This window comes from Glycine soja, chromosome 18 (genome assembly GCF_004193775.1).
Source record: "Glycine soja cultivar W05 chromosome 18, ASM419377v2, whole genome shotgun sequence".
Classification (NCBI taxonomy): domain Eukaryota; kingdom Viridiplantae; phylum Streptophyta; class Magnoliopsida; order Fabales; family Fabaceae; genus Glycine; species Glycine soja.
This window is the reverse complement of record NC_041019.1, coordinates 9,338,658-9,460,553: the sequence shown is the minus strand read 5'-3', so window position 1 is coordinate 9,460,553 and position 121,896 is coordinate 9,338,658. Positions and strand designations below refer to the sequence as shown.

Below are 121,896 nucleotides of genomic sequence, written 5' to 3'. Positions count from 1 at the left end.
CTACATCCACTATCCAAGTACCAGCTTCCTCCCTTTTCTTTTATTGAGTCTTGAGTGGCGTAGAACGTACATTGTTCTTGATCATGCTCCTCTGCGATATTGGCTTGATGCCTATTTTTGTTGCGACAATTTTTCTCTACGTGTCCGAACTTCTTGCAATGGTTGCATTGTGGCATATTACGGAACCAACAATTTTTCTCTGCGTGGCCTTGCCTTTTGCATATATTGGATATATTGGCTTGATGCCTATTTTTGTTGCGACAATTTTTCTCTACGTGTCCGAACTTCTTGCAATGGTTGCATTGTGGCATATTATGGAACCAACAATTTTTCTCTCCATAATTTTTCTTTCCTCCATTTTCTTTGTTTTGGGGCTGAAATTTAAACTTTGACTGGAAGGCATTTTCAATTGTATCTTCTTTATGCCTATACAGTCTTTGCTCATATGCTTCAAGAGAGCCCACAAGTTCTGTCTCTGATAGAATGGACAGATCTTTGGTTTCCTCAATCGTTGTCACGATTGGGTCAAACTTTTGAGGCATAGTAATTAGAATTTTCTCAACAATTTTCTTGTCAAGAATATCTTCCCCAAAAGCTCTCATTTGATTAACTATTTCTTTAACTTTAGAATAGTAATCTTTAACTGTCTCAGACTCCTTCATCTTCAATAGTTCAAAATCTCTTCTTAGAGATCGAAGTTTAACAGCACGTACCTTAACACTTCCTTGAAACTCCTCCTGCAATGTGTTCCACGCTTCTTTGGCAGTCTTAGCTCCCATAATTCTTGGGAAAATTGGATCAGTCATCGCTTGGTTCAAGGTGAACAACACCTTTGAATTTTTCTGTTTATTTTTCTTCAACTCTTTTTCTTGAGATGCATTAAGAGCTAAAGTATTTGCGGGAATGGTGAAGCCTTCTTCCACTATGTCCCATAAATCTTGAGATGAAAAATATGTTTCCATTTTAACACGCCAGAAATCATAATTTTCACCATTGAAGATAGGGACAAAAATAGTTGACGATTGAGTAATGTTATCCATAGCCTAGAAAAAACATTATTGGAGTGGGTTAGTAGTACAAAGGAAATTTTTGAAGTAGTTGGGAGGATTTTGGAATGGTAGGTAGGTAAGATAACTACGCCCAATGTATGACCGAACGTAGCTCTGATGCCACTGTTGATAGTTGATTAGATGATAGTTGATAGTTGATAGTTTTAGAGAATTGTTTTAGAAAGAAGGCTATGTCATTGATTTCTTGGATTGTCAATTACAACATACCAATTGCCTATTTATAGGCTCAAGTCACCAACCTCTCCATAGTGGTGAATGTTTCTACATTACTTTAGGTCTTTCTAGAGTTTTCATGATAGATTAGTATCATGATAGTTCTAGATTCTTCTATCTTATACATACACTTATAGTTCTAGATTGTTCTACCATATTCATACACATTATAGTTCTAGATTGTTCTACCATATTCATACACACTATAGTTCTAGATTGTTCTACCATATTCATACACACTATAGTTCTAGATTGTTCTACCATATTCATACATATTATATTTAAGAATATTCTAGAAATTTGTAGCAATTTCAACAAGTGGCAATGGATCATCAGTCAAACAGGTCTGCAACAAGGACAACGTAACAAGATTTTGGAGCTTGGCAACCCAGTTTGGGAACTCCATTAACACCCCTACAATGCGAACCTTCTGAAGTACAGGTGCACATACATCAAATTGCAAATCATTGACCCCAAGTATATATTTTGCATTAATGTATAGCTTCTCCAGGTGTTGCAACTTGTTTATCAAGGAGCATAGAGAACTTGTGAATTCTTCACGAACATTGGTCAAGCCCAACACCCTTAATTGTGTAAGTCTTTCCAACTCTTTCATTACTTCTTCTGCATCCATGTCACGTAGTGTTTGTAGGGACATTAGAACTCCAATGCCACCCTCCATTTGAAGCCCACCAAATAACCCAAACAACCTATCATGAGCTAGAAGATGCCTTGACTTTTTAAGCTTGTATAACTCTCTTGGCATCATACGCACAACAAACTGTCTTAGATCCAATGTTTCTAGGTTGTGCAACAAGCCTATTGATTTTGGAAGATTTTCTATCTTTGAATTCTTCAAACTTAAGTACGTCAAAAGGGATAAATCCCAAAAATTTTCTGTGAGCGGAACATACTTATACAGTGAATCGCCTTCAAAATGAAGTACCCTTAATAACCTGTAGTTTGTAGGCATTCTCTTCACCGAGGATTCTGATAATTCTTCATCACTAAAAACATGAAGTGATCGAATGCTTGAGTTTACAACACTTCCCATCAAATTGTTGGAACCGGATGCTATTGTTAGGCGACGAATCATTCCACTTCTTGGCAAGTTCTCACGCTCACTCGCAGAATGGCAAAACCTTAAATCTTCATTTTTCTCACGGATAATTTCATGTAGTAGGTCATGAACACGACAGCCTTTGATTTTTCCACCCTTGGTAAATGAAGATACTTGAACCAAACTTCTTTGGATTAACTCATTTAAATATTTTTCTGCCACTTCCTCTAAAGTTTTTGTTGCTTCAGATTTGACGAATCCCTCAGCTATCCATTGAGGAATCAGTCTCCCACGTTCAACTTCGTAATCTTCTGGATATATTCCGAAATACAAGAAGCATGGTTTGAGATTGTAAGGCAAATCATGATAACTGAAATTCAAAATCTTTTTGACAGGAGATAAACTGGGATTTTTCCCTAGTTCAGAACTTAGATTCTGATAAAACCTCTGCCATTTAAGTATTTTTTTTTTCATCGAATAAAAGACCACCAATGACCACAATTGCTAGTGGTAAACCATGACACTTTTTAACAATTTCAGTGGATATGTCCTTAAGATTGCTTGGATAACGTCCATCAAATTCAGATCCAAATGCCTTTGTGTAAAACAATTCCAATGATTTTTCAAGTGTTAAAGGTTGCAGCTCATGCACTTGAATAACAGCAGATCTCTTACAGGAATTAACAACATCCTGATTTCTGGTTGTGATCAATATCGTACTTCCATTTTCATTATCAATTAAAGCAAACTCCATTTGTTGCCAAAAAAAGTTATTCCAGACGTCATCAAACACAACAACATACCTCTTGTGGCGCAACTGATTTCTCACTTGATCTATCAATGATATTTTATCCATTGTAGAATAATCACTCTGAGAATGATCCACTCTTTTTTCTTCTTCTACAAACTTGAGCAACATATCCCTCAACTGTCCTTCTATGGTGTAGGATTGAGACACTGTGATCCATGCATGGAGAGTGAAATGTGTCCTGTCTTTGTCAAAAACTTTCTTGGCAAGAGTAGTTTTTCCGAGTTCTCCCATTCCTACCACAGAGATTACAGTGCGCTTTTTTCGCCCCTCTTTCAACCATTTTTCCAATGTATCTCTAGGGCCGTCAAAGCCCACAACCTTAGCCTCCTTAAGATACAGAGGAGCCATTCGAAGGTTGTCAAACGTGATGTTTTGGTTTCCTCCAAAAGATTTCATTTGGGAGGTATCCTCATTTCCATTCCTCTCGTTGATCCTACGAAATTCTGATTTAACATCCTCATTCATGTATGCAAACTGAAGAAGAGAAGCCGTAGTTTTGATGAAATCAATAGCCTTACAAGGTAAAGCTGCACATCAAGGATCCTCACCAAGCTCCTTTTCCTCATGGATGGTGTATTCATCAATGATATCTTCCATGCGAAAAGATGTTTTCACAAGCTGCTTCACCTTTGCTTTGATTTCGTCACGTGACTTGCCTTCTTCAGCTGCTGCCATCTTATCTACATCATGAATGATGGCTTCAATCCCATCAAGTTTGTCTTTCATGTCTGCAACATCTTTTGGAACCTCCATGACTGAGTTCACAGCTTTCTTCAAGGGTGGAAGCAAATAATCAACAGCCAAGGACGCTGCAATTTCCTGCAATTTCTCCATCTTAGTCTAGATCTAGTTTCTGCTATTGGTATGTGTTGAGAGTGAGATGAGAGGAATCTAAACTGTGTCCTTCAACATGAAGAAGAGTTTGACTTTCCCTAGGTCATTCTTTAATTGTACACGCTTAACCAATGCGATTGTGATTGTAATTTACCAATGTAATTCCCTAAAATAAATCAAGGAGCTAAAAGTAATATGCTGAAAGGATAAAAATTTGTGTAATTTACTCTAACATGAAAAATTCAATTACCTTTATATTTCTCATCTTTTTTATTTCATAAATTATTTGAAAACTACATGCACTTGAAAGTAAAGAAAACATATTTATATGCAACAAACTAACAAAAGATTGAAATTACCAAAAGAGTAAACGAATATTAAGTTTTGTAAAAAAAATGAATATTAACTTTTTTAATTTTATCAAAAGAGACATAAAAGTTATGGAATTAATTTTCATAAATTTACAATAATGTGTACATTGTGAAAATTTTAAAAATATAATTTGTAAGGATTAAAAAATATTAAATTACAAGAATTAAAAATATATTTAATTTTTTTTTCTTAATGTGAAAGATGCAACTGCTATAACATCAACTCCGGAGTGTATAATAATTTCATTTGATTCTTAAGCTTTTGTATGTCATCTATTTATAATAAATAAATTCTGAGACACAAGCTGTGACATTGCCATCTGTGATTTTCAGAAAGCAGAGATTCTTGTATTTCATCCTTTTTGCTTAGGTGGCACACTCTTCTCATTTCACCATTTCAAATTCCGAGACACTGGTTACTCAGGCTGTTATTAAACTGTCATTAAAAGTGTTCCATATCAGTCTTCCAAGGTGTTTAAAGTCTGAAACAAATGCTACTTATCAGTTACTAAACTGTCATTTACCTTTTTTAAATTAATTGGGTTGACATTGCTCAATAGTTAATGCATTCTCTACTTATCCATTTTGTTCATATATGTTCTCACTGAGGTTTGCAAACAACTGCGAATTTTGTTTATTGTTTTGTTGAGGTGTTGCTTTATTAAAACTAATATTACCTTACGAATTTTGGGTATCATTGTTGTACTTGTATGGGGAAACAAAAGAGATTCGCATCACATCATTTAGCAATTTAGTTTCAGTCACGACAAATACAAAAGTTCTCACATAATGTTTGCAGATCTCTTCAAAGAAAGCGGCTGAGTATATACTGGCTTATAAGGCGGTTTGAAGGGGATGCCACCCTAGCTGACTTGATGCAGAGCAGACAGTTTCCATATAATGTTGGTACTATATTTAATCAGCCTGGTTGTGTTTAATAAATTGTTGGGTTTTATATTATTCTGGCCTTAAATTTTCTAATAAAGTTTATATCAGTTGTCCTGCATTTAAGAAAGAAAGTATTACCCAATTTTGATTAGCTTCTAGATTATGGGAGCTTTTCAATTTTAAAACCTGACCATATATCAGAATTGATTTTAATTTATGTGAGAAGTTTGATTCATTTTATTTTGTTTTTATTTAAGTTTTTGTTGAGAGATTTATCCAAACTGATTTTATACCCTCTTTCCTTGTGTGAGGAAGTTAGGGGGTGCTGTTACATAATACATCTATTTTCAAATATAAATTGGTGTTAAAATGTTCTATAATCTTCAACTATTCACCAAGTTTCCGTAATGAAGCACATTGTTCTTACATTCTATTTGAATTTTATTCTCCCATGGTAAATTGATAGGAAGGAAGAAGACAGGACTCAACTGAGACAGAGACACAGGCAGAAGCAAGAAGCAATTGAAGTCACTCAAGGAGTAGCAACATCCACAACACAGGTGCAGAAAGCAGAGAAAACCAAGAGAGCAGTGAAGAAACCCACTTACCTCAAGGCTAGGACTTTGTCTGAAGGGTGAAGTGGGTATTTCATCAGCAAAATCATCAGAACCCCTTTGCTTGATGCTTGTCGGTCTTGTGGAGGCAGGCATAACGGAATATAATATTCCTTAGGCACAAAATTACAAATTTTGTTACTTAGAAATTGCTATAAATATACGTGTAATAATCAAGCACAGACATGAATGAAATTTCCATTTTCCTTACCTTTCTTCTTGGAGGTTCTCTGGTCCTCGAAACCAGACTTTTAGTTCTCTGGGCATATCATAAATCATGATTGCTTAAAGTCTTCAGATCAGACCAAATGATGGTGCCACAAATTTCAAGTTGAAACATTAATTTTGGATGAGGTTTTAAGACTTACCCAAAGGATTGGAAAGAGAAAATAGAATCATTGAAATAATCATGTGCATTGGATGGTCTTCACTCTACTGGTATTGTGCATAGGGATATCAAGCCACAGAACATTAGTTTGTTTGAAGGTAAACAATTTAAAGATTGCATAACTTTATCCAATGCAGAAAGATCCCTAATCCAAATTAAGCTCACATTTTTTTAAACCATTGGGATCAGAGTCTCATATATTCAACATCATTGATCTTGGAGCTGCTACAGATCTCCGAGTCGGCATCAACTACATTCCTAAGGAGTTTCTTTTGGATCCAAGGTATCTTCTTTGACATTATTAACACAAGTAGCCAACTGACTTTGAACGTAATTCATTGATGGAAGCTTTTCGTTTTTATTTATTTCCATATTTTCAAATTTGTCTCTTGAAGAGATTGAAATAGATATAAAAAGATACTAATATTAGATTTAGTCTACATTTGCCATATAAATGTTCTTAGTTTTAAATGAAAACATATACAGGTGATAGGTTGCTTCTGCATATTTGGTTTGAAAATTGAATTGCTACCAAGTGGTTTTGAGGTTGCAAATCAAAATTGGAGTAATATATCAACCGTATATGTGTTTAAGATTTTTTAATATTTTTAAGTTTCTTGCATTCAACAGGGTTTATGACCTTTATGGATACAACTTTTTATTTTAACTCAAATTCCCTTGTAAGCAGGGTTAAAATTTTCAGACCCTATCATGTTTGCAGTTGAAAACCCATCACGGATACTATCATTATTTCCAATTTCAACAAACTTTTCACAATTTTAAAATATATTAATTCTACATTTTTTAAACATAATCCAACCTAATATTTTCAGACCCTATCATATATTATTAGCCTTAAGGTTTTGGGTTAGAGTATGGTATCAGATCTCCTTATGTGGTGACTCATGGTCCAGAAGATGTGACTGATGCAGCTGTAATTGCAGTCACAATGCCATTGTGATCACTTAGAATTCCTGAAAGTATACAACACATTTAAGCTAGCAAATTGGATAATACTGTTTTTTAATTTTTATTTCATTTTCTATCATGTTAATTTTTTCAAAATTTAAACATATAAGTAAATTTCTTCTATTGTTTATTTTTCATCAAAATGTTTGGTTTTCTATCATTTTTTTTTAAAAAAAATAAGTAAATTTTTCTTATTATTTGCTTATGGTATAAATAATTGATTTCTATGTGACATATTATGTTATTTATTAAAATAAAATGATCGATTCAACAAAAAAAATAAAATGATCAAGATCCTGAAATTTCAAATCATATATATATATATATATATGCACGCGCGGGGTATGATTGATTCGTTGCCATGATTTTGGTGTAGTGAATGGAAGCATCCACGAGAAACCACAAACAGAAGAAATTTTATCTAAATAAAATATAATTAGAATGGATAAGGAAACATTATAAAAAGCAAACAAGTTATACAGAATTAGTTTTTCTCCTTATTCCGAAACAGAAAAAAGATTACAATGAACAAGGTCTTACAATCCTTGAAAGAGAAATTCTCGTAACATGGTGCAAACATAATACATCTAAGAAGGAACTAATAAAAAAGCGAAATGTGGTAAATCATTCCGCTTTTTTCAGAAGTTTTACATCACTTTGCTAAAGAAACTAAGATAGGTTCACATGCATATTCTGTTTATCTGGGGACTTGAAGGAGCAATGATGAATTCCAAGGCAGTTTTAATGATGATTCAACGCTGTTGTTGTCACAGTCCACATGGAGAATTAGAAGTACGTGAAACTTAAATCCCAGGGCCTACCAATTCAAAAACATGTATATTATGAGTAATGATGGAACATGCAGAATAAACAACAACAAAAAATGCATATATTCCAAATTAAAGAGAGGGTATGAGAAGCAAAAAAACAGAGAAATTACTTTCGGAATCAAATAAAACTTATAGGTTGAAATCTAAACAGTTGACAATAGCAATAACAATTATATTCAGCATAAGAATAAAAAAAACACCTACACTTTGAAAGTCTGACCTTTTTCATTTCCACCGTCATTCTATTATCCATTGACGTTGTCCTCTGTTGAGATTAAAGTTTTCTTGAAATTCAGGTGACATATGAATAGCATGGAAAACCTCAAGATTTGGTAACTTGTAGAGACCAGAAGGCACCTCCTTCAGTTCGAGAATTCTGACTAACTTGAACTTTTCAAGAGAAGGCAATGCTCCATCTTCAATAACGATGGATTTCAAACCATACAAGCGATTCAGTAGTATTTGCTTAAGGTTCTGAAACCCCCTGTTTGGGAACTGCAAAACTTCACCATCGTATGCACTACGATTAATAAAGAGGGACGACAAATATGGTAAATCCGTAAGTAGTGGCAATGGATCAACAGTCAAACGGGTGCGTGTCAAGGACAACGTAACAAGATTTGGGAGCTTGGCAACCCAGTTTGGGAACTCCTTTAAACCCCCTACAATGCGAACCTTCTGAAGCACAGGTGCACATACATCAAATTGCAAATCAATGCGCCTAAGTAATGACCTTGGAGTAGTAATGTATAACTTGTCCAGGCGTTGCATCTTGTTTATCAAGGAGCACAGAGAACTTTTGTGATGTGACGGAACAAGGGTCAAGCCCAACACCCTTAATTGTGTAAGTCTTTCCAACCCTTTCATTACTTCTTCTGTATCATGGTTTGCTTTCACTTCACACAGTGTTTCTAGGGACGTTAGATCTCCAATGCTACCCTCTATTGGAAGCCGAAACCCTAAAAGGTGTCTTAACTTTTTAAGCTTGCAGAACTCTCTTGGCATCACAAGCACACGAGATTCTCTTAGATCCAATGTTTCTAGGTTGTGCAACACGCCTATTGATTTTGGAAGATCTACTATCTTTGAATTTCTGAAGCTTAAGTACGTCAAAAGGGATAAATCCCCAAAATTTTCCGTGAGCGGAACATAATTATACAGTGAATTGCGTTCAAAATGAAGTACCCTTAATAACCTGTAGTTTGTAGGCATTCTCTTCACCGAGGATTCTGATAATTCTTCATCACTAAAAACATGAAGTGATCGAATGTTTGAGTTTCCAACACTTCCCACCAAATTGTTGGAATCGGATGCTATTGTTAGGCGACGAATCATCCCACTTCTTGGCGAGTTCTCACGCTCACTTGCAGAATGGCAAAAGCTTAAATCTTCATTTTTCTCACGGATAATTTCATATACTAGGTCATGAACACCACAGTATTTAATTTTGCCACCCTTAGTAAATGAAGATACTTGAACCAAACTTCTTTGGATCAACTCATTTAAATATTTTTCTGCCACTTCCTCTAAAGTTTCTGTTGCTTCAGATTTAACAAACCCCTCAGCTATCCATTGTAGAATCAATGTCCCGCGTTCAACTTTGTAATCTTCTGGATATATTCCGAAATACAAGAAGCATGGTTTGAGATTGTAAGGCAAATCATGATAACTGAAACCCAAAATCCTTTTCACAGGATTTAAACTGGGATTTTTCCGTAGTTCACAACTTAGATTTTGATAAAACCTCTGCCATTTAAGTATTTCTCTTTTTTTGTCGAATAAAAGACCACCAATGACCACAATTGCTAGTGGTAAGCCTTGACACTTTTTAACAATTTCAGTGGATATGTCCTTAAGATTGCTTGGACAACGTCCATTAAAGTCAGATCCAAATGCCTTTGTATAAAACAATTCCAATGATTTTTCAAGAGTTAAAGGTTGCAGCTCATGCACTTGAATAGCAGCAGATCTCTTACAGGAATTAACAACATCCTGATTTCTGCTTGTGATTAATATCCTACTTCCATTTTCATCATCAATTAAAGCAAACTCCATTTCTTGCCAAAAAAGAGTATTCCACACGTCATCAAACACAACAACATACCTCTTGTGGTGCAAGTGCTTTCTCACTTGATCTATCAATGATTTTTATCCATTGAAGAATAATCCCCTCTTTTTTCTTCTTCTACAAACTCGAGCAACATATCCCTCAACAGTCCTTCTGCGGTGTAGGATTGAGATACTGTGATCCATGCATGGAGAGTGAAATGTGTCCGGACTTTGTCAAAAACTTTCTTGACAAGAGTAGTTTTTCCAAGTCCTCCCATTCCTACCACAGAGATTACAGTGCGCTCTTCTCGCCCCTCTTTCAACCATTTTTCCAATGTATCTCCAGGGCCGTCAAAGCCCAAAACCTCAGCCTCCTTAAGATACAGAGGAGCCATTCGAAGGTTATGGAACGTGATGTTTTGGTTTCCTCCAGAAGATTGGATTTGGTAGCTATCTTCACTTCCATTCCTCTCCTTGATTCCACGAAATTCGGATTTCACGTCCTCATTCATGTATGCAAATTGAAGACGAGAGGCCGTAGTTTTGACGAAATCAATAGCCTTACAAGGTAAAGCTTTACATCCAGGATCATCACCAAGTTGCTTTTCCTCATGGATCATGCATTCATCAACGATATCTTCCATGCAAAAGGATGTTTCCACCAGCTGCTTCAGCTTTGCTTTGAGACCATCATGTGAGTTGCCTTCTTCAGCTGCTGCCATCTTATCTACATCATGAATGATGGCTTGAATCCCATCAAGTTTGTCTTTCATGTCTGCCACATCTTTTGGAACCTCCATGACTGACTTCACAGCTTTCTTCAAGGGTGTTTGCAAATAATCAACAGCGAAGGGCGCTACAATTTCCAGTAAGTTCGCCATCTTAGTCTAGATCTAGTTTCTGCTATTGGTGAGTGTTGAGACTAAGATGGGAGGAATCTAAACTGTCCTTCAAGATCAAGAAGAGTTTGACTTTAGCTTAATCATTCTTTAATTGTACGCTCTTAACCAATGCGATTGTGATTGTCATTTACCAATAGAAAAATACTCCTTTTGCTTCCTTTCTATTTGTTTTTAAAAATACAATAAATTTTCTTCATTCTAATAAAATAATTATAAAATTTCTTATTTTATTTCTTTTTTATTTATACACCATAATAAATACATATGTATAAATTAATTAAGAATTAGGTGAAAATTAGAATATAATAGACAAAAGTATAACTAATGTTATTTTGAACACGTTATATATATAAAATTATTTTTTTCCCAAAAAAATGACAATTAAAAAGGATATTTTACACTCAGGCTAATGCTAATAAAGTTGTTATGGAAGTATGTGTAAAACTCTAAGATTTCCTAAATTATTAATTATAAGAAATCAATATTATTTTTAAACATATGATTCTCATAAATAATAAATAAATAGTATATCTTTCTCCGTAATAAGACTTCTACTTTATTTAGTTTGGAATAGGAGAGAAATAAAATTTGACTTCCTTGTGAGTAAGTTGTGATTTTCCCTCCTTTTATTTTTGTCTTACTATAACAACCTTTGAATTTGTGATCTAGCTAATCTGAATGTGATTAAAGAAAGCTAATTGTATTTGTCAGCGTTAGTAGTACCAATTAAAATTAATTAAAAAACGGTGTTCGTCGGAGAGTATATGTCTTGGAGGTATAAATATTTCATTTTGATTTTTCATTTGACTCCATATTTTTAGGCTCTAACTTTGGTAAATCAATTTCTTTTATTAAAAATCAGAAATACTTTTCAAAGGAAACAATCATATATATATATATATATATATATATATATATATATATATATATATATATATATATATATATATATATATATATAAATTTATGCACTCGGGTTTAAAATTTTTTTCTTCTAATACTCCCTCGAATTCACTTTTATGATATTTAAGGTTTTGATATAGGTATTAAAAAATATAATTAATATTTAGAATTTCATAAAATTTATCATGTAACTTCCTAAAATAAATCAGGAAGCTAAAAGTAATGTTTTAAAATGAAGAAAGATTTGTGTTATTCACTTAATTAATTTGCTCTAACATGAAAAATTCAATTACCTTTATATTTATCATTTTTTTTAATTTCAAAAACTATTGGAAAACTACATGCACTTGAAAGTAAATAAAACATATTTATATGCATCAAACCAACAAAAATAAGATGATTGAAATTACTAAAAGAGTAAACGAATATTAACTTCTGTAAAAAAATGAATATTAACTTATTTAATTTTATCAAAAGAGACATAATAATTATGGAACTAATTTTCATAAATTTACAATAATGTGTAAAATTTTAAAATATTACAAAAAAAATAGATGCACGGATACAAAATTAAAAATATATAAATCCTAAGGCACACAACTATGCATTATGAGATTGCAATATTATTTTTGCCACATCAACATATTCATGTACGAGTCATTTTTCTATATTTCTCTCTTCTACTACATCTCATCTCCCCTCTACACTAATCCAACTTTTTCATTCCCAATTTTAACCCAAATTAACATATCCAATTGTTTACCCATATGTTGTTGAAATCTCATCCCTCGTTTCAATCCTTATTACACATGCAAGGTGCATGTTATTTTTTCTTCCTCTTGTTACTGAAATATCAAAAGATTGAATATATGATTTTTTTTTTAAATATCTTTAGTAGTCCCTATAATTTAATTTAGTAATTTTTTCCTTTTTTATTTGTAATTTTTTATTTTAGTCCTTGCAAATTATGTTTGTTTTGTTTTTCATCCTTTAAGTGATTTAAATAACACTTTTTATGGTTCAAAGAATTATTTTAAAAACTTTAAGGAAAAAATAAAATAAATATAATTTGTAAGGATTAAAAAATACTAAATTATAAGAATTAAAAATATATTTATTTTTTTCTTAATGAGAAAGATGCAATTGGTATGACATCAACATGAAATGTAATAATTTAATTTGACTCTTAAGTTTTTGTCATCTATGTATAAAATATAATTCTAAGACACAAGTTGTGACATTGCCACCTCCTACTTTAAGAGCATCTCCAACCGGAGGTGCTTTGTGGGTTTCTTAATTTAAGGAACGATTTCTTTCAAGTTCCTCGACATTAGAGCAAAGTGACTGGACATGACTGGTTTCTTCAGCAGATGGTGCATTCCTTATATAAGAAACCGTTTCTGATCAATAAAAAATCATAATTTTCATAAAATTCGTACTCTCCAACCATTAACTAAATTAAGAGGGTAAATTTGCAGAGATGAAGCAAAGGAAGAACATGAACACTTCCAACAAATCATATTAAACCGATGAAGCAAACGCAAAGATGAAATTTCACAAAAAAAATTGCATTTTTTCCAAAAAAATTAAATCACTCAATGCAATCTCAACTCAAAATAAAATACAAACCAAATTAAAGAGTACGAATAGTGACCATGAACAGACTACTGCCTCTATCGTCATTGACGATGGTTGCACGAGAGAGCAGCGATGGTGGCTCGAGGGGTTGTCGTGGTTGCGAGGGAGTAACACTGGTGACTTGAGGGGAAACTGTGGTTGAACGAGGGAGCGACCTCGATGGCTCAAGGGGAAGCGGTAAAGGGTGGTTGTGAAACGAAGAAGAAGGAAAAGGAAGAAGGAAAAGAAAAGGCCAAAGGAATACAAAATGACAGGGCGGGGGGGAGAAAATAGAAAAGGAAGAAGAAGGAATGGAAGATGTGGAGTTTTTTTTATGATGGTGGGTGATTTTTTTGTTTATGAAAGAAAAATGAAGTTTTAACATTGGGGAAGGGGAAGGAAGGTTTTAGCATTCGGTGATGTTTTTTGTTTTAAATGATGGTAGGTGGTGGGTGGAAATAGTAATTTGCTTTTCAAAAATGAATTAATTATTTCAGACTTAAATATATTTTTAATCCCTGATATATACCCGTTTTATTTGAACAATAATTAAGTTATAATATAAAAAAAATATAAATGTGTGGATTTTTTGAAGTTTCTTGTGATTTCTTAGTATTGAAGTAAAATTTTATATGAATTTTTTAGGAGTGACATGATAGTACAAGTATCACAAAATGTGTTTCGGGAACTAAAAAAAATGATTAAGAAACCTATATAAAAAACTTGTATTAAAGATGCCATCGGAAAGTTGAGATTCTTCCATTACATCCTTTTTGCTTACGTGGCACACTCTTCTCATTTCATCGTTTTAAATTTAGAGACACCGGTTACTCAGGCTGTTATTAAACTGTCATTAAAAGTGTTCCATATCAGTCTTCCAAGGTGTTTAAAGTCTGAAACAAATGCTACTTGTCAGTTACTAGGCTGTCATTAAATTTTTTTAAAATTAATTAGGTTGACATTGCTCAACAGTTACTGCATTTTCTTCTCAATCCGTTTTGCAACATAGTACCATTTTGTTCATATATGTTCTCACTGAGATTTGCAAACAGTTGTGTGAATTTTGTTTATGGTTTTGTTGAGGTGTTGCTCTATTAAAACTAATACTACCTTACGAATTTTGGGTATCATTGTTGTACTTGTATGGGAAACCAAAGAGATTTTCATCACATCATTTAACAATTTAGTTTCAGTCATCACAAATACAAAAGTTCTCACATAATGTTTGCAGATCCCTTCAAAGAAAGCGGCTGAATATATACTGGCTTATAAGGCGGTTTGAAGGGGATGCCACCCTAGCTGACTTGATGCAGAGCAGACGGTTTCCATATAATGTTGGTACTATATTTAATCAGCCTGGTTGTATTTGATAAACTGTTGGGTTTTATATTATTTAGGCCTTAAATTTTCTAATAAAGTTATATCAGTTGTCCTGCATTTGAGAAGGAAAGTATTACCCAATTTGGATTATGTTGAAGATATACTTTTGTAACTGCATAATATTTTATATTTTAATTTTTAAAATAGGATTTAGTAAATAAGTTGATTTCCTATATTTTAGGAGTAAGACAGTTTTAATGGATTAGCCCAATTAATAAGTGGTTCCTATCTTTAAGGAGCAAGATAGTTTTAATATTCTGTTTTGCTAATATCTTGTTATCTAATTAGTTTATCTTTTGCTATTTATTGTATCGCTACTGAGAACAATTTGAATTAGAATAGAATAATTCTATTTCCTCTGCATACGTATTGTCTCTCTTCTCTCCTCTGTTTTTTATAATTTCCTCCACAAAACCAACAATTGGTATCAGAGCTTTATTCTTACGGGACCTTTACCATGGAAGGTGAAGCAAGTTTTTTCCACATAACTCTTCCAATCTTTGATGGAGAGAATTATGATCTTTGGAAAGTGAAAATGCAATCCTACATGGAGTCTTTGGATTTATGGGATGCTGTGGAAGAGGATTATGAAATATTTCCGCTGCCTGAAAATCCCACCATGGCCCAAATTAAAAATCACAAGGAAAGAAAGATGAAGAAGGCAAAGGCGAGGTCATGTTTGTTCACTGGTGTTTCACAAATGATATTCATCAGAATCATGACTCTAAAATCACCCAAAGCAATTTGGAATTATTTGAAAGAGGAATACAGTGGAGATGATAGAATATGAAGCATGCAAGTGCTGAATTTAAGGAGAGAATTTGAGCTTCAAAGGATGCAAGAGTCAGAGACAATCAAAGAATACTCAAACAAATTGTTGGGTATTGCCAACAAGATAAAGTTGTTGGGAAGTGATTTTATTGATTCGAGAATTGTAGAGAAAATTTTGGTAACGGTGCCGGAGAGGTATGAAGCATCTATAGCTTCATTGGAGAACACAAAGGATCTGTCGAAAATCACATTGGCAGAAGTGCTACACGCCCTGCAAGCTCAAGAGCAGCGAAGGTTGATGAGGCAAGATCATGTTGTCGAAGGTGCTTTGCCCGCCAAACATCATGAAGTTGATGAAAGCAAAAAGGATTTTTTCAAGAAGAATCAACCAGCAAGCAGCGAAAACAGTGCAAACAACCAAGGTAAGGATAAAAAGAAAAATTATCCACCTTGTCATCATTGTGGCAAAAAAGGTCATGCACCTTTCAGATGTTGGAGGAGACCAGATGCAAAATGTAACAAGTGCAACCAGATAGGACATGAAGCGGTGATCTGCCCCAACAAAAATCACCATGATGAGGGAGCTCAGAATGCTAATCAAGAAGAAGAGGACCAACTGTTTGTGGCCACATGCTTCTTGAGTAGTAAATCAAGGGAAAGTTGGTTGCTTGATAGTGGTTGTACGAACCACATGACATATGATAAGACCTTATTCAAAGATTTGAAGCCAACTAATGTCTCAAAGGTCAGAATTGGGAATGGTGGCTATATTCCAGTAAAAGGAAAAGGAACTATTGCAATTTCAACGTGTTCAGGTATCAAATTAATATCAGATGTTCTTTATATACCTAACATTGACCAAAACTTGTTAAGCGTAGGTCAGTTGATTAAAAAGGGATTTAAAGTGTCCTTTGAACATCAACATTGCTTTATCTATGACATTTTTGGCTGGGAAGTTCTAAAGGTTAAAATGAAAGGTAAAAGCTTTTCATTTGATCCAGTAGAGGAGGAGCATACAACCTATTTCACTCAAGTCACACCCACGGAATTCAAGCACAAGAGACTTGATCATTGCCATCTTGAAAGAATGCTAAACATGGAAAAAAGGAAATATGCAAAAGAAAATTTGAAGAAGTTTCAAATGGAGGAATGCAAATCTGTTAGCACTCCAATGAATCAAAAGGAGAAGTTTAGCAAAGAAGAAGGTGTTGATAACATTGATGAAGGATGTTATGGGAGTTTGATTGGATGTCCAATGTATCTCACTACAACAAGGCCAAACATTCTATTTTCTCAAAAAGAACAAAACTGAAATTTTTGTTGACAATCTAGTAGCCATTATTGTTGCAAACAATCCCGTGTGTCATGGGAAGACTAAACATTTCAACATCAAGGTTTATTATTTGATAAAGATGCAACAAAGTGGAGAAGTGAACTTAATTTACTGTAAGTCTAAAGATCAATTGGCTGACATGTTTACAAAGTCACTACCTATCAACAAACTTGAACTCAAAGAATTGGAGTTTGCAGTTCCAAAAGCAAGGAGGAGTGTTGAAGATATACTTTTGTAACTGCATAATATTTTATTTTTTAATTTTTAAAATAGGATTTAGTAAATAAGTTGATTTCCTATATTTTAGGAGTAAGACAGTTTTAATGGATTAGCCCAATTAATAAGTGGTTCCTATCTTTAAGGAGCAAGATAGTTTTAATATTCTGTTTTGCTAATATCTTGTTATCTAATTAGTTTATCTTTTGCTATTTATTGTATCGCTACTGAGAACAATTTGAATTAGAATAGAATAATTCTATTTTCTCTGCATACGTATTGTCTCTCTTCTCTCCTCTGTTTTTTATAATTTCCTCCACAAAACCAACAGATTAGCTAGCTTCTAGATTATGGGAGCTTTTCAATTTTAAAACTTGACCATATATCAAAATTGATTTTGACTTATGTGAGAATTTTGATTCATTTTATTTTGTTTTTATTTAAGTTTTTATTGAGAGATTTATCCAAACTGATTTTATGCCATCTTTCCTTGTGTGAGAAAGTTAGGGGGTGGAGTTACATAATACATCCATTTTCAAATATAAATTTGTGTTGAAATGTTTCATAATCTTCAACTATTCTTCACTAAGTTTCTGTAATGAAGCACATTGTTCTTGCATTCTATTTGAATTTTATTCTCCCATGGTATAAATCATGATTGCCTAAAGTCTTCATATCATACCAAATGATGGTGCCACAAATTTCAGGTTGAAACATTAATTTTGGGTGAGGTTTAAGTCCCAAAGGATTGGAAAGAAAAAATAGAATCATTGAAATAATCATGAGGCATATTTTATTCTTATTTGCATTGGATGGTCTTCGGTCTACTGGTATTGTGCATAGGGATATAAAGTCACATAAAGTCACAAAACATTACTTTGTTTGAAGGTAAAGAATTTTAAGATTGCTTAACTTTATCCAATGCAAAAAGATCCTTAATCCAAATTAAGGTCACAATTTTTTAAACCATTGGGATCAGAGACTCGTACATTCAAAATCATTGATCTTGAAGCTACTACAGATCTCCGAGTTGGCATCAACTACATTCCTAAGGAGTTTCTTTTGGATCCAAGGTATCTTCGTTGACATTATTAGCACAAGTAGCCAACTGAATTTGAACGTAATTCATTGATGGAAACTTTTCGTTTTTATTTATTTCTATATTTTCAAATTTGTCTCTTGAGATTGAAATAGATATAAAAAGATATTAATATTAGATTTTGTCTACATTTGGCATATAAATGTTCTTAGCTTTAAATGAAAACATATATGTGATACCATTTACTTTGATATATATATAAATAAATAAAATATATAAAAATACATAATAATAAATTCACAAGGGTAAAAGATTCACATTCACTTCATTATTACCAAATAAAACTTATTAAAAGTATATCCGGCTCACAACAGACTATCAAAGTTTACAAAAGAAATTTTGTTAAATCACTGAGGTAAACTAAAATAAAATAACATTATGCAATTAAAATAAAACTCATCCCCAATGTCACATCCTATCAGAGCATTGTGTCTCGGCGTCCTCTAGCACAAAATTCTTTAAAGTCATCTGCACACAGCGAGTGAGTTATCACATTTCTAAAAAAATACAAATAAACAAAGACACGATCAAAATAAATTATAGAAGTATTTATAACATAACTCAACTTAATACAATTCACGTCACTTTACCACTTTGTCATTTAAAATTCATTTTTCAATCATCAATCACATTACACATGAATCACACACTCGGGTCAAGATGTAATAACACTCATCAATTTCATAATAAACAATTAGCAAGCGTTATGCAACAATTATACCAAGACTCAAGCTTATATGCAATGTGGTACTATGTCAGTGAAAAATCACACTATAGCGCTTAAGAGTACATAACACACCACACAATGGGTATGTTAGGTCACTCTCACTGAGTAAAATCATAAGGTGATAAGCCAAAATCACTATTTTTTGCAAGAATACTCCAACCATACGGGATCAATATAGGCTTAAAGGAGCACTCAAACTAAGTGTCTTTACCCCAAGATCTAGACTCCGAAGAATCCGTTAGGGTCTCACCTTCCTGATTCAAGTTCAACCCCTAAAATAATTTTTGGACGCAAACACTGCTAATGAATTACACAATACTCACAACCTCACACTCGTGTTTCAAACACGTTTAACACATAGCGCTATAATTTAACACTTTAGGTTCCTAACTAAGAATCCTACACTTTTCCTTTAACATAATGCATAAACACTTTTCTCAATGTAAACACCAGTCGGGTTATTGTATAATTCACAACACAAGTATTGTCACATCAAGTGTTAACCAAACACTTATTCACAATCAAATTTCATGTCCACAATTTTAACATATCACAGCGTCACAATCTATCATCACATGTTTACATGTATTTTAAAAATTAACACATGTTCAACTTTGCACTTATGCTCAATCTCAACAATAATGTTATGATCTTATTATAACAATTTATCACACCAATCCAGTAATTCTTGTCTAAAATACAAACAAATTATACAAAAATGTTTCTCACAACATGGGGAGTAAAACCCCTCAACACAATTTCACATAATCATATAGGAAGAATTTCAGTACAATAAACATCCCAAAATAAACTCCGATTTGATTCCCTAAGCATCCCTACACATATTCATTCTAACCCCAATTACGATAAACTCATCCTTTACCTCTAAGCTGGCTCACGTGTCTAGTCCAGCAGCGATAGCAGCATCTCTAGCGGTTGTCTAAGATTCCTCAAGTTTTTTCTTTGATTGTTCTGCTAGGATTTTTAAGCGTTACAGAGAAGGAAATTAAAGAGATTTTGGCCTTTATTTCATTGTCAATGTGCGAGACTAATTTCTCTCTGAAAAAACATTATTTCGCCAATCCTGATGATGAGAATGTGCAAAATGAGTTTCTAAGGTGGTGTCCAAATTTCACAATGATCCAACGGTTAACTAATCTAGGATCGTAGTTTTACTGTGACAAGTTTGGGTGTATACGAGAAAAAAGAAAGCTCAATGTGAGGGACATTTCTTCCACCACAGACACTATCTCGAAAAGTTCAATGGTGGGTGTGTGCGAAAATAAGTTTTGAACCTTGTGCTCAAATTTCACGATGATCCAACGATTGACAAGTGCGGAATCGTCGTTTTACTAAGACAAGTTTGAGTGTATGCGAAAAAAAAAGAGGATTTTGGGAAAGAAAATAGGGAAAATGGATTTGAGAGGAAGAGAGAGCGTAGGAATGTGTGGTAAATCTAAAAAGTGACCTATTACGCCTCTATTTATATTTAGGGTACTCTAGGCCTATTATTTACTCTATTTTTTTATTTTATCATTTTATATATAAAAATCTATTTTACTTCCTGTCAAATGAATAAAAAATATTTTGTTTTCTAAACATATTTATTTTATTTACCTTAAAACTATTATTTTAATTAATAAAACTATTTCTCTTATTTATTCAATTACAAAAAACTCATTATTTTCTTAAAATTCTATTTTGTTTTAAATAAAATCATTTTTAATTTATTTTATGAAAAAAATGGGATGTTATATTACAGGTGATAGGCTGTTTCAGCATATTTAGTTTGAAAATTGAATTGCTACCAAGTTGTTCTTTTATGTTCTGGCCCCTTTTGAGGTTGCAAATCAAAATTGGAGTAATATATCAACCGTATGTGTTTAATATTTTTAAGGTTCTTGCATTCAACAGTGAAACTCTATAAGCTCCTTTTCTTCAAAGGTTTATAACCTTTATGGCTACAACTTTTTATTCTAACTCAAGAATTCCTTCGTAAATAGGGTTAAAATTTCGAGACCCTATCATATTTGCAGTTGAGAACCCATCACAGATAATATCATTATTTCCTATTTCAACAAATATTTCACAATTTTAAAATATATCAATTCAACATTTTTTTATAAATATAGTTCAACGTAATATTTCCGGACCCTATCAAGTATGACTTTTTTTACCCATGAAATGCATGGATCAATATCTAGTTTAATTAATGGCCACACAAAAACTACATAGCCATAACATGATTTCAACGTCTTGTATTTTTTTTTACTAATGTGTTTCTTCCATCTTGTGTTTGGTTAGAGAATGGTGAAGGAAGAATAGAGGGGAGAAGTTGTAGGTGAGTTCCTCCATCTGACATTTATAATAAAACAATCTAACATTTACCAATAAAAAAATATATGGAAAAGCTCGAATTAGTTTAGATTCGGCTTAAACCGTTTTCTTCTCCAACCTAACATTGATAATGATACTGATGAGCATGTAAATGTCAACGAGGATGACAAAGAACAGTTGAGTAATGTTATATCCTCCTACTCCATCCTCCTACAAATCCTCTTACTACCTTTTATTATGATCATGGTTTTAAATTTCATTGTCGTGAGTCAGAAAACCTTTACATTGCGGGAAAATGTGACTGATGCGGCCGTAATTGCGATCATGATGCCGTTGCAATTGATCAGAATACCTTGACGTTGCAGCCACAATTGTGGTTGCAGACTGATATTTAAAACCATGAATTGGATATTTCATCAGATGGAAATCAAGTGACATATCTGTCAGTGCAGATTGTGTCCAGTTTTATTCTGTTGAGGAAAATTGTGATGCAGAGACCACCAGTAGTGGTGATGAAATTGAAAGGGTCAAGCTATGCTGAGAAAAAAACTTTGAATAACCCCTCAAGGAGAACTGTCTAAATCTACATTCAGTGGTAGCCATATTTCAGTCAGTTCATGCAAACAATCTCCAATACTTGACATACCACAGTTGTGCTAGGAAAACTCAAACCACAAGTATGGCTATTTCCTCCAGTTATCTTGCAAGCAGGAACAATGTGGAGAGTTCAACTTTTAGTAACAACAATATGTTACGAAAACCATATGAAAACCGTGAGCACGCGCATCCCTCATTACAGTCTAGCAAGGCTGAGTCCTTGCCAGCAAGCCTTCAGAAGAAATTGCAGATTCTTGACTATCACCAGCAGAACTCAGCATTGAACATATCTTCAACTTCCTTCCCCTTCGCTCGCTTAACTTTGACACCATGTCGAGATATTGAAAATGCTGAATCTGATGAGAAAAATAAAACAATACAACAGAAACCTTCCAGTGATGAAGTCCATTGTGCATCTTGCCTGACCAAAATATCTACTCATGATTCCACTGAGGTCCAAGATAGCTTGAAATCCTGGTTTGAAACAACTGAAAAAGCAGGAAATCCTAATGGAGTGATGGATAAATTCCAAATGTATGTTTTGATTCTGAGGGGAATTTCCTGAAATGGTTATTTACCATGTATGATGTATTATAGAGGAAGATTGTGAAATTAAAGAAGTCCCTGAAGAGTTAGTCCAAAGAGATAGAGAGGTTGGAGATGGAACTAAGTTATAGAAGAAATGCACAATAGAGATGAATGATGCACTAAAGATCTAGAGAGCAGTTGTGGGACATTCTAGAATGGTAGAACACTACACTGATCTACTAGAAAAATATGATGACTTGGTTGCTAAGCATGATGCTATAGTGAAAAGAGGTGAAGAAGGCAACAGCAAAAGCCTCAAAAAAGATCATGCCTGCGTTGCCAAATCTCTTTCTGCTGAGCTTTCTGTGTTGAGGGTTGAAAGAAAAGGGGAATCAAAATTATGGAAAAGGGAGAACTAGAGCTTGAGATTCAACTTTGAGATACAGCTGAAGCTGTTCAGAATTCAGGAAAAAACTACTTGTTAAACTAACAGAAGCTGAGCTTGAAGCAGCTGTTGCAGAGGTACAATTCTATCTCATAAAGAGGTTCCCTATTCAATGCATCGTATTTAGCTGAAAACATCTATAGCAACGTAAAATTTATTTATTTGGGATGATGATCACTTAATTGGGCGTGGAGAGGAGAGTTTGGAGCAACATATCAGGAGCATAATTAATTCAGCTGTTGTTAGTATGATTAGCAGTTGATCAATTTGACATCAGAGACTTCACTTCACATAAGATCAAACTGCCAACAATTTGTGTGGCCTCAGGTTCTACTTAGATCAAAAGACATCCCCATATTCACTTTTTTTTTTGTTTGTATTTCTAGAAATTCATTGTATTTTTTTTTCATGCAGTGATCATCCAACACTTAATTGGTTCGTGGAACTGCAATTCTTTTGTATGTTTGTACTCATACTAAAAATGTAAATTTGTTGTATCATTGCATTCTTGTTCTTTACCGTACTATTTTCCTGGTAAGTAAAGTTACTAATAATGCTTTAATTTCAAGTTTCTTTTTATCTTTTTTTTTTTTTCCAGAATCACTTTTCACCTTCTGTGGAAATTTTAATTCCACTGACAATTTACATGTTTAATTCAATGTGAATTTTACACAAAAAGGGTCAGCATTCGTTCTATTTTTTCCCCACCAAAATAAGTGGTTCCGAATTAAACAAAATTAAGTTTGAAAATTGAACGGGTCCTTTTTGTTTAAAATAATGGAAGAAAATGGTAACGTTATAGTAAATGGTAATTGGGCATAATAGAGTAAAAGCATTTGCAGAATTAGTCATTAAGGGATAGGCAAAGATTGAAGATCAATATACATTTCATAATTTGAGTATAACCACAGAAAATAAAAGAATAAAATGATCAAGATCCTGGAATTGGAAATCATATCTATAAATTGATCCTTTGTTTTATTTAATTTTGTTACCATGATTTTGGTGCATAGAATGAATGGAAGCCTACAAGAGAAACCACAAGCAGAGGAAATTTTATTAAAATTAAAATGAGGAAGGAAACATTATAAAAGGCAAAGAAGTTATACGGAGTTAGTTTCTCTCCTTATTCAGAAATAGAATACAAATTTCAATGGAAAAAGTATTAAAATACGTGAAAGAGAATTTCTCATAACTTGGTGCAAACATGATGCATCTAAATAGAAACTGAATGCAAAACTTTGATAACGTATGTTTGTCTTGAATGCAAACTAGAGTTTTACTTTGATAATGAACTTTTATTATGTTGATTATTGAAATAAAACTTTAATTTAACTAGAAAAGAATATCAAAGACTGGGTCAACTTACCCTTTTGCTAATTAGGTATGTTTGTCCACCAAATGTCAGTGGTATAAGTATAGAAATTGTTGTATGGTATGAAATTACTATGTCTGCATACTTCTAATTAGTCTCCACGTTACACCAGAATAGTTTTTTTTTTTTTTCAACATTCCAGAAAGATGTTTCTAGAATTGGAATTTATCATTCTGGAAAAGAGTTTTTAGAATTAGGTCATAATTTTTGGAAATCTCTTTTCGAAATGGTAAAATCATAATTTTAAAAACACATTTACAGAATGTTAAAAAAATTCAATATTTTCGGAAAATTCAATATTTTCGGAAGGGGTTTCTGGAATGCTGGCATGTTTTACACCTTCATCAAGTTCCTGACATTGAATATGACCATTTTGCTATTGTTGAGCTCAAAGACGAGGCAATTCTTGAAGTCGTTGAGCATTTTGCCGTCGTAGCCCTTGGACATGGCAGCGGAGCAGGCATTGCAGATTTTCTCTGGTATCGGGTGTCGGTGAACAAGATTAGGGGTATTTTTGTCCTTTAAAGGTACATAAAGCAAAAAATCAAGTGTAGGAAGTAAATGTATTTTCAGGGATAGGAAAACAATGGGCCTATTATTATTTAAACCCACAGCCGAAGTCCAAGAATATTTTCATAAAAAATTTGCCAAATTGTAATTTTAGTTTCAAAATAAATACTAACAATTTTAAAAATAATTTTAGTTTCAAAATAAATACTAACAATTTTAAAAATAACTACAAATCATATTTAATGGACACATCACTTGATGGAGGAATGCTAACAATGGAGACCTAAAATAAAAATTTTCAAATATCAATATAAGAATCAAATGCAAAGAAAAAACGTATTGGGGACCTAACTCAAATTTTGAGCATTTAGTATAGATCAGAAACATGTTTATCGTATTTGATTCCATTTCCATGTACCAAAAAATATCCTATTTGATTCCTTCGTGTCGAAATTATTTGGATCCGAATATAACTTGGGTCGGGTCAGTTTATAGTAAGAAAAAAATAAGAACGAAAAGATGGAGGGTTAATTAGCGGTGGCAGTAGCAGCAGGGCCCCAAAACAATTCATTTGTCTATTGTCCAACCAAACCATCATTGCAAAATTCAATTCCAAAATTCAATCTGTGGCAAACATACCAGACATGTCCCTAACAAAAAGCCCATAATTAGCAAAATTTGTGGTTTAATTAAAAGAAGGACAATTGTTTCTTGCACCTCCAATGTTGCTTCCTGGTTCCTGCCGCTATTCCAAAATCTAAATTTACATTCCTAAATTGTTTTTCCGATATGTAAAAATTTACATTCTGAAATGGTTATTCCATAATGTAATTTTATATTTGAAAACAGATATTCCAGAAGCTTAAATTGGTGCAAGAAGCAATTGCGTAAAAAAAATTTGCAAAATGTAACGTGCAAACTAAATGTGGACCAAGATGAAAAGGCAACAGTCGAATGAGTAAACCACAAAAATAAAAAATAAAAAAAGTTGCTAAAAGTCCCTATGATATCATTTTAGTCTGTAAACTACTTTTGTCAATTTAGTCTCCCAAAGTATGTTAATATTATCGCTAACTTTTTAAATTTTGTACTAAAATAAGTGATGATTTGTTCTTTTATATACCTTTTTAAAACTTTATTGCTTTCAAGCACTAAATTAGTTATTTACCTTTAAAAATATCCTCATTTTTTGAAATGTCACCTTATTTCCAGAGTTCCTGTTTTCAAATAGAAAATAGTGAAAACATAAAATAATGAATTTGATTTTACAATTTTCTATTCAAACTTATAAACTTAACTAACAAAGTGGAAACAAAATAGCATTTTGTAATTAAACTCCCAGCAATTTGTCTAGCATCAGGTCCTACTTTGATCAAAAGGCATCCGTATATGCCACAATTTTTCTTCTTGTAGAAATTAATTGTACTTTTATGGAATTGCAATTCTTTTGTCTGTTTTTACTGATACAAAAGATGTAAGTTTGTTGTTGTATCATTGCATTATTCTTGTTTTTTCCCTAAAATTTTCCTGGTAAGTAAAGTTCGTAATAATGCTTTAATTTTATGTTTCTTTTATCTTGTTTTTCCCAGAACCACTTTTCACTTTCTGTGGAAATTTTAATTCTATTGATCGATAATTTACAAATTCAAGTCAATGTGATTTTTACATGAATAAGGTCAACACTGGATCTATTTTGTTTCCCACCAGAACAAGTGGTTCCGAATTAAACAAAATTAAGTTTGAAAATTTGAGTTGTCCTTTGTGTTTAAAATAATGGAAGATTTGGTATGTGAATTAATCTGTGTCTTCAATAATACTAATCAACAAATCAGATGAGCAATTCATTTTTTTGGAAAAAAAATTAATTAAAATATTTATTATTTACAAATGAAATTATTACCATATTTTAATAAAAGATATCTAATTATGATATAAGCTGGAAAAAAAAACAAGCAAAAAAAAGTACCTCTAGTTTAATAAAGCAAAATTGTTACTTTAATAATAAATTTAACCCAAAAAAGCATTGGGAGAGAAAATAAATTTAGTATTAAATGTGTTACTTTAATCACCAAAACCTACAAAGTGACTCTTAAAGGGAATCAAATTTTATGTATCTCATGACTATGCTATTGGATTCTATTATTTTCCTTAATTCTCCACCTAATATAAATTTAGTGGTTAGACTTGGACACATTCAAATGCCATATTCAAGAATTCAATCGAGCTCAAAATTTGAGTTATTTTTATCAAGAAAGAAAAGGTAGTTAGTTGTGTGTTTTCAAAGACTATGGAGCATGGGAATTTCTTCTTTTACTATGATTAACATGCAAAATCAATTTCTGCTAAACAATCAATAGAAGAAAACAAAAACTCTTATACATAAATATAAGTTTTCTTTTATACCGATACACATTTACAAACTTAGATACTTGCAGCACTACAAGAAAAATGACATATATCTATGGAGGCTTTTGCCTACACACATAAATTAGTGTAGGTAAAAGTCAAAAAATACTTATACCTACACTTGTTTGTTATAGGTAAAATTAAAAAATTTGTACTTACTATTATTTAGTGTAGGTAAAACTCAAAATAACTTCTACTTACAAATGCTTAGTATTGGTAAAATTTAAAAAAATTTATACCTACGATTATTTGGTGTTGATAAAATTCTATAAAACTTGTACTTACAGTCCATTGGTGTAGATAAAATTTAAAAAGTTTCTACCTACAAACAATAGTGTAAGTAAAATACAATAAAACAAATACATATTAAAATAATTATTTTAAGAAAGTTAATCAGAAACTCGATAATATACAATATTTTCACTATTTTTCTCATATTAAAATAATTATTTTATCATAATAAAATAATTATTTTATCATATTAAAATAATTATTAATATACTAAAGAAAGACTAATAGAACTACACTTCAAATTATTTATGTATGTTCTTTGACATAATCCATTTAAGACTAAAAATAAAAGGAAAGTTACATGACATTGATAAAAAATAATTTGTTTAGTGCCACCTATTTCACCTTTTTGAATGGCAACCCAAACCGATCAATAAAAATAAAAGGAAGTTACATGACATTGATTCATAAAGAGAAGGAAAGATAAGGTAAGAATAAAAATTTTCATTTCATCCTTATCCCCTCTGTCTAGAAAAAATAAAAAATAAAAAATCTATTGAGGCACTAAGAAGATCCATCCCTCAAATTTTCACAGTCAAGTTCCCAGCCTCATGTTCCATCGCCTTCACTTCACATTCTCTACACACACAGTATATTCCCAATCTCCTTCTTCTTCAACAACAAGCATATCCATTCTTTCATTCTCTCTCTCATGGCTTCTTCTTCCATTTCCGCACCAACGCTCACCTTCCCGACGCAGAAGCTTTCCGTTCCGTTCCCCGCACAACGGACGCCCTTGCTCCTCTCGTTCCCATCGTAACCCCTCTATTGCTGCCTCGCCTCTTCCTCCTCCGACGACCGCAGTGCCGGCGCCAAACGCAGCGGCTAGGACTCCGTGCTGCACCAGTTCTCCGAGGTCGCCAACCGAGTCGATTCCTACTGGAAGTCCCTCGGGAACGCCGCCGCTGACGATCGCGTCCGCGTCGGCTGTGGCGACGAGGATTGGGATTAGGATCGCTGGCGCTGACATTTCGAGGAAATCGACGAGCAAGAGCGCCTCCTTTCGATTTTCAAATTACACGGATTTCAATTTGCGTCTTCTCGCGTGCTTTTACCGAAGTTTTTGTGTAAGTCATTATTCTGAATCGATGTCATTGCGTTTCTTTATTCGTTGAAAAAAGAATTCAATTTATTAGTGTTTCTGAGGAGTTTTTGTATGTGGAAACAACGACAACGTTCAAAGCATACAGTTGGAGTATTTCAAAACTCTTGCATGTTATACTTATGTTGGAGAAGGAAAGTTACCTAATGATCCTAAAGACCTTCCATCAGCTGAAGAGGTTGATCTCCTATCACCTATATATAATTTCATTGATAATTACCTAAGAGTATATTTCATTATTTCTGTCATGTTTGTGATATCAGGCATTATCTGATCCTTACTTCACTGGCTTGGCGAACATGACTGTGAACCATCCACTCAACCCATTTCAAAACTTGAGTTTGAATTTGAGAGAAGGAAATTGACCAAAGATGATGTAAGAGAGTTGATTTATGGCAGCATTCAGAACCTATTTTAAAAAAATTTAAATTGATTATGGCAAAAAGTGATTTTGGCATGCTAAGAAGTAAGTAATTATGTTTAATGTTAATAATGTTAAAACTGCTTAGGTTTGGCCGCCATAGGACTGTCATATGATGCTGATTGTGGCCAAGGTGGGTGACCTTTTGCACTGTATTCACCATCTTAAGTATAGTAGCTGCTTTGTGATCCTTCATAGCATTTGGGGTTGGCCATTTTGCATTCCTATCCAGATTATAACTACTGTGGAAGTAGGAACATTGTATTGTGTTAGGAGTTGCATAACAAAACCTTTTTTTCTCCTTATGATATTATGCCAGTAAAAATTATAGGTTTTGTACTAAATTGTGCAAGTCTTTGAAAATATCAAAAGAATTGAATAAATATAGCAAGCATGGCTCTGTGTAGTTTCTTCTATCTTCTCTTCTTTCCTTTTGTTTAGTTGATATACCAATGTATGTGACTGTTTTTTTATTGGCAACCCAAAAAGTGGTTTTGCAACTGTTGAGAAGGATCTTCCTGGGGGCTTGACACCTATGCTTGGTGATCGAAAGGTAATTTAGGATGTGTTTAAGCTTTATAAAAAGTGCTTTCGTGGAATAGCTTTGCATTTTTCTGTTAAAATCTTTTTTTTTTAATTGATTCAGGTAGAGCATTTTCTGGGAATTAAGAGGAAAGCTGAACCATCAAGCTCGGATACCCCAAAAAAGCCTAAATCATAATTCCTTGGTCTACTAATTGTAAGCATTTTAAGCTAATATCCCTGCAAGCTTAGAAGTTTAGCCCAATAGTGTTCATCTATTTTGTTGCCGACTACAGATAATTTGCAGCAGAATGCTGGAAAATTGGATTTCCTGGGAAGATGTATTTCAGTGGTTATATTTTTTCCGACCATTCAATGCGGTCCAGAATGCGGGATTCCTTTTGTACAATAAGAGTTGTTTTTCAATATATTACATAAAATTTTGAATCTTCATTAACTTGCTAATCCTAGAACTTATTTAGCATGTTCTTCAATATGCATGAGTTTATCGGGTATTTCTGTATTTCATGTTGCAATTTTTTTATAGTGTTTTGACTTAGTGCAATTTATTTTGATTTAAAGAGATAAACGAGTTGGTAACTAAACTGTAAAAGTAGAGATGCAAGATCGTGTTCAGGAGAAATAATCCCTGCATCATGACTAGCGTACCATGTGAGATTATAAACAGAATGACAAACGGTAAAACATGGTGACTGGTGAGACATTATTTGTAGATCAACATTTGCGGAGTTATAATAATTGTATTGTTGATGTTTTACTTTGTCAATAATATTGACATTGATTTCTAATTGGCCAAGCTTCTTGGGTAGCAACTTTTTATGGTTAAAATATCTATCGCTTGTGTAACATCCCAATTTTTCGTAAATAAATTTAAAAAGCTTTTTAGTAAAAAATAAATAAATAAATAAATATAGAGTAAATAATAGGTTGAGTACCCTAGGTATAAATAGTTATGTTAAGTCAGCTGTCTCCTTTTTTGCCTCATTTTCGTTTTTCCCCTTCTCCTCTCAAAACCCTTTCTTTTTCCCGCAGCCCACCAAACCAGTCTCAGAAAAACGACGATCTTGAACCTGTTCACCGTTGGATCGTCATGAAATTTGAGTATCATGTTCGTAACACAATTCCGAGCATTCTCACCGTTGGTAATTTTGATATCATGTCTGAACTGAGAGAAACACCCTTCGCATTGTAGCCTTTTTCTTTCCCGCAGAAACCCAGAGCTGCCTTGGTAAAACTACGATCCCGGTTTCGTTAACCGTTGGATTATTGTGAAATTTGGTTATGTTGTTCGAAATTCAATTCCGCACGCTTCCACCGTTGGAATTTGCGAGATAATATTCTTGGAGGGAGAAAAAGGAATCGTATGAAGACAGTACAAGTGGAGGTTTCAATCTCTTCTCCGTCTCTCTGACGTTTGGGAATTCTATCGGAGCAGTCAGATGAATAATTGAAAGAATTTTCGGGAACCGCTAGAGATGTTGCTATCGCTGGCTGAAGACACATGAGCCCGCTTAGAGGTAAGGGATGAGTTATTCACAGTTGGGGATTAGTGAGAACATGTGTAGGGATCCTTAGAGGATTAAATTGAGATTTTATTTTGGGATGTTTGTTAAATTGCAAATTTTCCTTTATGATTATAAATAAAATATTGATGTCCTGATGAAAATTGCTTGATAAATTGTGCTCTTGATATTTGTATATTTCGACCTATGATTTTGATATAATTGTGTAATATTATTTGAGGGGTTTTAATCCTCATGTTGTGATAGTCTTTTATATAAATTGTTATATTGAGGATATGAAATGATAATTCAAATTGTGAGTATGTGATGAATTGTAGAATAACATGTTGCTTTGAGATTATAATATTGTTATTGAGATTGAGTATAAGTGTAAAGTTGAACATGTGTTAATTTGTGAGATACGTGTAAACATGTGATGGTGGATTGTGACACTATGAGATGTGAAATTGTGAATGAGTTATAATTGTGGATAAGTGTGTAGTTAACACTTGATGTGAAATTACTTGTGTTGTAAGCTATGAATTGTACAATAACCCGACCAGCGTTATCTTGAGAAAAGCGTTGATGCGCATTGTTAAAGAGAAAATGTAGGTTTCCTATTTAGGAACCAGTGTTAAATCGTAGCGCAATTGTGTTGAACGTGTTTAAAACATGAGTGTAAGGTCGTGAGTATTGTATAATTCATGAGCAGTGTCTGCATGCAAAAATTATTTTAGGGGTTGGACCTGAATCAGGAGGGAGAGGCCCTGACGGACTCTTCGGAGTGTAGGCCTTGGGGGTCACCGGGTTTGAGTACTCCTTTAAGCCTATGCTGATCTCATATGGTTGGAGCATTCTCGCAAAACATCGTGACCCTGACTGGTCTCCCTATGATCTTACTTAGTGAGAGTGACCTGACAAACCCATTGTGTGGTGTGTCTTGTTATGTACTCCTAAGCGCCCCAGGGTGGTTTTTTTACTGACATGGTACCACATTGCATATAGGATTGAGTCTTAGCATAACTATTGCATATGTTTGCTAATTGATGTGTTATTATATCTTGATCGAAGTGTGGGATTCTTGTGTAATGTGATTGATAATTGAAAAGTGAATTTTGAATGACGAAGTGGTGAAGTTACGTGAACTATGTTTAAGCAAGTGGTATCTCATTTATATAATATGTATATTTAATTGTCTTGTTTCTCTATTAGCTAGGAATGTGATAACTCACTCCCTGTGTGTTGTTGTGTTTGGATCCTGTGATGATCTTGAACTTGTGTTCGGGGGAGCAGATGAATAAGTGGATGACTATGAAGAACCTCATGCTAGAGGACACGGGAACACAACGCTCTGATAGGATGTGACATTAGGATATATGTTCTATATTAATTGTATGAAGCTTAGACGACCTTGTTGAGTCGAGAATACTTTATTATTTATTTGGACAAGTTTGAATATGATGTAGAAGAAAATGAATGTGAGCCTTTTTCCCCTTTGAAACACTTATTTAAAAAAAATGTTTTAAAAATACTTTTAATTAATATTTGAATTTTTTATTCCTTATTAGTATATATGTGAGGGGTAGAGGGTGTCACATTTAGTGGTATCAGAGCAGGTCGAACCTTTCGGCCAGTGTGTTATGTGCTTATCATATTCTGGTGTGCACTCTATGTGGTTACTTATAAATGCTTTTGTTAAAGATGCTTGAATTATTATTCGTATTTTCTCCTACATGATTAAATGAGACTTAATAATAATGCTTGTAGGTGTCTTGCATCCTTAATGTTTGCTATACCATAAATCCACTGTTGAGTCATGAGTTATGAGACTGACCATCTCTATAATTTGCGAAGTGCGGTTGGACTTTATGGCAAGCCATTGGGTGATTCAAGTGGTCTTGATATTGATGGATAATGCCTTAATGAGCCCTTATCTTCCTGCATGTATGTTGTTAATAAACTTATTTCTATCTTGATGTGTGGATTAGTGTTGTGAAAACCTTTTGAACCATATATATGTCTTGGATGAGTGTGTCTTTCTTGATGTGTAAACACATGACTACTTAACTCCCTTTATTTTGTGCGTAGTCGTGAATGTAGTAGTTGAAGTTTATGATTCCTTAATACATCCTTATTAACTATTTAATTCTTACTTCTTATATGTACGTTGTATACTTATTATAAGAACCTTATAATTCTATGTATACTTGTAGTATGGTGTTTTACCTTAATTGCATAAAGAGTATGGTTGTTTGAGATTCTTGTTCTTAGCGATGGTGATACTCTATAGTTCAATGACTCATATAAAAAAAAAATATTTCATAAAGAATACACTTTTGACCATACCTTCTAATTCTAGTGCAACCTATTCTTTGTGTTGTGTGCTTAAGTCAAGTAATTCAATTACGCTTCCAAGCTTGAGTATAATTCATTCTTTGTGTTGTGAGCCTACACCAAACAACTGGATTATTGATGTTTCTGTCACAATCAAGTGATAGTTGATGTCTCCATATGTGCGTACACTGTGATTATGTTTTCGTTTATAGAATTCATTTGGAGTATCTACTGTTGATTATGGATGAGTGATCGTTCTTGATTTAAAATTATTGTCTCCTAATCAATCGAGTGTACATCTTGTTATTAGTTGTTCATCTTCCAATCATGTCTTGTTAAACTGCTCGATTTGTTGTCATGTGTTACTTCTGTTACGAATAGAGAGAGACTTCGCCCTTGATAATTACATTAAGGCGTTCGAGAGGAAATCCTTGAATAGGCATGATCCTTGTACTTACAGATGAAAGTAAACTTAATGAGTCAAGTACTTGTGTTCCTTGAGGATATGCTTAGTTACCACCTAAGTGTGAAATTGAGAATCTTATGAGTGTAGTACCCATAGAAAATTGTAATCCTAGTTCCTAAGAGATGACTGGTAAAGAGTTGTTTAAGAATATAGAGTAGTTGGAAAAGTTGTGAAGAATAGTTAAGAGGTTTAATGTGAAACCTTAAGAAAAGAGTAAGGTAGTTAGTGAAGCATAAAAGGATTCAAGAGTGAGTGTTCTTGCGTAAGGTAGGTGACCTAAAGGATTATGGATGATAGTTGTATGATTAGCAAGATAAATCTTAGTTCTTTTTACCTTAATTTGGAAAAGTTTGTGGATGCTTCAAGGAATACCTTAGTACCTATTGTGGCCTCTATGTGTACCTGGTCATGACCACTATGTGTTCGTGGAATGTGTGACAGGATCTCCTACCCTGAGTGTTGTGGTTTCAATGAATAGTGTTTAGTATGTTTCCAGTTAAGTTGAATTATGGGGTATACCTTAAGGTTGTTATAGACCCTTGGGAATCATGTTCGTACTAAGAATTTCGTATGCATTTTAGTTAGATGATGTTGACCCTTAGAGTATGTTATTTTTTAGGTGAGAGATAACTTTAAATCCTTCTTGGGTAGAAGTTGTTTTAAGATTGAATGAAACCTAAGATTAAGATAAAATTTCCTTAACCAGTAGTCGAACCAAAAGTTATTTTAGCATTCCTTGAATTAACCTTAATTCTAGTTGGAGATGACTCAAGTAAGTTTAAGTTTTCGGATGAGATCCTTGTAAGGAGTAAGCCATAAGTTCATAGAGAATTCGACCACTGTAAGCCATTGAGTGTTATCTTAGCCGCGTAGGTCCTTATTGGAGTAGTAAAATATTTGAAATAATTTTTAAGTTTAGAAGAGTGCTTGTAGGAGGACAAATAGTGATAGATATTTTCTTGACAACTTAAGACTTATGAAAAGATTTATCCTGGGTAACCATGGTGTTCACCATAATGTTTTGAGAGACATTACCGTTAGTTTGATATATCGTGAGGACCTTTGGAGTTGAATTCGAGATAAAAGAGACGGGTAAAACTCTCAAGAATCTTGTTATGAGTTTAGTTTCAATCGTTAGAACTAGCTTAGTAGATAGGGCTTGAGTAGGAAACCGTTGATATAGCCGGTGTCCTAGTTATAGAGTTAGACATCGTAAACAACAGTTGAAATCTCAACTTCAAGTGCAAAGTTATAGGGTGACATGATGAGCATAAATGTGTGAAGATTACCTCAAGGTGAACAAACTTATAGAAGTAGGGAGTAATCTATATTGCTTATCTAATTAGCACCCAGTTAGTATCAAGTAGGCAACCTTAGAGTTGAATCGTTACAATTCTTGAACCTAAGTGAGAGTTATGAGTCAAGTATACGAAAGTGAGAAAGATCATGTTGAAGGAAGAGGCTTAGACTCAAGGGTAGGCAAATCATGTATTCTCGATAGTCATTGTGAACTAGGATCGGTAGAGTGTGAGAGTTTCGAAACTCATTATCTTTCTTGAACCGTCCGATGTTCGAAAAAGAGTCGACCATGTGATCAGTCACGTCTCCTTGTGTTTGTTTGTTCTTTTCAATTTGTCATTAGTGTCTCCTATGATATTATTCTACTCCAAATAGTATGTCATTCACATTCTATTATAGTTGAGATGTCACTCTTGTGAGAAGACTTACTTATGTAATACTATCATTGAGTAAACGAGGATCACCGAATTTAATATTTAAGTGCAGAGGAGTCTTGTGATCGGGGTAATAGAAAAAGAGTTTCAACTAGACACACATCTTGATATTGAGAATCATATGCGTGATATCTTTTTCTCGATCTTTCGGCAAGTTTCGGGGACGAAACTTCTTTTAAGAGGGGTGGAATTGTAACATCCCAATTTTTCGTAAATAAATTTAAAAAGCTTTTTAGTAAAAAATAAATAAATAAATAAATATAGAGTAAATAATAGGTTGAGTACCCTAGGTATAAATAGTTATGTTAAGTCAGCTGCCTCCTTTTTGGCCTCATTTTCGTTTTTCCCCTTCTCCTCTCAAAACCCTTTCTTTTTCCCGCAGCCCACCAAACCAGTCTCAGAAAAACGACGATCTTGAACCTGTTCACCGTTGGATCGTCATGAAATTTGTGTATCATGTTCGTAACACAATTCCGAGCATTCTCACCGTTGGTAATTTTGATATCATGTCTGAACTGAGAGAAACACCCTTCGCATTGTAGTCTTTTTCTTTCCCGCAGAAACCCAGAGCTGCCTTGGTAAAACTACGATCCCGGTTTCGTTAACCGTTGGATTATTTTGAAATTTGGTTATGTTGTTCGAAATTCAATTCCGCACGCTTCCACCGTTGGAATTTGCGAGATAATATTCTTGGAGGGAGAAAAAGGAATCGTATGAAGACAGTACAAGTGGAGGTTTCAATCTCTTCTCCGTCTCTCTGACGTTTGGGAATTCTATCGGAGCAGTCAGATGAATAATTGAAAGAATTTTCGGGAACCGCTAGAGATGTTGCTATCGCTGGCTGAAGACACATGAGCCCGCTTAGAGGTAAGGGATGAGTTATTCACAGTTGGGGATTAGTGAGAACATGTGTAGGGATCCTTAGAGGATTAAATTGAGATTTTATTTTGGGATGTTTGTTAAATTGCAAATTTTCCTTTATGATTATAAATAAAATATTGATGTCCTGATGAAAATTGCTTGATAAATTGTGCTCTTGATATTTGTATATTTCGACCTATGATTTTGATATAATTGTGTAATATTATTTGAGGGGTTTTAATCCTCATGTTGTGATAGTCTTTTATATAAATTGTTATATTGAGGATATGAAATGATAATTCAAATTGTGAGTATGTGATGAATTGTAGAATAACATGTTGCTTTGAGATTATAATATTGTTATTGAGATTGAGTATAAGTGTAAAGTTGAACATGTGTTAATTTGTGAGATACGTGTAAACATGTGATGGTGGATTGTGACACTATGAGATGTGAAATTGTGAATGAGTTATAATTGTGGATAAGTGTGTAGTTAACACTTGATGTGAAATTACTTGTGTTGTAAGCTATGAATTGTACAATAACCCGACCAGCGTTATCTTGAGAAAAGCGTTGATGCGCATTGTTAAAGAGAAAATGTAGGTTTCCTATTTAGGAACCAGTGTTAAATCGTAGCGCAATTGTGTTGAACGTGTTTAAAACATGAGTGTAAGGTCGTGAGTATTGTATAATTCATGAGCAGTGTCTGCATGCAAAAATTATTTTAGGGGTTGGACCTGAATCAGGAGGGAGAGGCCCTGACGGACTCTTCGGAGTGTAGGCCTTGGGGGTCACCGGGTTTGAGTACTCCTTTAAGCCTATGCTGATCTCATATGGTTGGAGCATTCTCGCAAAACATCGTGACCCTGACTGGTCTCCCTATGATCTTACTTAGTGAGAGTGACCTGACAAACCCATTGTGTGGTGTGTCTTGTTATGTACTCCTAAGCGCCCCAGGGTGGTTTTTTTACTGACATGGTACCACATTGCATATAGGATTGAGTCTTAGCATAACTATTGCATATGTTTGCTAATTGATGTGTTATTATATCTTGATCGAAGTGTGGGATTCTTGTGTAATGTGATTGATAATTGAAAAGTGAATTTTGAATGACGAAGTGGTGAAGTTACGTGAACTATGTTTAAGCAAGTGGTATCTCATTTATATAATATGTATATTTAATTGTCTTGTTTCTCTATTAGCTAGGAATGTGATAACTCACTCCCTGTGTGTTGTTGTGTTTGGATCCTGTGATGATCTTGAACTTGTGTTCGGGGGAGCAGATGAATAAGTTGATGACTATGAAGAACCTCATGCTAGAGGACACGGGAACACAACGCTCTGATAGGATGTGACATTAGGATATATGTTCTATATTAATTGTATGAAGCTTAGACGACCTTGTTGAGTCGAGAATACTTTATTATTTATTTGGACAAGTTTGAATATGATGTAGAAGAAAATGAATGTGAGCCTTTTTCCCCTTTGAAACACTTATTTAAAAAAAATGTTTTAAAAATACTTTTAATTAATATTTGAATTTTTTATTCCTTATTAGTATATATGTGAGGGGTAGAGGGTGTCACAGCTTGCATGATATTCTTGATTTATTTTATGTTCACAAAGACAAAAATGGATTGTGCTCTTAGAATGAGTTTATGGATTAATCAATCTCAAAAAAACTGGCTTCTAGGATTGGCTTAGTTTTATAAGGATTATATTAACTTTATTTCTAGTTGAGATCTTAATATACTACCTCCTTTCTTATGTATAAGATTATTTTTACTCAATTGTTTGTCCTTTTTTTTATAAGATTCTTTTCTAAAAGTCTGATGCATTAATTATTTTTATCTTATAATATCCTTAATTAATTGAGAAATTGATTGAGAGAAATGCTTCAACAGCTGAAGAGTTGATTCAGTTACCAAATGGAAAAATCTCTTTTGGTTAGTCCTTGAGCTCTAGTTATAGTTTCTAAATATTTAGCTTGAGCTTTTTTATTATGTTCATAACCAATTGAATCTGATGATGATTTTGAAACAAAGATTGTAGAAGAAGCAAACTTATCATCCAGATCTTTTTCTGGAAGAGTTAGTGATGATAAAGCTAACAGAAGTGGAAGGAAGGTATGATTCTTCCTTTTCAACCTCTATCTCTCACATTTGATGAGATCAAATATTCTTTAGACATGCCAAAGGTACTTTACACATTTTTTTAAAAGATGTAATCTTTCTATTTGTATGGTATTGATTATATTTAAAATATATTTGAGTGTTTATTTGATTGTAGGAAATGAAAAAGCAAGGAGTTTTTGAGGAATGTCAAGAACTTTTGAAGGGTGTTAGTGGTGTCTTTAGGCCAAGAGTACTAACAACTCTGATGGGTGCAAGTGGTTCCGGTAAGACTACATTAATGGATGTTACTTTTGAAGTTGGCAGGGGAGCAAATATATGCTGGTCCATTACGCCACCACTGTTCTGATCTGATTCAGTGCTATGAGGCGAATTTAGTGTAAACAAGATTAACACATATAACATATGATGCTTCTGTAGCATTGGGAATTTAGCATATTCACTATAGTGCATGATTGATGTAGGCTATTCAAGGAGTTCCTAAGATCAAAGAAGGTTATAATCCTGCAACCTGGATGTTGGAAGTTACATCAGCAGGCATAGAAGCATCTCTTAAGGTCAACCTCACCAATGTGTATAGAAACTCAGAACTATACCGGTTAGACTCTTTATTTAATCCAACAAATATTGGTAATCAGATGTTATTTTGTTTCTTTTTTTTCTTTAGATATTTCAAACCAAAGGCTATTGAGTTCATTTTGTTTACTTTTTTTTCCTTTTCAGTTTTCACTTTTAATTTACAAAACTGCCACCTTGCTGTTTCCAAATATGTATGTTTGTGTGAGTCTGTGCATGCCAAGTTGCCTTTTTGCAATTGGAATTATTGGTGGCGAAAATAGAGAAGAATGAAATGAGTGAATCTTGGGTTGTTGCTCACATTATTTGTTGAACTAATAAATATCTTCTAATAATAAAGAGCGAAACATTCATTGATATTGGGGAAAATATACTTAAAGAAATCATTCATTTAATTATACATATTTTTTTCAATTTAAATTGGTTTAATTTTTTGCCGAACTAAATTTAAGCTAAATTAAAACTAGTGTCAAACTAAACTATGTTTTATGACTAGACACTTTTAAAATAATTATTTAGAGATGTTGTCAAACCTGTATCCTTCTTTGGAAATTTGGGATTATTTGAATGTTAGGATTTTCAAGTAATTAACATGCATGTATTCGAATCTCATATTTTCTATGTTAACTAATAAATGTTTGAATTGTAAATTAAGATTTAAAAGTAAAACCTTCAATGAGAGCTAAACGTCAAAGTAATAAGCATTCCTCTAAAATAGTATACAGTTTGAATCAATACGAAAGGTAGAATTCTAAAATATGCGTCGTCGTTTTAAAACAACTGAAACTTCGATAGGAGACTAGTGGGCCAGGCTGGCTACAATCCGCTTGTGTTTTTTTTTTTAGTTGGACGAAAGAAAAACAAAACCAAACATCAGAAATTACAATCAGCTTGTATTGCGATCTTGTTCTGTTTGTTAAAATTGGTGTCTAATTTTTATATTTAATTAGTTTTGTTGCTCTAATAATTTTTTTTCCAATTAAACTAGTGGAGAGACAAGCACATGTCTGTCCACATTTTTATTTTTTATTATATATTAAAAATTTATATTTACAAAAAGATGTGAAAATGAGGAGGATATGACAGACTAGATAGAAAAATGATAGAACGAAATTAAAATAGTTTATATGAGTTAATAAATAAGTAAATATTTGTAATAATCAATATAAAGAATACTAGCAGGCATAAATTAAGAAAATAAAAATAATTTATTTCGTATTCTAGCCTAATCCGTTACAATGTGGACCAATTAAAATACGGATCACTTGTAACAAATCTTAAACAGCATGAGCTGACCCGTTTACCAATTATATTCTCACCTTATGCTTATTATGTAGTTACAATTAAATGATTTTATGTTCTTGTTCTCTTTCCCTAAAAAAAATGTTATTGTTATCTTTATTCCACTCAAATTTTCTAGCAAATATAGTTGCAGGAGCCTACAAGTTGCAGTGCCATTTTATTTGAAAATTTTCAAATAATATAATGCCAAATGAAACACGATTCAATGTATATATGTCTGTCATTCCAATTTTGGGAAGAAAATCCATTGTTATTAATCAATTATATTATCGTGTATGGATACAATGTACAGAACAAAAAAATTGTCGGAGCAAGTGCGGTTTTTTCACTGATATATTTCTTTTATTTTGTTCTATAGATATATATAACTGATGATGGAAAACAACTATTTCATTCTTTTATGATATTTGCTTGCTGAGTAGAGCTAATTACTATTTCTTTCTTTATGTTTGTTTTTTCTCTCTCCTGGTATTGGTATTTTTTTAGGCACCTTTGTTAGTGTTGTGAAGCATCTATAATTGCTATCTTCAATGTCTCCTATTTTAGTCACATTCTTTTCCATCTCAAATCTGAAATCTTTCTTATTAAAATATTCAAGTTCAGATTCAATTTGTTTATATAATTAGCAAATACTTTTTTAAAATAAAAACTTATCAACTTTACATTTTTCATAATCTAAATATTTTAACTTCACTAAAATATTAGGCACTTAAGTCCAACCTATTATGTTCTATTGATGCTGGTCTATTGGCTGATATATATGTTGGCTGATATATATGCTGGTCCATTGGCTGATATATATGTTGGCTGGAACCAAAGTAAAAGTAAGTTGTAGAGATTCTCAGTGTTACAGTTGATTACAAATCAGGTCTGATTCCTTTTGAGAGGTTTTTGACAACTTGACATGTAATTTTTATCCCGAATGTAAATATCCACAAAACAGAATTTTTATATTTATGTAGAACTATTTTTCATAAAAATCTTGTAAAATGCTAAATGATATTGCATAATAAATGGTAAAAAAAAAATTCTGAATTGGCATGTTTAACTATATTGAGTTGCCCAAAGATATATATATTTTACCAAGGCAATTTAGTTTGTTAAAGAAGGGATAATACATGACATTCTGGTTTGAATTTTACAATGTTGAGTCTTTAAATGACTGCTTGTATGAGGCTAAAAGAATTATGTATGACATTGTTTTGAATTAACTATGGCAAACTTAATTCAATATTTTCTCTTGTTTGGTACATTACATCATATGCACTAACATCTTGAATTTTCTTGTTCTGCTGCTTGTGTAGACAACTATTTATTTTGATTATGTCATTCTCCCTAGCAGTTGAGGCACTTCATGCATTCATACAAGATGAATCAGAGCACAAGTAAGTTTGTACACACAATAACTGTTGTCTGTCAGTATGTTATTACTTACAAATTACAATTAAGTATTTTACATATCCAGCAACAAAGAGATAGACAATGATTTTTATAGTAAGAATTGAAATTTGTGTCTTTGTGGATGAGTTGAGTTCCATTTGATGCTTGCAAAGGTGATTGCTATTGGTGTCTTTAGTAATATGGTGTTATCCAATTGGCAAACCTCATGAGTAGTAGAAGCAGCAGTCAAGAGGGAAAGAACCATGGCATATGCCTTCTCTCATCAAGGTAGGTTAATCTTAATCATGAGTAGTAGTCACATTACCATGTTTCACCTTGGTTCTAATTAAAATCATATGAATATCTTATGAAAAATAGTGGGGGGCCTGCTCTAGCCAAGGCCTAGGTAATTATGAACTACTTGGCAAAGCTAGTTGGAGTTGGAGCTAGAAGGATCGTTGGGTTGCTGCACTGCCCACATTCAATTATGTATGTTCTAAGCTCTTTCTAAGATCTAAACATTTACCTACAATTGAAGATGATAGATACATATTAAAGACTTTTACCTACAGTTAGGAGATGTAAGTAGAAGTTAATGACTTTTACCTACACACTATACATAGTAGGTAAAACCTATAGTGACAGACAATTAGCCGTCATTATACACCCCCTCAAAGTTGACGGAAGAAACGTCCGTAGGACAAAGTCTATTATACATTTACCTACGGATTTTTTATTTATAGTGACAGTTTTTGTCTGTAGGTATAGGTCATTTTTCTTGTAAATTGATTAATACTTATATGATGTTTTTGTCATTTTCAATCAAAATTCTAATAGCCTAATGGAATTGGAAGAAAGATTTGAGGATTTCATCCTAAAGTTGAGGCTGCAACTAAGGGCGGCTAGAGGTACCACAATTAAGGTGGCTTTCCAACAAGGACAGTCAAAAGAAAATCTTGTTTGTTACTTTCTTCATGGAGAAGTATTGTTTTTGTCCAAGTATATATTTATTTAAGGAGGAGGTCTAATCATCAAAAAAATTTAAGGAGGTCTAAATTTTACCTTGAGCACAAAGCAACTTCATAATATTTTAAGCTAGTAAACTACTTGAATGAGTTTGGCTTTGTACGAAGTCTGACTCTTAATTGTAATTCTATAGGTAGATCAAATGTTTATTCATTCTGCTTCAGATCTTCGGCCACCGGCAATTCTCTGTGGAGACTACTTTTATAATTATTTTACTTGTGGTCTGGACATATTATTTGATGGACAGGTTTGTAACTTACATCATGCTTTTGTTTCTATACAATGTGCCACAGCACAACTGATAATGGAAACTCCCACATGTCTGTTGTATTTTCAGACTCACAAAATCAAGAAGTTTGTGTTACACACCAACTTCCCTGGTCATGCTGATTTCAATTCTTACATTAAGTGCAACTTTGTTGTCTATGGTTTAGATTGTAAGCAATCTCTTATTTGCATTGCAGTGTTTAGTTTGGAGTGATGAAAGATTTTTACTTATAATGATTATTACTTATAATGATTTTTACTTATAATTTGTTAGAAGAAAATTGTGACTGGCATTTGATGTGAATTTCTTATAATGATTAATATTAGTTTATATCATATAATAGTTTCTAATTGAGTTTTTTAGGAAATACTTGGGGATTGTGGGCGAGTTGCAATCCAAACACAAGGCTCAGCAAGTAACCCCTTTGGTTCTACTCTTGTATATGGTTATCAAAATATTGCCTTTGAGGTGTGTCCTTCTTTGTACTTATATTGTCATGCTTTAATAGTTTAGTCTGCTATGATGTTTTGAAGAGACCACTTATATTCTGGTGATATTAGCAGGTGATGAAGAATGGTTATATTGCAACAATAACTCTCTTCCAATCATGATGATGTTACACTTCTTTTATTGTGTGTTCTTCTATGAAAATTTATAGCTTATTCACATAGCAAGTAATAACCTTAATATTTTTTCTTTAAATCTCACTTATTAGTTCAATCTTAAAAACCCATATTTAATTCCTAACAGTCAGTGTTATATCATTGTCTTCATTTGTCCAAGCTTCAGTCATGCTAAACTTTACTTAGTCTCAGGTTTAAATACTATGTTTTTATTCTTTTATATAATATACTAAGAGAATCTCTCAAAAAAGAATAATAATCAGTTAGTCTGAGTTCAGTGACAAAATCATGAATGCAAAATTGCCCTGTCATGATCATGTCATATTTAGTTCTTTCCAAATTTGCTAATAGCCATCATTAATCAGTTAGTAAAACTCTTCATTCCCTTTCCTTTGATAGCAGCTGCCACTGACTCGCCCCAACTCACCAAAACTGTCCCAGAGAAGGAGCTGTGGTGATGCTGCCGGCATATCCCCAGAAATTTCTACTCGAGGACGTCGCAGTGTTGGCAATAACCACAAACATGGTAGCCTTCTCCCTCCCAAAAACAGGGTTTGGTGGGTCATCAGTGCAATTGTTAGTGTGGGACTATGCAATGTTCACATTATTATTATTATTATTATTATTATTATTATTATTATTATTATTATTATTATTATTATTATTATTATCAAATCAAGAGCACATAATTCCAAATATACACTGGTACAAATATACACAAAATAAGGACACATACACTGACAAGCATTATTTGTGTTATTAGAAAGTAGATTGATCCAAAAGGTAACCACACACTCCTTAATAATCGCTTTGCCAATCCTTTGATTTGAATATATAAATCAGATAGGTGAAAACGAGATTTCTTTTCTTACAAAAGGTGAGGACCCATATGATGATGCTGTCATTCATAAACTATTCCATCCAAACCTCAAGCTACTCCTAGTTACCGAAGGGTGCAGAGGGTTGCAGATATTATACCAAGGTAAGCCTTCCAAAGATGCTATTTTCTGAAAATCATTTCAACTCTTGCTAATATTTGTTTTATGGTCACCATTTGATTCTTTTGGACTTGATCCCCACTTGAACACAGTTAAAACTTATCATCACTTTCAAAGATATATTTTATAGATATTGAATCCAGATCCTTCAACATAAACTGTTGCCAATCAAGCTAAACCATTGGTTCCATTTTTTGTTATCTTGCTTTTTTTTTTTAACCACTTAGCTATTTTGGTTAAAATAACAATATATTCAAAATTAAATTATTAATTAAAAATTCAAAATATATTTTATATATTTAAATTATTTATTTTCTTATAATTTAATTATAATATTTTATAAATTTAAAAATACATGTTTATTATAAATTATAATCATGTATAAATAAATATTTATCTAGTAAAATACAAATTATAAAATACTAATTGAATTCTTATGTCTTAATAACTTGTTTGATAGTAGTATTATATTATTCACTATATTTTTTTTATAAAAATATGCGTAAATGTAAGGGAGAATCCCATAATTTCTTCTTCTATGATCCTTCCTCTTCATTCACATAAAAGAAGTTGCCAAAGTCCTTTGATATTTGGGGTTCTTTTGCTTGTTGTGGTACATTTATAGTGTCTGATTAGCACTTGCTTGTCTTTTCAGGGAAAAGTTAGCGTGTCCTTAGGTCACATAGGATTTTGAGAAATTTACTTTTTAATTTGCCTCTGAATTAATTCTGAAAGAAGAGAGATAATGTCTGGTTGAAAGAAATCTCCTTTGAAGGTTGCTAAGCCTAGCTCTGCTGAATCTTGGACGAATCCTTTTGAATTCAAATTAGTATTCTGCTTTAAAACTGACTAAAGTTTGACTATTGCTGCTTCGAGGGAGAAAAGCTCTTGGGAAGCCTTGGTGGCCTCTTCTCCAAAACTTGGAAACCAAAGAAGACACGAGCAATAATCGGCCCTGTTATTGTTGGAGGTTAATATCTTCTTTGCATATGTTTTAGAACTCTCTTGTCATTGTGAATCAAATAAGAAAATAACTATTTTTCCTCTCCTAACATATAAGTCCTTCTTCTCCTCAAGCAAACAAACAGAATGTTTATTTAAAATCTAATTTTATTATCATCTTTTGAAGAAAAATAATCTATCTTGAAGCCCTAAAATATGACAACACAAAATCTTCACATGTTAAATTTCTTTTTATATGTAATTATAAAACCCAATTCCAACTAATCTTTATATAACATGTAATAAATAATTTTCCATTCTTTCTTATAAATTAAAAACATGAAAATAAAGTGGTTAGAATTATGGACATTTAGGATATGTTTGTTTTTCCATTCTGCTTTTCTGGCAGGAGGAGTGGAGGAATACTTATGGGATCCTTTGCTCCATATCAAGCATTTGCAATCAGTGTTCCCAGTAGTATGCAAGGCTATGGGGAGGGTGCAGTTGGTGTTGGACAGTTGTGTCTGAGGTTGGAATGTTAAATTCATCAAAGCAGACAAATTGAAGTAGTCCAAACATCTCTAGTTCAGAGGTGACTAGCATGTATTCAAGGGAAGGTTTTTTATGGCTTTTCTGCCAATCCTCTTGGATCTTCGATCCACTCTCTAGCAGACATGATAGGTAGTGAGCATGGTATCATTATGCCCACTAAATGGGTTGCAGCAATACCAGGTAACTGCTACAACCTTAAAATTTGATTTTAAGGAGACTAGTGGGCTTGGTGCCTCTACATCTGGTTTTGGGCAATCCATTCTTGGCTACTGCTTAGGCAACTCATCCTTGGCTCAATATATTAATAGTACTTTCCTTTTCTTTCTGCACAGGCTTGTCATAACATGCATATGGTCATCCTTGACTCATTATATTAATAGTCTAGGGTTTATATATAGCTTGTTTTAATGATGTGATTATTCATTTACTATTTTCATTGCTGAATTTTGACCAAGGTTTATAAAGTAAGTCTCATACGAGACATTAGGTTCAATTATATTTGCATTGTTATTGTCATTCATGAACAAAAAGGAAAAAAATTTTAAAAAAATAATTAATAATTCTACATCGATTATTAGAACAATCGATGTAGGATTGCTGGATATTCTACATCGATTATTAGGAAAACTGATGTAGAATGCTTTACCATGGGGTAGCATTCTACGATGTTTCACGGCCACGACAGATGTAGAATTCTAGAGTTTCTACTTCGGTTGTCCTGACAACGGATGTAGAATGGTCAAAATTCTAAGACGGGTGTGCCTCGAGACCTGTCTTTAAACTACGTCATTCTAAGACGACCGGGCAACCGATGTAGAAAGACATCGGTTAAAATGACGCGTGATAACCAATGTAGAAAGACGCTTTTAACTGATGTAGAAAGGTAATTTTGTAGTAGTGTAAGTAAATTTAGGTATAAGAAATACGTGTTAGGGTTATTGCATGATTTACATGCATAAATTTTTTATTAATTTTGCATAATTTTTTACATGCATAATCATAAAGATGTTATTACATGATTTAATTGTGTGTGTGCATTGAAATTGTAACTTGTTAAAAAATCTATTATTAAAAAACCAAATGAATATATGTTAGCAATAATAATTATGAAGATGTTTGAGATAACTTTTATTAGTTTTAAAGTTATGTTAAATTTAAAATTTAAAATAATTTTTTTATATATTTAGTTTTTTTTTCTTCTGCAAAATCATTTTAAAGTTAATGTATGAAAGAAGAATTTGAAAAAGAAAATATAAATTATTTGATAGTTTAACTGAAGGAAAAATTTGATTCATATTACCTTAAAAGTTATTTGATAATTTTTCATTTTATTTAAAATAAATTATCCATGATAGAATGGTGGAAGATAGAGCGGATAGCTAGGAGAGAGAGGGAGAGGGAGAGGGAGAAAAGTGGTTTTTTTTGTTGGGTTAAGTGAGTGAGAAGTGGGTAGAGATGAGAAAGAAAAGAAAAATCCATTTTTTAAAGTTTATTTTATTTTCTTTTATAAAAAAGGTGCTTAATTTCTTAAAAGTTTTTCCAAAATTTTATTTGATATAATATATGCATTTAATGAAAAGAGAAAATAAAAAAAATACTAATTGTGTATCATATACACAAATTAATCTTTTGTGTTTTAGTATCCCAAGAAAAAAAGGTAATAACAATAAAATCTTAAAAAAATTTCATCCTTTAACACAATTTCTTCTCTCGAGCCTGCAGTTTCCCCTCTCTATCCATATCTCATGGCTATTATTCATCTATCCTACCATCTCCTTTACCCATCACACAAACCCTTTACCGCCCATTAAATTCAAATCATGCAAACCAAACAACCCTCCTTATTCCTCACACCCCACAATCTTCATGAGGTCATGATTGCGTTTGGGGGTGCAAAAACTAGTTCGATAAGAAAATTGAACCAAATTGGTTTCAAATTGTTTTAACCGATTTAGTTTTATATCTAAATAGTCAAACTAATTTAGAAACTGATTCAAAATCGAACTGGTTTTAAAAAAATGATTCTAAACTGAACTAATTTTTAACCAATTTAAACTAATTCTAAGAGTTGGATCAGTTTCGAACTGATTTTTGAACAATTTTGAAACTGATTTTGTAGAAACAATCCGGCTAACCGAATTGATTTTATAAAATAGTGCACTCATTTTTTCTTGAACTAGTTCGAGAAAAAAACCAATCCGGTTTAGGTTCGATTACAATTCTGTTCAATTCAAACCAATTTTTTGAACATCCCTAATTGTGTTCATTGAACGAACACCAAATCCTTGGATCACAAGTCTATTCATCACCATTTTCTCCATTTTGCACCTCAGCTTCTTCATTTACTTTTTTGGCTTAAATGGCCTATTATGCCCAAAGGATTTTTTTAGAAGAGTGATGAAATCTTTTTACAAGCGAGGGAGAAGGAGTGGTAAAGTTGACCAATTGATTCAATGAGATGGTAAAAGAGGGGATGGAGAAAAATAGGGTAGATAGTAACAAGGAAAAAGGTGCGAGATAGAGCAGAAGAGAGAGAAGATTGAAAGGGTGAGAAAGAATGAGAGGAATAGGGATAGTGTAGTGATGGAAAAAAAAGGTAGGTTAATATTTGAGCATATGGACAATATGACAAGAACGTTGTTGAGAAAAGGTGAGAAATAATTTTTTTTATTTTCCAAATTTATCCTTCCGTCTTACTTGTATAATTAAAAACTATCATATCTAAGAATTTATGATTAATTAGGTGTTAGTGAAAAGGGGTAGGAAATGTAACAATAGTGGGGGGTGGGAAATGTCAACAATGGTGTGAAAGAAAAAGAGAGACAAAATAAAGGGAAAACTGACAGTAACAAAGGCGGAGTGAGAAAAGGTTTTCTCCTTTCCAAGTTTATCCTTTAATACAATTGTTTGATTAAATATATAATATTTTACTATTTTTAATTAATTAGGTATTGATACATCACTTTTCATTTGAGTAAGTTAGCACTTTGTAAATATATCGCCTTATCATATCAGCTTTTGCTTTCTTAAGTTTCTAACCATAAGCCTTTTCTTATGCAATGTGTTAGTTAACTTGTATAGAATTTCTAATTTACTGATGCATGCATATTCAATATTTTCTATTTTAATCTTAAGAATTTTGCGTCAAAATTGATGAGATGAACGTCATGTCATACTTATGTACAATACCTAGCCTCATCTTTTATTATTATGTGTCACCATATATGTATTTTTACAATCATATTTATGATCCATTGATTTGTACAAATTTTGTTTTGAGGTGATAATGAATATATATATAACCAACTATACCTATTTAAATAATTAATGTTTGCACTTGTTAGTTTTTAACTCTTAGAATTTGTTCAGCAGCATGCATGAAAGGGTATACAGTTACAAAAATCAAAATTTTCTTGTACTTTACCCTGCAATTTTCCTGATAATTGAAGCTCCAAAATAATGCTTTCATTTCAAGTTTCCTTTTTTCTTTTCAGAATCACTTTTCACCATCTGTGGAAATTTGTTTTACTGACAATTTTATTTTTTTTATATTTGTTTTCTCAAATTCTATTTTAACATGTCCTAAAAATATTCTACCGTAAAATAATAATTTTATATTTTTTTATCTTTGTGTGTCAATACATTTAACTAGAGGAAAAATATAAGTCAGTACAAACAAGTCTTTAACAAGTTGAACTTATCTACTTATTTACCCAAGTCTAATGTTTACCAGAATAGGATTTTTAGCTTTTCCAGCATGCGAAAGGAAGGAAAATGTGAGAGGTTGGAGTGGAGAGAAAATGATCTTAAAAAAAAGTGAATAACCTACTTCTATATGTTGAAAAAAATGAGTAATTCGCTATTACAGATTGGGAGGAGTGCTTCACCTTGTGATAGTTTATCGTAGTTAGATCCTATAATTTAATATGATTTTTTTACAGAAAAAGGAGTCAACACTCGATTTATTGTTTTCCCACAAAAAAATAGTGGTCGTAAATTCAATGCAGTCCTTTCTTTGAAGTGTTTAAAAGAATGGAACAAAATTATATCAATGAGACTCTAAACTAAAAGGTTTGTAATTCTCTTCAACTTAGGTGATTATTGGTAACACTTTTAAAAGAGGTTTTACTTAGGAAAAAAAAAACAATAAAAAAAGTAATGATAATTGAGAATTGGTAAAAGCATTTACCGTATGAGCCATTTGTTGGTTAATTTGAAAAAATCGAGATGATACTGGATAAATCTGAAATCGTGTATAACACTTTCAGATTGAATCAAATTTCGGGGTTCAACCAAAATTGTTCAATTTGATAAAATCAGAAGATTATAATTCAAGAGTTTTGTTTTGGTCTTGTATGTTTTGTCACCCGTTATGCTTTCTGAACCAGAATGATTATTTATGATCAAAGAACAGGTGGTTTTTGGCAGTTGATGGAAGTTTTTTTCCTTTTAAAAACTGTCGTTGATGGAAGTTTTAGTAACTTCCATGTAACTTCCAACCGTTGATGGAAGTTTTAGTAACTTCCATGTAACTTCCAAAATTTGCCTAAACCGAACATCTCGTTATTACATTAAAACAAGCGTGCACTCTTATTTTAACATAATAAAGAGATCAATTACACTAAAATGTCCAACAAACCTCCCCCATTTTAGTGTAATTACCGATCAAATCACCAAAGTCATAACATACCATAAACTACTGCATAGATGAAATATCGTGACGATTGAATTTCATCTTAGCAAATTACACGTTTCAAATATTCGAATATCAGGGTGTCACTAAGGATTGAACCCTTTCTATTCATAATGAATACATGAAGATAATTTGCACAATAGTTTATAACATTACTCTTGCTCGACACTAATTTACTAGCCTGTGTCCCTATCTTTCATAAGCATATCAAAGCCAAGTCCCAGCTTCTTGAAGCGGCTAAACTTCATGCTTATATAGGTAGTCCTTTTCTTTCTTGCACCTGCAAATGCTATTTTTCATAAGAACCATTGAGAAGTTATACTTCAACCTCCTTAACTTACAGAACCGAACACATACCTTTTGGGATACTTTCGATGATGTGTTCCAATCTCTACATGTTAAGCTTTCCACATTGAATTCAGCACCTAATGTCATATTAGATGGGAATTGGGTATCTTAACATAAGAGATTTCAGATGGACTTTAATCCTAATCCCACAACCGACCTTTTCACGAGATCTCTACTTAACCCTTTGGTTAAATGATCGGCCAAATTATGCTGAGTTCTCACAAACTCCACTGATATCACACCATGCATGATTAACTCCCGAACCATGTTGTGTCTAACACCCAAGTGTCTAGACTTCCCATTATACACTTGACTATGTGCCTTAGCCAAAGTTCATATGGGGTAACCTTATTCCTTTTGTTAGGAATTCAGTTCAACAAGTAACAGGCTGTCAACATAGTCTCACCCCAAAATCCTTCACTTAAACCCGAATAGGATAACATGGAATTCACCATTTCTTTCAAGGTTCTATTCTTCCTTTCGGCTACACCATTCTATTGTGGTGTATAGGGAGCTGTAGTTTGATGTATTATTCCAGTAGATTGAAAATAAACCGGATCATAATACTCACCTCCCCTATCCGTACGAAGAGTTTTGTTTAGCCCATTTTGATGAAGTTCTACCTCTTTCTTATAAATTTTAAATTTATCAAGAGCTTCATCTTTTGTATTTAATAAATATACATAACAATACCTTGATGCATCATCAATAAAAGTAACAAGATAATTTTTATGACCTAATGATGGAGTAGCATGCAAATCACACAGATCACTATGAATAAAGTCTAAGACTTTAGTCTCACTTTTAACATCCTTAAAAGGTTTCCTAGTGATCTTGGTCAACATGCAAGTTTTGCATTTTTCAATGTTCATATCAAAAGGAGGAATCATACTTGTTTTTGACATATCTTTTAATCTTTTGTAATGAACATGTCCTAATCTAGCATGCCAAATTTCTGATTTTGTCATATTAGTTATAGAACTACACGAGGCCATACAAACAAAAGGAACATCAATGTTTAATTTAAACATTCCATTACAACAATAACCAAATCCAACAAACGAACCATGTCTTGACAAGATGTACTTGTCACTTTCAAGTATTTGCTTGAAACCACAATTATTTAAAACCATACCAGACAATAAGTTCTTACGAATACCAGGTACAAATAAGACATTATCCAAATACAAACTTTTTCCGGAAGTAAAAACTAAATTCACACAACCTAATCCTAGGATTGGTTCAGTTGCAACATTGCCCATCTTCACAATAGAGCCATCATCGATTGGTCTAAATTCCTTGAACCAACGACAATCTTTGCACACATGACTTGTTGCTCCCGAATCAAACCACCAAGCAACACTATCATCCTTGTTGCTTTTCAGGATCATTAGACCCACTTGGACCAGCCTTGTTCTTTCCTTTGAACACCCGGCAATCCCTCTTTAAATGACCAGGTTTCCCACACTTCCAACATGACAATTTTGTCTCTTTGTTTGGACCTTTGTTCTTATTTCCTTGAAATTCTCGTTTGTTACCTTTAGCATTGTAATTTTGCTTAACTGTTCCACTTTCCTCTACCATATTAATGAAAGAGGAACCTGCTACGTTTTTATCATTGACTTTGTCAATTTCCTGAGCCCTCAGCGACTCCTCAATCATGAAATGACTACCGAGTTGAACCAGAGTCAACTCTTCCTTCTTATGTTTCAAGGTATGCTTGAAGTCTTTCCAAGAAGAAGACAGTTTATCAATTATAGATGAAACTGCAATGGATTCATCCATTTTCAAATCATGTTGAGTAAACTGACCCAAAATCCGCAGCAGTTCATTATATTGTTCCATAACAGACCTCAAATCAATCATTTTGTAATTAAAGAAATTACTAAGAATTTGTTACTTGAGGCATCTTCTGCCATATACTTGGATTCAAGAGAGTCCCATAATTCCTTAGTAGACTCAACATTTTGATAAATATCAAAGAGAGAGTTAGACATACCGTTCAGAATGTGTCCACGACAAATGTAATCGTCGTTCTCCCATTTTGAACGCTTCCTTGCTTGATCCAGAGTTTCGTCTTCCATAAACACCGGCATTGGTGTACTCAGCGCATACACCACCTTCAATATTGTCAAGAGAAAGTGCATCTTCTTCTGCCATCTTTTGAAATCCTGTCCTTCAAACTTGTCCAACTTCGCAAACTTGCTTGTCATCTTCAAATTATCGTTCGTCATCTCGAAAAAAATTTGATTCAATCTTTTGTTGGTTAATTTGAAAAAATCGAGATGATACTGGATAAATCTGAAATCGTGTATAACACTTTCAGATTGAATCAAATTTTGGGGTTCAACCAAAATTGTTCAATCGGATAAAATCAGAAGATTATAATTCAAGAGTTTTGTTTTGGTCTTGTATGTTTTGTCACCCGTTATGCTTTCTGAACCAGAATGATTATTTATGATCAAAGAACAAGTGATTTTTGACAGTTGATGGAAGTTTTTTTCCTTTTAAAAACTGTCGTTGATGGAAGTTTTAGTAACTTCCATGTAACTTCCAACCGTTGATGAAAGTTCTAGTAACTTCCATGTAACTTCCAAAATTTGCCTAAACCGAACATCTCGTTATTACATTAAAACAAGTGTGTACTCTTATTTTAACATAATAAAGAGATCAATTACACTAAAATGTCCAATACCATTAATCATTAAAAGATTGTTAAAAGACTAGAGAGCATTATTCATTTCAGAATTTGAGAAAAGCAACTTTACAAAATAAAATGATCAAAATCCTGAAATTTGAAACAGTATCTATATCATATAGTCGCATTAGGAAAATATCACATTGTTAATTTGTTTTCAAGTACTATATCAGCCGAATGATTGATTATATTTCCCCTTATTCAGATATAGAAAACAGAGATTAATTACAATGAAAAAGCCAAAAAGGTCTTACAATCCGTGAAAGAGAAATTCTCATAACATGGTACAAACATGATACATCTAAAGAAGGAACTGAATCAAAAACCTAAATGTCTTAAATCACTCCCCTTTACTCAGAAGTTTTATATCACTTTGCTAAAGAAATTAAGATAGGTCCATACCACATATTCTGTTTATTTGGGGACTTGAAGGAGCAATGCTGAATTCCAAGGCAGGTTTCATGATGATTCAGTGCCATTGTTGTGAAAGTCCACATGGAGAATCAGAAGTCCATGACACTTAAATCCCATGGCCTACCAATTCAAAAACACATATATGATGAGTAATGATGAAAAGGAACACGCAGAATTAACAACAAAAAAAATGCATACACTCCAAATTACTGTAGGAATCAAATAAAACTTATATTTTGAAAGCCAAACAGTTGACAATAGCAATAACATTTATATTCAGCATAAGAATAAAAGCACACCTATTCTCCATTGACGTCGTCCTCTGTTGAGATGAAAGTTTTCCTTAAATTCATCTGACATATCATGTGGAAAACCTCGAGCTTTGGTAACTTGCTGAGACCAGAAGGCACCTTCTTCAGTCGGGGAATATCAACTAACTTTAACTTTTCGAGAGAAGGCAATGCTCCATCTTCAATAACGATGGATTTCAAACCAATCAAGTGATTCAGTAGTATTTGATTTAGGTTTTGAAATCCCCTGTTTGGGAACTGTAAAATTTCACCAATGTATGAAAACTTGAGGAGACAGAGGGAGGACAAATTTGGTAGATCTTTAAGTAGTGGCAATGGATCAACAGTCAAACGGGTATGCAACAAGGACAACGTAACAAGATTTTGGAGCTTGGCAACCCAGTTTGGGAACTCCACTAACACCCCTACAATGCGAACCTTCTGAAGTACAGGTGCACATACATCAAATTGCAAATCATTGACCCCAAGTATATATTTTGCATTAATGTATAGCTTCTCCAGGTGTTGCAACTTGTTTATCAAGGAGCACAGAGAACTTGTGAATTCTTCACGAACATTGGTCAAGCCCAACACCCTTAATTGTGTAAGTCTTTCCAACTCTTTCATTACTTCTTCTGCATCATGGTCTGCATCCATGTCACGTAGTGTTTGTAGGGACGTTAGAACTCCAATGCCACCCTCCATTTGAAGCCCACCAAATAACCCAAACAACCTATCATGAGCTAGAAGATGCCTTAACTTTTTAAGCTTGTAGAACTCTCTTGGCATCATACGCACAACAGACTGTCTTAGATCCAATGTTTCTAGGTTGTGCAACAAGCCTATTGATTTTGGAAGATTTTCTATCTTTGAATTCTTCAAGCTTAAGTACGTCAAAAGGGATAAATCCTGAAAATTTTCTGTGAGCGGAACATAATTATACAGTGAATCGCCTTCAAAATGAAGTACCCTTAATAACCTGTACTTTGTAGGCATTCTCTTCACCGAGGATTCTGATAATTCTTCATCACTAAAAACATGAAGTGATCGAATGTTTGAGTTTACAACACTTCCCATCAAATTGTTGGAACCGGATGCTATTGTTAGGCGACGAATCATTCCTCTTCTTGGCAAGTTCTCACGCTCACTGGCAGAATGGCAAAACCTTAAATCTTCATTTTTCTCACGGATAATTTCATGTAGTAGGTCATGAACACGACAGCCTTTAATTTTTCCAACCTTGGTAAATGAAGATACTTGAACCAAACTTCTTTTGATTAACTCATTTAAATATTTTTCTGCCACTTCCTCTAAAGTTTTTGTTGCTTCAGATTTGACGAATCCCTCAGCTATCCATTGAGGAATCAGTCTCCCACGTTCAACTTCGTAATCTTCTGGATATATTCCGAAATACAAGAAGCATGGTTTGAGATTGTAAGGCAAATCATGATAACTGAAATTCAAAATCTTTTTGACAGGAGATAAACTGGGATTTTTCCCTAGTTCAGAACTTAGATTCTGATAAAACCTCTGCCATTTAAGAATTTCTCTTTTTTCGTCGAATAAAAGACCACCAATGACAACAATTGCTAGTGGTAAACCTTGACACTTTTTAACAATTTCTGTGGATATGTCCTTAAGATTGCTTGGACAATGTCCATCAAAGTCAGATCCAAATGCCTTTGTATAAAACAATTCCAATGATTTTTCAAGAGTTAAAGGTTGCAGCTCATGCACTTTAATAACAGCAGATCTCTTACAGGAATTAACAACATCCTGATTTCTGGTTGTGATTAATATCCTACTTCCATTTTCATCATCAATTAAAGCAAACTCCATTTCTTGCCAAAAAGGAGTATTCCACACGTCATCAAACACAACAACATACCTCTTGTGGTGCAAGTGCTTTCTCACTTGATCTATCAATGATTTTTTATCCATTGAAGAATGATCCACTCTTTTTTCTTCTTCTACAAACTTGAGCAACATATCCCTCAACAGTCCTTCTATGGTGTAGGATTGAGACACTGTGATCCATGCATGGAGAGTGAAATGATTTCGGACTTTGTCAAAAACTTTCTTGGCAAGAGTAGTTTTTCCGAGTCCTCCCATTCCTACCACAGAGATTACAGTGCGCTTTTTTCGCCCCTCTTTCAACCACTTTTCCAATGTATCTCTAGGGCCGTCAAAGCCCACAACCTCAGCCTCCTTAAGATACAGAGGAGCCATTCGAAGGTTATCGAACGGGATGTTTTGGTTTCCTCCAGAAGATTGGATTTGGGAGTTATCTTTACTTCCATTCCTCTCCTTGATTCCACGAAATTCGGATTTCACGTCCTCGTTCATGTATGCAAATTGAAGACGAGAGGCCGTAGTTTTGACAAAATCAATAGCCGTACAAGGTAAAGCTGCACATCCAGGATCATCACCAAGTTGCTTTTCCTCATGGATCATGTATTCATCAACGATATCTTCCATGCAAAAAGATGTTTCCACCAGCTGCTTCACCTTTGCTTTGAGACCATCATGTGAGTTGCCTTCTTCAGCTGCTGCCATCTTATCTACATCATGAATGATGGCTTGAATCCCATCAAGTTTGTCTTTCATCTCTGCAACATCTTTTGGAACCTCCATGACTGAGTTCACAGCTTTCTTCAAGGGTGGAAGCAAATAATCAACAGCCAAGGATGCTGCAATTTCCTGCAACTTCTCCATCTTAGGCTAGATCTAGTTTCTGCTATTGGTATGTGTTGAGAGTGAGATGAGAGGAATCTAAACTGTGTCCTTCAACATGAACAAGAGTTTGACTTTCGCTTAGTCATTCTTTAATTGTACACTCTTAACCAATGCGATTGTGATCGATTGCCATTTACCAATAGAAAATAATACTCATTTTGCTTCCTTTTTATTTGGTTTTAAGAATACAATCAATTTTCTTCATTCTTATAAAACAGTTATAAAATTTTTTATTTTGTTACTTTTCATTTATACACCATAATAAATGCATATATATAAATTAATTAAGGATTTGGGGGAAAATAATAGTATAATTGACAAAAGTATGACTAATGTTATTTTGAACACGTCGACGTCATATAAATAAAAATATTTATTTCCCACACAAACTTACAATTAAAAATGATATTTTGTACCCAGGCTAATGTTAATAAAGTTGTTACGGAAGTATGAGCCTAATTGTCAGTATTAGTTGTACCAACCAAATTAGAATATATTTTTTACCCAGGCTAATGTTAAAAAAAAAAATAGAGCAACTTTAAATTTTATAATGTTTATCATTTTATGTGAGCAAGTTGTGATTTTCCCTCCCTTTGTTTTTGTCGTACTATAGCAACTTGTGAATTTTTTATCTAGCTAATCTGTATGTGATTAAAGAAGGCTAATTGTATTTGTCAGCGTTAGTTGTACAAATTAAAATTAATTAGAAAACGGTGTTCGTCGGAGAGTATATGTCTTGCATGTATCAATCCATTTTGATTTTTCATTTGACTCCATATTTTTAAGCTCTAACTTTCGTAAACCAATTTCTTTTAGTAGAAATCACAAATATAAATATATATTTTATGGGAGACAATCATCCATCAGTTGATTTATGCACTCAAATCTAAACAATTTTTCTTCTAATACTTCTCAGGTTCACTTTTATGATATTTATGATTTTTATTTAGGTATTAAAAATATAATTAATATTTAGAATTTCATAAAATTTATCATCTTCCTAAAATAAATCAGGAAGCTAAAAGTAATGTTCTAAAATGAAGAAAGATTTGTATAATTTTATCTAAAAGTGTGTTTGGATAAAAGAATTTAAAATTCTGATAAATTTTAAATTTTAAGAATTTCAAACACTTCAATTGAAAAAAAATTATTTTTAAAATTTTGTGTTTGGATAAAAAAAACTGTGAAGGTGATAAAGAAGATGAATGCAAAGAGAAGAGAATAAATGATTGGTGTGCTTCCAAAGAGAAGAATATTAATGCGGACGAGAAGTCACAGGAGAATCGAAAGATGACGGCGTATACCACCAACTCGACCACAACATTCAGTCAACGGAGCAAGGCATGACCCAGACCTTCCATGCTAGTGAGCATCTCCGTCATGTTATTAACATCGACGACTACTTCCTAGACTGACGGGTGTAGTTTTACGTGTCCCCTTACGCCTGCACCCGATCAACGCTCCACAAACTCAGATGGTGTTTTTTTGAAGAAGAAGATCATCGATATGAGAAAAGAGTCGCGAGTTCAAGAATGAAATTTCAGAAACTTTTATGTGAAAGAGAGTATGAAGGTTATACAGGGAATACACGAACGTTTTGAAAGGTTCTTCCATCAAGAAGAGACATAAACTATTAAAAAACCACATGCACTTGAAAATAAAGAAAACATATTTATATGCATCAAATCAACAAAAATAAGAAGATTGAAATTACTAAAAGCGTAAACGAATATATTTAAAAGAGTAAATGAATATATTGAAAGTAAAGAAAACATATTTATATGCACCAAATCAACAAAAAAACTATTATGTTAGTTTTGTTAAACAATTAGATATATTAAATATAATTTGTAAAGACAAAAAAATATTAAATTATAAGAATTAAAAATATATTTAATTTCTTTTCTCAATACAAAAGATGTAACTGATATAACATCAACATAAAATGTAATAATTTCATTTGACTCTTAAGTTTTTCTCATCTATCTATTTATAATATATAATAGAGCTGTGACATTGCAATCTCCTATTTTCAAAAGGCAATTCTTTCATTGCATCCTTTTTGCTTACGTGCCACACTCTTCTCACGTCAGCATTTCAAATTTTGAGAGACGTTACTCAAATTGTCATTAACCTTGTGTTTGGATTAGAAATTTCAAATTTTTAAAAAATTTTAAATGCCTAAAATTTCAAAATAATTCTACATTTTTTTAAACATAATCCAACATAATATTTCCAGACCCTATCATGTATTTTTTTTTTAACCCATGTAACGTGCGGATCAATATCTAGTTTGATTAATGGCCACACAAAAACTACATAGTCATAACATGATTTCAACGTCTTGTATTTTTTTTACTAATGTGTTTCTTCCTTCTTGCGTTTGGTGTTTTAAAACAGATATACAATGAACGAATTGCAAATATACTCAATCAAATCCAGCAGAAGTGAACCTAGGGTCAAGAAAGAACTTGTTAAATTGAAGGTAAGAGATATAAGATTGACCCAGTATTTGGAGAATGTTAAAGGAAGAAGAGAGGGGAGAAATTGTAGGTTCAAATTTCTCCAATTGACATTTATAATAAAACTAACAAATTAATATTTGCTGATAAAATAAAATGTGGAAAAACTCAAATCAGTTTAGAGTCGGCTTTAAGCGTTTTCCTCTCTAACCAAACATTGATAGTGAACTGATGAACATGTAAATGTCAATAAGGATGACAAAGACCAATTGAGTAATGTTATATCTTCCTATTCCATCTTCGTACAAATCCTCCTACTACCTTTTATTGTGATCATGGTTTTAAATTACGTTGTGGTGAGTCAAAAAAACCTTTATATTGTGGGAAGATGTGACTGATGCGGCTGTAATTGCAGTCACAATGCCATTGCGATCACTTAGAATTCCTTAAGTTGCAGCCGCAATTGTGGTTGCGGACTGATATTTAAAACCATGATTATGATGGTAAGTAATGAATGAAAAGTAAAAACATTTTATGTCCTGAAAGTATACAACACATTTAAAGCATACCATAAAAGGAAGTAAGAGGATTTAGAATTATTCAAAATAATTACGCTAGCAAATTGGTGAATTCGATAATACTGTTTTTTAATTTTTATTTCATTTTCTATCATGTTAATTTTTTCAAAATTTAAACATATAAGTAAATTTCTTCTATTGTTTATTTTTCATCAAAATGTTTGGTTTTCTATCATTTTTTCAAAAAAAAAAGAGTAATTTTTTTCTTATTATTTACTTATGGTATAAATAATTGATTCTATCTCACATATTATATTATTTATTAAAATAAAATGATCAAGATCCTGAAATTTCAAGTCATATATATATATATATGCGCCCGGGGTATGATTGATTCTTTGTTTTGTTTAATTTTGTTGTCATGAGCCATGATTTTAGTGTAATGAATGGAAGCATCCACGAGAAACCACAAGTAGAAGAAATTTTATGAAAATAAAATATAATTAGAATGAACAAGGAAACATTATAAAAAGCAAACAAGGTATACAGAATTAGTTTTTCTCCTTATTCCAAAACAGAAAAAAGATTACAATGAACAAGGTCTTACAATCCTTGAAAGAGAAATTCTCGTAACGTGGTGCAAACATAATACATCTAAGAAGGAATTAATAAAAAAGCGAAATGCGGTAAATCACTCCGCTTTTTTCAGAAGTTTTACATCACTTTGCTAAAGAAACTAAGATAGGTTCACATGCATATTCTGTTTATTTGGGGACTTGAAGGAGCAATACTGAATTCCAAGACAGTTTTAATGATGAATCAACGTTGTTGTTGTCACAGTCCACATGGAGAATTAGAATTACTTGAAACTTAAATCCCAGGGCCTACCAATTTAAAAACATGTATATTATGAGTAATGATGGAACATGCAGAATAAACAACAACAAAAAAATGCATATATTCCAAATTAGAGAGAGGGTATGAGAAGCAAAAAACATAGAAATTACTTTCGGAATCAAATAAAACTTATAGGTTTAAATCTAAACCGTTGACAATAGCAATAACAATTATATCCCGCATAAGAATAAAAAAAAAACACGTACACTTTGAAAGTCTGACCTTTTTCATTTCCACCGTCATTCTATTATCCATTGACCTTGTCCTCTGTTGAGATTAAAGTTTTCTTGAAATTCATCTGACATATTGATAGCATGGAAAACCTCAAGCTTTGGTAACTTGTAGAGACCAGAAGGCACCTCCTTCAGTTCGGGAATTCCGACTAACTTGAACTTTTCGAGAGAAGGCAATGCTCCATCTTCAATAACGATGGATTTCAAAATAAAAAGGCTTCCCAGTAGTATTTGCTTTAGGTTCTGAAACCCCCTGTTTGGGAACTGCAAAACTTTACCCTCGTATGCACTACGATTAATAAAGAGGGATGACAAATATGGTAGCTCCTTAAGTAGAGGCAATGGATCAACAGTCAAATAGGTGCGTCTCAAGGACAACGTAACAAGATTTTGGAGCTTGGCAACCCAGTTTGGGAACTCCTTCAACCCCCCTACAATGCGAACCTTCTGAAGCACAGGTGCACATACATCAAATTGCAAATCAATGCGCATAAATAATGCCAATGGAGTAGTAATGTATAACTTGTCCAGGCGTTGCATCTTGTTTATCAAGGAGCACAGAGAACTTTTGTGATGTGGCGGAACAAGGGTCAAGCCCAACACCCTTAATTGTGTAAGTCTTTCCAACCCTTTCATTACTTCTTCTGTATCATGGTTTGCTTCCACTTCACACAGTGTTTCTAGGGACGTTAAATCTCCAATGCTACCCTCTATTGGAAGCCGAAACCCTAAAAGGTGTCTTAACTTTTTAAGCTTGTAGAACTCTCTTGGCATCATAAGCACATGAGATTCTCTTAGATCCAATGTTTCTAGGTTGTGCAACACGCCTATTGATTTTGGAAGATTTACTATCTTTGAATTTCTGAAGCTTAAGTACGTCAAAAGGGATAAATCCCCAAAATTTTCCGTGAGCGGAACATAATTATACAGTGAATCGCCTTCAAAATGAAGTACCCTTAATAACCTGTAGTTTGTAGGCATTCTCTTCACCGAGGATTCTGATAATTCTTCATCACTAAAAACATGAAGTGATCGAATGTTTGAGTTTACAACACTTCCCACCAAATTGTTGGAACCGGATGCTATTGTTAGGCGACGAATCATCCCACTTCTTGACAAGTTCTCACGCTCACTCGCAGAATGGCAAAAGCTTAAATCTTCATTTTTCTCACGGATAATTTCATGTACTAGGTCATGAACACCACAGCTTTTAATTTTGCCACCCTTAGTAAATGAAGATACTTGAACCAAACTTCTTTGGATCAACTCATTTAAATATTTTTCTGCCACTTCCTCTAAAGTTTCTGTTGCTTCAGATTTAACAAACCCCTCAGCTATCCATTGTAGAATCAATCTCCCGCGTTCAACTTTGTAATCTTCTGGATATATTCCAAAATACAAGAAGCATGGTTTGAGATTGTAAGGCAAATCATGATAACTGAAACCCAAAATCCTTTTCACGGGAGATAAACTGGGATTTTTTCCTAGTTCACAACTTAGATTTTGATAAAACCTCTGCCATTTAAGTATTTCTCTTTTTTCGTCGAATAAAAGACAACCAATGACCACAATTGCTAGTGGTAAGCCTTGACACTTTTTTACAATTTCAGTGGATATGTCCTTAAGATTGCTTGGACAACGTCCATTAAAGTCAGATCCAAATGCCTTTGTATAAAACAATTCCAATGATTTTTCAAGAGTTAAAGGTTGCAGCTCATGCACTTGAATAACAGCAGATCTCTTACAGGAATTAACAACATCCTGATTTCTGGTTGTCATTAATATCCTACTTCCATTTTCATCATCAATTAAAGCAAACTCCATTTCTTGCCAAAAAAGAGTATTCCACACGTCATCAAACACAACAACATACCTCTTGTGGCGCAAGTGATTTCTCACTTCATCTGTCAATGACCATTTATCCATTTTATTTATTTGATCCATTGTAGGAACACTCTGAGAATGATCCACTACTCTTTTTTCTTCTTCTGCAAACTTGAGCAACATATTCCTCAACAGTCCTTCTATGGTGTAGGATTGAGACACTGTGATCCATGCATGGAGAGTGAAATGTGTTCGGACTTTGTCAAAAACTTTCTTGGCAAGAGTAGTTTTTCCGAGTCCTCCCATTCCTACCACAGAGATGACAGTGCGCTTTTCTTGTCCCTCTTTCAACCATTTTTCCAATGTATCTCTAGGGCCGTCAAAGCCCACAACCTCAGCCTCCTTAAGATACAGAGGAGCCATTCGAAGGTTATCGAACGGGATGTTTTGGTTTCCTCCAGAAGATTGGATTTGGGAGCTATCTTCACTTCCATTCCTCTCCTTGATTCCACCAAATTCGGATTTCACGTCCTCGTTCATGTATGCAAATTGAAGACGAGAGGCCGTAGTTTTGACAAAATCAATAGCCTTACAAGGTAAAGCTGCACATCCAGGATCATCACCAAGCTGCTTTTCCTCATGGATGGTGTATTCATCAACGATATCTTCCATGCGAAAAGATGTTTCCACAAGCTGCTTCACCTTTGCTTTGATTTCGTCACATGATTTGCTGTCTTCAGCTGCTGCCATCTTATCTGCATCATGAATGATGGCTTGAATCCCATCAAGTTTGTCTTTCATGTCTGCAACATCTTTTGGAACCTCCATGACTGAGTTCACAGCTTTCTTCAAGGGTGGAAGCAAATAATCAACAGCCAAGGACGCTGCAATTTCCTTTAATTTATCCATCTTAGTGTATATCTAGTTTCTGCTATTGGTGTGTGTTGAGAATAAGATGAGAGGAATCTAAACTGTCCTTCAAGATGAAGAGTTTGACTTTAGCTAGCTTAGTCATTCTTTAATTGTAAGCTTAACCAATGCGATTGTGATTGTCATTTACCAATAGAAAAATACTCATTTTGATTACTTTTTATTTGTTTTTATGAATACAATAAATTTTCTTCATTATTCTAATTTAATAGTTATCAAATTTCTTACTTTATTGCTTTTCATTTATACACTGCATATGTATAAGTTAATTAAGAATTAGGCAAAAAATAAGAATATGTAATTGACCAAAGTATAACTAATGTTATCTTGAACACGTCATATAAATAAAAATATTGTTTTCCAAAAAAACGGACAATTGAAAAGGGTATTTTATACCTAGGCTAATGTTAATAAAATTGTTAAGGAAGTATGAGCCTAATTGTCAGTGTTAGTTGAATTGGTATACATTTTTTTCCCAGGCTAATGTTAAAAAAATAGAGCAACTTTTATAATGTTTATCAGTTTATGTGAGCAAGTTGTGCTTTATTTTTAAGTTCTTAGATGTGCTTGATTTTCCCTCCCTTTATTTTTGTCGTACTATAGCAACTTGTGAGTTTGTGATCTAGATAATCTGAATGTGATTAAAGAAGATTAATTGTATTTGTCAGCGTTAGTTGTACCAATTAAAATTAATTAAAAAATGGTGTTTATCGGAGAGTATATATATGTCTTGCAGGTATAAATCTATTTTGATTTTTTATTTGACTTTATATTTTTGTACTCCAACTTTCGTAACCCAATTTCTTTTATTAGAAATCACAAATATTTGTTATAGGAGACAATCATGCATAAATTGATTTATGTACTCGGGTTTAAACAACTTTTCTTCTAACATTTCCTCCGGGCTCCGGTTCACTTTTATGATATTTAAGGATGACATAGGTATTAAAAAATATAATTAATATTTAGAATTTCATAAAATTTATCATGTAATTTTCTAAAATAAATTAGGGAGCTAATTGTAATGTTCTAAAACGAAAAAAGATATATATAATTTACTCTAAAATAATTTGCTCTATCATGAAAAATTCTATTACCTTTATATTTTTCATCTTTTTTATTTCATAAACTATTGGAAAACTACACTAATACAAAAATCACTTTTAAATACGGTTCTTTGTGATTTTTCACGATGGTTTTCAATCATCTTTGAATCCGTTGTTAGTCGTTCCTTACGACTAACTTTTGTATTGAATAGTTATATGAAACTAACATCTTTCCTCCAATCTATGGTTCTTTTTGTAGGAATTATACATATTTTCATGTTTAGTTTGATTTTATATAGTAGATACTCTTATTTTGTGAATTAATATTCAAATCACTTCAATTTCAGGCTAAAAGAAAAGAAGGTTCAAGCAGCTGATGTCTCGCTAAGCGAGGCATATGCGCTTAGCGAGTGACATCCGCTAAGTGAGGCATGCAGCTCGCTTAGCGTGTTGGGAAACCCTAGAAAAGGATCAGTCAGAGACGTGCTCGCCCAACACGTCGCAAGCTCGCCCAGCGAGTCGTTTGTCTCTTCTCACGCTCTCGCTAAGCGAGAGTAAGTGAAATTTGGCTTAGCGAGTCAATCTCGCTAAGCGAGCCTTCAGAAGCTGAAACGTCCAAGTAGCCTTTAAAACACTGAAGTTGCCGGAAACTAGAGGAAGAGTTGAAAAACAGAGCCAAGAGAGAAGCTAGAGCGACAGAAACAAAGCCACCAAGAAAGTTTAGGTTAGAGGAGTGAGATTAGGGTTCTAGAGGTTGAAGGAGACATCCTCAACCCTTCTTAGCCATTTTCCTTCACTCAAAGTTTGTTCTTCTTTGTATTGAAAGCTCATTACTTGTAATCGAAGGCTAAACCTCTTGGTTATTCTTTCACTATCTATTTAAAGTTGTTTTTATGTGTTCATTGCTTCTATCCATGCTTATTTTTACTTGCTTGTGGCTTGATCACCCATTTGTATGTATAGTTAGGATTTTTAGCATTGGAAAGTGCTTTAAAGCCTTAGAACTTGGTACAGCAAGCTAGAAAATTGTATGTAGGAATGGAGTGCAGCAATCTAGTCCATATTATGTTGTAGACTTAATGCAACTCTTTTGGGCTGAGTTTGTTGAGGGATCAAGGAAGAGGTTTAAAGAGAGTTAGGCCCATTCACTCGAGGGATCTTGGTTTGGGTAATTTCTCAGCATAAGAACACTAGGATAACATTAAACAGAGAAAAATACATAATAACATCAAGGATAATTCAGTAGAACAACCCAACGCTTTTACTTGACTGTTTTTACTTCTCAATCTTTAGATATTTAGTTTGTGCTTAACTAGATTTTAGAACAAAAACCCAACTTGATATTCATTTCACTTTTGGTTGTATACAAATGTTTGCTCACTGAATATACATTTTCTGAGTGAAATAAATTTCCTGTGGATACGATACTCGGTCTTACCCTTTTAATATATTATTTGTGCGACTCGATACACTTGCCGAAGAGCAGCCAACACGATTAACAAGTTTTTGGCGCCATTGCTGGGGAATTTCTTTCCACTTAGATAGTATAGTTCAGTTCGTAAACATTTATTCTTTATTCTTTGATTGATTTTGTGAATAGTTAGCTAGGATTTATTTTCTCTTTATTTGGTTAATTGCTGCTTTGTTTAGTACTTCTTGTATGCGAGGTAACTCTTTAAGAGGGAATTTAGCTCCATTAGATTTGGAGATAGAAGCCACTTGCAGGAGAAACAACATAAAGAGAAGGAGAAAAAATTTGCAGGAAAGGACAACACAACCAAGTTCGGAGGAAGCTTAATCATTTGAATCATCTTTAGCATTTCCAGATTTAAGGGAATCCGAAGTAGGTGTGTCTAAAGCACATATCATGGCTGAGGATCAACCACGGAGGGTGACTCTTGAAGATTATTATAGCTCGACCATGCCGCAATTTTTCACAAGCATTGCGTGATCGGAAGTTCAAGCTTCTAACATCACATATCCTCATTCCTTGATCCAGTTGATTCAAGGAAATTTGTTTCATGGTTTTCCGAATGAAGACCCTTACGCACACCTTGCTACTTATATAGAAATTTGCAACACAGTAAAAATTGCATGTGTGCCGGAAGATGCAGTGAGGCTTAGCTTGTTCTCATTTTCGTTGGCTGGAGAAGCCAAGAGGTGGATGCACTCGTTTAAGGGAAACCGTTTCAAGACTTGGGAAGAGGTTGTAGAAAAGTTTTTGAAGAAGTACTTTCTTGAGTCCAAGACAGCTGAAGGCAAGGCAGCTATCTCTTCATTCCATCAATTTCCAGATGAATCCCTAAGTGAAGCGCTTGAGAGATTTCGTACCTTGCTGCGGAAGACACCAACTCATGGATTATCCAAGCCGATTCAGCTGAACATTTTTATAGATGGTTTGAGACCACAGTCCAAGCAGTTATCAAATGCTTCTGCTGGAGGAAAAATTAAGTTGAAGACTACTGAAGAAGAAATGGAACTTATTGAAAATATGCCTGCTAGTGATCATGATATTTTGCGTGATCGGACTCATGTACCTACAAAGAGAAGCATGCCGGAGCTTTCTTCACAAGATGCACTGTTGGTGCAGAACAAGCTGCTAGCTAAGCAGCTAGAATCATTGACGGAGACACTTAGTAAGCTGCCAACCCAATTACAAGCGACTCAACCTTCACATTCAGTAGTTATGCAGGTTGGAGGTTGTAGCATATGTGGAGGAGTACATGAGTCTAGTTGCTGTATAACCCTTGATGATGCTGCAAAAGAAGTGAATTATATGGGAAATCAACACAGACCAGGGTTTAATGCAGGTGGATTTGCAGGTTACCAGCAAGATGCCAATTTTAATCAAAATCAAGGGCAGTGGAGGTCTCATCCTGGAAACCAGTTCAACAAAGAACAAGGAGGACCATCCAGTAGGCCTCAGAATCAATGGCCTAGCCTTTATGAAAGGACTACCAAGTTGGAGGAGACTTTGGCTCAATTCATGCAAGTTTCAATGTCCAATCACAAGAGCACAGAGTCTGCTATAAAGAACCTGGAGATTCAAGTAGGACAACTAGCTAAGCAGATAGCTAAATATTCTTCTAGAGGTTTTGGGGCCAATACTAAAAAAAATACCAAAGAAGAATGTAAGGTTTTCATAACTAGAAGCAAGAAGGTAACCATGGTAGAAGATGAAGGGAGGAATAATGAAAAGCAGGAGTTAGTAGCTAAAGAAGAAAAAGAAAAAGAATAAGATCAGATGAGGGAGACAAAAATAAATGATGAGGAGGAAAAAAAGAAAGAAGAAAAAGAAGAAAAAAATAAAAAAAAGAGAAAATGAGAAAGAGAAGAAGACAAAGAGTGAGTTGGCCAGAGAAAAGAAGAAGGAGGTTGTCTCATACCAAGGGAAGGAAGCATTATATCCTTTGGTGCCGTCCAAGAAAGACAAGGAATGACACTTTTCTCGTTTCCTTGATATCTTCAAGAAATTGGAGATAACTATCCCCTTTGGAGAAACCTTGCAACAAATGTCACCCTACTCCAAGTTTTTGAAAGATCAGCTTACCAAAAAAGGCAAATATATCCATAGCGATAATATTGTGGTGGAGGGAAATTGCAATGCTGTTTTTCAGAGAATCCTTCCACCTAAATACAAGGATCTAGGGAGTGTCACCATCCCTTGCTTTATTGGTGTAGTGTCTGTTGGGAAAGCCCTCATTGACTTGGGGGCTAGCACATAAATTCGATGCCTCTCTCCATGTGCAGATGGATCGGAGAGCTGGAAATCATGCCAACAAGAATAACATTGCAGCTGGAAGATCGATCTATTACAAGGGCTTATGGCGTGGAAAAAGATGTTTTGGTCAAGGTGCGACAGTTTACCTTCCCTGTAGACTTTGTGATCATGGACATTGAAGAGGATGCTGAAATCCCACTGATTTTGGGCCGTCCCTTCATGTTAACTACCAATTGTGTGGTGGATATGGGGAAAGGTGATCTGGAAATGGGTATAGATGATCAGAATATCATATTTGACTTGTTTGATGCAGAAAAACACTCAATTAACCAGAATGTTTCTTCCAAGATGGATGGAATTGAGAATGAGATAGTTCTAATGGCTAGAGCCAAGATTGCTCCAGACCCTTGAGGTAACATGCGTCAAGCTAATGATGTTAAAGAAGCACTTACTCGGAGGCAACCCAACTCTTTTTCCTTGTTTTTATTTTTCTTTGTTTTCTTAATCATTGCATTTAGTTAGGTTTCAACTTGCTTGTGATTGTTAGAGTAAGACTTCAACATGTTTTGTATGAGAAAAAAGGGTTGCTAAAGCTTCTCTGAAGCTATGGATGAGGAATAACTTAGAAAATTTTTCAATCATCCACTCGCTCAGCGCATCCTGTGCGCTAAGCGAATAATTCTTCATGCACAGAGTGAGTAACCACTTGCACTGAGCGCGCCAACCCCTACCAATTGGCTGAAGGGGTCTCGCTAAGCGAGAAAGTTATGTTGAGCCCAAAAACTTCTTTGGAATTGCATTTAATGGAATTGGGCTAAGCGAACCAACTCACTGAGCACAACACAAAGTCTCGCTAAGCGCATTTGTGCACTAAGCGCTAATCACTCTCTACCTGGACCCCTATGTCAATTGGGCCAAGCGGATTATACCCGCTAAGCCCAAATCCCTCTCTGGAATGGCATTGTGCTGAGCGAGACCATCTTGCTAAGCGCAACCCCATTACTGCATCTTAAGGCATTTAATTCGCTAAGCCGGCCACGTCTCGCTTAGCGGAAGTTGCAGACCAATCAGAGCTGCAGAACTCGCTAAGCACGCATCTGTGCGCTAAGCCCAAATCCTTCTCGGGTTTTCTAATTCTCGAATTGGGCTAAGCGAGTCTTTCCCGCTAAGCGCATGATTTTAAAATCTGAAAATTCAAACGTCACTGAGTGCTCCCTTAGCAAGTCACTTGCGGTAAGCGAGGCAGTCGAAACTGCCAAAAATAAGATATAACTGCCTTAGGCAGTTACTTTTATGCAAAGTATAACTTTCTTTCTCTCATCATTGGCATTCCTTGCTCGCAACTGCACGACATTTTCTTGCTAATCTCTGCTTCTTTTCCTTCATCTTGCTCAACATTCTCTGCAATCCAAGTAAGTACCTCTTACTTCACTCTTTAATTTCATTTTTGAACCCTAAGGTAGAAGACAATGTTTCTTGCTCTGTGATTTTGATTGTCTGTTGATATTGTTGTTCATTGCTTAGATGTTTGATTATATGTTGTTAGGGCTTTAGTTTCTTAGGTAATGTAGGTTCATTTGATGTGTTTTGATTAGAGTTCTTAGGCCTGAAAGTGGCTGGAAAGTAGGGGCTTCGAAGCCCCAATTTTTTGGAAATTTCGATGTACTCGCTAAGCGAGTTCATCAATTTTGGATGAATTTCTAGGTTTTTTGATGAACTTACTAAGCCAGCCCTGTCCCGCTAAGCGTGTTCATCATTTCTGTTTGAATTTATGCTTTTATGTATGAACTTGCTAAGCCACTGTACTTCGGCTTAACGAGTGTTTAAAATTCTAGTTTTTAATTTCTGAGTTTGTATGGACTCGCTAATCCGGCATGTCGTGCTAAGCGAGTTAGTTTACTTAGGTCAGAGTCTGTGAGGCTTTTGGTATTCTTTTTTTGGCTAAGTGAGTTTCGCTCGCTAAGCCACCATGCCTCTATTGTTTGAATAAGCCTGGGCTAAGCGAGTTAGTCTCACTAAGCCCAAGGAAATTTAGTTATTCTGAAGTTTGTTCATGCGCTAAGTCAGCCATGCTCACTAAGCACGATTTCTTATCTGCTTTTGAATAAGGCTTAGCGAGCCTGCTCGCTAAGCCAATTATGTTCCAGTGATCAAGTTAGGCTAAGCGCCTACTGGCGCTAAGCCTGTTTAGTGTGTTACACTAAGCGAGTCTGTCTCGCTAAGCGCAATTAGCTCTCTGTTAGAGAATATGGCTTAGCGAGCAATGCTCGCTTAGCCATTGTGCGTTGTCAGCTAAGCAAGTGTGTCTCGCTTAGCTAGAGTCTTTAATTTTCTGTAATCACGTTAAGCGCGCCCTGTACGCTAAGCATATCATGCTATTTTCTAAAGCAGTGCTAAGCGAGCTAGTCTTGTTAAGTGCCCAGTCCATATTTATGTTTTATTTTTCTATTTTCAGTTGTGAGTAAAACCTGTCTAATTTAATTTCCTGTGATTCTTTTGATGCAGATGGCCTCTAGGAAGAGAAAAGCAACCACTTCCTGACCTCAGGAGCCCTATGACACGACCAGATTTATTTCAGAGGGCACCTGGGAAAGATATGAGCAGAACGTTCACTCCCTGAACATCCTTCCAAAGAGGAACATTAATTTATACATTACGGAGTACGACGAGTTCCGCCGAGAGCTCGAGAGGAGGTGCTGGCATAAAGCCTTGACTAGGCAGCTTGATGATCGCATTGATGTGGCCTTGGTCAAGGAATTTTATGCCAACCTTTATGACCCAAAAGATAAGTCCCCGAGGCAAGTCAGAGTCCGGGGCAAATTGATTAAGTTTGATGGGGATTCGCTCAACACATTCCTAGAGACCCTAGTGGTTTTGGAGCCAGGGGAGTGTTACACTGCTTACTCCAGATTCTGTCATACTCATCCAGACCCATAGGAGCTTGCATCAAAGCTCTGCATCCCTGGGTGAGGATTTGTTCTTAATGCAGAGGGAGCACCGTGGAAGCTACTCTGGAAGGACCTCACCACACTTGCACAGACATGGAGTGTCCTTTCCTACTCCAACCTCACCCTCACCTCTCACATGTCCGATCTGAATATGGACAGGGCGAGGTTAGTTTATGGACTTGTGATGAAGATGGACATGGATGTGGGCTCGTTCATCTCTGGACAGATCTCACAGATGGCCCAGTCCAACTCCTCTCGGCTAGGATTCCCTGCACTTATTACAACACTATGCATCGCCAGAGGAGTGGTCCTTGACTCACTTACTTTTGAGTCCTTGAGCCCTGCCATTAATTTGGCATACATCAGGAAGAATTGTTGGAACTCGGATGATCCCATGATCACATTTATGGGGACTCGCAAGGCTCGGGCTCGAGTACCTACTGACGCTTCTGCTCCCCCTGCTCCAACTCCAGTACCAGCACCCTCCAGCCCCTCCACTCAGAGCACAGACATTCTTGTGTCGATGCTGCAGAGCCTCCACCATGGCTTATGCCTGGTGATGCAGAGCATCCATGACTTGGCTCAGCATCGGCCCATTATGAGCATGGAGGATTTCATTGCTCAGGTGGCCTGGCCAGGAGTCCATCCTTCTCCTTTGGGGGAAGGTGAGGCTCCTACAGCCTAGGAGCCGCAACCAGAGCCAAAGGTGACACCAGAGACCGAGGCAAAGGCTGAGGAGACACCGGAGGATACTCCTGCTGCCACACTTGCCGAGGATATAGATTATTCAGCTGATATGGCGGTGGTGCAGAGCTCCTAGGATCCCTGGCCCACTCCAACACCGAATACATCTCTGCCAGCCCATATGCTCCCTCCTCACCTCAGGATAAGCCTACACCGGCACAGGAGAGCTGAAGACAGGACTTATTTATTTTAAATTTCAGTTTTAGTTTAGTTTATTTACTTATTTAGAAAAAAGTTACAGCTTTTTAAACAGTTTACAATTTTTAAATTTTATGCAGTGGATTGTTTTGGTTTAAAATTCTGGTGTTTGTGATTGATTTTGAAATTGATTGATTGCATGATTTGAGTGAATTGTGATGTTAGATCACATGCTTTGAATAAGTATATGGTAATTAGAAGAGAAAGAACATGACTTAGGGGCATGAGTGAAAATGTTAGTTTGTTTGACAGGTAAATTGTGAAGGTAATCATTAGCCATAACTCGGTGAGTTGTGTGAACCTTAATTGTGAGAGAAAGACTAGCATTGAGTACCAATTTTTGCATGAATCTCTGAATACTGAATGAATGCATGATTTTGGAAATGATGAAGGCCGTAATTGATTGAATTAGCCACTCAGCCAAATAGCTTACCTTGTTCATGAATGATGAATCCTTTGCACCCATTTTAAGCTTAAATCTGATTGATTGAGTTGAACCCTAAGCCTGTTGAATTATAATCCTCATCTACCTTTCTTTAGGTTGTAGGAGAGCATTGTGGTTCAAGGAAAATTTGTTCCAAATTTGGGGGAAGGTATTGGGTGATGATAATTGTGGTAAGACAAGCAACAACCACAGAAAAGTGTATCAAGAAGCAGTAAGTAAAAACTTCTAAAAAAGAAAGAAAATGAAATTTTAAGAATAAGCAAAATCTATGTGTGATGTTTCTTATGTTAAGTGTCGTATATAATTGTGGCAGTTCAATAGAAGCTAGGAATAAAAGGAAAAGATGTGATCTAAGGATGAATGCTCTCCTAAATCCTAAGTTTTGCATCCAAGAAAAACCATGAATTGTTTGTAGCCCAGCCTCATTACAAGCCAAGAAAGTCCTTCAGATTCAATTTGTTTGTTTGTGATTGTATGTCATGAGATGAAATGCAAAAGTTGAGACTTGTGTTGGTTGTTGATTTGAAGAATTACATTAAACACTTGTGCTTATGAAAGAAACAGTGACCGAGAGGATTAGGCTTGATGAACCTTCCTTGATACCTGTCTTGCTTGCTAGCTTATTTCACTTGTGCTGCTTAATGATCATGTTCATATCTTTGAAATTCTGCATATCTTTATGAAGGGCTGTTGGTTGAAATATTGCTTGCCACTTATGTTCATGTGATTGAATGCATTGGAACAAACACATTTCTTTTGAGTAACCACTGTGAATTCTGTCACTTGAGGACAAGTAAACTGTTATTGCTTTGCTTGAGGACAAGCAAAACTGTAAATTTGGGGGAGTTTGTTAGTCGTTATTTACAACTAACTTTTGTACTGAATAATTACATGAAACTAGCATCCTTCCTCCAATCTATGGTTCTTTTTGTAGGAATTATACACATTTTCATGTTTAGTTTGATTTTATCTAGTAGATACTCCCATTTTATGAATTAATGTTCAAATCACTTCAGTTTCAGGCTAAAAGAAGAGAAGGTTCAAGCAGCTGATGTCTCACTAAGCGAGGCATATGCGCTTAGCAAGTGACATCCGCTAAGCGAGGCATGTAGCTCGCTTAGCGTGTTGGGAAACCCTAGAAGAGGATCAGTCAGAGACGTGCTCGCCCAGCACGCCACAAGCTCGCCCAACGAGTCGTTTGTCTCTTCTCACGCTCATCGTGCCCAGCTCACTAAGCCAAATTTCACTTACTCTCGCTTAGCGAGCCAATCTCGCTAAGCGAGCCTTCAGAAGCTGAAACATCCAAGTAGCCTTTAAAACACTGAAGTTGGCGGAAACTAGAGGAGGAGTCAAAAAACAGAGCCAAGAGAGAAGCTAGAGCGACAGAAACGAAGCCACCAAGAGAGTTTAGGTTAGAGGAGTGAGATTAGGGTTCTAGAGGTTGAAGAAGACATCCTCAACCCTTCTTAGCCATTTTCCTTCCCTCAAAATTTATTCTTCTTTGTATTGAAAGCTCATTACTTGTAATGGAAGGCTAAACCTCTTGGTTGGGAAGTTTTGCTGAACCCTTGATGTAACATTCTTTCACTATCTATTTAGAGTTGTTTTTATGTGTTCATTGCTTCTATCCATGCTTATTTTTACATGCTTGTGACTTGATCACCCATTTGTATGTATAGTTAGGATTTTTAGCATTGGAAAGTGCTTTAAAGCCTTAGAACTTGGCAGAGCAAGCTAGAAAACCGTATGTAGGAATGGAGTGGAGCAATCTAGTCTATATTATGTTGTAGACTTAATGCAACTCTTTTAGGCTGAGTTTGTTGAGGGATCAAGGAAGAGGTTTAAAGAAAGTTATGCTCATTCACTCAAGGGATTTTGGTTTGGGTAATTTCTCAGCATAAGAACACTAGGAGAACATTAAATAGAGAAAAATACATAATAACATCAAGGATAATTCAGTAGAACAACCCAACGCTTTTACTTGGCTGTTTTTACTTCTCAATCTTTAGATATTTAGTTTGTGCTTAACTAGATTTTAGAACAAAAGCTCAACTTGATATTCATTTCAATTTTGGTTGTATACAAATGTTTGCTCACTGAATATACATTTTCTGAGTGAAATAAATTCCATGTGGATATGATACTCGGTCTTACCCTTTTAATATATTACTTGTGCAACTCGATACACTTGTCGAAGAGCAGCCAACACAATTAACATTCGTCATCATGGAAAGTCAACATTTTTCACAATGGTTTTTAAACCATCTTAGAATTTTGATTTCTACATCAGTTCTCTTCGAAATAGTCTTAGAATATGTTTTTTTGTTTGAAAAATGTTAAAAAATTGACATTTCTAAGACGATGCTTTCAAAAATCCGTCTTAGAAAGTATACTTTTTAAGAAGTTTTTTCATTCTAAGACATTTTCAGAAAGAATTGTCTTAGAAAGTAGATTTCCATGCAATTTGGGGAAAGACAAATGGCAATAAAAGTAGCGATGAAGGAAAAGTGGTAGAGGAGTAGGTTAGACCAAAAATTTCCATTCAATTCATAGGATAATTTCTGCAAACTATACAAGTTGATGGGACTCCAACTCCCACAGTTGAGTCATCAATGAGATATCCTACTGTTTATTTGTATTAAAGACTAGGCAACATAGAATAGAGAATAAGCTTGTTTATTTAATCAATATTTTGTCATGCCATGAAAGTAACTAATTACATTGAAATTGTTTAAAACCTTTCTATCCTTGAGCACCCTAGCCATTTTATTTCTCAACTCTCAAACCTGTCATACTTTAAGTTCTCAGGGATTGGATCTATAGATCAAAAAAGAAATAAAAAAATAAAAGGCTTATATTATTAATGCAGACAATTAATTTTCATGAAAATTCCCCATGTCAACTAATTAACATGCAACAATGTAAGTATAGCTGACAATAATTGTCAACTTCGATATTTTATACAATAATATCCTAGAGGAAAAGCTATAAATTACTCAAAGTATTGGAAAAGCGTAAAAAGCAACAAAGGAAGAAACTCCACTTGTTCTCAACAACCGCTTAAGTAAAGTAATGTTAGTCCTCTTACACGACTAACTTTTGTATGGAAAACTTTTAAAAAATGTATATATTTTCCCCAATTTATGGTTCTTTTTGTAGGATTGTAAATAAATTTTTCTTTGTTTTTATCTGTGCTCAGTAGAAGCCTTGTGTATGAAATTAATGTCAATTTCTCTTCAATTTCAAGCAAAAAGGAGTTATTTTGAAGAAGTGCTAAAGTTGATGTCTCGCTAGGCGAGCTCAATGCGCTTAGCAAGTGTCATCTGCTAAGCGAGGCATCAACGCACTTAGCGGATAGGAGGAATTTAGAAGGGAATCTGTCACACAAGCACATGCTCAGCGCGCCATTAGCTTGCTCAGTGAGTTATTTGTCACCTTCCAGGCTTAGCGCGAGTTTGGCGCTTAGCGAAAATTCACTTGCTCGTGCTAAGCACGACGTCAAGGTTAGAAAGCCCTTTTTAATGCTTTGTAATTAGAATAGGACATACTTTTACTTTCATTCAAAAGCATGATTTCTGTTGGCAAATGCCTTCTTAATGAACAAACCTTTACTAAATGAACAAGTTCCCTGAGTTCGATACTCGGTTCACACTGTTTTAATTATTTACTTGATGATCCGATGCACTTGCCGGTAGATTTCGCATCCACACAAATAAGTAGTATACCGGAGAGCGAACAAGTATTTTGGCGCCGTTGCCAAGGAACTTTTTTCCATTTGGAAAGTTTAGTTCAGTTTGGAGGCATTAATTCATTTTTTTATTCATTAGTTTTTGTTAATATTTGTTTAGTTCATAATTCATTGTTCTTTGGAATTGGGTGACTACTGTTTTGCTTGTTTTGCATACAAAGAAGATCTTCTGCAGGTGTTTTGATTCCCATAGACTTGGAAATTAACGCAACTTGTAGGTAAAGGAACACAGAAAGGAATAGAAAGTTTTTGCAGGATATTGAGGCAGCAGAAATTCAGGAAGAACCTCTATCTTCTGAGGCATCTTCTAGTTTTCCAAAACAAGGGGAGTCTCTCACAGTATTATTTGAAGCCAATATTATGGTTGATTAGCCAAGAAGAGTTACCCTTGAAGATTACTCTAGCTCGAGTGTGCCACAATTCTTTACTAGCATTGCGCGGCCGGAGGTTCAAGCATTGAATATAACCTATCCACATTCATTAATTTAGTTGATTCAGAACAATTTGTTTCATGGTCTGCCCAATGAAGACCCGTATGCACATCTAGCCACTTATATTGAGATTTGCAACATTGTCGAACTGGCTAGTGTGCCTGAGGATGCTGTTAGATTGTGCTTGTTTTCATTTTCTTTGTCTGGAGAGACGAAAAGATGGCTCCATTCATTTAAAGGTAACAGTCTTAAGACTTGGGATGAAGTGGTTGAAAAATTCTTGAAGAAATACTTCCCAGAGTCCAAGACTACTGAAGGAAAAGTTGCCATCTCATTCTTTCATCAATTTCTAGACGAGTCCTTGAGTGAGGCTTTGGAAAGATTTTGTGGGTTATTAAGAAAGATGCCCACTCATGGATTTTCAAAACCAATCCAGCTTAATATTTTCATTGACGGGTTAAGACCACAATCTAAGAAGCTTTTAGATGCTTCTACAGGGGGATAAATAAAATTGAAGACCCCTGAAAAAGCCATGGAATTGATTGAGAATATGACTGCTAGTGACCATGCAATATTGTGTGACAGCGCACACATCCCAACCAAAAGAAGCTTGCTGGAGCTCACATCACAGGATGCATTGTTGGCACAGAACAAGTTGTTATCCAAGCAACTTGAAGCATTAACAGAAACATTGAGTAAGTTGCCAACCCAATTACATTCAAGACCACCTTCACCCTCTTCTTTTTTGCAGGTTACAGGTTGTGTCATATGTGGTGGAGCACATGATTCTGGCTGTTGCATTCCCACAGAAAATACAACACATGAAGTGAACTATATGGGGAACCAGCCAAGACCAAACTTTAATACAGGTGGATATTCTGGATTTCAACATGGCCAGCAATATAATCAGCAACAGGGACAATGGAGAACTCACCCTGGTAATCAGTTCAATAAAGACCAAGATGGGCCATCTAACAGACCACGACAACAAGGGCCTAGTCTCTATGATAGAACGACGAAGCTGGAAGAGATTCTTGGTCAGTTTATGCAAGTATACATGTCCAATCAAAAGAGCACAGAGTTAGCCATTAAGAATCTAGAAGTCCAGGTGGGACAATTGGCAAAACAACTAGCAGACCGACCGTCAAGCAGCTTTGGAGCCAACACAGAGAAGAATCCAAAGGAGGAATGCAAGGCTGTTATGACTAGAAGCAAAATGGTGAGCATGAATGAAGGTGAGAAGAGGATAGGTGAAGAAAAACAGCAACTGGTGACTGAACTAGCAATTGACCCAGTGGTGGAACCTTTGAGTGAGACGGACGAAGAAGTGGAAGCAGAAGATGATCAGCAGAAAGAGATATCAATCATTGTGAGTGAAAAAGAAATAAGTGAGAAGGAAAAGAAAGAAAAAGAAAATGAAAAAAATGAAAAAGAAAAAGAAAGAAAAGAAGAGAAGAAAAAAAAAGCAAGAGTGAGTGTGCTAGAGAGAAAAAGAAAGAAGCATCTCCAGCTGAAGGGAGAGAAATACCATATCCATTGTTACCTTCTAGGAAGGACAAAGAAAGACATCTAGCTAGATTTCTGGATATTTTCAAGAAGCTAGAAAGTACCATGCCCTTTGGAGAAGCTCTACAGCAGATGCCGCTTTATGCTAAATTTCTGAAAGATATGCTAACTCAGAAGAACTAGTACATCCATAGTGACACCATAGTTATGGAGGGAAACTGCAATGCCGTCATTCAACGCATCCTTCCACCAAAACATAAGGATCCAGGCAACGTCACTATACCTTGTTCTACTGGTGAAGTTTTTGTTGACAAGGCTCTTATTGATTTGGGAGCCAGTATTAATCTGATGCCGCTTTCCATGTGCCGGAGGCTTGGAGAGTTGGAGATAATGCCGACTAGGATGACTTTACAGTTAGCAGATCGCTACATCACCAGACCCTATGGAGTGATAGAAGATGTTTGGTCAGAGTTAAACACCTTATCTTTCCTACTAACTTTATGGTAATGGACATAGAGAAAGATGTAAATATCCCCTTAATTTTAGGACGTCCATTTATGGCTACTGCAAGCTGTGTAGTAGACATGGGAAAGAAGAAGCTAGAAATGGGTATTGAAGACCAAAAGAATAGCTTTGAGTTGTTTGATGAAGAACAACATTTGTCGGACTAAAATGTCTGCTTAAAGGTGAAGGAGTGTGAAAAAGAGGTTCTGATGCAGGGAACCAAGTTTGATCCAGACCCATGAAAGAGCTATGCGTCAAGCTAATGACGTTAAACAAACACTTACTGGGAGGCAACCCAGCCCTTTTTAATTTTGTTTTTCTTGCATTTAGTTAAGTTTGATTGCTTGTGATTGTATGAATTCAGCATGTTTAGTATGGAAAAAGGGGTTACAAAAGCTTTTATGAAGTTACGGACAGAAAAATAACTCGAAAAAAATTTTGTTGTCCACTCGCTAAGCGCACCACTCGCGCTAAGCGCCATCTTCTTCACGCGCTAACTAAGTTGTTGTTTGTGCTAAGCACATTGACCCCTGATCATTGGCTGGTGGTTCCGCTAAGCGCGTGACCTGTGCGCTAAGTGCTATTCTCCTTTGTCTGATTAATTTCGAGAATTAGGCTAAGTGAGAGCTCTTACTAAGCCCAATTCCTTCTTTGTTTGGAATAGCACTAAGCGAGACGGATGCGCTAAGCGCGGGCCACTACTGCATTTAAGGAGCATTTTATTCGCTAAGCGCGACCTTGGCCCAATAAGCGAGAGTTGCAAGAACAATCAGAGCTACAGAACTCGCTCAACGCGTATCTTCGCGCTAAGCCCAAAAACTTCTCTAGAATTTCAAAATTTTGTATTGGGCTTAGCGAGTAGATCCGCTAAGTGCATGAACTTTAAAACTCAAACATCATGTTGACTCACTTAGCAAGTCCATGCGCTAAGCGAGTCATTCGAAACTGCCAGCAAATAAGGCAACTACCTTAGGTCGTTGCCTTTTTATTTCCTCTGAACCTTTTCTCACTGCATTCACCCTCTGCACAGTGCTTCAATCTCCCTGCATTGCTTGCATTTTTTCTCCCTCTTTGCACTCACAATCAGTAGCACAAGTAAGCTTCTTAACCTTGTTTATTTTATTTCAAAGTTTCAAACTTTAGGCTAGTTAATTTAGTTAGTGTTAGGTTGAATCTCTGTAATACTTAGTTTTGTTAGGTTAGTTGTTTGTTAGACTAGACCTAGGGTTTTATTTTGGTTTCAATGTGCTTGTTTTGATTAGGGTTAGATGGCCTAATAGGGGCCTAAGTGGAGGGGTGAAAAACCTCTTTTTTTGGAAATTGCGATGAACGCGCTAAGCGCGACTGTGCGCTAAGCGAGTTCATCATTTTTGTTGAATATCTGGATTTCCAGATGAACTTGCTAAGCACGGCCCTGTCCTGCTAAGCGTGTTCATCTTCTCTGATTGAAAATTCAATTGCTTATGAACTCACTAAGTGCGTTTGTGCGCTAAGCGAGTGTTGTGTTCTCAGACACTTAGACATTTTCGTGTTTTGTTGTGTGTTAAGCGTGCCCTGTCACGCTAAGCGCAATTATCTCTCTGTTTTGTTTATTTTTGGAATTGGGCTTAGCGAGCTAGTGTTGTCCAGTAGAGTAGTCGCACTAAGTGTGCCTTGCCGTGCTAAGCGCAAATCCTTATCTATTTTGAAAATTTGTGGAATTAGGCTTAGTGAGCCTGCTTGCTAAGCCAATTCTGCAGAAAAATTTTGTTCTGTGTTCACTCGCTAAGCGCATGGCTATCGCGCTTAGCACATGAATAGATTTTCCTAAGGCGCGCTAAGCGAGTCAGTCTCGCTAAGTGCTCAGTCTGATTTTCAGTTTTATTTTCTGCTTTTCAATTTGAATAAATTCCTTATTAATCTTGTGTTTTGATTCTTTTGTATTGCAGATGGCTTCCCGTAAGAGAAAAGCCACAACTTCAGTGTCCCATGCCGGATATGACAAATCAAGACTTGTATCACAGGAGGCCTGGGACCGTTACTCAGATAATGTGCTTGCCAGGAACATTCTGCCAGAGAGAAATGTCAAGTTGTATATCACTGAATTTGATGATTTTAGAAGAGAACTAATTAGAAGAAACTGGCATAGACAGCAGACCAATTTGGCTGAGGGAAGCACTGATGTGGCAATTGTGAAGGAATTTTATGCAAACCTATTTGTCCATGATGACACGTCTCCCAAGCAAGTCAGGGTTCGAGGGCACCTTATAAAATTTGATGTTGATTCCCTCAACACCTTTTTTGAGACTTCAATGGTAGTGGAGCAAGGGGAGAGCTTACCTTCTTACTCCAGGTTTGCTAGACTGAGGCCTGATCCTCAAGAGCTTGCAGCCCGGCTTTGTATCCTCTAAAGGGGATTTGTACTTAATGTTGAGGGTCTGCCGTGGAAGCTCTTGAGGAAAGATCTTACCACTCTGGCCCAAACCTGGAGTGTTCTATCTTATTCTAACTTGGCCCTAACATCCCATACTTCTGATCTTAATCTGGATAGGGCTAAGTTAGTTTATGGACTTGTAATGAAGATGAACATGAACTTGGGATCACTTATTTCTGGTTAAATTTCCCTTATTGCTCAGTCCAACTCCTCGCGGCATGGATTTCCAGCCCTGATTACTACCTTGTGCAAGGCCCGACGAGTCACCTCAGATTCTTGCACCTTTGAGTCACTCAACTCAGCCATTAATTTGGCCTATATTAAGAAGGATTGCTGGAACTTGAATGATCCTTCAATTACTTTTCCAAGGACCCAGAAATCCAAGGCTAGAAGATCTGAGGCCCCATCTACTTTTGCTCCCCCTGCGTCTACTCCCTCTACTTCTGCTCTTCCTTCACCGCCAGCAGCTCCAGTTTTTCCAAGTCCCTCTGCTCAGAGCTTAGAGTCTCTTATGTCTATGCTGCAGAGCCTGCATCAGGGCCAACTCCTGATCATGCAGAGTTTGCAGGATGTGGCCCAGCAACGACCAGTTATGAGCCTGGAGAAGTTTGTTGAGAAGGTGGCATGGCCAGGAGTTTAGCCTTCTCCTTTGGGAGGGGGTGAGGCCTCTACAGCCCAGGAGCCTCAGTCGAACCAGGAAGATGATATTCCAGAGCCCTCAGAGCCCATACCACCTAGGCCATTCACTTTCGAGTTTGATCTAGTTATTATACAGGAGGATGTTGCAGTACCAGAGCCATTTCCTCGCCCTGAGCCTGAGCCATCTGCACCAGTGCCAGACCTGCCTCTTTCTCAGGATTCACAATTAGGGACTCCAACATTAGATTTAAATGAGCATGCCACGGACTCTGCACAAGATTGTTGACAGGATCAGGATTTTTATTTCCCTACTTTTTGAACAATTTTATTATTATCATGTCTTTAGTACATTTTATAATTTAGATTTATGTTTATGTTTTAGTTTTTAAATTTTAGTTTTTAGTTGTTGGGTAGCTTGTAGAAATCTTGATTGAACAGTGCACTTATATTATCCAATGATTGATTTGATATGAAAATCTTGTGTTTTTGATTGGATTGGATTGATCAATTGTATGAATTGAGTGAATTGAAATGCGTAGATCATATTCGCTGAATGAGCATGTTGTCATTAGAAGAGAAAGAACATGGAATTAGGATCATGACTGGAAATGTTAGTTTGTTTGACAGTTTGATTGTGAAGGTACTCATTAGCCACAACCCGGTGAGAGTATGATCTTTAATTGTGAGAGAACGAATAACATTGAGTAATGATTTTTGCATGAATCTCTGAGTATGGAATGAATGTGTGAAATTGAAGATGATGAAGGCCATGTTTTGATTGAAGATAGTGATTGAAGATAGCTACTTAGCCAAAAAGCTTACCTTGTGCATGATTGATTTATCCCTTGCACCCATTTTGAGCTAAAAGTATGATTGTTTGGTTGAACCTTGAGCCTGTGCAGTTTATCTCCTTCTACCTTGTCTTAGGTTGTAGGAGAGCATCATTCATAAAAGGAAATTTTGGTTCAAAGCAAAATTGCCCAAATTTGGGGGAATTATGGGGTGAAAGCTTGTAATGGTAAGAAAAGAGCAACACACACAATCATCTAATAAGCATAAAAAAACTATAAGTATAAAATAAAGTAAATGTACCCTAGTAGATGTACCCTCCACTAGAACTGATCCACAAGAGATGTACCCTCTCTTGTTCTCAGTCAAACCCAAGTAGATGTACCCTCTACTTGTACCACAAAGGATGTACCCTCCAATGTGTTAAGACAAATATCTCAGGCGGTTAAACCTTTGAAACTTTGTGAATGGGGATACAAAAGAATTCTCAGGCGGTTAGTCCTTTGAAATCTTTTGTATAAGGGAAAGGGAAGAATCAAAAGAATTCTCATACTGTGTCGTTTTGAATTCTTTGACAAGGGAGAAGGGAGACACAAAAGAATTCAGGCGGTTAGTCCTTTGTTCTTTTGGAAAAGGGAGAAGAGAGACACAAAAAGAATTCAGGCGGTTAGTCCTTGGCGAATTCTTTTTGGCAAAGGGAGAAGAGAATGAAAAGAATGAATAACACAAGTTTTCAAGGTTTGGAAAACCAGAAAACTTTGGAAATCTTTTGGCAAAAGGAAGAAGAAGAAGAAGTTCAAAGAGACTCAGAAATCAATGTGGAAAACTTGCTTGTGTAAAGAATGAATTGGAAACGATAGATGTGTAGAAAGAATGATTGAATGAATAGATTGAAATGCAAAACAAAGCCTTGCTTTTATAGACTCTTCATGTTTGGTCAAGAGACCCATTAGAAGAGTTATGACTTTTAGAAAAACTTAAAACCAATTTGAAAAAGTCAAAAACCATTTGAAGAGTTACATCTTTTGATTTGTTCAGAAACTATTATTGGTAATCGATTACCAAATCAGAGTAATCGATTACAAAAAGCTTTTTTGTCAAAGAATGTGACTCTTCACATTTGAATTTGAATTTCAACGTTCAAGCACACTGGTAATCGATTACCAAAACATTGTAATCGATTACAGCTTTTTGAAATCAATTGGAACGTTGTAAATTCAGTTGAAAGCTTTTTGAAAACCATTTTTCTTACTGGTAATCGATTACAATAATCTGGTAATCGATTACCAGAGAGTAAAATCTCTTTGGTAAAAGGTTTTGAGAAAAATTCATGTGCTACTCAGTTTTTGAAAAAACTTTTTCATACTTATCTTGATTAAGTCTTCTCTTGATTCTTGAATCTTGAGTCTTGAATCTTGATCTTGATTCTTGGAAGCTTGAACCTTGAATCTTGATTCTTGATTCTTGAAATCAAATTTCCTCTTGAACCTTGAAGTGTTCTTGATTCAATCTTGAACATCTTAAACATCTTGAACTCATTCTTTGATTATCATGAATTGACCTTTGAGCTTTTTGTCATCACCTTTGTTATCATCAAAACATCTTTGAATCAATCTAGATTCATCATGTAGCTTTGCTTCTACACTTAGCGGATAGGAGGAATCTGGAAGGGGATCTGTCATGCAGGCACGTCCTCAGCGTGTCATCAGCTTTTTCCCTATCTAATTAAGGTTGTTTTATGTGTTCATTGTTTCTATTAGCTCTTTATTATTGCATGCTTGTGGCTTGATCACCCATATGTGTGTACTGTTAGGGGCTTTAGCATTGAAAGATGTATTGTCTCCTTAGAACTTGATAGAGCAAGATTAGGTTATTGTATGTCTGGACACGGAGTACGGTAATCTAGTTTTTATTATGCTGTGATCATAAAGCTGTTCAATTAAGCTAAGTTCAACAAGAGACATCTGCGAACGAAGTTTAATTAGAATTAGGCTAAATTCACTAGACATCGGTGTTTAGTACTTGAGCCCTCAACGTAGAACACAGAAACATCTTTAATTAGAGAAACATCCTTAATTGCATCAATTTACTCAGTAAGAGGACCCAACGCCTTTAGATATATGTTTTCACACTTACTTGCTCATGTTTATTGCTTTGTAATTAGAATAGGACATACTTTTACTTTCATTCAAAAGCATGATTTCTGTTTGCAAATGTCTGCTTAATGAACAAACCTTTACCAAATGAACAAGTTCCTTGAGTTCGATACTCGGTTCACACCGTTTTAATTATTTACTTGACGATCCGGTGCACTTGTTGGTAGATTTCGCATCCACACAAATAAGTAGTATACCAGAGAGCGAACAAGTAACACAGAGTATCTGAGATCTATTAAGCATGAAACAAAACTTAGAGTGCTAGCTAGTGCAAAACGCTGCCATAACACAACATTCAAACTGTTTGGATTCTAATCATCATCCATGTTTTACCAAATCTCCCCACCAAAATGTATCATAGCTAATCTGTTGCTTTCACGTTTTAGAGATGTGATTTTCCATTAATTAATAATGGCAAATATGTGTGGTGATGAGTGAGCATTGGAGCCAAAATCATAAGAAGAAAAAATTCAGTGTAGAAATTGGCTTTTTATTTACAAGAATGAATGAAATGTGTGAAAGAAGAATCATGAAAATAATAGAGATGCATTCACACTCTAATGATACAAATTATGAATACATTATAATGGAAAATTATAAAGCACACAGTCGAATATATCAGGCAGTTTTATAACTGCAGAGTAACAACTACATGATTATAATCTTATATATATATATATCCAGAATGCTACTTGAATAAAGGGGGTTTGAATGGATACTCTAAAGGTGCAAGATCTGTGGACAGAAGGGAATCAACATATCACTTTCATCTCCCTCTGCTGATGTACTATAAAGAACAGATAGTTTGTAAAGGACTAAAAGAACCTCCCTATGAATCTCCTCACTACACCATGGGAGAAAAGGACTCACCACATGAGAAACAAATTTGAAAGTCAACAGTATGGCAAGTTGACACTAACCACAACATCCAATACACATGGACAATAATACCTCGGCAATTGAAGGCCCATAACAAGAACATAAATTAAACTATGCATGTCTTTGATGTGTACATGGAGATCATCATCCATCTCACAATTTAAAATAGCCCCAAGGCAGTGAATCTGTACATTCAGAACAATAGAAACAATCCATAAAATTTCCCATTCATTTTAGAATTTAATTAGAATACGCCGATGCAAACATTTTTGTACACTATCATCCAATAAAAAAATTATCATGCATGGTAAGATTAACTTATGAATAAACCAAGCACAAACACTTTGTAAAATGAATTGTGCATTTCCTATAAGCTAAAATCAACTTATGAATTGAAGCTTATATAAGAACTAATAGAAAAAATTGATTTTAGCATACGAGGAAAGCTCACTTCATCTTAATTTCTTATTTTCTTCCCCTGTAGAGAAATTTATCAAAACAGTTAAATAACAAGCTAAAAAAATATTTATTTTGTTAGTGTATCAAACTTAAACTCTTCATTTTATAGTAACATTTTTATTTTATGGAACATCTCGACTTTGTACAGATCCTCATCCTATTGTGCAAAGTTGTTTAGGTTTCAACTTCTGTTTATTAGTGATGAGAGAAGTTGAATGCATGAGGTGAAAGTAAGAAATGGAAATTACCATATGCAATGATAACTGCTTAATAATTGTACTATGATAATAGAAAATCAAGCAAATTTGGCTTTAAAAATAATTATTTAGTAGTTATTTGCGCTTAAATGTAAAAGAATTAATGTTTTGATTAATTGTGGCTGTAGATATGAAAATTGGAGGGGTCAAAAGAAAAACGTGGGAGAATAATGAAGGAAAAAAAAAAGAAGAAATCTGAATGAAGGCCCAGCCCAACACTCGCGCTTAGCGCGCAGCACGCGCTAAGCGGGCCAGAAGGCGCAGGCGCTAAGCAAAGCGTTAAGCTCGAAGACTTGACATGTGCGCCCAGCGTGCAACACACGCCTAGTGCGCACAACTGAAACTGAACGCGCTAAGCACGTATGTCACGCTAAGCGCACGATCCAACAGAAGCAGCACGTGCTAAGCGAAAGGAGCTCGCCAAGCGTGCGATCTGAACGTGCTAAGCGAGGAGTTCTACACTAAGCACACCTACGAAGGCCCAAAGCCCACTCCAGTGGCTATAAATAGAGAGCTCAGCCAAGGGGGACGACACACCGAATCTCAGAGCACTCCTATCACCACCTTAAGCCTGAGAACTCCTCTTCTTTTCTCTCTCTATCATTTGTATTCTTTCTTCCATCCCTTTCATTGTAAAGCCCTTATGGCCATGAGTGGCTAGTCCCATAGTTAGGACCTGGCAGGCCTAAAAAGCCAAGCGATGTATGGTGTACTTTAGACTTATCAATGCAAAAGATGTTCTTTCTAGGTTTTTTCTATCCTATGATCTTTTCTGATTTTATCTTGCATCTTCACCTTATTATCCTTTTAGGGGTTAGGCACTCGGAAAAAGGTAACATCTAATTGGGATCTAAGGGGAATATGCATGTCTCAATTTTAGGGGTTAATCACTCGGGAGAGGGTAATCACTAATAGAACTAAAACAAAAGATTTCGTAAGAATTCATTACTAGACATAGAATGACGTTCTTCATGCCCATGTATTTTCTGCAACATCTAGAATCAACTCTTCATGCATTTTTCTTACTGAATCTTTTCAAAGGAATTTGGGAGATAGGTAATTAAGATAGGCTTGTCATCATGAGGAATTAGGTATAAGTACATAGATAGATGAGGGTAGGATAGATTCAACTGCATCGATTAAGAAACATGCTCAATTCACACATCCTTGGCCATCAAGGCTTGCTAGGTACTAATGCTTGCATCTCATTGGAATTTCCATCTTATTCTATTATTTTCGTGCTTAATCATAATTCAATGTCATCCTTCTACTCTTTCTTTCATTATTCCTTCTTTATAAATTGAAAGTTAGGCAATACAAGTGCAACACAAAATCCCTCTAGAAATCGATACTCTAACTTCCGAAGTTGTTATTACTTAGACATTTGTACACTTGCGAAACGCCTAACAAGTTTTTCGCTCCGTTGCCGGGGATTTTGTCTTCGTACTTGGTTGCCATATCTTTTCAATTTGTAAACAATTGTTTTCTTCTTTCGCATTCTTTTCCTTCATTATCTCTTCTAGTTGTTATTTTTCCTTTCTTCTACTCTCTCTTTCTTCCATAATTCGCACGGATAGTGCCTGTTTTTGTGTATGCGAGGTAGAACTGCAACAGGAGATATAGCCCCTATCAACTTGGAAATCGAAGCAACTTGCAGGCGAAATAACGCTGCAAGAAGAAGAAGGGAGCAAGAAACACTAGTAAGCGGTTCCACCCCACCTTCTCCTTCTCTACAATTCCACACTCAAATGGAGGAGGATCATGCACAACGAGTCACACTAGAGGACTACTCTAGTACAGCTACACCACAGTTCTTCACAAGCATCGCAAGGCTGGAAGTTCAAGCAGCCAACATCTCTTACCCTCACTCTCTCATCCAATTGATCCAGGGGAACCTCTTTCATGGTCTTCCAAATGAGGATCCTTATTCTCACCTCACCTCATACATTGAGATTTGCAACACGGTCAAGATAGCCGAAGTTCCAGAAAATGCATTACGCCTCAATCTCTTTTCCTTTTCACTAGCAGGTGAGGCAAAAAGATGGCTACACTCCTTCAAGGGTAACAGCTTGCGAACATGGGAAGAAGTCGTAGAAAAGTTCTTAAAGAAGTACTTCCCAGAATCAAAGGCCGCTGAAGGGAAGATGGAAATCTCCTCATTCGATCAGTTTCCTGACGAATCCCTCAGCGAGGCGCTCGACCGTTTCCGCGGCCTACTCAGAAAGACGCCTACGCACGGGTACAGTGAGCCGGTGCAACTAAACATATTCATATATGGCCTGCAACCATAATCAAAGCAGCTATTGGACGCATCCGTAGGAGGAAAAATAAAGCTAAAGACACCAGAGGAGGCGATGGAGCTTATAAAAAATATGGCGGCTAGCGATCACGCTATCCTTTGTGATCGGACACATGTGCCAACAAAGAAGAGCCTGCTGGAACTCACCACCCAGGACGCAACCTTGGCTCAAAATAAGTTGTTGTCTCGCCAGATAGAAGCCCTCATAGAAACACTCAGCAAACTCCCACAACAATTACAAGCGGTAAGTCTTGCACATTCTTCTGTTATGCAGGTAGGAGGATGTCACGTATGTGGAGGAATGCACGAGCCTGGGCAATGCATAGCCCCAGATGATCTTTCCAGGGAGGTCAACTACATGGGTATCCAGAATCGTCACGGATTCCAAGGGTATAACCAGGGAGGACCAACAGGATACAACCAGGGACCACTAGGATTCAATCAAGGGAGGATGTTCACTCAGGGCTCGAGTTGCAGGAACCATCCAGGAAATCAGTATAATAAGGAGCCTAAGAATCAGCCTCCTTATCAGCACCCTAGCCAGGAGACAAGTCACCACAAGCCGACCAACCTAGAAGAATTGCTCATCCAATTCATGCAAAAAACTAAGTCACATAAGAAGAGTACGAATGTAGCAATTAGAAATTTGGAGATGCATATTAAGGACTCAACAGGACTTTTAGAGCCAACACAGAGAAAAATCCCAAGGAAGAGTGCAAGGCGGTGCTGACCAAAAGTCAGAAGAGAGCAAAAGAGGAGGCAGAAGAAAAAGAAGACCAGTCTAAGGAAGGCAAGGCAGACAGGGATGAAAACAGAGGAGAGCGGAAGAAAGAAGAAGAAACAGAGAAGACGGTCTTACTCCCCAAGGCCAAGAGTCAGTTAGCACAAGAGGCCAGGAAAGAAGAGCAACCAGCCCCTCTAAAGGAACCACCATATCCTTTAGTGCCCTCCACAAAGAACAAGGAGCGCTACTTCAAGCGTTTCTTAGAAATATTCAAGGGGCTGGAAATCACAATGCCATTCGGGGAAGCTTTACAGCAGATGCCGCTTTACTCCAAGTTTATGAAAGACTTCCTCACCAAGAATGGGAAGTATCTTGATAATGAGAAAATTGTGGTGGGAGGCAACTGCAGTGCTGTAATACAAAGGAAGCTACCCAAGAAATTTAAAGACCCCGAAAGTGTCACTATCCCCTGTACCATAGGGAAATGAGCGGTAGACAAAGCCCTCATTTACTTAGGGGCAAGTATCAACTTGATGCCCCTTTCGATATGCAGAAGAATTGGGAATCTGAAGATCGACCCTACCAGGATGACACTTCAGCTAGCGGACCACTCCATCACACGACCATACAGAGTAGTGGAAGATGTCCTAGTCAAAGTCAGCCACTTCACTTTCCTGGTGGACTTTGTCATCATGGATATCGAGGAGGACATTGAGATTCCTCTTATCTTAGGCAGACCCTTCATGCTGACTACCAACTGTGTGGTGGACATGGGGAATGGAAATCTAGAGTTGAGCATTGACAATCAGAAGATAACCTTTGACCTGTCTAAGGCAATGAAGTACCCATAGGAAAGCTGGAAGTGCTTCAAGGTGGAAGAAATTGACGAGGAAGACGTCAGTGCTCTAGAAGTACCACAGACTTCATTGGAGAAAGCCATGATGAATGCATTAGACTACCTAACCAGTGAAGAGGAAGAAGATCTCAAGGCTTGCTTGGAAGACTTGGATCGAGCAGAGAATATTCGTGAGGAGGAAGCCAGATTTGAAGAACTGAAGAAACATGTTCCATCGTAGAAGAAGAAAGTAGAGTTAAAGATATTGCTCGACCATCTGAAGTATGTGTTCTTGGAAGAAGATGAGACTAAGCCTGTGGTAATTAGCAATGCACTCACATCTAAAGAAGAGACCAGGTTAGTAGAAATTCTGAAGAGAAATAAGGAAGCAATTGGGTGGCACATATCGAACCTCAAAGGAATCAATCCTGCCTACTGCATGCACATGATAATGATGGAAGAAGATTACAGGCCAGTCCATCAGCCCCAAAGACGGCTAAACCCAACAATGAAGGAAGAGGTAAAAAAAGAGGTGCTCAAGCTTCTAGAGGTTGGGCTTATCTACCCCATCTCTGACAGTGCGTGGGTAAGCCCAGTACAGGTAGTTCCGAAGAAAAGAGGAATGACAGTTGTCCAAAACGAGAAGAATGACTTGATACCTACTCGAACTGTCACTGGCTAGTGAATATGCATCGACTACCGCAAGCTGAATGAAGCCACAAGGAAAGACCACTTTCCTCTGCCCTTCATGGATCAGATGCTGGAAAGGCTTGTGGGACAGGCATACTACTGTTTCTTGGATGGAAAAAAGCATTGAGGTATTCATGGACGACTTCTCAGTTTTCCGACCCTTATTTGACAGCTGCTTGAAGAATTTGGAAATGGTATTACAGAGGTGTGTAAAGACTAACTTGGTGCTGAATTGGGAAAAATGCCACTTCATGGTTCAAGAAGACATAGTCCTAGGCCACAAAATTTCAGTCTGAGGGATTGAGGTTGATCGGGCAAAGATAGAAGTCATTGAGAAGTTTCCACCACCGCTGAATGTCAAAGGCGTCAGAAGTTTCCTAGGGCATGCAGGGTTCTACAGGAGGTTCATCAAGGACTTCTCAAAGATTGCCAATCCCTTAAGCAATTTGCTGAATAAGGACGTGGTTTTTAAGTTTGATGAAGAATTTTCAGCAGCATTTTAGACACTGAAGAACAAGCTCACTACTGCACCAGTGATGATTGGACCTGACTGGAGTAAAGACTTTGAATTAATGTGTGATGCCAATGATTATGCAGTGGGAGCAGTTCTGGGACAGAGGCATGACAAGGTATTTCACCCCATCTACTATGCTAGCAAGGTCCTTAATGAAGCATAACTGAATTATGCCACCACAAAAAAGGAAATGCTAGCCATTGTCTTTGCCTTGGAGAAATTCAGGTCTTATCTGATAGGGTCGAGGGTCATAATCTTCATAGATCACACTGCTATCAAGCACCTTCTTGTCAAGACAGACTCTAAGCCAAGGTTGATTAGATGGGTCCTACTGATACAAGAGTTTGACATCATCATCAAGGATAAGAAAGGATCTAAGAATGTGGTAGCCGATCACCTGTCCCGGTTGAAGAATGAAGAAATAACCAAGAATCGGAGGTGAAATAAGAGTTTCCAGATGATTTCCTTTTGCAAGTTGCCACCAGACCTTGGTTTGCTGATATGGCTAATTACAAAGCCACGAGAATCATTCCAGAATAACTTAATTAGAGTCAGCCGAAGAATTTTTTGCACGACGCCCGCTTCTATGTATGGGATGACCCTCATTTGTTCATAGTAGGAGCTGATAATCTATTGAGAAGGTGCGTCACAAAAGAGGAAGCTCGAAGCATTCTTTGGAACTGCCACAATTCACCCTATGGCGGTCACCACAGTGGAGACAAGACAACAGCAAAAGTGCTACAATCAGGTTTCTTTTGGCCCTCTATTTTTAAAGATGCTCACGAGTTTGTATGTTGTTGTGATAAATGCCAGAGAACAGGGGGGATTTCTAGAAGAAACGAGATGCCTCTACAAAACATCATGGAGGTAGAGATTTTTGATTGCTGGGGCATTGATTTCATGGGACCTCTTCCTTCTACATACGGGAATATTTATATCCTGGTAGCTGTGGATTACGTGTTCAAGTGGGTGGAAGCCATAGCCACTCCGAAAGATGATGCCAGAGTAGTAATCAAGTTTTTGAAGAAAAATATTTTCTCCCGTTTCAGAGTCCCACAAGCCCTAATTAGTGATGGGGGAATGCATTTTTGCAATAATCAATTGAAAAAAAGTCCTGGAGCATTATAATGCCAGACATAAGGTAGCCACACCTTATCATCCACAGACAAATGGCCAAGCAAAAATTTCTAATAGAGAGTTGAAGCGAATCCTTGAGAAAACTGTTGCATCGACAAGGAAGGATTGGGCTTTGAAGCTTGATGACACTCTTTGGGCCTACAGGACAGCATTCAAGACCCCCATCAGACTGTCTCCATTTTAGTTAGTATATGGGAAAGCATGTCACTTACCAATGGAGTTGGAGCATAAGGCTTATTGGGCTCTCAAATTGCTCAACTTCAATGAAGCCGCATGTGGAGAAAAGAGAAGATTACAATTGATGGAGTTAGAAGAAATGAGACTTAATGCTTACGAGTCATCCAGAATTTATAAGCAGAAGATGAAGGCGTATCATGACAAAAAGTTGCAGAGAAAAGACTTCCAGCTAGGACAACAGGTTTTACTCTTTAACTTCAGGCTTAGATTGTTCCCAGGAAAGCTAAAATCAAAGTGGTCAGGGCCATTTGTGATTAAAGAAGTGAGACCACATGAAGCAGTAGAATTAATGGACCCTGCAGGAGGCAACCTTGAGAGGAGATGGATCGTTAATGGACAGCATTTAAAGATCTATAATGGGTGACAACTTGAGAGATTGACAAGCATTGTCTACTTGACGGACCCTTGAAGGAAGCATAGTGTCTAGCTAAAGACGATAAACTAAGCGCTGGCTGGGAGGCAACCCAGCATATTTTGTACAGGTTTAGCTATTGTTCTGTAACTCAAAAAAAAAAGCACAAGCCCAACAGGTGCAGACAACAATAACAAGGGTGCAGAAAGCAGATGAATATTGGGTTGTAAGAAGCCACGCGCTAAGCGCGCATGACGTCAACCGCGCTCAGTGAGCTCCTCGCCAAGTGCCCAGGTCAGTTTTTAAATTTTGAATTTCAAAATTGGGGGGGAATTCCAAGGGTCATTACCTGTGGGGCGCTTAGCGGTAGCTGCTCGCTAAGCGCGTGAGCCTTAACTGCTGGGCAGTTTTCGAAAACTGTCCAAGGCCCCAACTTCCTCTTCCTTTTCTTTTCCTTTAAATTTCTTTCTACCTCATTTTGTCATTTTCTTCTCCTTTCTGCTCACTCTTGCTCTCTTTGTGCTCTGTTGCTCTTCCTACTTCTTCTCCCATATTTTTCTTCTGCTAACAAGGTAAGGCATTGTTCTGGATTTCTATTTTTGTGATTGTATAGGTATCATCGTGCTAAGCCTTGCACGAGGCTTAGTGAATGCTGACATTCTGGAGGCCATAATGATGAGCTCGCTAAGCATGATGCAGCGTGCTAAGTGAGCTCTTACAGCACAGGTGGAAGACGTGTGGTGCCCTAAGCCCACACCTATGTGCTAAGCACATCCATGGAAGAAGAGGAAAGCGCTAAGTGCTTAATATGCGCGCTAAGCGCGTGTCACCAGCCAGCTCAGGGACTGACGCTAAGCGCGCCTGGTTGGGCTGGGCCTTAGGGTCCATCAGCCATTGTGCTTTACTTTCTGCACCCCCCTTTCTTTACTTTGTGCACCTTCTTTTGTGAGTTATGTCTGCACCCCCAATGTTTACTAACTGCAATCCGCTTTCTGCTTTGTTTTTTTTCCAGATGTCTTCCTGGAAACGCCGAGTTGTGCCCACACCAGGGGAAGCATCCAACTAGCATTCTTCCCTATTTAATTCAGAGATCGCTTGGCACAGGTATCAGAACAACATTTAGCTCTGAAACATTCTTCCGGAGAGGAATGTAGAGCTTGCCCCTGGTATGTTGGATGAATTTTGGGGGAGCTACAGAGGCGGTAGTGGCACTGTGTCCTGACCAGGCTTCCAGAGAAGCGGATCGATGTCGCTCTGGTGAAGGAGTTCTACTCTAACTTATATGATCCAGAGGACTGGAGCCCGAAGTTCTGCAGGGTGCGAGGACAGGTCGTCAGATTCGACGCAGAGACGCTTAATGACTACCTCGACACCCCGGTCATCTTGGCAGATGGAGAAGAGTACCCAGCTTACTCTCAGTACCTCTACACTCATCCAGATCACGAGGCCATCGCAGCAACTCTGTGCACACCAGGGGGATGTTTTGTCTTGAACGCTGATGATGCCCCCTAAAAGTTGTTGTAGAAGGATTTGACGACACTCGTCCAGACGTGGAGTGTCCTTTCTAATTTTAATCTTGCTCCTACCTCACATACTTCTGATTTGAATGTTGACAGGGCCCGACTTATATATGGATTAGTGAAGAAGATGGACCTGGACCTAGGGAGTTTTATTTCTCTACAGATTAGCCAGATCACCCAGTCCAACACCTCCAGGCTTCGGTTTCCAGCATTGATCACAGCGTTGTGTGACATTCAGGGGGTTACCTCTGACACCTTGATCTTTGAGTCACTAAGCCCTATGATCAACTTGGCATACATTAAGAAGAACTATTGGAACCCTGCTGACCTATCCATCATATTTCCCGGGACCCGACACACCCGCACCAGAGTCGCAGCACCAGCACCAGATGCTCCTCCGCCTTCTCAGGTCGCTCCTCGTCCGCAGGTTTCCACTTCAGCACCATCCGACATGCATAGCCAGACGCTCAGGTCCTTGTACTAGGGACAACAAATCATTATTCAGGACCTGCATCGACTGTCTCTTCATCTGAAGATGGACCCACCACTCACGACTCTAGAGGCCTACATTTAATAGGTCGCATGCCCAGGAGTCCAGCCCTCTACTGATAGAGGGGAGAGCCTTCTGGAGTCGGAGTCGGAGAAGATGCTGGAGTTGATGGCGACATCATCATAGAGCTTGCGATAGTAGACTGAGGCCCATGGGCAGACATAGGCGGAGGAGACATAGGACCTTAGTTCTCTTTTATGTTTTTAGTTTTGATTTTGTCATGTTTTTAGTTTTAGTTTATTTTATTTTGATGTTTTGATGTTTTCTTGAAACTTAAAACAAAAATGGGTCTGTAAATAATAGTAATCAGTAGTTCATTTCTGTCATTGAATAATTGCCTGATAAATTGTGAAGTTACTTTTGAGTTTTTTCTGAAAGGATTCAACATTCGATATGCTGCATAATGATATTATGGAAATACTGGTTCCTGGAAGCAAAAGTCAGTTGAGCAGTGGAACATGAATTACAAAGGAAGAGAAAGGTTAGCTTGATGGGAAGAGATCACGGTCTAGTAAGCTGATAACTTTATCTTGTCCCGGTGAGATGTGTGAACTTAATTGTGAGAGAACGTTTGTTTTTAAGTTCCTAGTTTTGCATTATTCTTAGACTGTTAGATTAGTTACATGAGGTGGATATGATCAAGGCCATGTTTGTTTTTATTCTAGCTACTCAGCCAAAAGCCAACCTAAAAAGATTTTTTCCCTTGCACCCTTATTGAGCCAAAAATTAATTTGTTTGATAAACCCCTGAGCCTAATCTTTGATATCCTTGACCTTGTTTTAGGGTTCTAAGAGAGCATAAGGGTTTCAAGACATAATAGGTCCTTAATTTGGGGGATTGCTAAGGGAATTTGCCTTAAAAAAGTAGAGCAGGACACAATAGGACACCCTCAGAAGTTGTAAGCCCAAAGTATGTCTTTTCCAAAAAAAAAAGAAGAAGAATTTTGAAATAAGGGCAGAAAAGGGGAGGTGTCATTAGGCCTAAGAAAAAAAAAGTGTTGTGAGAATAATAAAGGCTGAGAAATAAAGAAGCCTAGGTAGGATAAGGGAAAGTTTTTCTAGGAAATGCTCTCTTATAACCCTAAGTTTTTGAAATCCCAGAAAAACCATGCTTTCTTATTTAGCCAGGCCCTATTACAAGCCATTAAAAGTCCTTAGTGATCCACCAAATGTAAGTATTGATAACCTTAACTAAGATGAAGTGCAAAACTTGGGAATCTTAAATTACAGGTCGTAGAAATCCAAACACTCACCCAGACACTTGTGCTTAGAGAGAAACACTAACCTTTGTGTTTCCATTACAAGATTTTGACAAATGCAGAAAGGACCATTTGAAGGAATTTGAGGAACTGCAGCCATTGACAGTGTTGGAACATTCGAAGCCTGCTATTAATTTTTTATTTGCTTGGGGACAAGCAAAGTTTTAATTTGGGGGATTTTGATAACAGCTAAATAATTGTACATTAATAATAAAAAATCAAGCAAATTTGGCTTTAAAAATAATTATTTAGTAGTTATTTGCGCTTAAATGTAAAAGAATTAATGTTTTTGATTAATTGTGGCTGTAGATATGAAAACTGGAGGGTCAAAAGCAAAACGTGGGAGAATAATGAAGGGAAAAAAAAGAAGCAATATGAATGAAGGCCAAGCCCAACACTCGCACTTAGCGCACAACACACGCTAAGCGGACCAGAAGGCGCAGGCGCTAAGCAAAGCGTTAAGCTCAAAGACTTGACATGCCCGCCCAGCGCGCACAACTAAAACTGAACACGCTAAGCACATATGTCACGCTAAGCGCACGATCCAACAAAAGTAGCACGCGCTAAGCGAAAGGAGCACGCCGAGTGCGCGATCTGAACGCGCTAAGCGAGGAGTTCTACGCTAAGCACGCCTACGAAGGCCCAAAGCCCACTCCAGCCGCTATAAATAGAGAGCTCAGCCAAGGGGGGACGACACACCGAGTCTCAGAGCACTCCTATCACCACCTTAAGCCTGAGAACTCCTCTTCTTTTCTCTCTCTATCATTTGTATTCTTTCTTCTATCCCTCTCATTGTAAAGCCCTTATGCCCATGAGTGGCTAGTCCCCTAGTTAGGGTCTGGCAGGCCTAAAAAGCTAAGCGATGTATGGTGTACTTCAGACTTATCAATGCAAAAGATGTTCTTTCCAGGTTCTTTCTATCCTATGATCTTTTCTGATTTTATCTTGCATCTTCACCTTATTATCCTTTTAGGGGTTATGGTAACATCTAATTGGGATCTAAGGGGAATATGCATGTCTCAGTTTTAGGGGTTAATCACTCGGGAGGGGGTAATCACTAACATAACTAAAAGAAAAGATTTCATAAGAATTCATTACTAGACATAGAATGACGTTCTTCATGCCCATGTATTTTCTGCAACATCTAAAATCAACTCTTCATGCATTTTTCTTACTGAATCTTTTCAAAGGAATTTGGGAGATAGGTAATTAAGATAGGCTTGTCATCATGAGGAATCAGGGATAAGTACATAGATAGATGAGGGTAGGATAGATTCAACTGCATCGATTTAAAAACATTTTCAATTCACGCATCCTTGGCCATCAAGGAATGCTAGGTCCTAATGCTTGCATCTCATTGGAATTTCCATCTTATTCTATTTTTTTTTTGCTTAATCATAATTCAGTGCCATCCTTCTACTCTTTCTCTCATTTTTCCTTCTTTATAAATTGAAAGTTAGTCAATACAAGTGCAACACAAAATCCCTGTGGAAATCGATACTCAGACTTCTGAGGTTTTTACTACTTAGACATTTGGTACACTTGCCAAATGCCTAACATGCAATTATGGGGAAGTCTAGCCTAAAGCACAGGAAGAGATGCGATCGAAAACCCTAGTGACAAATTTACAACCAACATAAGGATATGCGGAAGAAGAGAGAGTGAGGATGAGATGCGTGAGCTGAGTAGCGATAGGTTTGTCGTGGAAGGAGGCGAGGGCGACAAGGAGATGGAAGACGATGAAGTGAGGGTTGAAAGTGAGAAGGGATTGAAGGAAGTGAGGGATAGAGAAGGAGCGAAAGAGCTGGGAGAAAGCGTAGGAGACATAGACGGTCGGGGAGAGAGGGTTGGAGACGTGGTTGGAGAAGCACCCGAGGCAGAGGGAAGCACTGTCATGTATGAGCAAAGGGTGAGTAAGTGAAGGAAACCACAAGGGTGAGTGAGTGAACAGAGTGAATGCTTCTTTACTACAAGATGAGTGAAAAGTGAGCGCGCCAACAATGACGGTTTTACAAAAATCATTGTTGTTCATCTTCTTTTATTTACAAATTTGTCACCGCATTTTATTTTAAGACAATTTTCAAAAACCGTCATCAATATGACGTCATAAAATACTATTTTTGTAGTAGTGCTACATGCACTTCAAATTAAAGAAAACTTATTTATATGCATCAAACCAACAAAAATAAGAAGATTGAAATTACTAAAAGAGTAAATGAACATTAACTTCTGTAAAAAAAAATGAATATTAACTTATTTAATTTTATCAAAATATACATAAAAATTATGGAACTAATTTTCATAAATTTACAATAGTGTGTAAATTTTGAAAATTTTAAAAATATTAAAAAAATTAGATTCACATATACAAATTAAAAATATATAAATCCTAAGACACACAACCATGAGTTGTGAGATTGCAATATTATTTCTGCCACATCAACATATTCATTTGTGTCATTTTTTTATATTTCTATTTTCTACTACATCTCCCCTCTACACTTACACGATCCAACTTTTTTCATTCTCAATTTTAACCCAAATTAACATATCCAATTGTTTACCCCTATGTTGTTCAAATCTCATCCCTCATTGCAATCCTTATTACAAATGCAAGGTGAATGTTATTTTTTCTTCCTCTTGTTACTAAAATTTCAAAAGATTAAAATATGATTTTTTTAAATATCTTTTTAATCCCTATAATTTAATTTAGTATTCTTTTGCTTTTTTACTTGCAATTTTTTTGTTTGTCTTTACAAATTATATTTATTTTATTTATCATCATTTAAATTGTTTAAATAACACTATTTATGGTTGAAAGCGCTATTTAAAATATTTTAAGGATTAAAAACAAAATAAATATAATTTATAAGAACTAAAAAATACTAAATTAAAGGAATTAAAAATATATTTAATTTTTTTCTTTAACGTGAATGATGTTGGTTAATTTGAAAATCGAGATAATACTGGATAAATCTAAAGTCGTGTATAACACTTTCAGATTGAATCAAATTTCGGGGTTCAACCAAAATTGTTCAATCGGATAAAATTAGAAGATTATAATTCAAGAGTTTTGTTTTGGTCTTGTATGTTTTGTCACCCGTTATGCTTTCTGAACCAGAATGATTATTTATAATCAAAGAACAGGTGGTTTTTGGCGGTTGATGAACAGGTGGTTTTTGGCGGTTGATGGAAGTTTTATCTTTCTTAAAAACTGCCTTTTCCTTCCATGTAACTTCCAAAATTTGCCTAAACCGAACATCTCGTTATTACATTAAAACAAGCGTGCACTCTTATTTTAACATAATAAAGAGATCAATTACACTAAAATGTCCAACAAACCTCCCCCATTTTAGTGTAATTACCGATCAAATCACCAAAGTCATAACATACCACAAACTACTGCATAGATGAAATATCGTGACGATTGAATTTCATCTTAGCAAATTACACGTTTCAAATATTCGAATATCAGGGTGTCACTAAGTATTGAACCCTTTCTATTCATAATGAATACATGAAGATAATCTGCACAATAGTTTATAACATTACTCTTGCTCGACATTAGTTTACTAGCCTGTGTCCCTATCCTTCATAAGCATATCAAAGCCAAGTCCCAGCTTCTTGAAGCGGCTAAACTTCATGCTTATATAGGTAGTCCTTTTCTTTCTTGCACCTGCAAATGCAATTTTTCAAAAGAACCATTGAGAAGTTATACTTCAACCTCCTTAACTTACAGAACCGAACACATACCTTTTGGGATACTTTCGATGATGTGTTCCAATCTCTACATGTTAAGCTTTCCACATTGAATTTAGTACCTAATGTTATATTAGATGGGAATTGGGTATCTTAACATAAGAGATTTCAGATGGACTTTAATCCTAATCCCACAGCCGACCTTTTCACGAGATCTCTACTTAACCCTTTGGTTAAATGATCGACCAAATTATGCTGAGTTCTCACAAACTCCACTGATATCACACCATGCATGATTAACTCCCGAACCATGTTGTGTCTAACACCCAAGTGTCTAGACTTCCCATTATACACTTGACTATATGCCTTAGCCAAAGTAGCCTGACTATCGCACCTGATAGACATGGGAGGTATAGGTTTGGGCAACAATGGAATCTCATAGATCAGATTTCTTAGCCACTCAGCTTCTTTACCAGCTGCTACTAAAGCTACAAATTCAGATTCCATTGTTGAATTTGTAATGCAGGTCTGTTTCTTGGATGCCCAAGAGATAGCACCTCCTCCAAGGAGGAATACCCAACCACTTGTGGATGAATAATCTTCCATATTGGTTATCCAACTTGCATCAGAGTAACCTTCAATAACCGAAGGAAATCCAGTGTATGTCAAACCATAGTCAATGGTTCCCTTTAAGTACTTGAATACTCTATTCATAGCTTGCCAATGATGAGAACTGGGATTACTTGTAAACCTACTAAGTTTAGCAACAACATAAGCTATATCAGGCCTAGTACTAATCATTGCATACATGAGTGATCCTATCGCCCTTGAGTATTCAAGTTGAGACACTGCTACACCTTTATTAGGTAATAGCTTCAGGTTAGGATCAATGGGAGTACTTACCGGAGAACAATATTTAAAATTAAATTTCTCCAATATCTTCTCAATATAATGTGATTGAGAGATGGAAATGCCATTGTTTCCACGTTTGATCTTTATTCCTAAGATCACATCCGCCTCCCCCATATCTTTCATATCAAACTTAGAAGACAAAAATGTCTTAGTTTCATCAACTTGATCTTGGTCGGTACCAAAGATCAGCATGTCGTCTACATACAGACAAATGATAACTCCTTTGCCATGAGTATCAAACTTGCTGTATAGACATTTATCTGCTTGGTTTAGAACAAAACCACTAGACAACACAACCTCATCAAATTTTTTATGCCATTGTTTAGGCGCTTGTTTCAAGCCATAAAGAGATTTCATCAGTTTACACACCTTATTTTCATTTCCTGGCATAACAAACCCTTCAGGTTGTTTCATGTATATCTCTTCATCCAATTCACCGTTTAAGAATGCAGTTTTCACATCCATTTGGTGAATCACCAGATTGTGGATAGCAGCAAGTGCTAACAACAGTCTAATAGTGGATATCCTAGCAACAGGAGCATATGTATCGAAAAAATCAATACCCTCCTTTTGCCTAAAGCCTTGGATAACCAATCTGGCTTTGTACTTCTCAACAGTACCATCCACTTTCATCTTTCTCCTAAAGATCATCTTACATCCTAATGGCTTACATCCAGGAGGTAAGTCAACCAATTTCCAGGTATTATTTTGCATGATGGAATCCATCTCACTTTGGATTGCTTCTTTCCAGAATACAACATCCCTTGAAGCCATTGCTTCACTAAAAGTCTTTGGGTCTTCCTCAACATTAAGGCAATATTGATATTGAAATTCAATATCATTCCTTGACCCTTCAACCAAATAGAGTTGAAAGTCATCACCAAATGACTTAGCATTTCTTACTTTCGTACTCTTTCTAGTTTTAGTACTAGTTAAAGGTATATCCTCAATATTAACTAAGACTTTCGACATGGAATTCATGTCCTTTGGCCTAGGTATAGATGTAAACCTTAGTTCATGAAAGATAGCATCCCGTGACTCTATAACCGAGTTCACAGCAACAGAATCATTAGATTCTAACTGTTCCACTTTCCTCTACCATATTAATGGAAGAGGAACCTGCTACGTTTTTATCATTGACTTTGTCAATTTCCTAAGCCCTCAGCGACTCCTCAATCATGAAATGACTACCGAGTTGAACCAGAGTCAACTCTTCCTTCTTATGTTTCAAGGTATGCTTGAAGTCTTTCCAAGAAGAAGGCAATTTATCAATTATAGATGAAACTGCAATGGATTCATCCATTTTCAAATCATGTTGAGTAAACTAACCCAAAATCCACAGCAGTTCATTATATTGTTCCATAACAGGCCTCGAATCAATCATTTTGTAATTAAAGAAATTACTAACTAAGAATTTGTTACTTGAGGCATCTTCTGCCATATACTTGGATTCAAGAGAGTCCCATAATTCCTTAGCAGACTCAACATTTTGATAAATATCAAAGAGAGAGTCAGACATACCGTTCAGAATGTGTCCACGAAAAATGTAATCGTCATTCTCCCATTTCGAACGCTTCCTTGCTTGATCCAGAGTTTCGTCTTCCATAAACACCGACATCGGTGTACTCAACACATACACCACCTTCAATGTTGTCAAGAGAAAGTGCATCTTCTTCTGCCATCTTCTGAAATCCTGCCCTTCAAACTTGTCCAACTTCGTAAACTTGCTTGTCATCTTCGAACTATCGTTCGTCATCTCGAAAGATTTGATTCAATATTTTATTGGTTAATTTGAAAATCGAGATAATACTGGATAAATCTGAAGTCGTGTATAACACTTTCAGATTGAATCAAATTTCGGGGTTCAACCAAAATTGTTCAATCGGATAAAATCAGAAGATTATAATTCAAGAGTTTTGTTTTGGTCTTGTATGTTTTGTCACCCGTTAAGCTTTCTGAACTAGAATGATTATTTATAATCAAAGAACAGGTGGTTTTTGGCGGTTGATGAACATGTGGTTTTTGGCGGTTGATGAACAGGTGGTTTTTGGCGGTTGATGGAAGTTTTATCTTTTTTAAAAACTGCCTTTTCCTTCCATGTAACTTCCAAAATTTTCCTAAACTGAACATCTCGTTATTACATTAAAACAAGCGTGCACTCTTATTTTAACATAATAAAGAGATCAATTACACTGAAATGTCCAACAAAAGATGGGACTAGTATAACATCAACATAGAATATAGAATATAATAATTTCATTTGACTCTTAAGTTTTTGTCATCTTTTTAATTATAATATATATAAATTTGAGACACAAGTTGTGACATTCCATCTCCGATTTTCAGGAAGCAGAGATTCTTTCATTTCATTCTTTTCGCTTACCTAGCACAGGCTTCTTATTTTACCATTTCAAATTCTGAAATACGGTTTACCCATGTTGATATTAAACTGTCATTAAAAGTGTTTCATATCAGTCTTTCAAGGTGTTTAAAGTCTGAAACAAATGTTACTCATCAGTTACTAAACTGTCATTAAACTTTTTTAAATTAATTGGGTTGACATTGCTCAACAGTAAAGTTACTGCATTCTCTTCTTCAATCCGTTTTGCAACATAGTACCATTTTGTTCATATATGTTCTCACTAAGGTTTGCAAACAGTTGTGCAAATTTTGTTTATGGTTTTGTTGAGGTCTTGCTCTATTAAAACTAATACTACCTTACGAATTTTGGGTATCATTGTTGTACTTGTATGGGGAAACCAAAGAGACTCGGTCACATCATTTAACAATTTAGTTTCAGTCACGACAAATACAAAAGTTTTCACATAATGTTTGCATATCTCACATAAAGTTCTCACAAATTGGTCTTCTTTAGAGCTGGTACTGAGTAAAAGCATTTTCAAAATTAGTCATTAAGGGATTGGCAAAGATTGAAGAGCAATATACATTTCATGATTTTAGTATAACCACAGAAAATTAAAGAATAAAATGATAAGATCCTGGAATTGGAAATCATATCTATATATATCCGCGGTATGATTGATCCTTTGTTTTATTTAATTTTGTTACCATGATTTTGGTGCAGTGAATGAATGGAAGCATACAAGAGAAATCACAATCAGAGGAAATTTTATTAAAATTAAATTGAGGAAGGAAACATTATAAAAAGCAAAGAAGTTATAAGGAGTTAGTTTCTCTCCTTATTCAGAAATAGAAAACAGATTTCAATGGAAAAGGTATTAAAATACGTGAAAGAGAATTTCTCATAACTTGGTGCAAACATGATGCATCTAAGTAGAAACTGAATACAAAACTTTGATAATGTATGTTTGTCTTGAATGCAAACTTTTATTATGTTGATTATCGAAATTTAACTAGAAAAGTATATCAAAGGTACCTAAAGACTAGGTCAACTTACCCTTTTGCTAATTAGGTATGATTGTCTACCAAATGACAGTGGTATAAGTATAGAAATTATTGTACGGTATGAAATTACTATGGCTGCACATTTCTAATTAGGCCATAATTTTGGATTTTTTTTTTTGGGAATGGTATAATCATAATTCTGAAAACACATTTATAGAATGTTAAAAAAATTTATTATTTTCAAAAGGGGTTTCTGGAATGCTAGCATGTTTTGCACCTTCATCAAGTTCCTGACATTGAATATGACCATTTTGCTATTGTTGAGCTCCAAGACAAGGCAATTCTTGAAGTCGTTGAGCATTTTGCTGTCTTAGGCCTCGGATGTGGCATCCAAGCAGGCATTGCAGATCTTCTCTGGCATCGGGTGTCGGTGAACAAGATAAGGGGTATTTTTGTCCTTTATAGGGTACAGAAAGCAAAAAAGCAGTTGTAGGAAGTAAATTCATTTTCAGGGCACTACTATAAAAGTAAGCTTCCATATCGTGCTATCTACATCGGTTATTTAAAAACCGATGTAATACATGACGCGGTGACATTTTTGAAATTAATGCCAAGTATATAGAGTTGTTATGACGGTTTTTATAAAACCTCCTATGATGTGTATGTTACAAAGGCGATTTTATAAAAACTGTCTTTGTTCATGTATAGATTACTACGGTTTTGTTAATCACCCATCTTTGAAGAATTGCCATTTTTATTGGATTATTTTCACTTTTGAATCTCTCTCTCTCTCCCTCCCTCCCTTAAACCCACCCCTCTCCTCTTGCCATGCCAGCCTCTCCTTCAGGTTTTCATTCATTCATTCCTCTCTAAAACCCTCACTCCCCCAATGCCAACCCGACGCTTCCAATTCCCGCAATTTCTCCTCTCATAACAACTATTCTCTCAATTTCTCTTTTCGTTGCTTTTTTTTTGGCAGAGAACTAAACCAGATGGAGGAAGCGCAAGAGATATTCGCAAATCAGCCGGCGCCACTACAAGCACGAGGAGGAGGACGACGACGACGAAAAACCCAATGCAGAGGAAGACCTCGTCGAACGCGACTACGATTCGGAGGAACAAATGCACCTCAACCACCCTAATTCGCAACCTCACGTGGAGACGGAGGTCTTCTCCGACCACGACGTTCAGATTTTGCAGTTCTCGACGGTGATAAAGCGCTCCGTGAACCACCCTCACTCCTCCGTCACCACAATTGTTGCTCTGGAGCGTGCCCTTGAGTCCGGAGAGAACAATGCTCCAAGCGCTCTCGCTGCTCCGGTTCTCGAGAACGTGTCTCACGACCAATTTCAAGCATTTTCGTATGTTCCCTCCGATAGCTTTGCTTTCGACGGTGATTCCTCTTTTGTCATCACTCCCCCTCCAATTTTGGAAGGTCGTGACATTGTTAAGTGCTATGGAACTAAGGCTCTTGTAGTTCCAATGCATTCAGGTGAATTGAATTTCCATCTTGTGTTTGTTTGGCTTTAGTTTCGTGTTTCAGGTTTGGACACTTCGAGTTGATGTTTAATTTTGGTTTGGGGTTTATATGAGCATATTGGTTTTCGCCTGCCACGGTGCACAGGTTGGAGAGGCAAGTGGTGCCGCATTTCAAACCTACTTAAAAATCTGCTTAATTTGTTGTTTCGTAATTTGAAACCTTATGAACCCTTATTCTAAATTTAAATTGTTGTTTTGATTTCAAATTTTATATTGTATGTACTGCAGAGTGTCTTACCAGGCATTCTTCAAGGGGACAAGTCAAACTCCCTCTTGTACAACTCTGTTGACAATAGAAAGAAAATTTGTTGGAATGAAGATTTTCATTCTAAGGTAAGGAAGAAGGGTGTGGCAATTTAAATTTAGGTAGATTTTCTTATTTGAGTTGTAAGCATTTTACTGAATACTTACTGTGGGTGAATTTAAATTGTAAGAAAATTTGTTGGTAGGTGAAAGAAAATAAGTATGTTTTAATTTTAAATTGCATTATATCTGAAGTGTAACTACACTTTCTTTTTGCCCTGTGTTCTTTATCAATTGGTATTTTTTCTGTATCTCCTGTGTTCCATATAAGATGAATTGTGTTTTGTCATCTAAGCTTGTTTATAGTAATTACATATTGAAGTACAACTGTATGCAGCCTTCTTCTTGTGAATTGCCTTGTTCTGTGTAATGTAACTTAGTTGTGTATGTGTAATATGTTTGTGAATGAATTATGTTTGGAAATGTCGTTTTCCATTTGACTATGAATGTGACTTGTATATGCTGAGACGAATATGATATATTGATATGTGATGCATGATGCATATGTGTATGAGATGAGGATGAAGTGATGTCACGGTACATGAGTAAGATTTCAAATATTAAGGGAACCTACATGTGGGATAGGATTCTTCAAGTGATGTGCATAAGTTTTTAAACGGGAGATAAGACTTTGTTGTTTCCTATAACTAATTTTAACTTTCTGTTGATGTGGCAGTATAATGGGTGTCGGTGGAAAGGTGGAAGGCTGAGGCTGGAGAAGGCCAAAGAAGACTGTCTTGTGCGTTTGAAGAGAGAATGGGAACAAGGCGCTCTAGATTATGCTACTCAAAAACCACCCACTGCTGCTTCTGAGGAGGAAATGCCCAACACCACACAATCTTCCAAGTCAAATACCAAACACCTCAATATTTTCTTTCCCAGATTGAGAAAGGTCACTTATTTAGGTGTTTGTTTATCATGTCTTCATTTTATAGAATATGCATTTTAATCTTGTGGGTTGGTCTTGTGATGGTTGGGTATTGGGAGGTAAGGATGATGTGTAGGCAAGGCAATAGGATTGGAAGGAGTTAGATTGGTTATCTTTATGTGCTGTGAATGGTACGTGTGGAACTAGTGATTGAGGAGTCATGTGTTTCATGGTAAGGGGAAAACTTAGATGCACTTACTTGGATGCTTTTGGTGTTGTTCTCTGACCAAAGTTGGAGTTTCACCTTGGTAACCTATGTTGACTTTCAATGCAAGTTTTTATAGGTTGATTGTCGAGCTAAAACTCTAATTCTGATTCGATAGCAAACACCAAAAGCATATATGGAATCGCATCCAAGTTTTCTTCTTATGTTAAATTGAAGGAAGAAACTTTTGTTGAGTTAATATTCAAGAATGAGTAGAAATCAAGTTAGGCATGTTACTGTTAGGATGGGCCCTGTTAGTTAGGCCTTGTAAGTTGAGAGTAGGACTTTTTAGAACAAGTAATTAGTGCATCTCTAATAAATAGAGGCTGAACTGCTAAAGATGAAAGGGGAAGGGTGTTAGTTGGTGAGGATTAGTTTTGGGTGGGAGAAACTCGGCTCTCTTTATTGGGGCAGTCATTCTTGTAGATTTTGCCCTCATTCATTCTGAATTCTGATACCACACTAGTGCAGATTAACCATTAGGGATTCATTCAATAAAAAAACTCATTCCGTTCTAGTTTCTTATCTAGTTTCTATCAGAGACAAAGAATAGAGATTTAGGCTTGATTGCATCGCATATCTGGGCAAATGGAAATTTTTTTAGATATCCGAACGCTTAATTTTAGGTCTGAACAAAATCATTACATGTCTCCCAGAATTTTGGATTAGAGACATAGTCCCATAATGATGGAGACAATCTAATAATAAAATAACACCTAAGTAAGATAAACCTAAGCCCGAATACAGCCATACGGATGGGGACATGTGGACGTTACTGCATAGCCCTAGGATGGGGACATGTGAACGTTACTGCATAGCCCTAGGATGGGACTAAAATATAAAATAATGCCAAAATAAAAATTTCTTATCTTGACTATGATCGATTTTGGAATCAGCCCAGGTATTTATTTTCTTTTTATGGGCTGGGGTGGGGAAAGTTTAATAAATTAATGTTTTCTTTTTATAATAATTATATTGGTTAGTTATTATTTTTTTATTATTAAAGAGATAGGAATAAGAATATGAATATATGAGTTTTTTAATACTTTATATGTAAGAAAAAAAATTGATTTTATCATGTCCTTATCTATTTGATTTGTATTTTCTAACCTTTTTTCAAATTAAATTTGAAATAAATTAATTTTTTATGTTGTGAATCAAATTTTACATTTAATTATCTTATTTAGCTGATACTAAAAAAATAGTTAGTTGTACATTCATCTAACAAGGAAGGGAAAGATACAGAGTCTATTATACCTTTGCCATGGTATCCCGAGAATCTTGCTTGGCATTCGAATTTCTCCCGTAAGCAGCTCAGGAAGAACCAAACACTTGGGAGGTAAATAAGTTTTGATACACGTTTACTTTGGTGTTAGATTATGTAGTTCTAACTCTAAGTAACAGTACAATAACCAACAGTTTTTGCTCATAAATTATTGTTATGACGTGATGTTTGGTTAGCTGGCTAACTATGATATGACCATATGCTTATGAGTCTTGCAGGACTGATTAGTCAAATTTAATTATAATTTTTCCATGTATCAGAATGCATGTTTCTGTCAAACAATTAATTAATCGAAATTAATTATGCATATAAGTTAGTCCTTAAAACTAATATATATGTCAATTCCTGCTTCTGGTTATGTTAATCTCTCAGGTTTCATTAATTCTTAAAGCTAGAAAATGAGATTGGAAATATTACAAGACAGGAAGCTATCAGCATGGTGGGCCACTTTACATACTGTTTCTTTTCTTCTTCATGCTCATACAAATTTTTTTCATGTCTATCTTTAATTTGCAGTCAATGCCGAACCTTATAGCAATAGGCCTATGTCATACTCAATAAAGAATTTAAATAAAATAAATGCTTTATTTTTATGTGTTTAATTGATTATTATGTTTACAGATTTAGGCTTAATGATTGGCCTCAACAAAAATAAATGAGAAAAAAAAAACAAAATTTAAACAAAAAAACATATTTCTAAGGCGATTCCAAGTACAACCGATGTAGAAAGCAGTATATTTTAAGATGGTCCCTTGAAGAAACCCGTCTTAGAATGTAATATTTTCTAAGGCGGTTCTACGTACAACCGATGTAGAAAGTATTAGAATGTAGTCATTTCTACATCGGTTCTACGTATAACCATCTTAGAATGTGGTCATTTCCATATCGGTTAAGCAAACAACCGTCTTAAAATCTGGTTCTTTCTAAGACGGTCTTCATCTCGGTCCCGCCTTAGAATATATCTGCATTCTAAGATGGTTTTACTGAACCATCGTGGTAGTCCCACCTAATTTTTATGACACGCACTACAATGACGTCGTATAGCCGATGTAGAAAGCGTTTTTTCTAGTTGTGTTACCAAAAAAGGATTTTGTTCATGTTTTAAGTTTTTCCATTTTGATGTTTTGGTCTTGAGAATTCATTGTATGATTTTTGTTGGAGAAAGTGGAGTGAGTGGTTTAAAACATAGAATTAGGTTCATAGAAACGATGATTTCTTTGAGTACACTTGCTGATTTCATGTTTCCTCGTTCCACCTTTTGTAAAATTGTCTCATTTTGATTGATGAAAGTTTAAAACTTCTCTTGGTAAAGTAACATGGGTATAGGAAAGATGAATAGGAGAAAATGGCCATGGAAATACAAAATTGTAGTGTAGATCACTTTGCATCACAACTATTGGACAAAAAATTTCAGAGACTATTAGAGTCTATGGTTGGGTGACTAAAGTTTCAAGGACTTTTTTTTTAATTTCATTAAATTGGGGGAATAAATTGAGAGTGTTAAACAAATTCAATGACCAATTTGACAATTTACTCAGGTAATATTTACTTTTTCCTCTTTTCATTTTTTCTTTGTTTTCGCATTTTTCTTTCTCCCTTTCTCTTCTATTTTTTGTTCACATGTTTTTTTTATTTGCAAAGGAAATTGATGTATTTAGTCTTCTAGCTAGATTGTGCTATTCCTTTAGCAAAAACTAATTGATTGCTTTTAACATAAATATTTTCATCCATAGGTCTTAAATATATCATATTTTGACTGCTTTTTTGTTGTCATATTACTACAGAGAATGACAAGGAAGTTTGTTATGGTCAAAGAATTTGAAGGCAAAAGAGAAACATTGAAGCTTGAAGTAAGAATAACATGTTTCTGCAAGTACATGTGAGGTGCAAGTATGATTTGTATACCTTTAATATGATGGTGCTCAATGATATGTGTACACCCTTTTTTTTAAAATAAACTAAAAGGTTTATTTAAAAATTAATAGAGTTTTTAGAAATTAAATAAATGAGAGAAAATGAGTTTTGTTAATTAAAATAAGGGTTTCATAGTATTAGAAAATAAATATCATAAAATGATGTTTTAGAAAACAAAAGAATGTTTTAATTGGTTATTTATTTAATGAAAGAGTAAAATAGAGTTCCTTTTTATAAAATAATAAAATAAAAAATAAAGGAAATAATAGGCTTAGAGTACCCTAGATATAAAAAGAGACATATTAGGTCAGTTATCAAATTTACGATATGTTTCTACGCTCTCTCTTTCTTCCAAATTCGTTCTCTCTTTTTCCTTTCTCAAAACCTCTTTTTTTTTTATAGACCCAAACTTGTCCAAGTAAACTACGATCTCAAACTCGTTAACTACTGAATCATCTTAAAATTTAGACATCACCTTCGGAACTCATTTTCACTCATTTCCACTGTTGGGATTTACAAAATAATGTCTATAGAGAAACATATGTCCCTCGCATAGAAACAGTTAAATTGAGGCTCCAATCTCTTCTTCTTCTCTCTAACGCTGGGAAATCCTAGCAGCACAACCAGAGAAAAAACTTAAAGAATCTTAGAGAGCCGCTAGAGATGTTGCTATCACTGTCGAACTACACACATAAGCTCGCTTAGAGGTAGAGGATGAGTTTATTGAAATTAGGGTCAAAATTAACATGTGCAGGGATCCTTAGAGTATCAAATTGGAGTTTATTTTGGGATATTTATTGTATTGTAATTCTACCTTTACGTTTATAATCATGAGATTGTTATGTTTGATGGGTCAATTGATGTCCTGATGCGAATTAGTTGATAAAATTGAGTGTTTTCGTGTTTTTGATTCCTTTGATTTTGATATGATTATGTGAAATTGTTTGAGGGATTTTACTCCCCATGTTGTGAGAAGCATTTATGTATAATTCATTTGTGTTTTGGACAAGATTTACTAGATTAGCCTGAGAATTAGATTGTTAGAAACGTTCTTTGTCATATTTTGGTCTCATAAGCTTGTTATGTGTTGATGATTACAACACATATATGTATATGAATTGTTAAAATAAAGTAGGAATTAATAGTTCAAATAATAAAATTAAATTGAAGAAAATTAGTATATTAAGATTCAACGATAAATACTTTTGATGCATTTTTAGTTTAATTATTTATTAGCTCTTTTTAATTGAAAATAATATAGTTCAATTTAATATATACATGTTTTGTGTCATGTAAATATTAATATTGTGTGATGTTTATATGATTCATGAGGTGTGATAACATGTTATTTTGGAATTATAACATTGTGATTGAGATTGGGTGTAGGTGATAAATTGAGTATGTGTTGAATTGTAAAATACTTGTGTATTGAATTTTGTATGCATTGAATTGTGAGTTATGAATTGTACAATCACACAACTGTAAGACCTTTTAAGGACGACAAGTTAATGTGTGACGAGTATTGTGATGGGATTCACCGTGGGAACCTAACAAGTTGAATCGTTTTGAAGTACAACGAGTTAAAATCATTTTGAAAACAATTGAGTAGTTGTGTGTATTGCATAGTTCAAACTCCAGTGACACATATATGATTTTAAATATCTATTTTAATCTGATAATTAGTCATATGAACATAACATATTAATATTATTACTGTGTGAAATGTATCTGATGCATGAAGCGTGATAATGTGATGTCTGGACTGTAAAAGTGTGATGAACTGTGTGTAAGTGACAAGTTGAGTATGTGTTAAATTGGGAGATCACACGTGTATTGAAATTTTGTGTGCATTGAGTTGTGAGCTATGAACCGTACAATCACACGACTATAAGACCCTTTAAGGGTGACGAGTTAATGTACGACGAGTATTGTGATGGAATCCACAATGAAAAGTCAACGAGTTGAATCACTTTGAGGCGTGGCGAGTTAAAATTATTTTGAGAACAATTGAGGAGTTGTGTGTTTTGTATAGTTCAAAGATAGAGTATGTGTGTTAAAATATTTTCTGAGTTGGACCTGAATCAAGAGGGAGAGGCCCTAACGGACTCTTCGGATTCTAGGCCTTAAGGGTAAATGCACCCTATTTGAGTGCTCCTTTAAGTCTGTGCCGATCCCACATGGTTGGAACATTCTCGCAAAACAATGTGACCCTAATTGGTTTCCTTATGATTTTACCTAGTGAGAGTAACCTAACTTACCAATGTGTGGTTTGTCTTGTCATGTACTCTTAGGCGTTCAACGAGGTTTTTCACTGACATGATACCACATTGTGTATAAGATTGAATCTTAGTATATCTGTTGCATAATGTCTATGTAATGATCATTGTGACTTGTGACATGATGGTGGGTAATGAATTGTGTGAGCGTGAGATGTTGTGTTGTACTTGAGATGTATTGTTTTGAACACATGATTAATGTGAAGGTGTGGAATGTGATTTTGTGATTAAATCCTTGAGAAAAGTGATGTTACGCAATGAGTGGTAAAATGAAACGAATTGTACTAAGTTGAGTTTGTTATACTTATATTATATTATATTATATTATATATATATATATATATATATATATATGTTTTCGCTTATCTCTACCTGTTAGGAATGTGATAACTTACTTCCCCTGTGTTTGGATCTTTTGATGATTTCGAACCTTATGTTCATAAGAGCAGATAGTTAGGTGGATGAATTTAAAGAACTTCGTGTTAGAGGACACTAGAACACAATGCTCTAATAGGATGTGACATTGAGGCATGAGTTTCATAATTAAGTGCATGAAGTTCTAGACATGTAGTTTTTATTATTTTTGTTTCACAATTTTTATTATTTTTGTTTCACATGTTGAGTTTTTAGTTCATTCTCGCTCAGAAGTTTTTGACGACCTTGTTTTGAGCCAGAAATGTTTTCATACTCTTAATTGATAAGTTTTTAATTTGGTGATTAATGTTAATGTGAACCTTTTATCCACATGAACTCCTTTATGTTTATTGAATAAAATCATTTGGCTTAATTAAATATTTGGTACCTAGAATATATGTCGGTTTTAGATTACTACCTAATATGCATTTTTTCAACCAAGTACCTGAAAAAAAATTCAATTTCATTTTAATACATGTTATTAGTCGCCTTTCGTTAAGTGATGACTTAGCAGACAGAGTGTCACATCATCATGTCTTGTCACGGGCACCTCATTGTCATGTCATCACCTTCAATGACGTGACAATGACATGTTAGTAATTGAGCGTGATGATGTGACATTTCGTCTATCACATCATCACTTAATGAAAGGGAATTAATAGCAGGTAGTAAATTAAAACTGAAAAAATTTTCAGGTAGGTATTTGACAAAAAAAATGAATTTTTAGGTAGTAATCTAAAACCGACCTATTTTTAGGTAGTATAATGAATTTTTTTTTCAGGTATGAAAAACTTATTTAAGTAAATATGAAAAAAAAAACAATTTTGTAGTTAACAAATGATAAGGATGAGTTTTATCAAAATAAATAATTTAATTTTAAATAAAATGATAAATGATTAATTTTATTATTTTATTGAAAATAAAAATAAAAATGGTAATTGTAAATTTTCTTATAAGTCAATAAGAAAAAATTGTTTCTTAAACACTTTTATTTGATTAAATATTTGTAAACTTGTCAAAAAAACTAAAAATTAATTAAAATAACTTGATGAACATATATGTAATTTACTTTTATATAAACTTAAGAAATTTTATCTTATTTATTTTTTTAAGATAATTCCTCATTCAAAATAAGAAAAACATTGAATTAATAAGATATTTTTTATTGGTAGGAATAAAAAATACTATTTGAAATTTACAATAATTCACCTATCAATTTATCATGTTTAATCAACTAAACTAGATTAATAAGATAGTATTAAAGGTGAAATTAAAGAGTTAAGATGAGTACATTTAATATTTGGACAAAACTAAAAGAGAATCCAATAAGATCAAATAGTGAGATATATATTTTGAGTCCAGAGAATAGTGAAGGAAGAATAAGGGAAGACATAACATGTTACATGTGTACATTGATCATAGATCGCAAAACACCAATTATGTTTGGTTTAAATAAGTTTTTCATGTCATATATTAAATAAGTTTTTCATACCTGAAAAATAAGTGATTTTCAGATTCCTACCTAAAAATTCATTTTTTGTCAAATACTTACCTGAAAAAATTTTAAGTTTCATTTTACTACCTGTCATTAGTCGTCTTCCATTAAGTGATGATATGGCAAACAAAGTGTCATGTCATCACGCCCAATCACTGGTACGTTAATGCCGCATCATTGAAGGTGATGATATGTGAGAATGAGATGTTCATGACCAGGTATCATGACGTGACACTCTGTCTATCACGTCATCGCTTAATGGAAGACGTCTAATGATAGACAGTAAAATGAAACTGAAACTGTTTTCATGTACTTTGTTGGAAAAAAATGAATGTTAGATAGTAATATGAAAATGACCAATATTACATATAAGAAAAACTTAATTAAGTTAAATCATTTTATGCAATTTTTCATTTCTATGTATTTTATTATATAAATATGTATATCGGGGTAGAGGGTGTCACAATATGGTTTTCAAGTCTTACTTAAGTTATTAATTTTGAGTGAGAAGTTTAATTTGATACACTATTTTTTTGGGTGAATCTTTAGTATACTATTTGAGATTTTTTATAATATAAAGTTTCAACTTTTCTCATTTTCATTTTTCTTCTTTGATGGTTGTGTGATGGTTGAGATTAACGAGATCATGAAAGGAAGTACATTGTGGTTGTAATTGCAATTTTGAAAGATCTTGGAGTGTGGTTCACGGTGTTTGATGGACAAATTTCTATTGATGATTTTTTTTCCGCCTTAAAGCTCAAGTTTAGATGTATTTGTTTGTCGTAATTTTTTATCTCTTCTATTTATGTTATTTTTTTTCTCATCGAAACATATATATTTATATTATGATATAATAAGTCGAACCTTTTCCCCATGTTACTTGGAATTGGGTATATGATTCTTAATTTAATTATTAAACTCTTAACAAATGTCTTAAGCTAGCCGAGCCTTTTCTACAAGTTTCAAATCTAAGTGTGGATGATGGGTAGTTTGGATGGCTGCTGTATGATCTCTTTGGAAGTAGTGAAATGATATTTTGTTTAGTAATCCCACACTAGATATAGACATTTGTGATCTAATTAAATTCAGGTCTTGGAATTGGCTGAAGGCTAACATGAAAGGTTTTAATTATTCTCTCTTTGACTGGAATATGGAACCACAGCTTTGTATGAAGCAATTATAATCATCTGCATATTTGTAATAATGTGATGCAAGGGAGCTTTTTTTTCGTTCTTCCATGATTTTGGTTATATAATATTCGATGTTGCTTTAAGGATCACAAAATGTCACAAGGTTGCATCAAGGGTTATATGCGATGCATGAGTCTATGAAAACATTTGATGTAGTTAGGTTTATGACCTCCTTTATGTACAAGCTATTTATGTAGGGGTGTGACACATTCATGTCTGTACCTTAGGTGAGTCAAACATTGACATCTAGGATGTATGTGCCACATAACACATAAAGGGATATGTGAATATAATGCTTATGCAATGTGTTTGTGGATGACTAGGTTGATATTGTTGATGGATTGCAAGTACACCAATTCATTCCAAGTAGTAAAATTAAAACTGAAGTCCAAGTAGCATATCGACTGGGACTTTGTCTGTACTTAAGTAGATGAATATTTTAATAAAAGAAATTAAAGAAAATTGATTTGAAAAGGTCATGAGAAAAACAGTAATTTAAATTGGTAGAAAATTAAATCAAACAAGAGAAGAAATTAAACAAGAATTTAAATTGATTAATTAAAGACAGAAAAATTAGAGAACTCAATAATATTGTAGAAGTAAATTCAGAAGATGAGAATATTGAAAACTTAACCTACCAAAGCTACTTTTTGATGTAATGTTAACAATTTTTCTCTATTCATAATTATTCCAATTTATATTTGCATCTACTAGTATACTCTAACTTTGGTCTGCCGCATGAAATAACCTAATTCATCTATTTTCTCTCCCAAATCCATTTGCAGAGCTAAAATAGTAAATTACATAAAGAATAGAGATGCATAACTGGCTAAACAAAAATCAATTTATCCTAGTGATGACTTTATTTAGATACTCTTTCTCAGCTCTATTAAAAAATAATGTTTCCCAATGTTACCCCTAAAACTTATCATGCAAATGGGTGATCAAGTGACAAATAATAATATTAAGCATAGGAAAATATAATGCATATTCATAAATAGATAGGAAGAGAAATTATATGAAGAGTAGTTGACTACCAAGTTTCCAACAAAGGAAGTTTAACCTCTCATTGTCATGAAGGCTTTATAATTGTAAGAGGAGTATATTTAGCAAAGGAGAAGAAGATAAGAAAGAGAATGGAGGGAAGGAATGACTTTTAATGTTCGCTTCTCCTTCTTCTAGCATTTATCTTCTATAAGGAATTGTATTATCTTAGAATTTCTGTGTATTTTTTCCTTCTTCTCTCCTTTTCTTTTGTAGGTGTAGATTAGTTTAGTACTAAGCGGGTTTCTCGTGCTAAGTCCGCCTTTACTTTCCTAAATTAGTCTATTTTCCTTAATTAGTCTTGCTTTTCTTAATTAGTCTACTTTTTTTAGCTTTATTTTACTCACTAAGCATCATAAATTCATCACTTTTAATATTTTCTACATGAAAACTTAATTTAATAATTATTTGCTCAAAAAGAAAAAATTAGAAGAGAAAAATTATAAATTCCTATATAATTTAACTCTAAAATATACTCATAATTAGCGGTTATCAGATATGCAAATCATGTACTTTTTCATGATCTAAAGGAGGGCCAATTAATATATATAGTCAAGCATAGATTATTGTAAGTAATTTTATACCTAGTTACAAAAATGAAAAAATAACTTTAATGTGTCACTTCATAGTGTTGAGAGAGAGTTCGATTAACAGATATATATTATTACAATAAATTTTTATAATGTTTTTATAATTATTTATTTGATTTTATCATAATTTATTTTATTTTATATCATATGTTCCTCTATCTTCTCATTTTATCTTATGAGACTTTTTTTTACAGGTGAGATACTTTTACTTCATGAGAAAACAATAAAAAAGTTAAACAAACATAGAAATTTTTTTCACTAGATAAAAAGAAAAATATATTATTTATGTATTACATATAAACGCATGTATTACAAATTTATCAAATATTTTAAACAAAATATTTTTACTTTTTTATTTAACTCTGATTAGTTTTGTTTGAGTTTTCAACGTATTATTTTTATATATACATTTTATGATTTTTAATTTATAGGTATTTTAAATATTTGAAAACTAAAAATAATCTTTAAAAGATAATTCACTTGATAAATTATTATTTTACTTGTTTAAAATTCAGATTACTTATATAAAATTATCACTTTCTTTATAATATGTAATGTAAAAAAGGATTTAAAATGTCAAACTTTAAAATTTATTTTAATTTGTATCAAGATAATTTTTTTTATTTATCTTAAATATAAAGACAAAATGACCCTAAAAAATTGTATCTATTCTTAGGTAACAACTTTAAATAATAAATTTATTTTCTTCAAATATCAACTTTTAAAAAATTGAACTATTTTGTAAATATTTATTTTCTCTTTAGATATAATTATTTATATTATTTATTTATATGAATTAATTATATGTTTTTTAGTATTGAATTATTTGTTTTTTATTTTTTATTTTTACTTAAATTAGAAAAAATATACACAAAACATGTATCGTAAATCAATAAATAGAAAATAGGTGTATATACTATATATAAATGAACCATTATATCATTGTTTAATTTTATTTAACTTTTTTTTTAATCAATGCATTACTTTTTATTTTATCATTTTAATTTGTAGATATAATTTTAAATATTTTAAATTAAACCACAAAATCTGTGGATCAACTGCAAATTTGGTTTTTTGTTTAATATGTGGTCTCAACTCAAATTTGAATCTTGCTAGGTAAAGGAGAGTTTTGTTGTTGATATTAGTCCTATTCAACTTGAAGAAATATTATCCCGTAGAAGATACATGTAATCTCTACTAAAAATCTAATTAATTCACATCTACAATATTATTATACAAATTTAAATATAAGATAATATTATATCAAAGTAATTAACTAAATATAAAAGTACTGTCTTTGAATTTTTATTGCATTTTCTATCATGTTAATTTTTTCAAAATCTAAACATAAGTAAATATCTTCTATTGTTTGATTTTCATCAAAATGTTTGGAAATCATATATATATATATATATATATATATTGTGTGTGTGTGTGCTCGCCCCATATAATTGATTCTTTGTTTTGTTTAATTTTGTTGTCATGATTTTGGTGTAGTAAATGGAACCATCCACGAAAACCACAAGCAGAAGAAATTTTATCAAAAATTAAATATAATTAGAATGAACAAGGAAACATTATAAAGAGCAAAGAAGTTAGACACAGACTACTAAAGTTTACTGATTTAACATCGCAAGGTTAACATCGATTTTCAACAAAACCAATGTAAACAAAAACACGGTGACATTGCCATAAATAACATGACTTTATTGGTTTTTTTAAAATTGATGTTAACAATCCCATGTTAACATCGGTTTTACCAGAAACTGATGTCAACATTAGTTAATTAACATTGGTTTCTAAAAATCGATGTTAAGTGGAGGTGGTTAACATTAGTTAATTAACATTGATTTTTGAAAACCCGATATTAATATGGGATTGTTAACATCGGTTTTTTTATAAAAAAACCGATATTATTTTTTTACTTAAATTAAAAACCCCAAACCTTTTTCTCCTCGTGCTCATCGAAAACCCTTTTTTCTCCTAGCAAATTTCTCTCCCCCGTGCTTGTTACCTCGCGACACTGCCGATTGTTACCATCGTGTCCGCCATCGTCATCATTGTTTGTGGCACAGCGCAACCCTAAGAAATTTACATCTAAGGTAATGATAAGAGATGATAATGGTTAGATAGCATTTTCAATACTACATCTTCACTGCTATTAATATTTCCAGTGGGTTCGTGAGTTCGTTGTTTCATAGGTTTTAGAGGCACTCTTGGCTCCTGATTCATGGGTTCGTGAACATAAAACTTGTCCATAGGGAGGGTAATGTTGTGAGCATAAAACTCGTCTAGTGGGTTCGTGAGTTTGTTGTTCCATTGGACACTTTTGATTTTGTAAGTTTTCAATCATTTTCTCTTCAAATTTATTGATCTTTCCCAAAGATAGTTGTAACAATTCAAACAATTAACTCCCAAAGATACCTGTTATTTTTAGTGCCTTGTAGTGATTTACTGAATCTGTTCTTGACTTAAATCCATGATTTAAAGACTTTAAATTGAGTATTAAGTGATTGAATGGAAGCTAGAGAAGGATATGATGTTGTATGCACGTGTGATGGTTGATTGCACAAATGGTGTGAATGGGGTAGCTATTGAACCTAAAATATGGAGTTGAAAGTTGATATTTCCATACTGAAATATTAATTTATAACTACTTCCAAGTGATCTATAAGTGTTTTTGAATCATTACAAGACGTGTCTGTGAAATTGGATAGAGTATGTTAGACTATATTGTGACATTAGAGAAAATTGCCTTATCGAAACCTTTATTCAAACCTGTCGTGTGCTCACCATATTCAAGTTTTGAAAGTTGCATTTCAACCCCTAAAATTTTTAAGACTCAACATTTAAACATTTTTGGTTTCATTCCATTTTGATAACTCTTAAGATTGTTTTAGAATCCTTGTAAGATAGCATGTTCAAACTAGCTTTTGGATGAGTTTGGTGAGGCATGGCATGTAATATGAGAACTTGTAGTACACCTAGATTTTGGGCTCTGAACCTATGATGTGTTTCCTGTTTTAGGCTACATCCAAAGATCTTAAGCTTGTCCTAAAATAGTACTCAAGCCTTAGTGTTGCATGTGTGTACTAGAGTAATGCTTAGAAAGCCAAATAGTTATTGTATGAGTGTTTATGAATCTGTCATTCTAGCGTATGACTGCTTAGGGATATGATGAACACACAAACCATGTTTCTTTGAATGTAGGGACCATAAGTGACTAGGTATTTCAATGACATTATGCATAGCACAAACAAAAATCTCTAATTAAATTCGACAACAAGGATGGTGTGACAGGTACTATATATGGCATACAATCATTTGGTCTATATGGCTGGCAAAAGGAACCATTTACTTTTCAACTCATAAAAAAGATAATTAATTAGATTACAAAT

General features: G+C 34.9%; 6 protein-coding genes and 1 pseudogene across 14 annotated transcripts; 3 read left to right on the top strand and 4 right to left on the bottom strand.

Moving 5' to 3' along the window:
- Window positions 1-1,575: 1,575 nt before the first annotated feature.
- LOC114396885 lies at window positions 1,576-3,751 on the bottom strand (annotated as a pseudogene).
- A 3,941-nt stretch (window positions 3,752-7,692) lies between these two features.
- On the bottom strand, window positions 7,693-64,422 carry LOC114396240 (disease resistance protein RPM1-like). 3 transcript variants are annotated; one of them, XM_028358142.1, is made up of 2 exons: window positions 61,575-64,422; window positions 7,693-8,035 (listed from the first exon to the last, which is right to left on the bottom strand). In XM_028358142.1, the coding sequence occupies exon 1, from the start codon at window positions 64,316-64,318 to the stop codon at window positions 61,592-61,594; it is 2,727 nt and encodes a 908-aa protein (XP_028213943.1). In that variant the 5' UTR covers window positions 64,319-64,422; the 3' UTR covers window positions 7,693-8,035; window positions 61,575-61,591. The 3 variants fall into 3 exon arrangements, with proteins under 3 accessions (XP_028213943.1, XP_028213942.1, XP_028213941.1); XM_028358141.1 differs by lacking the exon at window positions 7,693-8,035 and adding an exon at window positions 61,000-61,339 and having other exon boundaries at window positions 61,559-64,421; XM_028358140.1 differs by lacking the exon at window positions 7,693-8,035 and adding an exon at window positions 61,000-61,339 and having other exon boundaries at window positions 61,575-64,421.
- LOC114396884 (disease resistance protein RPM1-like) lies at window positions 8,286-10,103 on the bottom strand. Its single transcript, XM_028359059.1, has one exon. It carries the CDS (start codon window positions 10,101-10,103, stop codon window positions 8,286-8,288), a length of 1,818 nt encoding a protein of 605 aa, XP_028214860.1.
- On the top strand, window positions 27,950-46,506 carry LOC114396242. Of its 7 annotated transcripts, XR_003663259.1 has the most exons (18): window positions 27,958-28,601; window positions 28,718-28,814; window positions 28,900-29,012; window positions 29,146-29,190; window positions 29,547-29,610; window positions 29,704-29,796; window positions 38,402-38,443; window positions 38,543-38,694; window positions 38,787-39,227; window positions 41,812-41,892; window positions 42,061-42,175; window positions 42,266-42,376; window positions 43,047-43,160; window positions 43,251-43,350; window positions 43,545-43,649; window positions 43,745-44,786; window positions 45,688-45,772; window positions 46,154-46,506. XR_003663259.1 is itself a non-coding variant. In XM_028358144.1 (4 exons), exons 1-3 carry the CDS (start codon window positions 28,086-28,088, stop codon window positions 28,999-29,001), a joined length of 708 nt encoding a protein of 235 aa, XP_028213945.1. In that variant the 5' UTR covers window positions 27,973-28,085; the 3' UTR covers window positions 29,002-29,012; window positions 29,704-30,102. The 7 variants fall into 7 exon arrangements, 1 of the variants encoding a protein (XP_028213945.1); XR_003663258.1 differs by lacking the exon at window positions 29,146-29,190 and having other exon boundaries at window positions 27,960-28,601; XR_003663261.1 differs by lacking the exons at window positions 29,146-29,190; window positions 29,547-29,610 and having other exon boundaries at window positions 27,950-28,601.
- Window positions 54,205-57,604, bottom strand: LOC114396241 (disease resistance protein RPM1-like). The gene is made up of 2 exons (XM_028358143.1): window positions 54,749-57,604; window positions 54,205-54,569 (listed from the first exon to the last, which is right to left on the bottom strand). The coding sequence occupies exon 1, from the start codon at window positions 57,452-57,454 to the stop codon at window positions 54,749-54,751; it is 2,706 nt and encodes a 901-aa protein (XP_028213944.1). The 5' UTR covers window positions 57,455-57,604; the 3' UTR covers window positions 54,205-54,569.
- Window positions 64,423-67,252: 2,830 nt separating the features above from the next.
- Window positions 67,253-68,623, top strand: LOC114396883. Its single transcript, XM_028359057.1, has 2 exons — window positions 67,253-67,276; window positions 67,385-68,623. Exons 1-2 carry the CDS (start codon window positions 67,253-67,255, stop codon window positions 68,621-68,623), a joined length of 1,263 nt encoding a protein of 420 aa, XP_028214858.1.
- A 25,012-nt stretch (window positions 68,624-93,635) lies between these two features.
- LOC114396882 lies at window positions 93,636-94,022 on the top strand. The gene has a single exon (XM_028359056.1). The coding sequence runs from the start codon at window positions 93,636-93,638 to the stop codon at window positions 94,020-94,022; it is 387 nt and encodes a 128-aa protein (XP_028214857.1).
- The last annotated feature ends 27,874 nt before the right edge of the window (window positions 94,023-121,896 follow it).

What these genes read in the sequence shown, in the direction of transcription:
- LOC114396240 (XM_028358142.1), bottom strand. Translation starts at nt 64,318, where the DNA reads ATGGATAAATTAAAGGAAATTGCAGCGTCCTTGGCTGTTGATTATTTG.
- LOC114396242 (XM_028358144.1), top strand. Translation starts at nt 28,086, where the DNA reads ATGTTCCATCGCCTTCACTTCACATTCTCTACACACACAGTATATTCC. An exon ending in GCTTTTACCGAAGTTTTTGT is followed by an intron (nt 28,602 to 28,724) that starts GTAAGTCATTAT and finishes CAAAGCATACAG; the next exon opens with TTGGAGTATTTCAAAACTCT. An exon ending in ACCTTCCATCAGCTGAAGAG is followed by an intron (nt 28,815 to 28,899) that starts GTTGATCTCCTA and finishes TTGTGATATCAG; the next exon opens with GCATTATCTGATCCTTACTT.
- LOC114396241 (XM_028358143.1), bottom strand. Translation starts at nt 57,454, where the DNA reads ATGGAGAAGTTGCAGGAAATTGCAGCATCCTTGGCTGTTGATTATTTG.
- LOC114396883 (XM_028359057.1), top strand. Translation starts at nt 67,253, where the DNA reads ATGGCTGAGGATCAACCACGGAGG. An exon ending in CTGAGGATCAACCACGGAGG is followed by an intron (nt 67,277 to 67,384) that starts GTGACTCTTGAA and finishes TCCTTGATCCAG; the next exon opens with TTGATTCAAGGAAATTTGTT.
- LOC114396884 (XM_028359059.1), bottom strand. Translation starts at nt 10,103, where the DNA reads ATGGAGTTTGCTTTAATTGATGATGAAAATGGAAGTAGGATATTAATC.
- LOC114396882 (XM_028359056.1), top strand. Translation starts at nt 93,636, where the DNA reads ATGGAGTTGGAGCATAAGGCTTATTGGGCTCTCAAATTGCTCAACTTC.